The 144,179-nt window shown below is 33.5% G+C and overlaps 6 protein-coding genes, 1 long non-coding RNA gene and 2 pseudogenes across 15 annotated transcripts in view; 5 read left to right on the top strand and 4 right to left on the bottom strand.

Annotated features, from left to right (window-relative positions):
- LOC124819781 (casein kinase 1-like protein HD16) overlaps positions 1-3,506 on the top strand; it is a 6,436-nt gene extending 2,930 nt beyond the window's left edge. Inside the window, exons 8-17 of one of the 5 annotated variants that reach the window (XR_015783072.1) lie at positions 1-153; positions 247-389; positions 472-646; positions 744-834; positions 989-1,146; positions 1,235-1,423; positions 1,506-1,693; positions 2,649-2,749; positions 2,826-3,121; positions 3,373-3,506. The exon at positions 1-153 is cut by the window's left edge and continues 66 nt beyond it. Coding sequence is in view for 1 of the 5 variants with exons in the window: in XM_047291358.2 (XP_047147314.2) it covers positions 1-153; positions 247-389; positions 472-646; positions 744-834; positions 989-1,146; positions 1,235-1,423; positions 1,506-1,565 (969 nt within the window). In the remaining 4 variants the exon portion in view is untranslated. Of the gene's footprint in view, positions 154-246; positions 390-471; positions 647-743; positions 835-988; positions 1,147-1,234; positions 1,424-1,505; positions 2,075-2,629; positions 3,122-3,372 lie in introns of those variants that run through there. The other 4 variants (XR_015783071.1, XR_015783070.1, XR_015783069.1 and 1 more) reach the window with 4 other exon arrangements.
- A 10,100-nt stretch (positions 3,507-13,606) lies between these two features.
- Positions 13,607-15,962, top strand: LOC148205053 (uncharacterized; annotated as a pseudogene).
- Positions 15,963-31,272: 15,310 nt separating this feature from the next.
- LOC148205052 (uncharacterized) lies at positions 31,273-32,669 on the bottom strand. Its single transcript, XM_088100898.1, has 5 exons — positions 32,394-32,669; positions 32,100-32,306; positions 31,776-32,027; positions 31,543-31,685; positions 31,273-31,276 (listed from the first exon to the last, which is right to left on the bottom strand). The coding sequence occupies exons 1-5, from the start codon at positions 32,667-32,669 to the stop codon at positions 31,273-31,275; spliced, it is 882 nt and encodes a 293-aa protein (XP_087957024.1).
- A 19,684-nt stretch (positions 32,670-52,353) lies between these two features.
- LOC124844611 (amino acid permease 6-like) lies at positions 52,354-56,641 on the top strand. The gene is made up of 7 exons (XM_088102445.1): positions 52,354-52,636; positions 52,725-52,958; positions 53,215-53,308; positions 53,399-53,613; positions 54,295-54,437; positions 55,770-55,997; positions 56,069-56,641. Exons 1-7 carry the CDS (start codon positions 52,552-52,554, stop codon positions 56,492-56,494), a joined length of 1,425 nt encoding a protein of 474 aa, XP_087958571.1. The 5' UTR covers positions 52,354-52,551; the 3' UTR covers positions 56,495-56,641.
- Positions 56,642-74,739: 18,098 nt separating this feature from the next.
- On the top strand, positions 74,740-98,094 carry LOC124843750 (ABC1 family protein). Of its 4 annotated transcripts, none has more exons than XM_088102436.1 (19): positions 74,740-74,809; positions 75,559-75,646; positions 75,733-75,960; positions 76,306-76,392; positions 76,517-76,606; positions 76,692-76,818; positions 81,846-81,946; positions 82,358-82,526; positions 82,684-82,805; positions 84,499-84,627; positions 84,721-84,819; positions 84,914-84,971; positions 85,052-85,127; positions 85,209-85,338; positions 88,617-88,774; positions 90,264-90,336; positions 93,895-94,089; positions 96,445-96,538; positions 96,922-98,094. In XM_088102436.1, the coding sequence occupies exons 2-19, from the start codon at positions 75,572-75,574 to the stop codon at positions 97,803-97,805; spliced, it is 2,895 nt and encodes a 964-aa protein (XP_087958562.1). In that variant the 5' UTR covers positions 74,740-74,809; positions 75,559-75,571; the 3' UTR covers positions 97,806-98,094. The 4 variants fall into 4 exon arrangements, with proteins under 4 accessions (XP_087958562.1, XP_087958558.1, XP_087958554.1 ...); XM_088102432.1 differs by having other exon boundaries at positions 74,753-74,776; XM_088102428.1 differs by lacking the exon at positions 74,740-74,809 and adding an exon at positions 74,861-75,022.
- Positions 98,095-116,848: 18,754 nt separating this feature from the next.
- LOC124832305 (basic leucine zipper 9-like) lies at positions 116,849-121,444 on the bottom strand. 2 transcript variants are annotated; one of them, XM_088102414.1, is made up of 6 exons: positions 121,060-121,444; positions 118,307-118,430; positions 118,062-118,221; positions 117,908-117,983; positions 117,586-117,711; positions 116,849-117,313 (listed from the first exon to the last, which is right to left on the bottom strand). In XM_088102414.1, exons 1-6 carry the CDS (start codon positions 121,225-121,227, stop codon positions 117,035-117,037), a joined length of 933 nt encoding a protein of 310 aa, XP_087958540.1. In that variant the 5' UTR covers positions 121,228-121,444; the 3' UTR covers positions 116,849-117,034. The 2 variants fall into 2 exon arrangements, with proteins under 2 accessions (XP_087958540.1, XP_087958546.1); XM_088102420.1 differs by lacking the exon at positions 121,060-121,444 and adding an exon at positions 118,832-118,989.
- A 10,235-nt stretch (positions 121,445-131,679) lies between these two features.
- Positions 131,680-132,197, top strand: LOC148205051 (uncharacterized). The gene is made up of 2 exons (XR_015786909.1): positions 131,680-131,862; positions 131,951-132,197. It is a non-coding gene; the product is annotated as an uncharacterized LOC148205051 (long non-coding RNA).
- Positions 132,198-137,263: 5,066 nt separating this feature from the next.
- Positions 137,264-141,723, bottom strand: LOC148205049 (uncharacterized; annotated as a pseudogene).
- On the bottom strand, positions 137,471-138,064 carry LOC148205050 (uncharacterized). The gene has a single exon (XM_088100848.1). The coding sequence runs from the start codon at positions 138,062-138,064 to the stop codon at positions 137,471-137,473; it is 594 nt and encodes a 197-aa protein (XP_087956974.1).
- Positions 141,724-144,179: the final 2,456 nt, after the last annotated feature.

Here is a 144,179-nt window from a genome sequence, read left to right as displayed (position 1 = left end):
GTCTGTCCTCCACCATTCCGGCAGTTTGTGGAATACGTAGTGAATTTGAAGTTTGATGAAGAACCAAATTATGCGAAGTATATATCACTTTTTGATGGAATTGTTGGACCGAATCCAGATATCAGACCCATAAATACCGAAGGTGCACAAAAGGTATTAAATCCTCTATTGCTTTAATGTATACGGTTTATTATATGTAGATAAGGGATGACTCCTGTGGATATTTATTTGATTTGTGCTTTGAAGCTTATAAATCTGGTTGGACATAAGAGAGGACGATTAACTGTGGAAGAAGATGATGACGAACAACCAAAGAAGAGAGTGAGAATGGGAATGCCAGCAATGCAATGGATTAGTGTGTACAATGCCCGCCGACCAATGAAGCAAAGGTTTTTTCCTGAATACAAATAAATAAGTAATTTCAGCAATGTAAAAGTTGTCAGATTTCACTGTCTTTATTTTTTGAAACAGGTACCATTACAATGTTGCTGATGTGCGGCTGTCCCAACACATTGAAAAGGGATATGAGGATGGGTTATTTATCAGCAGTGTAGCCTGTTGTTCTAACCTATGGGCACTTATTATGGATGCTGGCACTGGTTTCACTGCTCAAGTTCATGAACTCTCACCCCACTTCCTTCATAAGGTAGGGACATGATTTATTTTAAGATGGTTAGAATTGGTGACATTGTATTTGTTAGTAATGTTATGTTGGTGAATTAATATAGGTTTTTCTTTGGTAGGAATGGATTATGGAACAGTGGGAAAATAATTATTACATTAGTGCAATAGCAGGATCTAACAATGGGAGCTCATTGGTTGTAATGTCTAAAGGTAAGTCGTTTTTGGTCTGTTCTTTAGGCATCGAGTATTTTAGTGACAATAGTTTACTTGATTGTTTTGAGGAACTGTTTGCATAAATTAGGGAGTAGTATTGTGTTTGGATTGTTGTCTCATGTCTGTTGATGGTTTGTTTTGTTATTTTCAGGGACCCAATACATGCAGCAATCCTATAAAGTTAGCGAGTCATTCCCATTTAAGTGGATCAATAAAAAATGGAGAGAAGGATTTTCTGTCACTGCTATGGCTACTGCTGGGAGTAGATGGGCAATTGTAATGTCCCGTGGTGCTGGATATTCAGACCAGGTTTTACAGTTATTTTTAAGCATTTTTTGACTAAGTTGTATTAAACAGTATGTGATATGAAATTTTCTCTTTCTAAATTTAATTCCAGGTTGTGGAACTTGATTTCCTGTATCCTAGTGAAGGCATTCATCGCAGGTGGGACAATGGTTACCGCATCACTTCAACTGCTGCCACCTGGGACCAAGCTGCTTTTGTTCTTAGTGTCCCAAGAAGAAAACCGGCTGATGAAACTCAAGAGACACTCCGCACATCTGCCTTTCCTAGTAGTCACGTCAAGGTAAATACTACTGCTTCTGAGTTTACTGAATTTGATCCATTTCTGGTCTGAAATGCTTACATTCGACATATCATTTATGCAGGAAAAATGGTCAAAAAATCTCTATATTGCATCAATATGCCATGGGAGAACAGTTTCATGAACTGAGAAGTTTTGAGACTTCAGCTGACTTTTGACTTTTTGCATCAAAGTTCCAGTTCTTAGATGTGCCATTTTGGAATCTGGAATCATATCTGATGAGTTCGGTGATCAAAGCTATTCAGCATTGATGTATGCTAAACCTTTCTTTATGGACGCCATCACTTATCATATGATACCTGTGCTCTGTATATGAACTGTATTAAAATGCTTATGAGCAACGTCAGATTTTGTTCATTGGGATGAGTCTTCTGATAAAAGGATTGTAGAGATTTGAACAGTAATTACTATGTTGAAGGCGTTGTGTGCAGGTTAGGTTTTAGTTTATTGATGGCATTTTGGCCAATGTGCAACTTTGATTTGCCAGTGGGAACTGGACATTTTTAGCTGTGCAGCCTTGTATTTAGACCACTTTTCTTTTTTCCTCTTGACTTTAAGCTACTTCTGGGCTCTTGGATGCCTGACTTTGACTTTGACATAAGATGGAAAATGGTGATAACTTTAGCTGCTGCATATGACTCTTTGAATCTTTACAATCACTGTTTATATTTATTTAGTTCTTTTATATATGTCAAATGTATTTAATTTTATATTCAGTTACATACAGCTGGATTCTTGCAGAGCACAATGCTTCATTTTCCTCTGTAGCCTGCCCTCCTAGTGGTAAAAGGTGTTTGTTGCTCTGCTGTAGTCTGAGTTACTTAACTTTTTTTAAATTTTGTTACGTGTTCATATGATTTAATGTGAACAATATTCAACTAATTGAAACAAAATGATTACTTCAGTTTCAAAATTTGCTAGTGTTATGCTTAACTCAATGTCTTTTTTGTTCTCGATCTTGTATAGTGTGAATACTGATTATTTAAATTTTTAACTGTTGATATTTTTGGAAGATCAAGATGTGTACATGTATTAATTTTATAGCATATGATTGTTTTTCAAGAGAGGAGCCATGTGAGATGTGACTCACTTTCTAGGAGTTGTTGCAATTGATAGCCATCTATTTGTTGCTTATATGGGTGCTAATTTTTTTTAATTGTTTCTACCATCATGCATGGCGGAATACAGTCTTGATTCTGATGAGCAGTTGGCTATCGGGGCAGCTCAGCTGTTGTGATACAGTTAAAGGGTTGTTGTTACAATTATTGACTTTTATATCTCCTGACACTTCTGGAGCATCTGGAGCAGGTATTTGTTTCTGCAGCTACTGTTATCAAATGTCTGATATTTTGTGCTGCTGAAACGTTTGCGTACTTTGATCTAGATATGCCTTTATATCGACGGTATGTTTGATTTGGCCTGATGGCACGAGACTTCAGTTCCTGGCATTTTGGTGGTAATTATTTTCTTGCAGTTGCATGCGTCGTTACTAGTTAGTTGATTTCCATGTCTTCTCCTTGATAAAAACTGAAGTTCTTTATGTACTTAATTTTCAAGGGATGTAGTAACGTGCAGATTTGTATTTGTTTGTTCATACTGCCACTATGATTCTGGAGAGCCCCACACCCTTAAGAAGTGGTGAAGCAGTTGATGGTACTGAAGCATTTGGAACTATTTCCTGTATGTGATTCTTTCCTTAAATAGTTGAACCTTTGGTAGGTAGCAGCGTGGGTAGGGCTTTAGTTGAATATGAAGCAAACTCTTTTTTAGTGATATTTAACTTGTCAAAAAGCTACCGTCTTTTGAATTTCAAATCAATATCAGCTCTTTTCAATCCCTTGTCAGGTTTAATATTTTGACTTGTGGGTCAATTGTTTTCAATATTTCATTTCATTTGTTCTTCCATGACACTGATGAAATTATGCATGAAGGCACGGAAGGCAACTCTGAAGCAATGCAGCTGTGAGCTTATGGTGGTGATGAAAGTTACAGAAAGGATCAAATGAATTTACTTGTAGATGAACGGCATCGTTGATGAATAAATTAATTTCTTTGCCGGTGTTCATCCATATTCTTCCTTGATTAATCAAATTAATTTCTTAAAGGCAGGCAATCACCTTTAATCTTCCTACATGGTAATAGGTTAAATGTTACTGCAAATATATATTGAATTGGTTATTTTTGGCGTTGTTTGTCATAGGTTTGACTTTGTTTTTGGTTATATTGGATATCTCTTTTCTAAAATCCCTTTAATATCAATTTTTATTATTTAATTTCTTTTCAACAAATAATTTCAATTTTTTTTCTTTACACCTCTTTTTAATATATATATATATATATATATATATATATATATATATATATGCATTTATGTATTTGTTGAAATGTTTTCTTTTACATATTTTAATTTTAAAATGTTAAATTAGTTATTCTTCAAAAAAAAATGTTTTATATAATTTAGTTGATTTTTAAAATTTTTATAACAACTTATAATAAGCATAGTAACTTCTATTATAATAATATAATTAAATATAGGCAACATAATAATAAATCTAAAAGGAATTGTATTATTAAAATATTATTCTTTATAAATCACCAAATACAAATTTTCTAATCTGTCAATTTTCTAAAATTTGAAGATAATACTTTTTGTAAATATCAAATTTGTTCTTTATTCTAAATTTTGACGAATTGAAATTTTTTTTATACATTTTCTGATTTAAACTTTTATATATTTTGATTAAATTATAAAAATGAATAGATAATAGTTTAATATAATTATATTAATTTTTTTTTCGTTTTGTGGTAATATTTTAAGTTATTTATATTTTTTTATATGGTTCTGTTTTAGTGTAAAAAATTTGTTTGACACGAATGTATTATAATTTTGAAGAAAGACTAGTTTTAATTTTATCAATTAAAAATATATTTAATTTTAAATTAAATAACTTAAGGATTTAAGAACATATTTAAGTCTAAATTAAATAACTTTGGCCAAAAGTAGTGACTCTACCCTTTATCTCAAATTTTCTTAGCCCTTCCATTTACCTCCCTTTAATGATCAATGCAGAAAATAAGTAAAAAATAAAAAAAAAATGTCAAATTAATTTTGTTCAAAACCTACCTTCATGATAACTGATATCAATACATGTTCTCAAAGAGAATGGAGAGCGAAGATGGAACGACAGCAATGATGTGGTACAATAACAGATGACATTATAGTTTTTTTTTTTCTCTTAGTTTCATGGTGCAACTAATAATAAGGAGGAAGTAGGAAGAGAAAGGCTTTTGAAAACATACTAGGAAGGGAAGATATGTTAGATTAGCAGTCCATTAAAATGTTTGTAGCATATTTATGTACATGTAATGTCTACCATTCTCTCTACTATGAGAATATATTTCGATGATCATGGTAGGCACTCTTTTAACAAAGTTCATCTTTCATCTGATCGTAGTTGGAAAATAGAAAATTGATCTTCCACTTATAACTTCTGTTTTTGATAACATGGAGAAAGGAGCATATCTATTAATAAAATAAGATAAATTATGAAAATGTTTAAAAGTTGTAATGAAAAATACTTGTAAATAGGTATTCCTAGAGTCCATAGATCGTGTAAATTATATAGTACTCTCTTTTGCCTTGCACCTTTTGTTATAGGGGAAGTCGTATTTGCTTATACAACTTTAGTTGCATGTGATTTATTTTATTTTATAATGAAGTCGTGGTTTTTATTTTAAAAATACTATCATAATAATATTATATTTTTACTTTCTATAATTTTAATCAATTCAATTCAATATAATTATTTATATCATAGAATGAATAATTGTAAAATTTCATAGAACAAGACTAAAATAAATACTTTATTACAATATAGTGTTATATATATATATATATATATATATATATATATATATATATATATATATATATATATATATATTTCTTTTAAGATTTTAATTAATTTAATTGAATATATTTATTTATATTAATAGAAAAAATAATTGAAAAACTTATTAGAATAAGATTAAATTAAATACTTTATTATAATATAATATTATATCATTATTACTATAATGATTTTAATTATAACAAAAAAAAATCCTCTAAATGAAATCGTGTGTTAGACATAGCAACTCCACTTAAAAATAATAGAGTTGAATTGTGTTATCTCATACGAATTCAATTATAGCAAAAAAAAAAAACCCTGAAGTCATGCCACCTATATGCCAAATTCATTGGAAAAAAAATTAACTTGAAGTCGTGCTAGCTCAAATGACTTCATATAGGACAAAATTGACTTTCACGTCTAAGATAAAGTCGTACTACATGGGACGATTTTACACTTACTTCACCCAATCCTGTAATATTTAAAAAATCTTCCCACATTGCATAAATACGAAAGCAAATTGCACCCCTTTGGTAAATAACCTCCAGGTAGACGAGCCCCTCTAAGCTAATGTAGATTTGATGGTAGCAAAAGAATCTTTCTACTAGACAAGGAAGTCTTTGGTTAGAAGCGAAATAATGCTAAACCACTAAGAAAGAAAGTCTAATTAATATAATCAGTTAAATTAACCAATGCATATGTTTTACAAATGAAAGTATATACATGTGTTTTCATATGCTTAATTGTTGATATTTAAGTGTTATAGGTATTAGTGTAAGCTAGAAGTCTAGTATATGCAAGGTAAATGCATTAGATGACTTTAGACTATCTAAGTCACTAGATGACATAAAGTGTTAGACGACTCAAGGTGTTAGATGACTCAATGGGTTAGACGATCCAAGACAGCTTAAGTCATTAGATGACTAAGGCATTAGATGACTCAAACAATATAAATTAATTTTACAACAAATGAGTCAGAACATATTTTAAAAATTGCAAAGTGTTTTTTATTCTCTATTCTCTAATTGATCATATGAATTAATATATTAATATAAGTATTTGAAATAAAGAATTAATTACAAGAGTTACAACTTTCAAGAGAAGAAAGTTTTCAAAATAATCAAATGTTAAAATTTATGAACATTAGGAAACAAATTATTTGATTGATTGAGAAGTATTATTGTTGTAACAATTTAAAATGCAAAATCATGTTGCACAAAGTTTCCTTAACATGACAAATGTGAACGTTGAAGAAATAATAGAATTCAAAATCAAGCTCATGCTCATTCAAGTAAGGAAAGAAGAAATCTCAAAAAGCATAAGCAGATTTAGAAATGAAGTCTTGAAGAATGACATTGAAGATAACATCTACAGATTCAAATTAAAGAATTGATTAAGTCATTCCTTATCAAGGAAAAACACAGATCATGATGAAGAACTACAATTCAAAGTCTCAATGACTATCAAATGCAACAACTATGTATAGGATGCAATACCATATACGAGAAAAAAAAAAGAATGAAACGAAAAAATGATAAAGATCAAAGTGTTGTGAAATTGACGAGGTTGATGTTAAACTTGAGGAGCCCTAACAATCAATAAGATTTTGATGATAATAAAACACTCTACCAGACAAGTAAGTCTTTGGTCAAAAGTGGATATGTGATTGGATGACTATAAGAGAAAGTTTAATGGAAATAATGAGAATGAGAAATTGATCAACGTGGTTTGAAGATCAAAATATATGATATAAAGCATTGCTTGCTTGTGCTTAATTGATTTATACTCATACATTTTGTGTGTCAACGAAAGCAACAAGTTTGGTTAATTAAAATACTGAATCTTAGCATTAGGCGCGCCTAAGGATTAGACAAATCAAGGTGTTAAATGAGTCTAATAGTAAGGTGAAAGCATTAAAAGACCAAGGGTTAGAAGACCCAAGGAAATTCAAGTCATCAAACAACCAAGTGTTAGATAATTTAAGACTACTTAAGTCATTAAACGACCTAAGTGTTAGACGACTCTTAATGTTGAATTATCTACGATGCACTTTGATGGTTTGAAACATGTTTTTATCTCTAATTATTCATGAAAATTAACATTTTAATATAAATGTTTGAAACAAATATTAAATGATGAGTATTACAACAAATATTATCACTCTGGAAAAATAAAGTTTTTGAATCGAACGTTTGCATGAAATTAATATTGAGAAATATGATGAATGAACTATTTGATTGAATGAAAGATATTATTGCTTTAGTGATTCAATTGCATAATCAAGTTCCACAAAGTTTCCTTAATAAGAAAATTTGTGAATGAGTCGAAGAGAGAAATATTCAAAAGCAAGTCCGAGCTCAATCATAAAAGAAAAGAAGATATAATGAAAAGCATAAGCTGATTTAGAATTGAGGTCTTAAAGGATGAAATTGAAGATTCAAACTAAAGAAACAAATTAAAATATTGATCAAATAATTATACATCAAGAAGATTACTATGAAGAGTTGCAATTCAAAGTCTCAACGACTAGCTATAGCAACATCTATATAATGAATGTTGAGCCATACGAGAAGAAAAAGAGAAAAGAAAAAAAAATAAAGTGTTGTGAAAAAATCATATAAATAGTATCTTAGAGAAACTGGGTTGAGGGCTTGAATATTGTAATATCCTTTATTGAGTGAAGTTGTAACTTGTGAGCTTTGTGGTACACTCCTATTGAGATAGTGACATTCATTATTATAATTGAGTGTTCTTAATCTTAAGAGAGGATTGAGAAGGGTACCTGAAGAGGTTGATATTCGGTGTAGCTTGGAGAGTTTGAAACTCTTGTAACCTAGAGATGGTGATACTTATTACTGATTAAAGTTGTTGATTAGTTGAACTTCTTAAACAGGTTGCTTAAGAGACTCGATGTAGCCTTAGGTGGAGGTGAACCAGTATAATTTTGTTGTGTGCATTTTCTCTATCCCTACACTCTTATCTTTAACCAATTAATTTGTTTGTAATCATATACTTATGTGCGTAGCTTTTGAATTTTTTTAGGATCTATTCACCCTGCTTCTAACGCCGCATCACACCAATAAGTGGTACCAAAGCTTAGTCTCTAGGAATTCATTAAGAAGAAGAGAGATTAATGTAGGTCCTTGTTATATTTTTGCAAATATAGGGTGATTTCCATTAAGAAAGCTAAGTGAAGATTCTCACTAGACATTAAGATAAAAAGTTATCTACATGTGAAGGTTCACTTCAAGAAGCTCTAGAGGAGAGGATGATTCAATTAAACAAAACAATAAAAGGTGGTAGACTTTAAAAACATAAAGTGAGTTGAAATAAAAAGTAACTGGAGAAAAGACAAAAAGACATGAAAGGGGAAAAGGGGAGAGGGGATGACACTCCACTTGAAGGGGCGTTCTAAGGCTAACCAAAGTGTTGCTACTTAAGTTTGCTCAAGATAAGGCAAGGGCAGTTTCACTGCAAAGGAGAAACCTCACACCAAAGGTTGAACAAAGTGTTTGTATTCTCTAAATTGCTTAACCCTTTTACAATACCAAATGAGCATAAAGGGTCCCTTTGCAAAGGAAAAAAGCTACAAGGGATGTCTCTACAAAAGCTAAACGCTAACTTTTAGAAGCTAGACCAAGAATTAGGTATAAAAAAGTGAAACATATTTGGTGTGGAAAATGGTGGCTTGATATGTTGTCGTTGAGGCTATCAAATTACTACTACTTAACAAGGCAACTTCAGTATTGTCAAGTTAGTAGTTAACAAACTATATATGCTTAAGTTAACCCTAAGTCCTTTTCCAGCGAGTACGATATTACTTTTGAATAATTGATTCTTATGAAATCCTACTCAAAAGGTTAGTGAAACACAAGATTGACATAAGTGTGAGACAAATAAAAGACTTTGAAACAATTATAGTAAAAATAGGTTGATTCCATTACTTTCTCAAAATAGATTCATCATCCATTAACCACAAATTATTGTTCAATTGATTATTGTTTTTATTTCAAATTAATTAAAGTACATTCTTAATTAATTTGATGGTGATCTTACTATTAACCAAAGTAGATTCTTAATTAAAAGCAAAACCTTTCTAGATTATTCATAATAAATTCAACCAAAGTACATTCTAAATTAAAACCAATTATGTTTAATCATATCTATTCTTTTATCGCCTAACCAAGTTAAAAGTTAATTAATCAAAGTACACTCTTGACTAATTATTGTTAAAGTTTTCACCACTAATCAAAGTACATTATCAATTGGAATCAAAAACACATTCAATCATATGAAAGTAACTAAATTTAATTAAAGTACATTATCAATCAAAATTAGAAACCTTTAGACTCCTATGATTAATATCCATGTACATTAAAACATCTCATTAATTAGCTATGATGTAAGATGTGATTGAGAGACAAGAGACATAGATGATGAAATACATAGAAAAACACTAGAGGCGGGGGATATTGTTTTCTAAAAGTTTTCGTAAAGATTGTCTAATTAGTTTTCAAAGGATTACTAAATAAAGATATTCTTTAGACAATGACATAGGAAACTTAATAAAAGGTTTTAAGGAAGGTAAACTGTAAAGCACAATCTTTATACTAGTTCACTCAATCTGAGTTACGTCTAGTTCTCCCTTAAGAATTCTTAAAGGGTTCCATTAATCTTATCAAATATTACAACGAGTTTCACCCACTCTTGATTACAAGTATTATTACTACTCTTAGTCCCCTAGTCAATCCTAACTAGTCCGACTTTACCCACTCTTGGTTGTTAAGTATTATGACCACTTTTGGTTCCCAAGTATTGTCAACCACTTCTAGTTCCCTAATTGATGGCATAACCCTTAGCCATGGCCAAACACTTTCAAAAAGAGTTGAAGTCATATGTGGAAGATGGGCCTAGACTCTATCTCTTAGGCCATCTTGGGTCATCATGAAGCTTTTAGATTAGAAATAATTTTGAGCCATGTATTTTAAGCCAAGTAGTTTAGGATTTATTTGGGCTTTGTACTGTGAGTCTAGTAGTTTAGGGTTTATTTTGGACATTGTATTTTGGGCCAAGTAGAATAGGGTTTTGACCACTCAAGCCAACAAAGGGCCAAGGCCCAATGTTGACCAAAGTGAGATGTAAATTTGGTTAAGTTGACCAAGGGGTCAAAGTTTTTATCTAACTTGGTAGACAAGGAGGAGTGGTTTGTCCATGCCATGTGTTCTTCTCCCTTTGGAGAGTTTTTCTTCCTAGTTAGTGACCACACGTCACTCTAGGAATGGAAATGATTCTTCATAGGTACTGGCCACATGTCTCTCTCTATTGGAGAGGATTTTTGCCACTTGTACTTCTCTTATTGGAGAGGATTTTCTCTTTGCTCTCCAAGTTAACCAAGGTAGGGTTTTTAGGTCTAGCTTTTAGAAATTAGGAAACATCTTTAACCTATAAATAGAGGTGTCTCTCACTCTTGTATTCACCTTTGATTTAAAGTATTGTTATGTTGTCAATTTTGAGTCATACTACTCTTATTAGGTCACCCTAGGCTATATCAATCCAAGTGGTTTCTTGATGTGATCATGGATGGGTCAAGTAATGAAGAGAATAAAAGGATGACAAGAAGCATGGCTAAAGGAAATCATTTTACTTCTTGTCTTCTTTATACATTTCTACAAAAAAAAGTAGAATAGGTTTCATAGGCGTGTATTTGTCGCTTTGATTTCTTTCTCTTAGTTATTGTGAATAAACGCTTATAAACTCTTCTTTCTCTTTAAGAACAAGAAATGTGGGACTTTCCATGGCTTGGTCTTAAAAAGAAAAGGAGAGGAAATGGGCGTCCTAGGCGTTAGTGCAAGGTAGCATAAGTAGTTTTCATGTTTTGAACTATAGGAGAACTAGTTGCCTTATAAACCCTTTGGAGTGGAGAGATTTCATCAATGTGGGACTTCAAAGCTCCTAGAGGACGTGCAACAGCTGGCTGGCCGGCCTCGTCACTCTAAAGTCCCACATCTCCTAGATCTTGCATCCAAGCTCATTCCAAAGGCTGTATAATAAGGCTTAGGGGTCTCCTTTGTACACTCACCTTTGAATCAATTGATTTCTTGAGTTGATTTGCACATTTGCAATCCTCTTTTGAGATAGTGGTCTCCAAAGTCCCTCTTTGGGCAGACCTTATCTTACTTAAGCAAGTGGCGGTCCTCCTTTGATGCTTATCTTGGAGCCTCCTTCAAGTGGCGCATCTTCAATAAGTTCCCTTTTCTCTAATCTTTTTCATTTTTAATTTCTCTCCATTCTTTTGTATGCCATTTAGAATATTCTCTCAAGGTATGCTATTCCCCATCATGTGGTATCATGAGCCTTAGGTCTTTATCATTTAGGAATTGCATGCTAGAGTATAACAGCTTACATATGTGCTTAGCCAAAAAAAATTTCGCCCAGCATCAGCGTCATTTTACAGTCAACTTGTATGCTTTAGTTTAGCTTCATTTCTTGTCCGTTTTCCATGCAATTTTTTTTAAAAGTTTCGTCTGGATGTCTACTTTCATACCTAGTTTTTACTTTGTGCCAATTCATCTTATAATGTTCGCAATAAATTATTTTTCGTCGCTGTGTCATCTAGTTTTCTACTTTTGATTTAATTCTCCTATGTTTGCATTGTTGCTTGCTGTTTGGTTATTTTGGCTGCTGGAATTCATCACTGGATTGTGCTAGAACATCACCACACTCTTAAGCAAGGAATCAAAGCTTCAAATCAAGGCTTGGAGGTGTTAAACCGTGGCTGTCCAGAGGATTGTGCAAGCATGTTTCTTCAAACAGTAACAATTATATTGGAGGTCTTCAACAAGTATGTTTATTCTTTCCATTTGTTTGTTTTTCCAGCTTATATTTCTTGCCTTGGCTGGATTGTATGTGTCTTTTCTTGATTGCTTAGCTTTGAATTGAGTCATATGTGTTTCCTCCTTAGGAGTTTTCTAGAAAATAATTCTTGAAATTGCACTTGCTAAGAGTCCTTTTGCATCTTGGTTCTTGTATGCTGAATTGAGTTGGATCAACTTAGGATTTAAGTGTGTATGCTTTGCTTGTATGTTCTGCACCAGTAGAGGCATTAAGCAAATCAAATTACAGCTTTGTTAAACACACATATTAAAAGAATACCTGCTTGGCCGAGACTAGTTGCTACACATTGCCTTTTTCTTTTCAGCAATATCAAAATTGCACCTGTTTGCTTAAATATGCATACTAGCCGAGACTTTCATCTTCTGTTTGGTGTGTTTGACATATTCCTTTTGTACCTCTTATCATAAATTTACAGAACATATAGGTTTGAAGCATGCCAAATTAATTCCACACAATTTTAGATCCTTCTCTTCATGTATGCATAGAATTTAGGGTGTGAATTGTCTCTTGTTTGTGTCAATTTTTTGCTGCTATCTTGTTCAATTGTGCCACTGTTTTGACTCTTATTTCTTGCTATTTTGTCTCTTAAAATCCTTAGATTTCTGCCACCTTGTTTTGTGCCAAGTTTCTTGCTTTTTTTAGGTTCAAATTTCATCATTTGTCTTGAAGTTTTCTTTCATTTTCTTGACTTCTACCATGTGTTGTCTTGATTTGGCTCCTTTGTATTAAGGGTGGATTGTACATTTTCCATTTGCTTTAGACTTGAGTTGGTGCTCTCAAAGTGGACTTGTGAGACACTTTACTATTTTGAAAAAAGGGTGTTGCCCTTACCTTGTTTTTTTGAGACACTTTGCCAAGAGATTTGAGCTTCCTTTCTTGTTGTTTTGAGTGAAACCGTGTGTTGCTATTTTGGCCGTGATTTTTGGCTGTTTCTAACCAGTTTTGTGTGTTAGCTTTGCTGCTGTTTGCTTTGTTAACATGTATGCAGGTTCAAGTCGTGCTTCCTCCAATGGAGCTAGTCACCATGGAAGCTCTTCTAGCAAATTTGATTTGATGAAGGTCTTCCAACAAATGCAATATCAACTTGACTCCTTTCAAGACATGAAACACCAACTTGATGCCATTAGCAAACGGTTGGACACAGAGGCAAAGGCTAAAGGGAAGCTCTCTCATGGTCATGAGCATGGTTCCTCAAAGAAAAAGCAAGAAGACAAAGCTTTGGATCCAAACCTTGCAATGCCAAAGATGACTTTGCCAAGTTTCAAGGGATCCTAGTATATTTTTAGAGTGGATAGCTAAAGTAGAACAAATTTTTGACTTGTATAGTGTAGATGGACATTTGCGTGTAAAGTTAGCTACTTTAGCCTTAGAGGGATACGCCATGCAATGGCTCCTTAGGATGAACATTACCAGGGGCTCACCCGCGAGCTCTTGCGAACATTTTTGGTGCTTGTTGTACAAATTCTTCGTACCTCCATACTACCATAGGGACCTCCTGATTAAGCTCCAACGACTTACTTAGGGTAGACGAAATGTGGAGGAGTATGCGCGTGAGCTCGAAGTGCTCTTATACCATACTAACACTAATGAGACTGACTCCGTGAAAATAGCTAGATTTATTAGTGGTCTCAATAGAAACATCCAAGATATTGTAGAGCTCCATGATGATGAGGATTTAGATGTTGTGGTACATAGGGCTATGAAAGTTGAAAGACAAGTTTTAAGAAAAAAGTCCTAGCGCAACAAATTTTCCACTTCTTCAAAAGAAATTTTTTACAAAAGCTCATCATCAAGGGATAAGGAAAAGGATGTTTCTAGAGAGATTTCTCATAAATCTCAGCCATCTTCTACTAACACCACGCCTTCTTCTTCAAAACCTAAGTCACCAACGCAACCTAGTCAAGTAAAATGTTTTAGGTGCTTGGGCCATGGTCATATTGCATCTGCATGCCCAAACAAGAGGGCAATGTGCATTAGAGGAGAAGAGGTTGTCACTGATGACTTTCCTCCTTCTTCACCTTCACACACTTCTCACTCTTCTTCTTCCTCTAGTGAAGATGAGTACAAGGTTCCATTTGATGGCGACCTACTAGTTATAAGACGTCTCTTGGGTCAAGTCCACAAGGACTTTGACACAACTCAAAGAGAAAATATTTTTCACACTAGATGTCTTATAACTAGCAAGGTTTGCTCCATGATCGTAGACGGGGGAAGTTGCGCTAATGTGGCTAGCACTCGTGTAGTGGACAAACTCAATTTGCCCACTATTGCGCATGCCAAGCCCTATAAGCTTCAATGGCTAAGTGAGGAGGGGAAATATTGGTAAACAAACAAGTCCATATTTCCTTTTCTATTGGCAAATACCAAGATGAGGTTCTTTGTGATATTGTACCCATGGAAGCAACTCACATTCTATTAGGAAGACCACGACAATTTGATAGAAATGTTCAACATGATGGTCTTACTTATAGAATGTCTTTTACTTACCAAGGGCGCAAGGTTGTCTTAAAACCTCTAACTCCAAAGGAAATTCATGAGGACCACCTCATCATGAAGTCCAAAAGAGGTGAAGAAAAGGAGAAGGTCAAGAATAATCTCATCATCTCTCATAAAGAGGTACATAAAGTTATTGACAAAAGGGAGCCTATCTTTTGTGTTGTGTCGACCCAGTGTCTTGCATCCACTCCTGTCCTTAAATCTTCCAAGCTAGATAGTTTGCTATAAGAGTTCCAAGATGTGTTTCAAGATCCTCCAAAAGGCTTACCACCTATTAGAGGAATTGAACACCAGATTGATTTTATACCAGGAGCTTCTCTTGTAAACCGTCCAGCTTATAGAACAAATCCCATGGAAACCCAAGAAATTCAAAGACAAGTAGAGCGTTTATTGTCCAAAGGGTGGGTTCGAGATAGCATGAGTCCATGTGCAATGCCAGTCATACTTGTTCTTAAGAAAGATGGTTCATGGCGCATGTGCACAGATTGTAGGGCCATTAATAACATCACCATTAAGTATAGGCATCCCATTCCTAGGTTAGATGATTTATGGCTTAAATGCTTACTTAGTCCCCATGTTGGGAGGTAATTTTCTGTTTAGTACCCGGTTTTAAAAATGTAGGCATTTGGTACCTATGTTTTAAAATTTGTATCAATTATATCCTATCCAGTTAACGGCGTTAAAGTTGATAACGTTTTTGTGACTGTGGATGTGATTTGGGCAATAAATTGCGTCGTGGCAGTGAGTTGGCTTAACTTGACGTGGCAGCCAGAATTGCGAATTTGAAATGGGGTTAGATTTTTGAAATTGGGGAAATAAAGTAATTAGGGTTTTTTTATTGTACATAAACTACATTAGGAATAATAGGTTATAAATTGGGGATTTTTCGTGTGGAGGATTTACGAGCAAAGGTTGATACTGAGTGAAGGATCGAGCAAAGGTTGTGGAAGGAGATTTGTTGAGCGAAAAGGCGTTGTGAAGTATCTTGCGGTGTGTCAGCTATTGCGGTGGGTGAGCGATAGTGATAGCGGTGGTATCCCTTTGGAGGCGGAAAGGTGAAAGGTGCGCTTTTTATGAGTTCTTTTATGTAGTTTCGGTCCCCCATGGTAATATGTTGGCTTCTTGTCCCCTTAGTGTGTCCTGTTGTGTTCCTGTCGTGGTCCCCTTTCTTGTGTTTGTAGTGGTCCCTTTCTTTACTGCCTGTTGTTTTCTTATACCTATTGTTTGTATGTTTTTGGTCCCCCATGAGTGCGTACTGTTTTGTGTACCTTTAGTGCGTACTGTTTTCGTTTTGGTATTGTTGAATGTGTGGTTGTTGTTGATTGTGTGGTTCTTGCGTATTTATTTAAGCATTAAGACAAAATGGAATGTTGTAGGTGAACCAATGATTGCGTGTGAATAAGTTTGTATGCCTACACGTTTAATAGTTGTTAAAAACGTGGCATCTTTACAATGTAGATGCATGTGAAGGTCATTAAATAATGATAGTAGATGCATGTGAAGGTCATTAAGTTGTTCCATGTGTAGTCTGACACTTACTTTTATATAGGCATATAATAGTTGACAATTAAAGAAAATGTCAGACCCTGATGTTGAGGTGGTGTTTCACCATGGGGGTAAGTTTGTGAATGATGGGTCATTTAGATACCATGGAGGTTCTACCAGTACCTTGATGGTTGACACAGACAGATGGAGTTATTTTGAAATCTTCTCCATACTGAAGGAGATGGGATATAGAAATGTTAAGGAGGTGTGGTATTCCCTGGGTGGTTCTGTATTAGAAGCTAGGTTGGAATTGTTAAGTGATGACATATGTGCAATGCATGTGGTCAGCATTGCGATATTGAATGGTCAAGCTCATTTGTTTGTGGTTCACATGGTGTCGGAACCAGATTATATAGAAATGTTGGAACATCGTCATGAAGGTGAAGATCACGATGATGAGGTTGGTGAGGTTGGTGAGAATGGTGGTGAAGAAGGAATTGGTGAGGATGCTGAACAAGAAGTTGGTGAGGATGGAGATAAAGTTGTTGAAGTTGATGAACATGATGAACATCAGGTCCATGACGTTGGTGAGGATGTTGATGGTAAAGTCGCTGAACATGGTGAAGATAAAGTTGATGAAGATGGGAGTGAAGAAGAAGTTCCTGAGGATGGTGAAGATGATGATGGTGGTTGTATAGAGGGTGGTTTAGGGGATGTTGTAGGGGATGGTGAGGATGATATCATTGGTGGTGGTGTAGATGGTGGTGTAGGGGATGTACAGGATGAGTTTGATGTTAGTAGTTGGGTAGGTTCTGATGAAGACGCTTCTATCAATGAAGATGATTTGGTGGATGTTATAGTGCAAGGAGATGAAGAACCCGAAGAAGAGCAATACGAAGGTAGTTTGTTTGTTGAAGTGGGTACAGGAAGTGGATGTCCTACTCCAAATAAGCATGTACAAGCCCGGGGATTATCTGATAGTGAGTGGGAATCTGATAGTTGTGGCAGTATTTATTTAAGTGATGAGTCAGATAATGAAACAACTCGATATGGAGATTTTGGGATCTTCTCAGAGCCAGTTAGTATGAAAGAATATAAATGGCAACTGGGAACATACTTCCCTGAAAAAAAAGATTTCACTGATGCAATTAGAACTTATGGAGTACATAACGGTAGGAAGTTGAAGATTTCTAAGAATGACAAGAGAAGAATATGCGTCAAATGTATTGGTTCACAAGGAAAATGTCCATGGTATGCATATTGTGGATATAGGAGTAGCCAACGTACATGGCAGTTAAGGAAAATTGTAGACAGTCATACATGCAGTAGGGAATTCAAAATTGGTTTAGTTACCTCTAAATGGTTAAGTGGGAGGTTAGAGAAGAGCATGAAAGGAAATCCGGATATCAATATGAAACACCTGCACAATAAATTTTGTAAAAAGTATAACATTGGTGTGTCTAGGTCTACAACAAGTAGGGCAAAAGCAATGGCATCCGCCAACATTGATGGTTGTTTCGAACAACAATATGAAAGACTATTTGATTATGCACACGAGTTACTCAGATCAAACCCTGGCTCAACAATTAAAGTTAATGTAGAACCAACTGAGGATAAGGCCATATTCAAGAGAATGTATGTGTGTTTCAAAGCATGTAAGGACAACTTTGTATGTTGTAGGCCTATTATACATTTGGATGGTTGTTTCTTAAAAGGGAAATATGGAGGTGAACTTTTAACTGCTGTTGGAAGAGATGGCAATGACCAGATGTGTCCGTTAGCATATGCTGTTGTTGAAGTAGAGAATAAGGAAACATGGACTTGGTTTTTGGAATTGTTAATTGATGATCTTGGAGGTGGGGGCTTTTGTTCAAGGTGTACATTTGTATCAGATCAACAGAAAGTAAGTAATTGTGTAACTTTTATTTATTACTTTGATGACGATGGAAATTTAAGACTCATACTTTCTTTTTTTAACCGTGATAGGGACTTCTGCCAGCTTTACAAAATCTTTTGCCTGGGGTGGACCAACGTTTTTGTGTCAGGCACATATATGCAAATTTTAGGAAGAAATTTGGTGGCATAGCTCTGAGACAATTACTATGGAAGGCAGCATCATCAACACATCCTCAAGCATGGGAGTCAGTGATGCGACAAATTAAGGACGTTAATGAAGATGCATTCAAACATTTGATAGTTATTCCACCCAGGCTAGTATTCAAAACTGTAATTGTTGTTTCATGTTTTGTAAATGTTTGTTTCTTTTCCAAATGTTTAACTTCATATTTTTTTGCAGATTTTGGTCTAGATCCAGATTTACAGGAAGACCTGTTTGTGACACACTTGTTAATAACATTTCAGAAGCATTTAACAGTGTCATCTTAGATGCAAGGGGGAAACCAATCATAACAATGTTAGAAGAGATTCGTATATACTTGATGAAGAGGTGGGCATCCAATAGAGAGAAGATAAGTAGATTTCAAGGTCTCATTTGCCCCAAAATTCAAAAGAGGCTACAAAAAGAGTTACAGAACACAAAATATTGGATACCAAAGTATGACAACTACTTATTTCCTTTACTATTGTTGTTTATACTGTTTCCATTTAACATTCATTGTTTATGATTTTGCAGTTGGTCAGGGATGCAAATATTTGAGATCTGCCATACATCCAACATAGGTGAAAAGTATGTCGTTGATGTAGAGAAAAGAGACTGTAGCTGTAGAAAGTGGAGTGTATCAGGAATTCCCTGTTGTCATGCAGTCACAACAATGAGGTTTTTGAACATGAATCCAGAAGAGTTCATCCCGCACTGGTTCAGAACCTCCACGTATGAAGAAACATACATTCCAATCATTTTCCCTCTCAATGGACCTCATCTTTGGCAAAGGACTTCAAATCCTGATATTTTGCCTCAACCAAAACGGGTCTTGCCAGGTAGACCAAGAAAGAAAAGAAGACTCGAGAGTTGGGAGCAAAAAAAGGATCATACACAACTTGGACAAAAAGGAATCCCTAAGAGATGTTCCATATGTAGACAACTTGGGCATAGAAAAACTAATTGCCCACAAGGACGTGAACAACAACACCACCCACACCCTTCTCAACCAAGTCAACAATCAAACGAAGAACCTATACCACACCCAACTCAAGCAAGTCAGATAACTCAAGAACCCCAGACTGATGAAATCACAGCACAACTTTAGATTGTTGTACTTTCAAACATTAAGTACATCTTTGTTCTATTTTGGATATGTACAACTTTAGATTGTTTTTTGTCGTGTATTTTGCACTTTGGATGATATCTGAACTATTTTACATTTTGGATGATATCTGAACTATTTTCGATGATATGTGATGTTTTGTCACGTATTTTGGATTAACATTTTGGGTTCTGTCATATTCTATTGTCATAGCAATATTAATTTGGCTTCTCTGATTTGAAACTTGTTTATATTTTTTGTAATTGTTGTAGCCATATTCATTTTGCATCACTGATTTCAAACTTTATTATATTTAATGTATTCTCATAGACATATTAATTTGGCTTCTCTGATTTCAAACTTCATTTCATTGGCTTCTCTGAAAATTACATTCTAATATAACCAACTTCTTCATTAAATACAATGGCATTACAAGCACAATCTCATTACATCCAGATTATCGTTCATATTTAGTGTCAAAGAAACATTACAATTTAACTAACTTCTTCATCACAAAACATACAAAGACGATATTAATCAACCCCATCAAACATAACATCCAGATTAAGACCTTTTCCCTTCTCTGACAAACCAAAAGTGATTTTTCTAAATTAATAATCTTTCTCCTTTGCCACCCAATTGTAGTATCCCTTTCATCAACATTATCTTCACTGGCCCATTTGAAGAAATTACATCCTCGCACTTCTTCATTTCGACAACGCTGTACAAAACATCCAACCAAAATGATCTCAGCAAAAACCAAATAAATGTATCCGAAAATAAAAAACACAACGAAGGGAACAAACCTTGTAATTAGGGCAGCCCCAAAAAGGCTTGCCTTGGTTCTTAGCAGTTTTTGCGACTCTGAATACGGCAACCTCTCCACAATAGCATATTTGGCTGCCAAGCATTCCTCTTGATGAAGCACCACGAGAGCTCCCCCGTGACCAAGACGAACAGTCATTCATTGACATTGCGTCGTCGTCCACACCAACAAAACAACCCCAAACCCCAAAAATGAACCAAAATCAGAGAACACAACAGCGATACGACACCCACCTCACACGAACGAAAGAACGAAGGACACCCCACCTCAGCGACCTCCTTCACCTCAGAAAACAACAGCAATAGTTCCTCAACATAGGGCACCCACCTCACACCAACCAAACAACGAAGGCCACCCCCACCTCAATTCACCTCTTTCACCTGAGCTCCTTCACCTAAGCTCCTTCGACATCAATGTCTTAGGGCAAGCACGTTAGCCTTCAATTTATTCTAATTTCATACCTGCCCTTTCATACCTGCCTTCGGTTTAAAATAATCTTTTTCCAGGTCAGATAAGTTATTTCCACATCATTCAACATTTAACGTCGTTCCTTACAACATAACGGATAGGATATAATTGATACAAATTTTAACACATAGGTACCAAATGCCTACATTTTTAAAACCGGGTACTAAACAGAAAATTGCCTCCCAACATGGGGACTAAGTAAGCATTTAAGCCATGATTTATTAGATGAGCTTCATGATTCCACCATATTTTCCAAAATTGATCTTAAGAGCATATATAATCAAATTCGAATCAAAGAAGGGGATGAATGGAAAATCGCTTTTAAGACCAAGTTTGGTCTATATGAGTGGCTTGTCATGCCTTTTGGCTTGACTAACGCTCCTAGCACATTCATGCGTCTCATGCATCATATTCTAAGACCTTTCATAGGCAAATATGTCATGGTCTATTTTGATGACATTCTCATTTATAGTGTGTCTCTAGATGATCACTGCATGCATGTTAGGAGTGTTCTTCAAGCCTTAAGGGAGGCATCATTATTTGCTAATTTAAAGAAGTGCATCTTTGGCATGGAGCAAGTAGTTTTTCTAGGCTTTGTTATTAGCTCCCAAGGAGTTAAAGTCGACTCCTCCAAAATTGATGCTATTAGGGAATGACATATTCCTCAAAATATCAAGGATGTGAGGAGCTTTCATGGTCTAGCCAGATTTTACTGTTGCTTTGTGCCTAATTTCTCTTCTCTTGCCGCTCCTTTAAGTGACATAGTTAATAAGGATGTAGGTTTTAAGTGGGGAGATGAGCAGTAAAAGAGTTTTCAAGTTCTTAAAGACAAGTTAACTCATGCTCCCATTTTAGCCTTGCCTGACTTTTCTAAGTCATTTGAAGTTGAGTGTGATGCTTCTAATGTAGGCATTGGGGTTGTGCTTCTTCAAGAAGAACACTCTATTGCTTACTTTAGTGAGAAGCTTAAAGGGAGTCAGTTAAATTATTCCACCTATGATAAGGAATTAAATGCTTTCATTCGAGCTTTGCAAACTTGGCAACATTACTTACTTTCAAAAGAGTTTTTGATCCATAGTGATCATGAAACTCTAAAACATTTGAAAAGCCAAGGCAAACTCAATAAGAGACATGCTAAGTGGGTGGAATTCTTAGAACAATTTCCTTATGTAATCAAACACAAGAAGGGTTCTTCTAATGTAGTTGCGGACGCACTATCAAGAAGACATACTCTTTTGACTACTCTTGAAACCAAGTTTCTTGGGTTTGATCACATAAAGGAATTGTATCAAGATGATAGTGATTTCTCTTCTTTATTTGAACAATGCACTCATGGACCACACAAGGATTTTTTCCTTAGCAATGACTTTCTTTTCAGAAATAAATGTCTTTGTGTGCCCAAGAGTTCATTGCGCCTTCTCTTAATTAAGGAAGCACATGAGGGAGGTTTGATGGGGTACTTTGGGATTACAAAAACTTTAGCTATTCTTCATGAGCATTTTTATTGGCCGCATATGCATAAACATGTAGCTAAGTTTTGTAATCAATGCATTCCTATTGCTTGTGCCTAGTAGTCCTTGGGTTGACATTTCTATGGATTTTGTTTTGGGTTTACCTAGGACACAGCGAGGGATGGATTCTATCTTGGTGGTAGTGGACCGTTTTTCAAAAATGGCACACTTTATTCCCTGTCACAAAGTAGATGATGTTGTTCACATTGCTAATTTATTCTTTAGAGAGGTTGTCCGACTGCATGGTTTACCTAAGATAATAGTTTCTGATAGAGATTTCAAGTTCCTTAGTCATTTCTGGCGATCTTTGTGGAACAAGTTGGATACTAAACTTCTTTTCTCTACCACTTGTCATCCACAAACTGATGGTCAGACTGAGGTGACTAATAGAACTTTGGGACAATTGTTGAGATGTTGTCTTGAGGGCAATCCACGTCAGTGGGAAGAGTTGCTACCCCATATTGAGTTCGCTTATAATGGGGTTGTCAACTCTACTTCCACTCATTCTCCTTTTCACATTGTTTATGGGTTTAACCCCCTCACTTCATTGGATCTTCTTCCCCTTCCTAACCTTGAGTCCATGTGCTTAGATGGTGTGTCCAAAGCGCAATTCATTAAAGATTTGCATAATAGAGTTAAGACGTGCATTGAACACACCAATCAAAAGCATGCATCTAGTGTCAATAAGCGTAGGAAAAAGGTTACTTTCTCTCCTGGTGATTGGGTGTGGGTTCATTTGCGCAAGGATAGATTTCCTTCGCAACAAAAATCCAAACACAATCCTAGAGGCGATGGTCTTTTTCAAGTCCTACGCAAAATAAATGATAATGCATATGAGATTGATTTGCCTGACAGTTATACTGTACATCCTACTTTTAATGTGGCAGATCTTTCTCCTTTTGCAGATTTCACAGATTCGTGGTCGAATCCTCTCCAACCTGGGGGGATGATGTGATCATGGATGGGTCAAGTAATGAAGAGAATAAAAGGATGACAAGAAGCATGGCTAAAGGAAATCATTTTACTTCTTGTCTTCTTTATACATTTGTACAAAAAAAAGTAGAATAGGTTTCATAGGCGTGTATTTGCCTCTTTGATTTCTTTCTCTTAGTTATTGTGAATAAACGCTTATAAACTCTTCTTTCTAATTAAGAACAAGCAATGTGGGACTTTCCATGGCTTGGTCTTAAAAAGAAAAGGAGAGGAAATGGGCGTCCTAGGCGTTAGTGCAAGGTAGCATGGGTAGTTTTCATGTTTTGAACTATAGGAGAACGAGTTGCCTTATAAAACCTTTGGAGTGGAGAGATTTCAGCAATGTGGGACTTCAAATCTCCTAGAGGACGTGCAGCAACTGGCTGGCCGGCCTCCTCACTCTAAAGTCCCACATCTCCTAAATCTTGCATCCAAGCTCGTTCCAAAGGCTATATAATAAGGCTTAGGGGTCTCCTTTGTACACTCACCTTTGAATCAATTGATTTCTTGAGTTGATTTGCACATTTGCAATCCTCTTTTGAGATAGTATTCTGTCTCCAAAGTCCTTCTTTGGGTAGACCTTATCTTGCTTAAGCAAGTGGTGGTCCTCCTTTGATGCTTATCTTGGAGCCTCCTTCAAGTGGCGCATCTTCAAGTCATAAATTCCCTTTTCTCTAATCTTTTCCATTTTTAATTTCTCTCCATTCTTTTGTATGCCATTTAGAATATTCTCTCTAGGTATGTTATTCCCCATCATTTCTTCTAGCCACCTTCCTACAAAAGTTTGCCCAACCTCTCTTAGAGTATCACTAAACAATAGCTCCATCATCTATAAACACCAAAAAACCGTGAGCTTAACTCCCTTGTCCACCAAAGCTTCTGCATCCATCATCCTTTCACCCACCTCCATGGATTTTCTTCTAGTTTTGGACCAACCCAACTAGGAGGATTTCCATCACTAGTCTATCCTAACTAGTACTAAGAATGAGTGTTTTCATATAAACACACTTGGTGTTTGTTTACAAATACAAATTGAATAAACTCTCATAGAGAAGATTACAAAGATATAAATCAATCTATGAACTCATGAGGTTTCTTCTCTTAAGTTTAGGAGCATTAGACGATATGAGCTCAAGTAGTTCTTTCTCTCTTTTCTTATTTTCTCTTCTGCTTATACTCTTCCTTTAATTCTGAAGGCTTCAGATGTTTTAAGCTTGGAGATGTAGTAGAAAACGAGATATGATGATAACTTTTGCTTCATATTTTCCTTTGGTTGAGCTTGATTTCACCATTTTTCTTTTTGTTGAAGATCATTAGATGATATGAGAATTGGAATAGAGTAGTGTTGATGTTCTATGATCTTTCGTGACCATACTCTCTCTTTTCCTTTTTCATTTCTAATTTATTTTTTGTATCTTCTTCAATAACCATTTTCTTCTTTGATTGATCTTCTTTATATATGTTACTTCGAGAGATGATTGTTGGATACTAAGTTGATATCAAGATAGGCTTCATAGACTTTTTCAGTCGCTTGGTCAGACTCGAGTCTACGTCGTAGAGTAGTAGAGCTTTTTCAGGTAACTGGCTTGTATGATCTTCTTGAACAAAAAACTTTGATAAAACATTCTAAGAGTGTCTTCTTACCTCTCAATGTCTTTCTGATCTTTATGCAGAGCTTGCGATTTAAGCTAAGTGTTGTCATTTCCTGCACATATAAAGAAAGCAAAGTATGCAAACACAAAAAGCACTTTTTCGTATAACATTAAATGTTTTATCTGTTGATGATCGTTCAACACATTATGTGCTCAAAATATATTTTCATATGTTAAGATCATTTAATTAATGCATTGTTTATTATCAAGTTGATTTACATGATGTAGATGATATATTCTTTAGACGCTTGTCTTATAAGAGTGTTTGTGTAAACTTACGTCTGTGTTTGAGCGAGGTTAGCGCTTAGATGTTTTATCATTGGATCATACATGTTATTTAGTTTAGACGCTATAGAGTATATAAACTCTGTCAGGAGTTTTATATCGTTTGGTGCAAGTTTTAACTAGAAAATTGCTTAGTGGGACGATTATCTTCTATTCCAACACACTATGTCCTATATATTTTTCGATAAAGTCTAGAGCCTCTTTTTAGTTATTACACATGATTTACTTTATCAGACGCTTGATGATGCGAGTGACTTGAATATAACTACATAAGCATTTAGTGTATGCATTTTTGTCATATGCTATCTATTTAGTCAAAATTAATCTAATATTCATTATGTATATTTTGTCTTGTTGATTCATATAGATGATTTTATTTGTTAAGCATTTGTCCTTTGGCATATCCAATTATTTAGACGCCTGTTTCTATAAACAATATTTCGTCGAGTATTATTTGATAAATTTTAAAACATGGATTGTTAGACAATTTAGCTTTTCTCAAATATTGTTGTCTCAACAAAAGAAAGATATTATTTCAATAATAAAAAAATAAATATATTATTTTAATCTAATCTCAGAATCCATTATTCACACCTTAACACTACAACATTTAACATTTTACAAGTTAACATGTTTTTGTACACAACCAATTTTTAGAATATTAATATGCAACAACACTTATGCAAACGTCCATGCAAAACATATCTCATATAATTTAGAGTTATATTGAGTATGTATTCAAACCAGAATTCCAACTCCTATCAGCTAGTTGATTACACCTCAAAGTTTAACCAGTAACATCTCATTCTACCTTTTCAGCATGTCATTCTATTACAATCCAAGGAAAATAGATACATTGTACCATTTATTACATGCAACTAGGGAAACAAAATACTATTTAACAATCATACAGGTTTCTCTCAATGAAATCAATAAAAAAACTATAATGTGACAACCCTTATTTTTTTTTTTAAATTCAAATTATACCGTATAACCGTCTGTTTGGTCATAGATAGAACGATTCATTACATCTTAATCAGACCAACCCGTCATCAAGCAAAACCTCCGTTCATGGATCGAATTATTCGGTACAAAGTGTTCTAGGAGATTAGTTTTAAAACTTATCAACTTAAAGGTAAAGTATGATTATTTACATTTAAACTATAAACTGTAAGTAAGTCAAGTAATTAAAAATTCATTCTGAAACTTATAAATAGATGTTTGAAATAAGAAAATAAGTTAGATATATTTACTATTACATTAATTATTAACTGGCAAGCTGAAATTGATACCAGAATATATTTTACATGTATCTCTGAACAACTTGAACGAGGCAAAAGCGTGTGGATACGAGTTGGACTTCTGAATTTCATAATTTATATATGGAGACCTTGATAGACATATCTGCGTGTATGTTTTGTTGCTGAATTCTCTCACCAACTTCGATTTTCTTTTAATTGATACTCTATTCGGTGAGAGATAGATATTTTGTGTGAGTGAATTGTTGAAAAGTCATAATTGCTGTGCATGAAAAAGAAACATGAGGGTCCATATACCTACGTGCTCGGGTTTAAACAAATTCAACACCTAAGAATTTATTCCTATGCTTTACCATATCTTGGAATTTGGAACATGTGCCACATCATAATAGTTCTTATCATATTTACAACCACATCCCCATCACACTTTTAAAAAAATTTGAGACTATACATAAATTAATTGTAACTGATAAAAATAAAAACCTATTTAGCAAAACATACTTAGTATATTATACAAGTGCAATTCTTCCTAAAATTATGACTTGAGTTTTCATTAATAAGTTAGTTTGTGTACCTGCTATTTAAGTTTATTAGACAGTGGATAACTTTATTGTTCACTTTAAAGTTAAAAGTAACTTAGAAATCATTAATCTTGAAGTCATATTTTTGTGATCTTGATCAATTTTTGTTATTTATTTTATTTGAAATTTAAAATCTTAACAAATACTAGTTGGAGCTATTATAATTCCATCAATGTGTCACAATTTAGTATATAAAAGGGAGCGTCATATTAGATTAAAGAAATATAAAGTATGTAAGTATTATGCATCCCTACTCTCAATTCATACAAAGTGAAGGAAATTTAGCTTAGTTGGTTGAATAAAGTGCATATATGTTAAAACTATTGATAAATCAATAATTACAAATCAAATTCATAATGTTCATTTTAAGAGTATTGTCACATTTGTGCAGTTCTTATTATTTTTCAGTTGTTACTTTCTTTTTCATTTTATTTGTACTCATAGTTTAATATTGTATTAGACATGTTATCATGAGACAATTTTATAAGTATAGAATTTTAAATATAATTAAAATTAAATTCTGAACATGACTCAATATCCTCTTAATATTCTAGGTAGTGAAAATCACTTTAAAATGATCAAACAATTATTATTTTAATTATTATTTTGGCAATCTCAAGTACTCAATCATATTCTTTGGTGACGGCTTTCCACAATTAAGTTCTGTTATTTTCTTTCTAGATAAGTTTTCTTATACTATTATTCCATGTGTTTTTGCAGCTACATATTGTCTCTATGCGATGGGAGAGAATATATAAGAACATATCCCTGTGTTAGGTTCGATCATACATGGAAACTAAAAAATCATAAGAAACAGAAGTTTGTCTAATAAATAACGTACCAAGCACATCCTATTATTGTTTACTGGTGGTAAAGCAATTAAAACATTTAATTCTTATATCCACAAGAAAATTTATCAAGTATATAAGAAAAATTAAATCAAATTTATATATATAATTTTATAAAAATAGTTAATGATTTATTAATCTTTTTCCGTAAAATCCAATATGTGGATCAAAATTAATCTGACAATTTTTCTCACTACAAACTTTCTTAAATTTATCTTTTTAAAATGTTCTAAAAAATTTATATTTAATCTTTTATTTTTGGAAAATTTAACTCTCTTTTTTTTCAAAAATGCATTTTTCACGCTTTAAAATATTATTTTTAATGATTGATTGGATATTTATGGATGAAATAATTCTTAATATAGAGAGTGGATTGAAATGATTTTAAATATTATTAACTTTTTAACATATGAAAATAAAGTAATAAATTTTTCCATCCAATTTGTTATAAATCTAAGTAAAATTTATCTAATATATCTTCCTTGTGCCTGATTAACATATCTCTTTAAGTCTTTGACTACGTGATATCCATGCGCTGATATTGTCTTACTGAACCTGACAGATTTTTAGGAGTAAGATTATGCGAATTTTGTTGCAACGTTCATGAATTGGAATATATGTAGAAGCATAAAATGTGATATAGATACAATTCTGTATGAGAAATTTGGTTTAATTTGGTTTTTTATATTATGAGTGGACAATATTGAACGGTCAAAATTCTTACGTGCCTTATTATAATACGATTAAACATTCGTGCTTACCCTTCGTTCATATTTGTCAAATCTGGTTCTGCAGAATATTTTATCAATGTTTTAGAAACTATGACTTGGCGGCCTAAATTAGAACTCGTGTGCCATATGAAAGGAGTCTTCTATGAAAAGAATCTTTAGGGGTCTCAAAAGTCTACACAATACTTTCTCTCTTTTTCTTATATGGCAATTAAACATCACGGTTAACCTCTTTCTTCAACTTCGAATTAGGTAAACTTAAACCGAACACCAGCATGTTTTGTTCTTGTTTTTGTTTTATGTATAGATACGTGTATATAGACCCAAAAAGCGGATGCATTGCAAAGAATAATTTTGATGGGATTAACATAAACGAAATAATATCATACAAGTATTTATTCTTGTTTTTATAAAAAGGAAACTGACAGCCTTTACCAAAAAATATGAGGAACTTTCTTGACTCGTAGTAAATAACATTAAAATCAAAATAGTATCACTAGTACAGTAAGAGGAAACGACAGCGGTTATTTTTGTATATAGGCAGCGGTTTCTGAACCGAGGCATATTCAGGGGAGGTAAAAAGTCTAACACTTTTGGTCTCGGTTGTGAACCGAGGCATAAACTCCAACCCTACTGCCTCGGTTCATCTCTAACCGAAGCATAAACGTTTAACGTTTTTTTAATTTATTTTTTTCGTAGCACATTAGGCCTCGGTTCTCCGTAACCGAGACATAAAGTACCACTTTATTGCCTGGCCCAAACCGAGGCAGTAGATTCATTTTTTTTTTCTCCTCCGCTACACATTCTGCTTCGGGTTTGACCATAACCGAGGCAGTAAGTGGGCTTTTGACTTCGGTTTTTACCAGAACCGAGGCATATAAGTACGTTTTTTTTTAAAAAATGGTGTCTGTTTCTGCAACATTCCCAATCACAGAAACAGACCTGCATATCTTTTTATATCCAGAACAGTCCAGAATATTACAGAAACGTATATTTTAAATGAAATTCATATTAAAACATAAAATACATTGAATGGAATCATAAATCAAATTCTTAGAAGCATAAATCAATCCAAAATGTAATCATAAATCAATGCAATGTACATGTTGAATTTATAGTAACGTAGAAAAGCATAAAACAACTTAGAAACATAAACTTAAAACTTAGTATATCCTAATATCTACTACATACTATTATATAAATGAATTACGTATCTAGCAAGTGTTTTCCTCACAAGTTGGATTGACTTCTCTGGAATTGAAGCAGTCCTATTAAATCTCTGCATAAAGTACAATGATTTCAATTAGTGTATATGAAATCCAAATATAGAGAACATAAAATTCAAACCTAAATATTACCGTTTCCCATCCAGTGGTGTAATGTGCACGAATGCTGGTCATCATCCAAAACATAACGTAGTAACCACATTCATATGACCCCATTTGTCTATTACACTACAATATATCATCATAATTATAAAATGTTAAGTAACATCATTTGAATGGAAGCAAATGTAACAAAGTATGGACTAAAATACCAAACCTTAAGAGAAACCCATGCAAGCTTTTTAGCTGTAGCAGTAGATCTCCCAGATAACATCATATGTGCTGCAAGGGAACTATTAAAAGAAATTCTTTTAGCATACATTTATATAAAAAAAAAGGACCAGACATTGAGATTCTTACCAATATACTACATGTCTAAAAGGGTTGGGAGGAGACTTATGCAATGAACAAAACCAAACAGCCGTGTTCTCCGATACGGAGATCACAAGTAGCTGCCAATGACACCTGAAATTGGTAATAACTTATGAATGATATACCAAAATTAATAAATGAATGTGTTGAAGTTAACAAACTTCACTTACCCATGTATATAAGGGAGAAAATATATCTCCTTCCCCATTCCAAAGCAGGTGGTGATGTATGTCTGGATATCATCAAATTTATTTCTCTCATGAGTCATAGAAGGGTCAATGAACCCATATACATCGTTGAACCCCTTCTTGTTACTAACATCAAACAGATACCTAAAATGAAGAAATAATATGATATAAGTAAGTTGATAAAATACATGTATATATAAAAGTTTTCATAAACTTACATTATCCACAGCTGAATGAGTGTAATATTAATTTCATCTCTCCTCGACGCAAGCTCCCTTACATCTTGCTGATGCAAGTACAATGGGATATGAGCTTCTCTTCCAAATGTAGTAGAATCCCAATGTACATTCATCGGCACCTCTGAAATGAGTTTAGCAAGCTCGTCTAACGCACCAAGAGGGTCATCCTCAGATAAATGAGTCTTCTTCGGTCTAGGACTTCCCTCTTGACCTATCTGCTGTTAAATGCAAAAATGGTTGTTATAACGTCAATTAGAAGTAAATATTAAAATTGAGAAGTATATAGTATGAGTGTTTACCGGGGGATTAGATACATGACCAACCAAATGTCTAGGCCAGGCGACAAAGGACCTAAATGCTTCTTCCACAGTGAAGAACTCATCTGTAGGCACAGGAAGAACGGCATCCGCTATGACAACTTCATCGACCGTGACCTTGACCTCATCTTCTGCAAGCTGTACACCATGCACTACAGTGGTTGTCTCATACACTGTACCACGAGCCACTAGCATGGTCCCAGTATCAGAGAGAATATATAACTCACATGGACGAGTGTCATCCATGTCGTCCCCTGGGACACCAGCAGCTGAGCAACTTCCTTTACCGCTTCTACCTGTCAAATTAAATGTTAGTTTATGCAAAAAGTTACTTAGTAAGCAAAAATAAATAACCTTACCTGTAGGGGGCACAACATGTTCCGCTACAGGAGATGGTGGAGGACGATTGCCATAATCCTCATAATGCTGCTGGAACTGGCGCGCAACCATTTCAGCAACTTCATCATATAACTCTGCTCGAACCTTCTTTGTGATCTCCTGCGTCATCTCTTTTCTTATTTCGTCCTTCATCTTTTCGTATGAATATGGACGCGAGGAAGACCCAAAAAAATGTCGTATGCCTATGCCAGTCCCAGCAGCACGCACCCGTCCTGGGTGCTCAGGTCGTCCAATAGCTGTGACAAGAATATCTTGACAACCTTCTTGTGTGAATTGACCTTGGGAGCTCTGCTCAACCAAGGAGTCCTGTCACATAACAAAAGTTCAAAGGATTTTTAATATACATGTTAGATATATAACAAAATTCATGTAATATAATAAGAAATGACATCTTACAATTCTTTCAGATATTTCTCTGGCAGACTCGGAAGTGTAGGAGCCCGATGGTCTCATACGGGCTAACTTCCACTTGTCGTGCCGAGATGGTGGTGAAGGAGGAGGAAGAGGGTCATCACCCTCAGAAAGTGGAAGTCTACTATCTGACTTCTGCTTCATTATTTTCTCTTCAAGCTTCCTATATCCACCACGAGACAGTAGGTGTGGATTTTTATTCTGAGCGCTTATTCCCTGTGCTTTTGACCTTTTTTCCTGTGACAAAATTAAACAATTGTCATGGTACAAAATTATGAAGGATGAATTGAATGATTTTACTGCACTTACCTGCCACGCCTCAGAAGAACGAAGCTCTACAAACTGACGCCATGTTTCTTCGTCAATTGCTGAATATTTGGAACATGGATTTTCATCACTTTTTGGTCCAAATATATATCTAGACGTCAATTTTGTCTTAAACCCTCGAAATCGTTCTGCAATTGCAAATAAACACCTATTCCTTAAGCTCTCGACGTTTGGCATATCAAATGTTATCTGCAACAAAGAAAGTAATAACCTTATCACAATACAGATTTATCAATATATTGAATATAGAATTTGGAGGAATATTGCTTAACTTACCAATAGATCTTGCCAGATGAGATTCCGATCAGCCTTAGAGACATGGTCAAAGGATGGAGTAAGTATAGAGATACGATCACGTGCTAATACCCCAAGGTAAGACCTAAATACATCTGCATTTGGGCCAGATGCAACTCCAGTGACCACGTCAATAATGACAGGTGTCCTCTCACCTGCATTTCGTCTAAGTATAAGTTGTCGTAACCTCGTTGCTCCTCTCGTCCGTCTAGAAGTGGTGGGGACTTCATCGCCTGACGAATGAGGTGACTCAGCCATATATCTGTCACAATAAATAAGATGAACGGTTAAATAAAGCACTTATAAAATGTGCAATATATTATTTAACAAAAGCCATAAATATTTACACAAACATGAAATTCATACATAATCATATGGATTGGTCATATATATATCCCCTCATTGTGATCTTCTCGTATTGCTTGTATATCATCAATTAGAGAGTCGTCATCCAAATTTATTGTCGTTTTAAATGGATGGTTGTCAACGATATGAATATTACTTAGATTCTCTTCTTTATCTTCAATTTTCCTTTTTCCTTGGAGAGCAACATACCAATGGTCAGATGCAGGACTTTTACATAAAAAACCTGACTTGCTTGATATGCCATGATGAACGGTTCGTCTCTATAACCAACCTTTCGAAAATCAACAAGTGTCATACCAGATTCATCTATTTTGACACCACTCTTATTGTCTATCCACTTACATTTGAAGAGTGCAACGGAAAACTTAGTGTAATCAACTTCAAATATCTCTTCAATTCTACCATAGTATCTCATGGAACCAACTATAGGATTTTGATCTTTGGATGTGGAAAACTGTAGCGACTCAGCTTCTAGACTGACGCCACTATTTTGTACTGTGCTTTTATCATCCAAAGTTTCCGTATGGAATGTGCAATTATTAATTTCGTATCCTGTACAACATACAACATCAAACTTCAAGCCATTTGCTAACCAGAACAAAGTCTCCGAGGACCGTGATTCTTTCGAAACTTCAGATTTGAACCAGGACAAGAATGTTCTGTTATGCTCCAGCAACTGCCATTTCTCTGATTGTCGTGGATACTTGTCCCTTACAACGGCTTTGTGAGCTTCCAAAAATGGGATCACTTCATCTGTGTTGTTTAATATGTATAGATGTGCTTGCATCAATTCTTCACGACTTTTCGTCACCACATTCACACCTCGGATGCTTTTACTTGTAGAATATCTACTCAACCATGATGTCCGAGGGACTCCTATCGGATTTGCTTTAGTCATATACTCAGAGCAAAACTCAATACTTTCTTCAGCAATATATCTTTCAATCATCGAACCTTCTGGACGATATTGATTTTTGACGTACCCTTTCAAAATCTTCATATAACGCTCAATAGGGTACATCCATCTTAAGTATACTGGTCCACACAACTTTATTTCTCTGACCAAATGAACAAGTAAATGCACCATGATGTCAAAAAAGGATGGAGGGAAAAACATTTCTAGTTGACACAAGATGATGATAATTTCGCTTTGAAGTTCATCTAACTTTGTAGGATCGATGACTTTACTACAAATTGACGAGAAAAATGAGCACAATCGAGTTATGGTCAGCCTAACTTTTTTGGGCAAAATTCCACGAATTGCCACTGGTAACAACTGTTGCATTAAGACGTGGCAATCGTGAGACTTCAGTCCAACAAGCTTTAAGTCCTGCATTGACACTAAGCTCTTGATATTTGAAGAGTATCCTTGTGGTACCTTGATACTCTTTAAACAAAGACAAAAACTTATCTTCTCTTGTTTGGACATTGTGTAACATGCAGGGGGCAAATAAGTACGTTTACCAATCTCTCTTGGTGCCAACTCTTCTTAGATCTTCATGTCAACCAAATCCAAACGCGCATTCACTCCATCTTTTGTTTTTCCCTGGATGTTTAGTAGTGTACCAATCAAGCTATCACAAACATTTTTCTCAACATGCATGACATTTATGCAATGTCTAACATCTAACTTTGACCAATATGGAAGATCAAAGAATATTGATTTCTTCTTCCAAGGGGTCGCTACAGAAGACTTCTTCGACGTTTTCCCAAATATATGATGTACTTTATTAACTTTCTCAGCAACTTCAAGTCCAGTAAATGGAATGGGTGCATTGTCTTTCTCTTGTTCTCCATTGAATGCTTTCTTTAACCTTCGATATGGATGATTAGATTGTAAAAATCGCCGATGACGCATATACATTGTCTTCCTTCCGTGTTTTAATTGTTGAGCTGCAGTGTTTTCTTCACATATAGGACATGCTTTATGACCCTTCACACTGTACCCCGACAAATTACCATAAGCTGGGAAGTCATTAATGGTGCAAAATAACATGGCATGCATCATGAAAGTTTCTGAAGCAAAGGCATCAAATATTTCAACCCCATCAACCCACAACAACTTCAAGTCTTCAACTAGTGGCCTTAGATAAACATCGATGTCATTTCCAGGCTGCTTTGGACCAGATATCAACATTGACAACATCATGTACTTTCTTTTCATGCACAATCCAGGAGATAAGTTGTAAATTATCAGTATAACAGGCCAACAACTGTGATTGGTACTTAAATTACCAAATGGATTCATTCCATCAGTAGCTAAGCCAAACCTAAGATTTCTACATTCTTCACCAAATTGGGGGAATTCTTGATCAATAATTTTCCATTGCTTTGAATCAGCCAGATGACGAAGCATCCCATCAGTTGTTCTCTCATCTGCATGCCATCTTAGGTTTTTAGCGTCTTTTGGATTCGCAAACAAACGCTTAAGTTTGGCAACTAGTGGAAGGTACCAAACTACTTTCAAAGCAGAACCATTCTTTTCTGTGATGCCACCTTCTTCACCGTTTTTCGACTTGTATCGTGATAACCCACATTTTGGACACTTTATCAAAACTTCATTCTCATTCCTATATAATATGCAATCATTCGGACATGCATGTATCCGTTTATATTCCATACCCATCGGACAAAGAATTTTTTTGGCATCATAATTACGATTGGGTAATGTATTTCCATCTGGCAGCATTTCATTCAACAACGACAACAATTCTGTAAAACTCTTATCACTCCATCCATTGCTCGCCTTTAAATTCATCAGCCTTAATACCGCTGACAACCGTGTGAACTTAGTTGAACCCGCATACAAAGGAGTCTCCGCATCAGTGGACATCGTTTCATACACATGCGTTTGGGCAAAAGCTTCTGCGCCAACATCGCGGATCATGTCCTCTAAGTTGTCTTCTTCTGCTTGATCTTCCATATCCATTGTGGAATCATAAATATTTTCAGTTGGAGAGACAGTTGGAAAGTCTGTTAATTCGCCGTGTCATATCCATGTTGTATAACTTCGTATGAAACCATCATAGATAAGATGTTCCCTAATATCAGTTGCGTTCAACTTCCTCCCATTCAAACAGTTCACACAAGGACATCTGAACTTGACTTCATCATCACCACTTGTACTCGCATAACGTTGCGCAAACTCTATAAAGTCTTCTACCCCTCTCTCGTACTCAGTGCTGATGCGTGGTAAATTAATCCACTCTCTATCCGTACGCATGTTTACTGAAATTGTTTACACAATTTCAATAATCTTGAATGATCACTTTGATCGTATTTGTATTCAAGGTGTGACCCTATCCCATTCAAGAAGATTCACTTTTTTTAGTTTATTAAACATATCAATTTTAAACAACATATCTTAATCCTCACGAAATTTTGCCAGCATTTCGCATTGGTCTTCAGGTTACACGAAATGAAAGTGATTATAAATCACAATCAAATATGCACCCGAAGATCAATACAAAACACAACGACAATTTTTCGTGAAATTTAAGACATGTATATTAAATTTGATATGTCATAATAAACTATGAAAAAGTTATTACTCTTCTTAAACTGTCCAGCCGAACAATTCAAGATTCAATACTTGTAAATTATTATTACCATCTCCTTTGTTTTCATTTTTAAAAAGTACATTTGTTTAGAAAAATCAGGAGATAGTAAATAATTTTTGTATTGAATCTCAAACGGGAATCTAAGGCTAATTAAAAACAAGAATATATCCAAAACAAACAAATAATTACATATGCTACATACAACATCAAATAAAAGCAAAGAACTATTAAAATCACCACAGTCAAATACTTTTAAAAGCAACTATGAAATGTTTTTCATAAGTATTAAAATTCTAAATTTAGTCACGAGTTAATTTAGAGTTTTTCATATTATAAATTGCATTACCCCATTTAAATAGTAAAATTGTCATCTCTTTTATTTTCTTGATAATGTGCATTTTCGTTCCAACCTCTTACATTAACATCTTACTTCTTTACCTAATTTTCTTAACCACTTACCACTCTCAGAGTAGTTTTTTTTATTTAATTATAAGTAGAAGTAATTAGAATGACTCATGTAAGTGAATTGGTAAATTTAACTTTAAGACTTAAAAGTATTTTCTTCCTTATATGTTTTTTATTTTATTTTTATTTAATTTAAAATTTTTAATTCATTTTTTTATTTTTAATCCATATTTTTATTTTTAATTCATTTTTTTATTTTTGTAAATTTTAAATAGTGTATTCAGAATATCTGCATAGGGTATTTTAATATCTACATGATAATGTTGATTCCATTTTCGTCCAATATGATTCTATTATGTGATAGTAGACCAACTAGGCATGTGAGGTTCTCAACCAATATTCTAAGTTCCACATGCCAGACACCCTAAAATGGTTGGACAAATGAGGCTCTTCGTTTAAAAGGAAATGGTGAGAAGCATAAATCAGAACAATATTCTAGTTCTCTCTGTCCGGTTTCTCACCGTGCTATCAAACTTGCATTATCATTTTTGTCTTGACAGCAAAGAAAACAAAATACAAAGAATATCATTGATGTTCCAAGTTTGGGTCCTCAGCTTCCACCACCCAACGTACACGCCAATACCAAAATCAATCACCATTTCTTCATTCAAACAAATATCAATCACCATTTCTTCATTCAAACAAATATCAATCAAACAAATATTACTGTTTTTCATGCCAAATTTCTAATATCACAATTACACCAACAATCAAAATGGAGAAAGTTTACGGTGCAATTACCTGGGAGCGTGGCAGTTGGGGGAGAATGAAATCTGTGAATGAAATGGAAGCACAGGCAGACGCAACCAACACAGCACCGGCACCGGCGACGGAGAAGGAAGCACAGCCGCAACCGCAACCACCAAAGCCGAGGCAGACGCGAACGGAAGCTCTGGCAGACGCAAACGGAGGCACACGCGACCACACCGGAGACGACCACACCGGAGGCAAACGGTGCAAACGCCGAGAGGAGGAGACGACAGGGGCGACGGAGTAGATGAACGAAGCACTGTTTTCGTTTCTCTGTAACGTTTCTGTGAAGAAGATGAACGAGGGCGGTTTTCGCGAAAGTAATTTAAATATATATGCCTCGGTTCTTAACATAACCGGTGCATAAAGAGGATTACTGCCTCGGTTAAAATGAAACCGGTGCCTAAACACGGCTTACTGCCTCGGTTTAAACCAAACCGGTGCCTAAACAGGGCTTACGACCTCGGTTGAGAATCAACCGGTGCATAAACTGAAGCTTAAACGTCAGAGGTTGCAGGTTGGCAGGTGTGCAGCAGAGTCATATATCTCAGTTCTTGCAGCAACCGAGTTCGATTCTCCATTTTACGCTGCGGTTCGTTCAGAACCGAGTTAGTATAGGGCTTTTGGCAACGGGTGTTGGAGAACCGAGGCATATAGTGTAGCTTTAATTACGATTCTGCCACCGCGTTTTTATACGCTTCGGTTGTGGTGAAACCGAGGCGTATAGGGCGCTTTCTTATCCCATTTTTTACTAGTGTATGTATTTTGATCTATAGAGTTAATATTTTATTTATAAGTAAAACAATTAAAAATGGTTTATCTTCAAAATATAAGAGAATATTTCTATTACAAAGAATAATAATAAAATACAAAAATTACAAAGATAACAATTATATGTGATACAAGAAGTTCCTCCAAGCTATATAACTCAAGTAAGGTGGAGACTTCTAAATGGGTTGGTGATTGTGGAAGCTTCGGTGGTGGGAATATAGTGCACATATGATGGGTTTATATGGAAAGATGATGACTCCTCCTCCAAACTATATGGCTCAAGCAAGGAGAGAGACTACGTTGGTGTTTGATGTACTCTCAAGAGATGATGACCCAACTCAAGAGGAAAAGTGGCTAAAGAAAACCTAGAAGAGGGGCTTTAGTCTTGGTGACCTAAGTTGAGTAGTATGACACAATTTTAGCAACATAACAATATTCAATTCAAAGGTAAATTTACATGGGGCAGACACTTCTATTTATAAGTTTAAGGTGTCTCTAAATTGTAGAAGCAAACCCTAAAATCTCAACTTGACTAACTTAAAAATCAAAGTAAAATTCATCTCCATTACGAGGAGGACATGTGGCCACTAACATAGGAGAATCCTCTCGATTCCTAGAATGACATATGACTACTACCTATGGGAAATCTTCTACATTAAGAGCATGACACATGATAAGAGCATGTGTCTCACAATTGAGGACAACTTGGAGACCACTCTAGCCAAGGGCCCACAAGCTTTTAGAAGATTTACTCTCCAAGCTAGGGGTTTTACCTTAGATCCATGTGTCTCCTTAGGGCACATCTCCTCTAGGCCTAAAACCCTACACTATAACCCGAGACCCAAATACAAGGCCCAAAAGAAACCCTAGACTACTTAGCTCATTATACAAAGCCTAAAATAAACCTAACCTATGAAGAACTCACTAATGGCCCCTAATGATAAGAGCTTGGGTCCACCTTCATTAGATGACTTCAACTTCTTGAGTATGTTTGGCCATGGTTAGGAGATATGTCATAATCTCCTCCTTCTTGAAAAGGATTCTACCTTGCCCTTCTCAAGTACTTTGGCTACAAACTTAGTTGGCTCTTCATTTTTAAAACTTTTTTGTTCATAAGAGCTACAGTGAAATTGAATTTTCTTAGAAGAAAATTTTCTCAAGTTTTGTTGCTCTACCTTTATACACATTTAAACTAGATCATTCAAATCTCTATAAGGTAGGAGATCAACTTTATCACTTTTACCAAAATTGAGGCCCTCTGTACTTATTTTCCACTCTACATGCTCTCATCATATATAACTCCCTTTTCTGTATTCCTTTACAAAACTAGACCTTCGTTGAAGTCTTTGAAATTTATCCATGAGTTCCCTGTTGTAGTAGGAGGGAATGTGTCTCCTCCTTAGAGCAGACTTAAGCTCATTCCAATATTTTATGGAGAGGTCATTGTGGCGACGCCTCTCTTAGACTAAAGAAGTTCACCAATACATGGCATACCCTTAAAAGCTAAGAGTGCTAGAGAAATTTTTCTCTCTTCACTAACCTAGTAGCAAGAAAAGATTTGTTCCACCTTCATCTCTCAGTCCAAGTATGCCTCTACATGATCTTTTCCATGAAAATGAGGCAAGTCAACCTTGACTTCTTTAGGAGTGGTTTCTCTTCTTTGTCTTCTGGAGGTAAAAGATTATTGATAGTAATATCCTACTTTAAGACCCTCATGTTCATAACGAGACTCCTCACTCCTACTCCCCTTTAACCTTTTTTTATAATTGTTCCTCTTTTAAGACTCTAATATCCTTTGCCATGAGTGCAATTTGGAGCTCTTTATCAATCTTATCTCTTCTTAATTGCACTTCCTCTTATCGCCATTAGTTAAGTTCTCTGAGTTATTTTGAAATTTGTTTTAGAGTGAAAGACTCATGGTGAGAAGGATGTCTTGACATCTTTCAATTTCAAAAGTTTTTCCTCAGTTGAAAAGGCTTAAGATTTCACCAAAAAGTCAATTCCTAGGTAAGAGAGATTAGTGAAAGACTGCTTAAGTATCAAGTCATACCTAGCCATAATGACTTAGGCTACTTACTTGACCAATTTCAAAGAGGATCACCTTTAAATTCAAAATATGAACTCACATAAGCAAAGATGAATTTTAAAAAAGACCTAGACACCTACTCGAACTCTAACGTAACAAGGCTTAAAGTTTAATCTCTTGTAGCCAAGTCACTCCTAAAAATATCAATTGAAATTAAAGTGGAAATCTTAAGGTGAAGCTTGTAGCTTTGGCTCTAAGACTCATTCACAATCTAAGTTCAATTTTAAGCTTTTAACACAGGAAAGTTGCCAAGAGATGGAAGAACGCCAAGGATTCTTCCAAGACACTTGGTTTAGAATGACCTTTTACAAAAAAAAAAACTAAGAAAACATATTTACAAGTCTGAAACAAATGAACAATGAAACACTTTTACTCTCGATTTAGTGTATGCTCTCAGCTTAGCCTTGCTCTCACTGTTTTAATGCACACAGACCAATAGCTCTCTCCCTCTCAGCTTTGAAGCGAAGAATCTTTAAATCATATACTGTTTTTCCTCATAGAATTTTGTCACTTTATTGTTCCAGCACTTTAGTTGAGACCTCCCAAGACTCCACCTTCTTAGAGGCTACCACTAGCTTTATTTAATTTTTCCAAAATCAAATATGTACCAAATTATAACACCAAATCTAGTAGTGCCATAAATTATAAAAGCAAATAAAAGCTAAAATGTAAAATAAAGCTTATGTACTTGGAAGAGAAATGTGAAAAAACAGTGGAAAATAATCAAAGACAAGGAAGAAATAATATGCTATGAGTAAAACAAGAACTCAAAAGAGATCCTAAGGAATAGGTCTAAAGTAAAATTTTAAAAACAACAAAAAATAATGAATCGAAATTGGCAGAAACAAATTATGAAATTGGGAGAGGTTGACTCTTGGTAATTATAAGTTTTACTAGTTAAGATGCATTGAAAATAGTGAATTATACCACTTAAAGCAACAATCATGAGATCAAATGGAGAAGAATGCAACGGAAGAAATGGAACCGTGAAAGGCTTGATGGATTAGTTATGGTGTTTATGGTGTTGGTATGATCTAAATAGGCTAACCTAGCTAGGGAAGAAGGCTAGAGAAGGCTAGAAATGTTTCTAAGTAGTGACTTTTAAGCAATGAAAGGGTTGTATTGATCTCAACATCATCTCATTAAGGAAATCTCAAAAGTGTTGTGTACAAGGGTTGAGCATTGAATTTATAGCACATTCATCCTCTAATCAGACCCTAATTACTTTCATGATCATCAACCGTGATTGCACATTTAACATGTGAAAAAAAAACATGTTGTTGGAGACTTCTCTAACATTGGCACTTGGCATGAGTGAAGTCGTTGTGTGTGAGGCATCTCTCTGGGCCTAGGATGCTCTCTGGAAGTCTTACGCTGAGTGACTTATGATGTAGTTGGAAGAGGAGACAGAGCTCGCTGAGCGAGGCTTCATGCCTTCCTTATGAACATGCTGAAAAGTGATTCCTTGGCATTTGTTGTCTTATCTTCCCAACCTTCTTAGATCTTCATAGTCATGCTTCTTGTGATGGGTCATCTGGTTGGACCCAAGTTATCACTTAGTAACATGAAAAAACCAATACATATGTGTTTGTTGACATAATCTAGTAAGTTACAATTTTTTGTTTGATTTAATGTCTCAAATATGCCTTTTAAAAATAATTGGATTTTAGACTGTAAAGCCATCAATCACATGACTTCATTTCCTAAATTATTTTCCACATCCTAGCATTAAAAAAAAACTCCACAATTAGTGGAAGAATGATAAGTGTAGTGGGTCAAGGAGATATATAAGTAAATACAATCATACTCCTAAAAAATGTCATATGTGTTCTTAAATTGTCCACAAATTTGATATCCATTAAAAACCTTACCAATGACATCTTTTGTACTTTGATTTTTCACAGTAGTTATTGTATATTTCAGGATAAGAAATCGGGAAAAATGATTGTGCATGTAAGATAATAGAATGGCCTTTACTATTTGGGAAACTTGAACAAACCTATTATGAGTCACTCTTTGATGATTGAATCCTCAATACACAACCAAGAAAAAAATCAATTGTATCATTGTCATTTTGGGCATCCCTCATTTCGTGTTATAAAACTTTTGTTTCCTTCTTTGTTTAAGGATTTGAATTTGAATATGCATAATCTTCATGTGAATTGGCAAAACATAAATTGTTTTGTTTCCTCTACTTGCAATAAAATAAGCTCTAATCTTTTTTATTTGGTTCCTATTATTGTGTGAGGTCCCTCTAATGTTTCAAATATTTCAGGAGCTAAAACAAATTATAAAAGGGCAACATGACTTTTTCTCCTTAAAAATAAATTGCATGTTAGTTCTATTGTTATGAAATTTGTGGCACTCATTAAAAATCAATTTGGACTAGTTATCAAGAAATTTTGGTTTCATAAAAAGATTATTTTAATCTTAGACTCTCTTTTTTCAAAATGAAGGGATAATTCATGAATCCTCTTATGCTTATACACCCCAATAAAATAGAATTGTTGAATGAAAAAAATGGACATATTTTAGATCAAACAATAGCCCTCGTATTTCAAAACAATGTTCCAAAAAGATTTTTGGAAGGGGAAAGGGGTTAGGTAAGGGAAGAAGATCCATTTTCACTAGAAACCAATATGAAAATACAATGTGTATTTTCACTTTTTCCTTTGCTCTCTATATTGTATCTTACTATTATCTACACCCATGAAGAGAGGTTATTATGAGAATTTATGTCTAAAAATGTTCTAAGGAAGTAAATTAGTCAAGCATTTTAGTTGCATCTGTTACACGTAATCAAACACAAAATTCATGAACTGATCACTTGTAATCTAACGTTATCATTTGTGTATTCATTATCGAAGAATATTTATAAAAAATAAAAAAAAAACATAATTTAACTCTATCACATTGTGTGTGTTTTTTCACGGTTGTTCATTTAGTAATAGTGTTTAAGAATATAAAACTAAAACGATTTTTTTTTACACTTTGATTTATTTGTCAAAGACATATAAAAGCCTAAAATGTAAAGTGGTTAAAAGTTAGTTAGAAAACTAGATGTTTAATAATTAACTTTTCCTAACTTCTTGTCTATTTCACTTTATCATATCATTATATTTGAGTGAGTTTTATCTTGTTGAATGTACTTGTTTTTGGTAACTTTTGTTACAAATACTAACACGAATAATTTAGGTAAAATTAGTATATGCTCTTATCAGAATTTTTGTCAAGTTGATCTAATTGATCTAATGGAGTGAATTTCCAAACAAAACTAGTTAATATAATATTAAGTTTTTAAAAAGCTGAACTCTTAAAAACTAAACTCTTAAACAGGACAATTTAAATATTATATTAAATAGTTCAGTTTTTTTAGTTTATTAAAAATATAGTTAACTATAGTTTATTATACTTTAGTATATTATCCACAGTCCTATTGGCAATATTAATAACATTTGAATTTTTTATATAATTTGATATATTTTTCTTTAATATTATTTGAGAAACATATTTAAAATATTAAATAAATTTAACAAAATTTTATTAAAAAGACTAAATTTATGTAGTTATAAAATAAAGATTAAATTAATTCAAAATTTCTAAAATAAATTAATTTCAATTTTTACTTAGAATTAAAAACATATTTAATTCATTTTTTATTGTTATTTATGAATACATGATTAAAATTTTGTCTCCACTATCTATATATAATGGACAAAAATATATGTGAAAATAACCTAGGGAGAACGACGGGTGCAAACAAAATATTTTCACAGAAAATGTAACAAAAATGAGGCTTGTTGTGATTGTCTTTAGCTTTTCAAACGCCTAAGAAATAAGTCAACTGTAGGTTCCAAAAAGTGCACTGCGCATTGGACAGATGTTCGAGCGAGATATGGAAACATTTCCATTATTACTGATTAGTACAAATATTTGTATGTTTGAAACAGACTCAATTTTTTTTAAAGTGAATGGATATACCTTAGTAGAATTGGATGAAAGTTTCATAACAAAACACAATAATCATCTAAACTTTAATCTTTGTTATCGCCATCATCTTATGATAATTTTAAAGGCATTTATTTGTTGAATAACACTGTTAAAAGTTGGTTTCGTCGTTGGTTCAAAAATTGACATTGAAAGAGAAGATATTGAAATCGAAAACTTTTCACCTTAAGAACCGACTTATTTTAGAAAGTTTAGATTTCATGAATATAGATATGGAAACAGGTCTGGTGGGACGGATAGTTTCTATTTTTAATCCGATCTAACAATAAAAAATATATCCGTTATTTGTATAGATATGCGTATTGCAGACACGCAATATGGATATCCACAAATATTTAAAATATTATATTTTTATAAATTATTAAAATAAAATTATAAAAAATATATAAAATATAATGTAAATTAAATTAAATATAAATTAAAATTTAATTTTAATTAAATTTAATCTTATAAAATATTAATTAATGTTAATTTTAATTAAATTTAACTTATTAAAATATAATTTAAAATTTAATTTTTATTTTTTATGAGAAACGGATTTTTGTGGGTACGGATAGTATAATATTTGCACCCGACTCGTTTATAATCGGATTAAAATATCCGCTACTCGCAACCCGCAAAGTAGTAAGTATCCACGGATATTATAATTATCTGTCGCGAGTTTTATCCACAGATATTCATGGACGCGAATTTTTTTTTCATTTCTAGAATGGTTTAAGTATCAATTCTTAGACATGGAACACACCAGTTCTGCACATCTATATAGCTTCAAACTACAATAAATTAAAAATTTTATATTGAAACATGATAGAGATCTTAATTATATCAATTAGAGAAAAAAATTAAATTATAATATGTGTGACTAATTTTATCTTACAAATTTTATTTTTATAGAGTTGGATCCAAATAACTCAAAGAAAAGAAGGTTGTAAATTATATTTTGTAATGGATCCAAATATCACTTAGTAATTGGTTCTAATGCAATGTAGAAGGAATGTTGGAAATTTAGATAGTAAAAGTTATGTGAGAAGAAAAAGAAAATAGTTTGGATGTTTGTAACTTGATTAGAATAGTATTATAACGAAATTGAAGGTATCAATATGTGAAACATTAAAATAACATTAATTATAAACATAAAATAACAATTTTTTACAAAGTTAATATTTACAGTAAACATAAAAGATTTATTTTACATTAGTTATGGAATAACATTATAAAAATAAATTAATTATAATTAAATTTAGAGACCAAATAATTAACCATTATATTAATTAAATTAGTAACAATTTTTTAAATTAAAAATTATTGATATATATAAAATAATTTTTCTTATTTTTAAAATTATAATTATTTTATGAATTAGAATCTAAATTAAGCTCTAAGTTGAAGTGACTACAAATTGAATACTCTTCCAACTCGTCTAAGATGGCTAATGCTTAAAATTTCACCTTTCTCCAAAGTTTTAGTAACGTTGAAGTTGTTTCTACCACTATACACTGGCAGCTTTGTGCTTCTAATAAGAACAAACTCTGTTAATGCTTAGTGATTCAATGAAAAGAAATTAGTGTAGTGTTTGATGACTACTCCCAATATATAACATATAAGTTGTAACGAATTACTACAAAAATACATTCTTTTCATAAAACAATTAATAAATATTAATCTTTTTTATAAGATATTTTTATATTTATACAATTTTAAATTTTTGTTTCTTTGTTTATTAAATGTTATAAATATTCGTGTACTGTATTAATAATAAGTCATAAGAAAATTTTCTACAGAAATGTTATAAATTTTAGATTTGGTTTCTTTTATTCAATGTCTAATAAAAAAATTAAAGTATATGAATCTACAATATCGTTACCTCAATTAAAGAAAATATTTAATTCAGATTTATTGACTCATGTTTTAGGAATCTAAAAGCATTGTAAACACATTATTTGGATTATTGTTTATCTAAAGTCTTTAACTTCTTTTTCTTCTACTAAATTACAAACTCGAATTAATGAATATCTAACTTTTATGGTTAACTTGTGGACTATTATTTTTCTTACCTTTAAATTAGTTTTTTCTATTATAGGTATTTTCATTGACATCACAAGTCAATTAAATGAAGGATGTAACATCCCATAAATATAGTAATAAACCATATAAAAGAGAATATTCACATATATTAATATATCAAATCAATCTTATACTCAAAGAAATAAAGCACGCTTGTGGCCGAACGACCTTACCTAAACTAATACAATTAAAGATGTTCAATCTAAGCATACCTGACCGAACGGTTTACAAAATAGAAAATACCGAACGGTCAAATTAAGCAAAAAGGGGAGGGATTGTTCTAATACAGCACTCTAATCTACTAAACTAAACAGATAACCGAACGTACTACTGTTCGGCCTTCACTTCAACATCGACGAGATTTTCTTCCTCTAAGATTCCCTCTTCAATCGTCTCCTCAAGCAACGCCTCTCCATCTGCTCACATCCACACGGATGATCATTGCAAGGACAAGGACGGACATACAGAGACAGGACAACACAATGAAAAACACAGGGTAAGCTTATTGAATTTAATTCAAGTAATAACATGCATTTCATAACACATCAAACATATCAAATATTTCACAACATATAATTCAATCAATTCTTTAACTCAATCAATTCCTGATACTAGACTGACTGTCCAGACTGTATGAATTCTGTGTAGCTACGACGTTCGTGCACCCAGGTGGAGTAGCTGGAATTCTCATCAACTACCACCCGAGGTTAGTCCGTTCCGTCCAAAGTACATTTATGGACTAAGACCTCCTGCCGTTCCTGTCGTTCCCACACATGACATACTCCCCTCTACGTGAGGACGAGCACTCACGGAACATCAGGATGAATCGCCAGCTAAGCTTTGTCCACATTCATACTTTACAATTCCAACTTTCATCCAAGAGTCGTTCCTCCCTGGAACGCTCGTTCAAAATACCCAACCATTATTTCATCTCATATATTGTTCATCCTTTATAACCTTTCAATTTAATATCATTTTCGTCATCAGATCCAGGTTCATAAAATGACGAGCGTTCAGCCCGCTTTATAACACTGACGAACGTAAAAACACGAGACCGAGGAATCCTCTTTTCAGAACAGAACAAAACCGACACATATCATTTGACGAACGTCATTACCAATTGAATCAGTTGAATGAACTGACTCTAGGAATATCCGATCAACACTCAGAATAAATTAAATACCAAGGCGCTAGGCCGAATCCAGATGGATAGAAACACCACTAGACGAGTGAACGACCATACCGAGAACAATGCAATTATAGAAACCGACTGCCAGTCAATGACCGAACGCGGTACGTACTTACTGAAAGTTTGGACGAACGCTATTTCCAATCATTTGGTAATTAAAGGCCAGGACGAGCGTTCGGTATAAGACCGAGCGCCACTCATAACGAACGCTTTGGGTCGAGACCCATCACTGATTCGAATTAAAAATAGAAATTTATATAAGACGAGATGATAAAGTTAGATTTTTAAGAATGACTAAGTGTCCGAATGTATATTTTCAAGCTTCTCAACTCCTCACTTAACACTCAGGGCATTTACGTTTGGCCGAACGCTCAAACGTAGGACTAATATAAGAGGGCGTTCGTCCTCAACTAGAATTCTTTCCGAATGAAAGAATTCAATTTCAAATAAAGTTTAATAACAACACCGAACGGTCAAGGACCGTTCAATGACGAACGTACTTTATCATAGGGAATTTCATACTTAAAGATTCATTTACATTTACTCATTTTCAGCATATACATTCCATACTTCCAAATACTCATACCATAGTTCATCACATCTTCACCATACATCAGTTCATACTTATGACCATATATCAAAATCAAATATCACAGATCATGCTTCATGCAAATCACAGAAGATCCATACAACACAATACAACATACGAATTAAATTGAATAAGCTTTCCTTACTTGGATTAGTGGTGAACGTCCTAAGAGTATGATTTTGGGTTCGCCCGTCTACAGCTTTCTACCCTCAAAGATCACTTAACTCTTGCAACTAAATCTAACCACATAAAAAAATCAAGAATAACTTAGACTATATCCCTGCATGCAACCAGAACTTGGTTTTGCATGTAACCCAAGAACGCTCGACGAAGAAGAGAAACTTACCAGTTTCGGAATCTGGAACTGTTCGGTCCATAATGAAGCTCACGACGCCGGGAATCCTTCTACGGTGCCTGAACGGTGATCGGAGCAGAGAAGAGTGAGTTACAGTAGAGAGAAGGGGAATTTCTAGAGAGAAGGAGGAGGAAAATGGAAAGTCAGAGTTTGGGTGGGGAAGGTGCATGCAGAAGAGAGTGGGCAGGGTTTTTCAGAAATCATGTTTGTTTACCCCACGTCCAAACGGTCGTGCACTCTCCTGTTGACACCTGCACTCCACTAACTGACTTCCGAATCTTCTATTATTGACACCTGGCGTTAGTGCATCAGAGTTGAGTGCGTTTTTAATGCATCTGAGGAGGGTTTTGGGTATAATAAATGGGATTAGACAGGTGGGATTTGGGTGCATTTAATGATACTAACATGTGGCTTTGGAGGTATTTTAATAGGTCCTGACAAAGGATAACATTTATATTGCAAAATTATTAGGGCAATTGTCTTTATAATTTGTCATATTTCAACTTTCACTAGTAATCATTACTAAAGTTATGTCTTATTTTTTAAAATATATTATTAACCAACTATTATTTTATATTGTAGGTATCTAATAGAAAAAGTATATCAAACGAACAACACTAATCATTTTATTGAACATGTTTCTTTATAATGTTTACTATTGAATAATGTTATTATTTAATTTTAAAAAAAATAGTTTATCAAAATATGTTAATAGTTTATTTTATATATAATATTTAATTTTAGTTTCAAATTAATCCGTGTTTTGTTTATTAAAATATTTCTAAATAATCATTGTTATTGAAAATGTTTTTTTTAATGTTTATTATTGAATAATGTTATTATTTGATTTTGAACAATTAGTTTACCAAAACATGTTTTTAAATTATTTTATCAAAAATAATTTATCAAAGTTAATAGTTTATTTTATATATAATATTTAATTTTAGTTTCAAAATAATGCGTGTTTTGTTTATTAAAATATTTTTAAATAATCATTGTTATTGAACATGTTTCTTTTAATATTAATTATCGACTAATGGTATTATTTGATTTTGAACAATTAGTTTATCAAAACATGTTTTTAAAATATGTTTATAATTTATTTTATATATAATATTCAATTTTAGTTTCACAAAACATGTTTTTAAAATATGTTTATAATTTATTTTATATATAATATTTAATTTTAGTTTCAAATTAATGCGTGTTTTGTTTATTTAAGTATTTCTAAATAATAAAATAAATTAAATAATACAAAAAATTAACCTGATTTGTATTTTCAGTGTTTTTGAATCCTATTTAGTATCGGTATTTTTCAAACATTAGGTTACGACAGTTTCCAAACCCTAATTAATTTTGACAGTTTCAAAATGGTGATTTCCAATAAACATTTACAAATAACGGCGATTTTCATGAAACATATGTAAATAATGACAATTTCCATAAAACCTCTATAAAAACAGCAATTTCCATAAAACGTTGGTAAATAACTGACAGTTTCTATGAAACATTTGTAAATAACAACAGTTTTTCCAAAATCCTAAAAAATTGTAGCGGTTATAAAAAAGTCGTTAATAATTACTTAAAATAATCTTACAAATGCTGTTTTTCCAATAATTTTTGCAACTTTGGAAATTGCATTTTTCAGAGGTTAAAATCATAGTAATGTTAAATTGTTAAAAAGTAACCCCTAATAAAATTTCAAAATGTTGTTATGAAATAATTTTAAAAATATTTAATGACAATAACATACTAAAAAAGTTTATTTAATAATAATTAACTATTATTGACTACGCTAAATGCTATTTTATAAACTAATAATAGTTAAACTTTGTATACTTTAACTTACAAACTAATTATAAACTTTTATTAATAATATACTATTTTAAATGTTAATAATGATTTTTTATCAAATGCTGTCTAGTTTAATTAATATAATATATGATTATTTTTTCTCTCTAAATTAATTATTATTCAATAATTTTAAATAATTTTCTTATAGTGCAAACTTAGTTGGTTTATAACATTCATGTAAAAATTTAATTAAATTAATTACTTTTATTGTCAGGCTTATGTCAAAGAACAGGATGAATTACCTAATGATTATTATTTTTTCTCTAAATTAGTTATTATTTAATAATTTTAAATAATTTCCTTATAGTGCAAACTTAATTGGTTGATAAGATTCATGTAAGAATTTAATTAAATTAATTACTTTTATTGTCAGGCTTATGTCAAAGAACAGGATAATACCTAATGAATTTTGGAGTGATTCTCCTGAGTGAACATTATAATATTATAAAAATATAAAAAAAGTTGTAATTTATTTTTTAAAAGGACAGATAGCAACGACACAAAAGTTTCTGTATAAAGTACCATATTTTAACAAACAGAATTAAATAATTAAGATTCTTTAGCGAACATGATACCATAGCAGAGACGTGTTGTAACACCTTATTTATACAAACTACTGTATAATTGAGAGTCAGTCAACTTCTATGATTGGGAAACCAATTTGCATGGCAAGACTTTCCTTCCTCATAATGAAGGTTTTTGAAAAATAGTCTTGCAATCGTAATTTTCAACCATAGCATAAAGATTTTTTTAATTTCTTAGTCTTCGAGGATAAAATTATATATATATATTTGGAGAAGATTAAACAATAAAATAAACTATTTTATTCGTATAAATAAAAATAAATATATGCTCTTAATTTGTATATGAAAAATATATTTAAATTTTCCAAATTGTAAATACCTAAACCGATTTTAATTTTGTGAAAATTTAATAAATAATTTTTGTAAAAAAATTATTATTGAATGTGTTTTGAGTCTAATTTTAATCTAAATTTAAATTTTGTTTTTATCCTAAACCTTCGTACATTTTTTTAACTTAAAAAATAAATAGATATAATTTTTTTAATTCAATAACCGTCAATTTTATGTGTTAAACATTATTTTAGAGTATCATTTAAACTTAAACATGTTATCAAATATTAACATCGTTAAATTAAAATAAACATATCTATTATTTTTAAAAATTAAAAAAAACTGAAATTTAAAAGGTAAAAAATTACAATTATACATTAAAAATACAAAAAACATATTTAATTCATAAATTTATCTCTCACAAAGCGTTATACATGTCTTACAAGATACTAATAGATTTTAGATTTTAGGCATGGTGTTAGAAGTTTGAAAGGAATTAGTCTCCAACCAATGATTGAGAGTTGTTAGAAGGTAAGAAGAAAGTGAATGAAACAGAGTTATGATAAGAAAAGAAATTGTGAGGGTAATTCAAAAAGAGTGATAAATACAAGATCATAAAACTATAGGAAATAAAGTGGGAGAAATGGCAAAGATGGTGTCCTAATAAGATAGATCTGTGGCCCTTTGGAAGACCCATAATATGTGGTCATCGTAGACTTCAATCTTGAAATGGATGGACTAAAACAAAATCCCAAACAGTGTAGGGGACACTTAGGTTCTCTGGCCAGAGCAGAATTTGCCACCTTTGATGGTCCACATGCCTGAAAAAAATTCCTCACTCTCTCTTTCTCAAAGGCTCTGAATTTTCCTTTTCACTGCTCTACACTCCAACTTTTCCTTTTCATAAAGTGACTCACTTTTTCTTCAGTAAATGAAATTCTTAGCCATCTTTGAAATTACATGTGCCACAAAAGTACAAACTCCTTCACTTCTCTCCTGCTCCTCCCTTCTATTTAATCCATTCTCATCTTTCATTAGCCACAGTGCCCTTTCTCCAATTCAGTTATCTCTGCTCCTTTCAGCCTTTCTACCCAAAACCAAACACCAGCTACAGGCCAATCAACAATAAAAACACACTCTTTCCTTTCTTTTGGGGTGTTCGCCACCCACCCACTCATCGCAAATTTGCACTCACAAATCCAAACACAGCCCATTGGTCGGTTTCAGAGATGAGCACCATGCACATAGAAACGCCACAAACTTTGCCTGATGGCAGCAAGAACTTCGATGAAGATGGACGAGCTAAAAGAACAGGTATAATTAACTCTTCACGTATTAATAATTTTTATGATAATTATGATATATAGTGAGTAACTGAAAGTTGGAAATGGTTAATTTGAAGGGACATGGGTGACCGCAAGTGCTCACATCATAACGGCGGTGATTGGTTCAGGAGTTCTTTCTCTTGCATGGGCAATTGCGCAAATGGGTTGGGTCGCTGGTCCTGCAGTGCTTTTTGCCTTCTCTTTTATCACATATTTCACTTCCACTCTTCTCGCTGATTGTTACCGTTCACCTGACCCTGTCCATGGCAAGCGAAACTACACATATTCTGAGGTTGTCAAAGCCAACTTAGGTACCAACATCATTCATATTTTGTTAAATTTTCTGTCGGTACAAGTGGCCGATACTTGACACGTGAGTGTTCTGGTTTTCTATCACTCTTGTTTTATTGAAAACATTTTTCTGTCTGCGAAAAGATAAGCCACATGAGTATAGGAATACTATTTTTCCCGTGACAGTATTATTATACTTTGTTAACAATTTCAGTAGCAAAATTCACCTGACACTGATGGGATATAATTGTATGTTACGTTTGTTTGTGTCGATAGGAGGTAGAAAATTTCAGCTTTGTGGATTGGCTCAGTATATAAATCTTGTCGGGGTAACCATCGGCTACACAATAACTGCATCTATCAGTATGGTGTAAGTTTTCACATGATGTTTTGACTTCAAAGACTGTCTGAGACTGTTTTTTAATGTTTTATTGTTTGATATTTGTTGAAAATTGATTAGGGCGGTGAAGAGGTCGAACTGTTTTCACAAACATGGACATGGAGACAAGTGCTACATAAATAACTATCCTTTCATGATCGTGTTTGCCTGCATCCAAATTGTTCTTAGCCAAATACCAAACTTCCATAAACTCTCTTGGCTCTCTATTGTTGCAGCTGTTATGTCTTTCGCTTATTCTTCCATTGGCCTTGGCCTCTCCCTTGCCAAAGTCGCAGGTAGATAACCATTTCATTATCACTCAATTTTTACCTTAGGCCTAATTCTTTTAAAACTATAAAAAAAAAATTAGGCATATATATAGTTCAGCCTTTTAAAACTTAAAACAATAAGAAGTTCAAAAAATTGAGAATTTTGACTAAAAGTAGAAGCTATCTTAAATATATATATTTTTTAATGATTGTATAACTGAAAATAAATATGAATTAACTTATATCTTTAAAATGTTAATAAACTAAATTATTTAATATTAAAATAGTTTTTTAAAAAATATGTTACATATTAGGATGATGAGTTTTGATTCTATTTATTAATAAAAACATGAGTATTATGAACCCACCCTAGTATTCTTTCTAACACATTAAGAATGACTGAAAATTACAAAATTAGAAAAGCTATATAAATAAATTATTCACTGTTAACGCCGATGTCACTGTATTGTGTGTTTTCTAAGCAAGAAGTTAAGAATTTGAATTTTAATAATTATTTTTAAAGCGTGCAATTTATTTTATATACATTAAAGTGTTTATTGGTGTTAGTAGTGGTTTTTGGTGCAACTATAGATGAAAAAACAAAATTATTTACAGCTTTTTAATAAATTTTAGTTAATAAAATATGTGTTCTGTTAGTATTTTTCGTTAATGAAATAGTGCTAACGAAATAAAGGACCATGCTTAAAGGTGGGGGACACGTGCGAACAAGCTTAACAGGGGTGCAAGTTGGGGTGGACGTTTCGGGAACAGAAAAAGTTTGGAGGATGTTTCAAGCTATCGGTGACATTGCCTTCGCTTATGCTTTTTCTAATGTGCTCATTGAGATCCAGGCAAGTAATATTTATGTTATTAATTAAGTAATTATCTGCAAATAATTATAAAATAAGTGTGTGATTTTAATTAAATTTGCGTGAATAAAATTGTTCTTGAATTATGTGTTTTTAATTTTGTTTCTATCCGTATGGATATCTGAAATTATTGAAGAAACTTCATATCAGTATAAGAATATTATTATTACGAAAAAGAATTAATTAATGGATTACGATAGAGACAACAGAAAATGCGGTGAAACGGTTCGTGTGTGATGGAATTTGAAAAATGTTGTGTTTTCTATTCGTATAAAAGTTGAAATGTGTGCCTGAATTGAATTTGGTAGCGGCATGTTGTATGAATTCAACTAGTCAATAGTCATACGTAACCCCAACTGCTATTGTTTACCATAACTTTTGTTTATTTTTTTCATTTTCTTCTTCTGTCGTTGACTTATGTCTATGCATTATTTAGTATCTAAATATAGTGTTGGGATTAGATGCATCAATTAATAACAACCATATTATTCTAAGATATTATACCAAAGATATTTTTATTTATTTATTTATATATTTCCAAATCATGTATGTACCACCTAGCTAGCTCTGTCTAAACTAGTTGATAATTTAAGACTCCATAGATGTTTCTTTTCAGTTTTCAGTCCATTTGGTGTATTCGTTTGACTTGAGTGTCGTCGCTTTTGAACATAAAAGATACCCTCATCCGACCATAAGACCAAAAGTCAGCAAGAACGTTAACGTAGAATTTAGTATTTAAAATTATATATAATTGTCATACTAATCTCTGAATTAAAGAAAAGGTCTATAAAATTTCATTTATATATATATATATATATATATATATATATTATTTATTTTATATCTTATTATTATTACTTAATATTATGATAAATTCTATATTCAACAACGAAGATACACAAATGAAATTCGAATCTATGTCCTTTAACTCAATATTTTAAAATAATAGATTTATAGATATTTTTGTATGATGCTCAGCACTTTTACATTTATTTAGTGGAAGTTAAATTCCTTAGCCTTAAATTTTTAGGATGAGATTCAAATTAGAAAAAAAGTAAAAACTTAAAATATTTAAAAATTGAATGAAATTTACTAATATAACTGCGAAGTGAAATTCGCCTCAGAAATTGAATTGAACATTTACTCAGAAAAAAACTATAAAATCCATCAAAAACTTATCATATATCATATATCACGAAAAACAAAAGCTAGGGTAAAAGTAAATTAAGACTAGACAATGTTTGAATTTATTATGAATGACACATCATGAAAGTTTATCCCACTAAAACAGAAATGTGGTCGATAATGTTGCAGGACACCCTGAAATCAAGTCCACCAGAGAACAGAGTGATGAAGAGAGCTAGTTTGATTGGGATAATGACGACAACATTATTTTATGTACTGTGTGGGTGCTTAGGATATGCTGCATTTGGAAATGATGCACCAGGAAATTTCCTCACAGGGTTCGGCTTCTACGAGCCCTTTTGGCTAATAGACTTGGCCAATATCTGCATTGCAGTGCATTTAGTTGGGGCATACCAGGTAAATAACTTGGTAAAGAAAAATTTATTGTTTGTTAAGAATGTTTGGTATTGAAATTTTGCAATGGGCAGGTGTTTGTGCAACCTATATTCGGGTTCGTGGAGAAATGGAGCAAAGAAAAATGGCCAGAAAGCCGATTTATAAACGCAGAGCATGCTGTGAAGGTTCCTTTGTGTGAAAGCTTTAGCGTGAATTTTTTTAGGATGTTGTGGAGGACAACGTATGTGGTTATCACTGCTGTTCTAGCTATGCTATTTCCATTCTTCAATGACTTTCTGGGGCTCATTGGTTCACTCTCATTCTGGCCACTCACGGTTTACTTCCCAATAGAGATGTACATTAAGAAATCCAAGATGCAAAGATTTTCCTTCACATGGACATGGCTCAAGATTCTGAGTTGGGTCTGTTTGATCATTTCTATTATCTCAGCAGTGGGTTCTATCCAAGGCCTTGCTGTTGATCTCAAGAAATACAAGCCCTTCCAAGCACAGCAATAGAACACAACATTATTCGTGTTTTGTTCCAACCTTTCTGTTTTTATTATTATGTTTTGAAGTAGTGTGACTCCAAATCGAGACAGCTTGTTAAAACCTAAGCAATAATGACATGTATACGTGTTTAATTTGCAATCTTACATTGTTTTATCCCGAGTCTCTTAATAAATTATCAGTGAGCTATCCCCAAGATGGTTAGAAATTAGGTACATTGTATAATTACTTTCAAAGGAATTTTGTCTTACTGAAAATTCAACATGTTAGCCTATGTTTTCATAGAGTGAAACTTTTAAATTTTATAAATTCAGTTATATATGGTGTTGAGATAGAAAAAAATTTACATTAATAAAGTATGACCAAGAATTTAAATAAAAGTTATAAGGTAAAATAAATGAAAGAAAAATAATACAATTAGTAATATAAAAATAAGTATGAGTTGAACTTAAATATTTTTCGATGAAATATATTATTATTTTTATTTTATTACTAACAAAAATATAGGTGTTGTGTATATGTGTATTTACATTTTTTAAATATTTGCATTATAACACAATTTATTACTATTTATAAATTGATTAAATTGATATGTAAAATAAATTTCTATTCTTTGATAAACTTAAATATATTTTTACAAATATGATGAAGAAAAGAAAAAAAAGAGTAATTTTATTCAACAAATTTTACAGCAATGATTATTTTGAAAAAGACAATTAATAATAATTATATTATAAAAAATAAAATAAAAATGTAAATTTTATAAAAATAAATAATAATTAAAATTTACATCAATAATAATAATTATTATAAAATTTATAATAATAATTAATAATAGAAAAAAATTTACATTAATAAAGTATGACCAAGAATTTAAATAAAAGTTATATGTAAGGTCTTGAAAGTTTATGGGCTAGGGGACCCTATTTTCTGAGGCAGCCAGGCCCAAAGGGCCAAAGGCACCATGACCTTAGGAGGGGTTCCCTCATTTTCCCAACTCTGAACCAATTTTCAGTTTCTCTTTTTCTCTCTAAAACTCAGTTCCACTTTTCTTCTTCTTACTCTGGCTTCTCTCTATCTTTCCACCACTTTCCACCGTTGAAATTTTGAACAGGTGGTGTTCTTTCGCTCACGGAGTTGAGAGCTTCCATTCTATCCGATTAGATTTTCAATTGGACGGGTAAGTCAAATTCTCCACTCTTCTTGATATTAGGGCATGCAACTTTACTGGTTGCATGGAGCTCATTCGATTCTAGCTCTAAGAGCTGTTTTCCATCACCCATTAGGTGGTTGTAGGTCACTGTTTGGATTTACGCTGTGAAGGCACTGTTAGGGCACTATAGTTGGCTGTACTGCTCAACTTCAAGGTAAGGGGAGCTAGTTATGTTTTGTTTGAATTATAAGATGTGTATGCTTGATAATTTATGATTAATTACTGTTGAGTTATATTTTATGGTGAGCATGTTGATTTGCATCTGCTGGATGTGTGGAAGTTGTGTATCTATGATGTACTGAACCTTGTTTGACTTGGACGAGTGTGTGTTGGCTATACTGGATTTCTGGAATGGAGTAAGAACTGTATAAAATAGTTAAAGTGGATAGTGAGGGGGTACAGGTACTGTTTTAGCTTACTGTGAATGGAAGTGAGATAGGGAAATGGGGAAATTGGAGTCTAAAACACCCTAGGACAGTTTGGATGACTTAGATAAATAACTTGGGACTTGTTGAGAGTACTGTGTTGGTAGGATAGAAGAATCTTAAAAACCTGAGTTGGCACATCCCTGATCATAGAGCAGCCCTGGCTTGGTCCAATCAGTTGTGACTAGTCATATGTGCTGGCGTCGAAGGTGAGACTAATGCGTTCAGACATCTGATTCTTCTCCGGTGACCAATTGGGCAGTTGGGATAGTTTAGAGGAGTCAATGAAACTGGTGAGGGGTAAGAGAACTGAGTAAGTCTTGAGATAATGGTTGAAATGAGATTGTGTCCATAAGTTGCAGGGATTGATGTTTTAAAAGGTAAAACTGAATTTAATCACTTTAGATTAGTACTGGGGAGGATTTGGATCATCTAGACAAGAATAATTACACTTAATAATCGAATTGGAGGTCTTAGAAGTTAGCCAAGAGTACTAGAAATGGTAAGGATTGGTGTGAGTGAGTGATTATGCAGAATTCGCGTTCAACCAATTATGCAATGTCGCTATGCGAGTTGTCTCACATAGCGAGACCCTGTAGAGGGTGCTCACTGTCTTGGTAATTTGCTGTGCGAGCTGGTGTGCTGTGCGAATTATCAGGGGGTGCTGCTCACTGTTTATGGACTCGTCATGGCGAATCTTGTCGCTATGCGACTGGTGATGGTCTGGGATCACTGCCCATTTAATTCGAAGGGCGAGTGAGGCGCATAACGAGAACTTTGGGGAGGTTGGTCTCTGTCTGAGTTCCCGCATAGCGACCTGGGTGCGTTATGCGAGAGGTTGAAGTTTGATGAGTGTTGCGACTTAATTCGCTATGCGAATTAAGGTGTGCGCTGTGCGAGAGCCTCCTGTCTCGCCCTACGAGCAGGATGCGCTGTGCGAATTCTTTTAGTGCCAGCCTTTTCTTTTACTCTCTCTTGATTGATTCTAGTGTGTGAAGTGTTTGGCATGCCTAAAATGATCTGATCATGTGATTTATGTGGGGTGTGTATGGATTCACTGTGATAATATGATGGTATCTGGATATTCATGTATGGGTTAAGTTTCAAAGTGTCAGTACGGTTCCTGAACGTAATTCCATGGTCCTCAAGGAGAGGATACATGGTGGTGCCTGGTGGTGTGTAGAATGATTGCATGGTAGCTTAGTCTTGGGGTTTTCCTGATGCTCCAATGGTCTTTCATTCTCAAGTAGAGAGGATTGATCCATGTGGTGAGGAGTAGTAGGAGGTCCTAGTCTTGGAGGCTTCCAGTATGCTCAAGGGCGCGGAACGGACTAACCTCGTGAGTGTGGTAGGGTGGAACCCATTGGCAACGGCTTTGCAAAGCAGTAGAGGCCATCACGAGTGCATGACCCGCCATAGCTCGGTAATCATTCTGGTCCGGACGAGTCGGTCTATAAAGCAATGAGTCTTGTGATGTCAATGTATCATGTTTGAGTGGCTTTTACATGTCGTGTGTGATTGAATAACATGATTTTTATATCTAGCTCACCCTTGCTTGTTTGTTTGCTTGTGTGTGTTTCTTTTTGCGATGATCATCCAATTGGATGGGAGCAGATGGCGAGGAGGTTCCTTTGGAGACAGCTCTAGAAGTTGGGGACGATGCTGCTGTCTAGTCTCCTAGGATGCTATTAGTGGATCTTATGTTCTAGGATACTATTTCCCATTTCAGCTTATATTTTATATCTTTTCGAAGTTTAAGCTTATATTCTGATGTTACTTAAAGGATGACTGTAATCCTTTATTACTCTTGACTGCTTTCCTATATTATGCATGTGGACGTCTTTATTATATATGTTATCTATATAATTGGGATGTCACATCATAAAGTAAAATTTAGTATTTAAAATTATTATTAATCTAAAAAATAATTCTTGTAAAATCTACACTAACGGTTAAGAAAACACAACAAAAATAATTAAAGAAAAAAAAAAGTAATAAACTAACCTTAAACTAAAGTCAAGTGCATAACTATAACAATAAAAATAGCTATATTAAATTTACACGCCTAATTAAAATGAATAAATGTGATTGAGATGTAAAATTATGAAGAAGATAATATCTTTAGAAATAAAAAATATGCACCTAAAGTTATAAGATAAAAATGATGAAATTTTAATTTGAAAAGTATGATGATCAAATTAAATAAAATCAAATAGCAATAAGACAAAAATAAAAAGAAATAAAAGGGCTTAAAACAATAATAATGAAATAGGTTAATTTCATAATTATTTAAATAAAATTCATTATTGATTTTTCAAAAATTATTGCTCATTGTTTTAGATTTTCAAATTAATCAAGTTTCCATTTAATTTGTTGATGTACTCATGATTAACCAAAATAACTTCTCAATTAAAACAAATACCTTTTGGATTCATTATAATAATACATAATCATGTCTATTATTTTCTCTCTCTATCATGTAAATTAATCACAATAATAATTAATTCTTATTTAAACTTTTACTTTATTAAAGTATTTACCTTTAATCAAAATAACTTCTTAATATTAGCAAAACTTATTTAATCATATAAAACTTTTTTACTTTAACAAAAATTATTTATTAATTATAAGTAAAAATTCTTTTATTCATATTGTAAGACCTATGAAAAATATTTATCTTAATAATAACAATTTTATTACTAGTAGTAATAAATTTCTTTGTGAATGGAAAATATAATTAATAAGTTTATGTAAAAATAAAATGTGGAAAGCTAAATAAGAAATTTTGGTAGCTTAAATGGTAAAAAATTGTGGTGATTTCAAGAACATGGGTTCAAACTCTTTTCTACCTTTTGTTTTTTTTAAAGAAAAAATTTAAAGGAATTCCTTCTGTTGTCACAAGAATTGTTCAAGTTGAATGCGAATAATCGATTGAATCCGATCTTTGAAGACTTGAAGGACTAGTGTCCAATCCCGGCCGATGTAGAGTAGTCCCTTTTGGGTAGCACTTCCTCGTAGGGAACTACCCATTGTCCTTCTTTCTTGTGGTGGAACCTGGGATTCACCCCACGTTTGAAGTCATTATTGAAGGATCAGATAAGGTTATTCTGCACAAAGAGAGGAAGAATCAAGTGAGAAATCTTCACAAATAGAGAAGAAAGAGTTAGGAATAAATTTTTAGTTGCAAGAAGAGTATATGTTCTTGAGGGTTTTCGGGGAAACAAATTCTGAGCAAGAGATTAAGTCTGGAATAGAGGTAGGGGAGCTAACCTTTCTAAGCTTTTATATTATGATTTAGTATTATTTTATTACTATTCATGCCTTGAAATTCTGTGTGAATATTGTTAATCAAAAACATAGGTGTTTGTTGTATTGAATTTCTGTGTTAATATTATATGTTGTTGTTTTGAATCTGTAAATAACACAGAACGTTTATATTAAGGTTATAATTGTGATGATAGGATAGAGGAATCTTAAAAACCAAAGTGGGTACATCCCTGATCATAGAGCAGCCGTGGTCAAATCCAGTAAGTTGTGCCTAGTCATATGTACTGGCGTTTATGGTGAGTTTGATTCGTTAAACATTTGATTCTTCTCTGGTGACCATTTATAGTGATATTTTAGTATTGTTAATTTATTTTGTGATATATTCATTTTATATGATTTTTGTGATGATTGTATTTTATTATATTGGATTTGAATTTATGCATCTGAACATGATATGAGTATTATGGGGAGATTTTGTAATGGTATAATATGAGTTGAGGAATATGAGCATGGTATGAGTCTCGTGGAGAGATTATGTAATGATATGGTATTAGTGTATATGTTGATGTTGAGGGTCCTGTTGTTGGAGGTTATCCTGATACTCTAATAATCATCCAGTCTCAAGTAGAGAAGGATGAATTATGTGGTGAGAGGAGTAGGAGGTCCCGGTCTATGTGCCGGTTTTGGACATAGTGTTGAGGACTAACCTTGTGGATGGTATGAAGTATTTTGGAAGTGTATTTGTAAGAAGAAGTAGAAGTCATCACAAGTGCATAACCTCCCGTGACCGCTCATCAACGTATCATCCGAATGAGTGTCTATTGGGTATTGTGGAATGAATGTCTATTGAGTATTGTGGGATGAGTGTCTATTGGGTATTGTGGGATAAGTGTCTATTGGGTATTGTGGGATGAGTGTCTATTAGGGATTGTGGTATGATGAGATGAGTATCTATGGTGCGATTGTTGTATGATGGTATGAGGGTGTCTGACATAATTATTATATGAGGTTTGTTGAGTGTATCAAAGTAATTATGTTTGTTTTATAAATGATTTGTTGCATGTTAGCTCACCCTACTTGTTTGTGTTTGTGTATGTGCGATGATCGTATAATTCGTTATACAGGAGCAGATGAAGGAATGTCGTCTGATTCAGTGCCAATGAAGAAAGAGATAGAAGAATAAATTAGAAGAATTCGAGTTATATTTATGAGTTTGTAATTGAAATATGAGTTTAAAACATATATATAAATATATATATATATATATATATATATATATATATATATATATATATATATATATATATCAACTATGAATTATCAAGTGTGAGATTATGGGATGTTACTTTAAATGTAATGCTACAATATATAAATTATGACTTATCAAGTGTGAGATTATGTGATGTTACATTAATGGTATCAGAGCAATGATTTTGGGGCTTTGGGGAGTGAGCTCATCTAGTTTCTAGTACGTGTATCGAATGAGCAAGTGAAAATTAATTACTTTGGCATTACGATGCGTATATGTTTGACTGTTTATTGAAATGAACTATAAATTAATTAGGTAAATGAAGTCAATCTTTTGCTATTGATTTCCACATGATATTATCTTTGGTTATTAGTCTATGTGGAATTTACATACATTATGTCTAGTATAGGGCTGATCATGATTTCATAATTCACATGATGAACAAATACTACTTGTCATTGTTTTATGGTATCAGTGTAGCGATTCATGGTTTTTTGAGTGAACTTCAATTCTATAAACATGTTTGCTGCAGTCTCAATTATTACTGGTCATTGATTTGTTGAATTTATAATTTTTATAGTGTGGATACATGATACGATTAGGAGTTATAAACGTAAGGTACTGCTAGATAGTGTACTAAATTATATTAGAATATGTCTTAATATTATAAGTGTAGGAACTAATTAAGTGAATTAATTAATGTATAACTAGCATTGCACGTTAAATCGGCTAGACACATATATATATATAGGTAAGTAGGATATGTTTAAACGCTTTCAAATGAATGAATCAAGGAAAAACATAAGATTTAATTAATTTTATCATCAGAGTAAAAATTTACAATAATAGATTTTCCTTCCTAAGCCTTTGGAAATTTCACTTTTGGCTTGAGTCTTGTAAATACCCAAAATCAATACAACTCTTCAAGTGTCCAATTTTACCTTAGTATAGACCGAGGAAGGAAGATTGAACATCTATAGAATTATTGAGGAAGAAACACCAATATGAGTAGAGTTATTGAAAAACCAAATGTCTTAACCATTACACCGAAGATGGTCTTACCTTGTGATAAATAAAATCTATCTTACACTACTTAAACAAAATAAATAAACAAATTAATGCTCCTAGATAAAAATAAACCGACAGATCTGACAGTAAGGATTCAAAGTTACTTTACCATGAATAAAGGAATCAACTTTAAACCATGTTTAAAAAAAATGATGGTTAGCTAATTTACGTTAGATTTAAGTCTATAAATAAATATATAATAATACTAATACTAATAATAATAAAGATGTTCAAAAGTCGATCACAAGTGGTCGTTAAAGATTACAGTCCATAGTAATAGAAATAAATAAAGACAAATGTAGTCTCCTCGAGGAGACTATTCTTCAACGGAAGGCAATCATAAGGAAAGCTCAATGGAAGGAGCTTTCACCTGGAACAGTAGGGGAGGAGAAATCTCTCTTTTATTAGGAATGGGAGGGATTGGAAAAAGATCCAACGTCACCTAATCTAGAACCGACAACGCTATCCATGCAAGATCTCCAAATAAATAAAATTAGAAATGTTAAAATAATAATAATAAAAATAATAAATAAATAAAAGTAAAAAAAAAATACAACATATCTTACCATTCGTAAAAGGTGGCAAGAGGGGTGGTGGAGAGTAAGATGTGGTGGTGGTGCTTTGCTTCAAGCATCGTTGCTTTTCACGATACCCATAATTTTGAAACCAACAATAAACGCTATACTCTCTAATTTCACCATAAATTTTAAGTTTCGTTGCAATCTCGTGCACTTGCTCTCTATTTGGATTTCGTATCCCAAATGCAAAAAGGGCCTCTAGTAGAGCAACTTGTTTTTTAGTAGGACTCCATCGTTTATATCCCAGTTTGTCTTGAACTTTCAAATTTTTTAAATTTTTGTTCATTTTTCTAAGAGACAAAAGTGAAGGAATATTATGTTTGTGTCAAAGAGGGTTGATACAATTAGTTTTCTTTTAACTCAATTTTGTCCATAGTCTAGTTTGAAGTCCAGTCTAGATGTATCCTCTAGTCCTCGCAAAGGATCTCACTAGATCTAAGTCCAACAAGTTTATATCCATGATTTGTTTAAGTTAAAATAATTTTTAGGGTACGTAGCATTGTTCTACCCGAATTCCTCTATCATACCTTCAAACGAAGGGAGGTTAACAACGGTTTTCCAGTTTATATACCCCATTATTAGTTTATTAGTATAAAAAAAAGTGAAGAGTGGTGAAATAATAAACAAATAAACAAGTATAACAAGAACAAGGAACGAACGTAAATGCAAAAGAACATGGATTAAAAGAAAGCTTAAAGGAAAGAAGGAACAAAACGAAGGATTGAGAGGATGAAACACTTACAAGAATGCGAAAACAAAAGGCACACTTATAGAGAGAGGCTCCTCACAAAATTAGAACACTCTCGAAGGACACTCAAGGAAAGCAAGCTCACGCTCCATTATGAGACTCAAGTGTCTCTCAACGAGGAGGAATACTCTAGTTATAGCCAAACATTTTCACTGTAGCAACAGTTTCGATTGTTGCTACCGGTTGTTTCACAGTGTCGATTGTTTAAATAAGAATAATAATAATATTGGTATACGTGAGAAGTATGGGAAATTATTGGATAAATTTCTTGTGTATGGTATTTTGATTTGTGAAAGGGCTAGATGTTTGTTATATTTTAAAAAAAAAATGCTCTGGTATTTGTGAATTATCATATGTAGAGTAATTAGTATAAATTGAATTGACTAGGTAACTCATAATATCATATGTAGAGTAATTAGTATAAATTGAATTGACTAGGTAACCCATAAAGGAAGTTAACAGTGATATATAGTACATCTGATATATATAACTCATAATATGACTTATGTGAATACATTTATCTCAATAATAGATGTTGTCTGATACTCTGTTTAATAGTGTTACGCTCTTTTAAGGTGCAAGGTTAATTAATTATATATATACTTTGTTGGTATGATTTTGGTTGTCCGTAAAGAGGAAATTAATAATGAATATGACTAGGTCATGATTGATGATAATCTTGTGAATTGGTATGAGAAATGTTATACGCTAAAATCATGTGTATGAAAGTACTATTAGTGCATATTAATTTTCAATTCAGAATTTAATTGGTTGAAATATAAAAAAAAAATGAACTGAGTACTAAATTGTTTATCCCTAGTATAATATCGTAAACATTCATATCTGGATTGAATGTTGTCCTGTGAAGTCTAAACGCCTTAATTAATTTGCTGACGTAAGATGGTTGGTATTAAATTCATGTAAAAATCATTCATACATAGTAGGTATGGGCTTTGAAAAGGTTGTGGTTTGAATAATGCGGAATATGTAATATAACTTTTTAGGGAAAGTATAATGTTATTCGGATCACATTATACAATTGTACCCTGCACCAATACAAATGCTCCGTCTTTAATTTAATAGAATCTAATAAATAGTTATGTGTTACCCAACAGGAACCACTCTCATATGCATAAAAGTGTTGTATTTCTAAATTTTAATTATGATGTTGAAATGCACAATGTAGAAGAGGTAATTACATATTTATTAAAATCTTATTTAAATTAATTGTGAATAATTATTTGAGGAATCAAAATATATTACCATAATCATTATGTACTAACACTTAACTATTAGAAGTTGTAATTGACTTGAAACTAAATAAATTAATTAATACACACACACACACACACACACATATATATATATATATATATATATATATATATATATATATATATATATATATATATATATATATATATCATACTATCATATATTTTTCTTGAAGTATAGAATTTTCGAGACCGAAAATTTTTTGTTGTTGGGAAGAATGTAAGGCCCATGAAAAATATTTACCTTAATAGTAACAATTTTATTACTAGTAGTAATAAATTTCTTTGTGAATGGAAAATATAATTAATAAGTTTATGTAAAAATAAAATGTGGAAAGCTAAATAAGAAATTTTGGTAGCTTAAATGGTAGAAAATTGTGGTGATTTCAAGAACATGGGTTCAAACTCTTTTCTACTTTTTTGTTGTTTTAAAAAAAATAATTTAAAATAGTGATAGTGGATAAACACTCCACGTTTGAAGTCATTATTGAGGGATCAGATATGTCAAGTGGTGATTAAAATATTAATATAATAAAATAATATTAAAAAAATTGTTAAATAGTAAATTTTTTGGACTATAAATAGTCATGAGAGGAGAGGTTATTCTGCACAAAGAGAGGAAGAATCAAGTGAGAAATCTTGAGAAATAGAGAAGAAAGAGTTAGGAAGAAATTTTTAGTTGCAAGAAGAGTAGAGGTTCTTGAGGGTTTTCGTGGAAACAAATTTTGAGCAAGAGATTAAGTATGAAATAGAGGTAGGGGAGCTGACCTTTCTAAGCTTTTATATTATGATTTAGTATTGTTTTATTATTATTCATGTCTTGAAATTATGTGTGAATATTGTTAATGAAAAACATAGGTGTTTGTTGTATTGAATTTTTGTGTTAATATTATATGTTGTTGTTTTGAATCTGTAAATAAGAAATTTGTTAAAAACAAGTTGAGGAACACTTTGGCTAAGGAAAGACTTGGTACTTAAGTTGTCCATGGTGACACACCTCTCTTTCCTGGAAGTCTACTCGATAGGTTTTTAACTTAAATCCTATTGAACAGATTAAGTACTGTTAAACTATTATGCAATATACTCAATTGATATAAAATGTGATGGATTCATCTTTCTAGAAGGATAAGAAGATGTCTAACCGGCCATGCCAAATTCAACTCCTTAGTTCCCCAGAACGTTTATATTAAGGTTATAATTGTGATGATAGGATAGAGGAATCTTAAAAACCAAAGTGGGTACATCCCTGATCATAGAGCAGCCGTGGTCAAATCCAGTAAGTTGTGACTAGTCATATGTACTGGCGTTTATGGTGAGTTTGATTCGTTAAACATTTGATTCTTCTCTGGTGACCATTTATAGTGATATTTTAGTATTGTTAATTTATTTTGTGATATATTCATTTTATATGATTTTTGTGATGATTGTATTTTATTATATTGGATTTGAATTTATGCATCTGAACATGATATGAGTATTATGGGGAGATTTTGTAATGGTATAATATGAGTTGAGGAATATGAGCATGGTATGAGTCTCGTGGAGAGATTATGTAATGATATGGTATTAGTGTATATGTTGATGTTGAGGGTCCTGTTGTTGGAGGTTATCCTGATACTCCAATAATCATCCAGTCTCAAGTAGAGAAGGATGAATTATATGGTGAGAGGTGCAGGAGGTCCTGGTCTATGTGCCGGTTTTGGACATAGTGTTGAGGACTATCCTTGTGGATGGTATGAAGTATTTTGGAAGTGTATTTGTAAGAAGAAGTAGAAGTCATCACAAGTGCATAACCTCTCGTGACCGCTCATCAACGTATCATCCGAATGAGTGTCTATTGGGTATTGTGGAATGAGTGTCTATTGAGTATTGTGGGATGAGTGTCTATTGGGTATTGTGGGATGAGTGTCTATTGGGTATTGTGGGATGAATGTCTATTAGGGATTGTGGTATGATGAGATGAGTATCTATGGTGCGATTATTGTATGATGGTATGAGGGTGTCTGACATAATTATTATATGAGGTTTGTTGAGTGTATCAAAGTAATTATGTTTGTTTTATAAATGATTTGTTGCATGTTAGCTCACCCTACTTGTTTGTGTTTGTGTATGTGCGATGATCGTATAATTCGTTATACGGGAGCAGATGAAGGAATGTCGTCTGATTCAGTGCCAATGAAGAAAGAGATAGAAGAATAAATTAGAAGAATTTGAGTTATATTTATGAGTTTGTAATTGAAATCTGAGTTTAAAACACACACACACACAGATATATATATATATATATATATATATATATATATATATATATATATATATATATATATATATATATATATATATATATATATATATATATATGTATATCAACTATGAATTATCAAGTGTGAGATTATGGGATGTTACTTTAAATGTAATGCTACAATATATAAATTATGACTTATCAAGTGTGAGATTATGTGATGTTACATTAATGGTATCAGAGCAATGATTTTGGGGCTTTGGGGAGTGAGATCATCTAGTTTCTAGTACGTGTATCGAATGAGAAAGTGAAAATTAATTATTTTGGCATTACGATGCGTATATGTTTGACTGTTTATTGAAATGAATTATAAATTAATTAGGTAAATGAAGTCAATCTTTTGCTATTGATTTCCACATGATATTATCTTTGGTTATTAGTTTATGTGGAATTTACATACATTATGTCTAGTATAGGACTGATCATGATTTCATAATTCACATGATGAACAAATACTACTTGTCATTATTTTATGGTATCAGTGTAGCGATTCATGGTTGTTTTGAGTGAACTTCAATTCTATAAACATGTTTGATACAGTCTCAACTATTACTGGTCATTGATTTGTTGAATTTATAATTTTTATGGTGTGGATACATGATAGGATTAGGAGTTATAAACGTAAGGTACTGCTAGATAGTGTACTAAATTATATTAGAATAGGTCTTAATATTATAAGTGTAAGGTACTAATTAAGTGAATTAATTAATGTATAACTAGCATTGCACGTTAAATCGGCTAGACACACACACACACACACACACACACATATATATATATATATATATATATATATAGGTAAGTAGGATATGTTTAAACGCTTTCAAATGAATGAATCAAGGAAAAACATAATATTTAATTAATTTCATCATCAGACTAAAAATTTACAATAATAGATTTTCCTTCCTAAGCCTTTGAAAATTTCACTTTTGGCTTGAGTCTTGTAAATACCCAAAATCAATACAACTCTTCAAGTGTCCAATTTTACCTTAGTATAGACCGAGGAAGGAAGATTGAATATCTATAGAGTTATTGAGGAAGAAACACCAATATGAGTAGAGTTATTGAAAAACCAAATGTCTTAACCATTACACCGAAGATGGTCTTACCTTGTGATAAATAAAATCTATCTTACACTACTTAAACAAAATAAATAAACAAATTAATGCTCCTAGATAAAAATAAACCGACAGATCTGACAGTAAGGATTCAAAGTTACTTTACCATGAATAAAGGAATCAACTTTAAACCATGTTTAAAAAAAATGATGGTTAGCTAATTTACGTTAGATTTAAGTCTATAAATAAATATATAATAATACTAATACTAATAATAATAAAGATGTTCAAAATTTGATCACAAGGGGTCGTTAAAGATTACAGTCCATAATGATAGAAATAAATAAAATGGTGATTGTGTCATTATATATTTGTATGTGGATGACATGTTAAATTTTAGAACTAAATGGTTTCTAGGATCAAACTTTGACATGAAAGACATGGGTGAAACCAATGTGTTTTTAGGTATTAGAATCATAAGGAAGGGAGATAGCATATTACTATCCCAAGAACAATATATTGAGAAACTTCTTAAGAAGTTTAGGTTTTATGACCTCACCAGTGAGTACCCCTTATATGCTAATTCCAAATTAATGAAAAATATAGGAGAATCATTATCTGAGTTTCAGTATGCCCAGATAATTGGGAGCTTACTGCACTTAGTGAGCTTTTCTAGACCTGATATTGCTTATGCAATAGGTAGACTGAGTAGGTACACTTAATGTCCAAATCAAGAACATTGGGATGCACTTGCTAGGCTTATGAGATACTTAAGAGGTTCAATGAATTATGCCATTGAATATAGTGGATTTCCCGTTGTAGTAGAAGGGTACAATGATGCTAAATGGATATCTAATTCAGATGAGACAAAATCCATTAGTGGTTATGTATTCACACTTAGGGGTGGTGCGATTACATGGAGATCAGCCAGACAAACAACTATTGCAAGATCAACAATGGAATCTGAGTTTGTTGCTCTTGAGATGGCTGGTAATGAGGCTGAGTGGTTGAAAAAATTCTTAGCGAACATTCCTCTAGGAATGAAACCAACCCCATCGGTATCAATACACTGTGATTTCCAGTCGGCAATAGCTATAGCTAAAAACAAGAATTACAATCGAAAGAATAGACATATTCAATTGAGACACAATTTGGTGAAGCAGCTGCTAAAGAGTGGAACTATTTCCATTGATTATGTGAAGTTAAAACGAAATCTAGCAGATCCTCTGACAAAACCCCTAGGAAGACAAATGATATTAGAAACATCGAGGGGAATGAGACTTAAGCCACTTGCAAACAAACAAGTGATGGTAACCCAACCTTTGTGATTGGAGATCACATGAATAAGGTTCATATGGGTAAAAACAAGTCACTTGTTAGTTTTGATAACACTAAATTGATTTTAATCAATTATGTCCATTCTTATGGTGTGTGTGAAATTGATTTTAGTTTGAACAAAGTTTTTAAGAGATAAACAATACCTCCTTTTAACCAATAGAAAGATGAATATAGCTTGACTTTGCCTTACAGATGAGCTTCACCACTTAGACTCACTAAAAACAAGCTTTTCCTTCTACAAGCACCAAGAACTCAAGCTTTCTTAAACACTAAGAATTGCAGACGATGCTCTAGCTCTTTAACAATTTAAGTAACACATTTGGTTGCTTCCATCAACACCCTTGCCTAGAAGGTAGACCATCAAACCACATCGCGAACCCAAACCACATCACTTAAACTCTGATCAATATTGTCAAAATTCTTTCAAAAACCTCAAACATATTTCGTTTAACATGGGTGTTTGTTAAACATAAAAAAGGGAGAGATTGTTAAGACAAGATCATCTAAAGAGAATAGAATGTATAACATCTCAAGTTTTGAAGTTTAAAAAACAACATTTAACGAAATATCATTTAGAGAAATATAACGTTTTGACAAAAGACATTCTTATTAAACACTTATAAGACAAACCATGATGTGTCAATTATAAAATGTTGAACAATATTGATAAAACCATGTATAGTGAAAGAAGCCATAAACACTATATATCTTATCAATTGTCACTACTTGAAAAAGTTCAAACTCGTGCTAAACGCTTATATTACGAATTATGCTTTAAACTCTATTAACGTATAGATCATTAAATGCATGTACTTACCACACTTTGTTTGTTATGTTGTTTCTCTATGTATCTGCGAAGATATTGGCAATACCAAGATCTACTCAAAAGCACTACACGTGGATCAAAAAGACGTGAAATAGGAAGACATTCCTGAAAAGTTTTTTAAAGCTTTATATCCTACCATAGCAAAAGCAATGCTACTCTTTCCAAGGTGTATAAAAGTAAATATCTTCATACGAGAACCCACTTACTCTCAAGAAGGTTAGTTCTCTTTGAGTAACGATTATCTCTCAAAAAAAGCTATATAAGGAGGACTCATACAAGTGAATACAAGAATTTTTGTTATCATTGTATCATTACACTATTGTTCTCTGTATAAGATTACATCATCTAAGTTTGTTCATAGAACAAAAGAAAGAACTTCACAAGTTCTTATATTTTATTGTATTGTATTTATCTTCTTAGTGAGAGTTATTAGAATCTGTACTTGTAAACCAACATTGACTGTGTTTGTATATTATAAAGAGAATTAAACCACTTGTATTGTTTAACACATGAGAGTTAAACATTATAGACAAATGTCTAAGATTGATACCAAGATTGGTAAAAATACCTAGATAGTAGGAGTTGTTAAACTCAGACTGGTCAGGATTGGTTAGAGGAACCAAGAGTGGTTAATAATACTTGGTGTATACTAGGAGTGGTTTGTATTTGGTTGTCATCTTCTATGAGATTTGTGGAACCTCTTATGACTTCTTAATGGTCTATTTGTTTGAGCGAATGATACTATGTATGCAGATTGACAAAGATGGAAACAAGAAATATTTGATATTAACATAATGATATTGTTGAAAGATTTGCAAGATTAATCACCAAATTCCATCTCGTTTATCAAGAGAGATTTGAAAGAGTTTAGACATTTTTATTATATTATCCCTTCTCTTTTTAAATAACTTACTAAATGATGATGTTTTTGTATGACAAAAAAATATATTTTTTCTTTGTTTCTAAAAATGAACGCACATGATAATAATGCTAATACTAATAATATATATATATATATTAATACTCTTCAAATTCACCTTGTAATGTTTTTCTATAATTTTAAAAAAGACACATAGTAATATAATTTTTAACTTTTATAATTTGTGTCTATCTCAATACATAACTCTGAACCTCCTACAAATTTAGATAACAATTGCTTATTAATTGGAATTTGAATATCGACTGGTACTTAAAAAGAATAATAATTAATTAGTTTGTGGTTAATCTAAATTTCTTTAATGGTGCGCTTAGTACAAAGAATAAGAATGGTCTACAAAGTGACACGTGTCTGGCGCTTAGGCAAACGCGCAGTATAGTCCAATTGCGCGGGCTAAAGGATGGAAAAGGGAAAAGGCGTTGGCTTTTCCACAGTTTGGTGAGGAAGCCTCGTACACTTTTCCTGGTTGGCAAGCAAACGGATACGAAAATTCCAATCTCCTTCATACGACATTGACATACCCGTTGTTTCTCTTACTTGCCTCTCATCTCCTTCATTTTAAATATTATTTTTAACCATTACCAAAAACATTTGTTTTTAACCGTATTTTCAGTTTCTATAATTTCAATTAAATTCGATTTGGTTGTTTTAAACTCAAGATTAATATTTACAATGTAGACATCCTTATTCCTTGACATAATCAGAATACAACCTACTCAATCCGTATACATGTATTTTAAACAGATTTGATTTACTTATTTATAATTATCAAAATAAATATTTTAAAAAAAGAAAATTAAAATGATATGAAGGCATACTAGAAATACAATATCACGTAGACTGTCGTGTAAATAATTTATAATTTGTAATTATATAAAATATTTAAAATAAACATTTTCAAATTAAAATAATATAAATATACATTTTGAATGTTTTAGCTCAATTTAAGAGATTTAAGAAACGTTTATTTCGGGTTATCATGATAGATTTTCAAGAATCATATTTCTAATTAGAAATGCTTCTCCTATATATGTCTAAATGCATAACTTTTGATATTATTATTAGGAATATATTTTGTTTCGGTTGTGGGGCTGAGTCGTCTATCACCTCTGTGTCTCTCTTTGCCGTCCGTCCGCTATCTACTCTTTCTTCCACTCTTCTGCCTGCGGACGGGAAAAGACCTGCCAAAGATTCTCCGATGCCAAAGTTAGTTTGAGAGCAATGACGTTTTCAATAGTACAGTAATGAATGTGCAATAAATGAACCCCCCTACCCCACTCACCTTCGACCTGTATTTATAATTTTTGTTATGGGCTTGAGATTAGTGAAAGGTTAATCACGGTCCAACTTCGGCCTAATAGCTCTTAGCAGCTACTTACCTTAATCTTGATCTTAATCTGGTCAACTAGTAGTAGGACCGGCCGACCTCCTAATATTTGGTTTTACAGCCGACTGACACACATGGGTTGTTCATCCAGGTCATGAGCGGTAAAATCGCGTAATTGGGTACTGGTCATACAGACGTCCGGTCCACACGCTCTCCGGTCCCTATTGGTACACATCCATAGGGGCGCTCGGTACATATGATAACCGGTCTTTATGGTACACATCCATATGAACGTCCGGCCAATATGATAACCGGTCCCTATTGGTACATAACCGGTCCATATGCTGTCCGGTCCCTACCAGTACACATTTTAAATAGAAAACTAGAGGTTAAAGTGAGATTATGTGAAATGAATTTTCCACTTTCTTATATTATTAGAAAATAGAATTTTCCTACACCGTTTATAAAAGAATAATAATTAATTATTATTTTTTAAATAAATGTTTCCAAAATTCAGGAATTTTTTAACAAATATTCTAATCTTTGTACTTTTCAAACATGCAAAAGATTGGTGAAAAAGAAGGCTTATTTAAATAGATACTTATTTATTTTCCAAAACTTCTACCTCATTAACTCACATCACACAGAACACAAAAACACAGTTTCTCTTCAAAGCAGTTGGTTAGTGCTCTCTTCTTCCTTTCTTCCTTCGAGGTAAATAACCTCACTACCGCTCCTCTCCCCGTTTTCTCCAAAACTGCATCTCAACCCTTCATCTACTCTGTTTCCGTTCTCTTTCGATGCGTTTTAGCTCTCACTCATCAATTGAATTATCTCTTTTTTAATTCATCATCTAACGGTGATGGATGTTCACAATTTCGCTTGAATTTCGATATGTTTCATAATTTTTTATCATCGTTGATGCAGGTAGACGGTTTATTGAATATGTAAGAGTGACATGTCGATTATGCCTTGAATGAAATTATTATTATTATCGTTATTATTTTTATTATTGTTATCTACAACTATATATAGTTATTTAATCATCTTTGGAAGGGGTTGTTAAATTTCGGAATGAACACTTCATTTTGGGTTTAAGAAATGAACCAAAATTTTGGGATCAAAAGTTTACTTTGGGTATAAGAAATGATCCTCTTTTGAAGGAGAGATATTTTTGCCGACAAGTTAAATTGCGGTGGTACTTTTGAAAATTTTCTGGGAACAAGTCCATGCATAACAGTGACAGTAGCTGAAAAGATTATATTAAACATTCCAAATACTAATTTCAATAAATTTGAGCTAAGGGCTACTTTATTGAGATGTTAAATAATATCAAAGTTGTTTTGTTCTATATGTTTACTAATTACTAGTATCGCACTGCTCTACATGCTCTTTCTGTATTTTACTCTGTTTTCTTTTGTTTGACTCTATGGGTTCTTGATTTGCTTGATTATGTGTTGTAGCTTGCCTAAGAGAATGGGGTGGGGAGATATTTACAGAAGACGGATTAGGGTATTTACTATGGCTATAGTAATATACCTAGATTATAAGGTGAATTTTGTTGCTTACGTCAGCTTTTTTGTCTTTGAAATAAGTAAGTCTATTGAGCTTTTATTCTCTTCAATTGATCTTCATAGGGTGTACAACAACGTGACAAATGGACTAGCAAATCTAGACAAGCTGCATTGTGGGAGAAGGCTCACGAGCGTAATGCTAAGCGTGTTCTAAATTTGATAATAGAGATGGAGGGCTTATGGGTTAAACTTGGGCAATATATGTCAACTCGCGCAGATGTGCTTCCTGCTGCTTATATACGTCTTTTGAAGCAGTTACAAGACTCTCTTCCTCCTAGACCCTTGGAAGAGGTTTTTCATCAAATATTTTATTTAAAAATTGTTTTAGTTTGTGCTATGGATGAAAAAATACATTTAGGAAAACATATACATTGTGTGATTTTAATAAAAATTCCTGCAAATTTTGAGCATTGGAGATGACTTTGTTCGTTAAGTGCATACTATAAGAATTAAATTTTTTGTACTTTTGTTGGCTGTGAAATTATCACTTTGCTGTTGAAAATAAAACTGTTAGTTTGGTGTTGACAATCTTTGAACAAGAATAAGGGCCTCATTTGCTAATCTACTTGAGAATTTCAGTTTATTTCTTGAGTCACTACTGCTTCTAGACTTCTGAATTTAGTTTATACATGCAAGGTCTATGGCACCATACAGAAAGAGTTGGGGAAATCAATGGATGAGTTATTTGCTGATTTTGTGAACGAACCTTTGGCAACAGCATCAGTAAGATTTTAAGGATATTTTTGCTACTAGAGGATGATTATACAACAGATAAAAAATATTTGTAAGTTCATTGTTTTCTTTAATTTAGCTGGGTGAATTGTATCCCTTTGACACATTTATGCAGATAGCACAAGTGCACAGAGCAACTCTGCTCAATGGACAGGAAGTGGTAGTTAAAGTTCAACATGATGGTATCAAGACAGTTATACTGGAGGTTTGTTTCTTATTCTTTGGATATATAGATAAATAGGTCAATGGAGCCTTTCAAAAGATTTTTATGCATACATTTTTCTTTTCAGGACTTAAAAAATGCAAAGTCAATTGTTGATTGGATTGCGTGGGCTGAACCACAATATAACTTTAACCCTATGATTGATGAATGGTGCAAAGAAGCTCCTAAGGAACTTGACTTCAATCATGAAGCCGGTATTTTCAGATCTTTTCTTTAGTTTGAATTTGATGCGGTAGATCTAAATTTATACTTGAGAATATCTTTGGTCAATTTTGTCTACGGGTTTAGCACAAACTTTCTTAAAGGTATTATTTGAACAATATGTTTAGAAATTTATGATTTATAGTCATTGATGGCTTATGACAAAGTATTATATTTTGAAAACCACCTTTATTGTGGTATTTCCTACCCGACTTAGTTATGGTTAGTTTAGGAAATTTCTTAATTCAATCTTAAGGGTGGTATTTAGTTCCACAGGGATTAGAGATATGCTTGATTGTCAGACTTGAGATTCTATAGACTAGGGAGGTCTTGTAGACATTACTCGTAGACCCAACTCATAGACTTGTAAGAGTCATCAATATCAAAAAGAGAATATAGACCATACTAGTTCAAAATTTAAACACCTTATTTAATCAATAGTTCCATAATTCTAAAATAACTAAGTTTAACACACATGACTATTATATAAGTTCAAACTATTCTCAATACATGAGTTCATACAATCATGAAAAAGCAATTTGTAAGGCCACCATAAAATTTAAATAACTAAAAGTGGAAAAATATCTTATCCTTTAATGATATCATCTCGAAGATCATCATCATCTTCATCACCGTCTAGCTCTACCTTAGATAATAAGTGTGCTACATCAATATTGCCAAAAAAAACTGTATTGACAAGATCAAATGCTTCTAGAATTTGACTAATTGAACTTTGTTCAATTATGGCAACATTTTCACCATACTTTCACCTTGAACTTGCTCAATCTCAACATTATCCCCATCTTTATTTATATATTTATCATCCGACTCATTATCATAAAATAGGAGAACAACAATTTTTCTAATTTGTTTATTTTTAAGCTCTAAGTTATCCTTGACATAAATAAAGTCATTGATCTTTTTCTGATGCAAACTGTTTCTTCTTTTTGTATGAACCTATAAATACATATGAACTTTTAAAAACTATATAAACCAAATAAAGAAAATTAAAAACCAATAATAACTTGGCAAACTTAAATTACCATTTCAAATGAGCTCCGATTACATTCATGACCAGAGGAACTGCATGTCAAACTCAAAACTCGAATAGCAAATCTATTCAATTATGGAGTTCCATCCCCAAACATTTCCTACAATCTTTTTGCATTTTCTGTAGAAAAAGGTTCTCTAGTATAATGAAAGTCATTAAGTTGCAAATTAGTTATTTTCCTTTCTGCAACGTTCTCAACCAATCCTCTCATGTATATATACAACCTTTCTTTTAACTTAGGGTCATGATTTCTGAAATTAGGTTCATTGTAAAAGTTCGGGTTAAGGTAATATGTAGCCGCATGTAACCTTTGAAGCTAATTATCCCACCTCTCATAAATTGTTTTCCAAATAGGTTCTTAACTATGCAAGTACCACTGATTCTATGATAGAAATAATTACAAAAAATAAATAATTAAATTTTAAAAGAGAAAAGGTTTAGAAATTTTACCTTAATATTATTAAGTTAAGTTTCATCTTCTCTTTGCACAATCCATTTCTTCATATATGACATCATTGCGGGTTTTATATCTAAATCCACTAGTCAAAGGATTACATTGAAAGGGGCAACAACTTTGAGGCAAGTGGTTACATTCTTCCAAACTCGACTATCTATTCACAACTTTTCTTCCCTATATTGAAGTTCCAAACTTGCTATGTTTTCACTCTTCAAAGCTAAACAGGCTCATCAACGGTGCTTTCAACTCCTCAAGACATGCTAGAACTCGTGGGAAATCTATACATGCTATGTCTTATCAAGTCTCATCAATGGTCCTTTCAACTCCTTCATGTTATTACCATATCTATTCTAGGAGGATGCCTAAGATCCTAGTGGTATAACCACCATAATTGGGATAGAAGCAATTGATACTAAGAAAGAAGAAGAAATTTTTTACTGAAAAATGTCAAGGAAATCAACTTGTTTTGACTCTAGAGCAAGAAAGGCTTTTGACTCGGAGGTGAGGAACCTTAGAGATAATAGTGAAGAAGTAAACTTATTGGGAATTTACCTATTGCATTCAAAAGAGAGAAAAAAACTGTGTTAAATATTCTATTTCTCAAAATGTCTGCATTAACAATCTCTCTAGTAGAATCAAAGCATTATTGTTGCCATTGATGCCACAAAAATTTCTACCTTAGTAGTCCAAGAAGCCATTAAAAGTGAACATTGGACTCAAGCCATGAAAGAGGAGATGAATGCAATAGAAAGAAACTCAACATGACAGACTATTGACAGACTAAGACAAAAAGATTGTAGGATGCAAATGAATATTTATAATGAAGCATAAGGTGAATGTTTTACAGGTAAAACGCTTGATTAAGGGATATAGTCAAACTTATGAAATGGAATACGAGAAGTTATCTCTTATAGCCAAGATGAATACAATTTGAGTTGTTTTTGCTGTAGAAGCTAATAGTGGAAGAATTAGTTATAGTGTTATTGAGAATTGCTTATGGATGTGCCATGGTGGAAACGATGGCGGTTTTGTAGTTTGCCCCCACAACATGGTGGTGGCGATGTGGGTTTGTCATGGTAGCCGTTGGTGGTGGCGATGTGCGTTTGTCATGGCAACCCATGGTGGCGGCTGTTTTTCATCATGGTTAGCTAGCTTGGAACGAAGATGGTAGAAAAGGTTGAGAGGAAAACCATATTTTGTAGAGGCAACAATGCAAAAGAAGAAAACCCTATTAAGTAGGGCATAAGAGATTTTTTCTCTCTTTAGTGTCTTTTGTAGGGTTAAAAGCCCAAATGATAACGTTGTTAAATAATCGGCTGAATAAAACATTATATTTTAAGCTAATACCTATACCCTAATACGCTACCTATCCTTCTTCTTCTTCTTCAGTCCCATTGCCACTTGAATTGAGTTGCTGCCACTCATCGCACTGCCATTCATTACCGCTCTACCATTCATTATCACTCTGCCATTCGCTATTGCTAGCCTCCATTTCTTTTGACCCTAATTCTTCATTCATAACCCATTATGTTTTTCGTTATAATTTCACAAAGGATTTTTGGGATCTTCAATATTTTTTGATACCGATAATAGTGATAAGTTATGCCCCCTAAAGAAGGCCTTATATGATCTTCAACACTTTTCAAGGACATGGTTTGAATGATTTTCCAAATCAATGTTTTCCTTAAGTTATAACACTATTACAAATAAATTTACTCTACTCTTGGTGTATGTGGAGGACATGATTATTGTGAAAATTATAAAAATAAGAAATCAACTTCAAAGAAAAATTGGCAACCCAATTTGAAATGGAATAGTTGAGAAAGCTTAGGTATTTCCTTGAAATAAAAGTTGTTTATTCAAAAAAGGGGATTTTTATCTCCAAAATATTTGTACCTGTAGAAAATTGGGAATGAAGAGAGCTTTCTTGCAGAAAAGACCCAATATCAGAGATTGGTAAGAAAACTTATGTATTACACACAAGACCAAGCAATGCTTTTGTAGTTAGTACAGTTAGTCAGTTTATTCATGATCTGAAAGAAAGGCATATGCAAGCAAGTGACAAAATTTAGTACTTGAAAGCCTATGAAAGGGGCTATCCTTCAAGAAAGAAGAAACTTTGACTATGAAGATATATACTGATGTTGCAGATTTTTGTTTCTAAAAGCAAATCTACCTTTGGGTACTATTTGTTCTTTTTGATAAAAGTCTGGTGATTTGGGAAGCTAAAAACAAGATACTCATTCAAGTCCAAAAGCCGAATTTTAAATCCTAACTCAAGGTGTGGATAAAGATCATACTAGATGACATTAAAATAAAGGTTGACATCCCTATGCAATGGTGTGTTTTAACAAGTCAACAATGACCATTTCTCTTAATCTAGTACAGCATAAAATGTCCAAACATACTGAATTGATAGACACTTCATCGAAGATAAACTTGACAGAGGTTTGGTGGTTACAACCTAGTCCTTACAAGACTCCAATTAGCATATATCTTCACCAAGGGACTTCTTTAGGAAGATTCCAAGATCTTGTATGAAGTAGGGAATGATTGATCTTTATTTAACAACTTAAGGGGGAGCCTTGCAGGTAGGGATTATTTAACAACTGTTATGGGCCTTGTCAAGAAAGAAGGAACACAATCAGAAATGTATACTGAATATCTTGTGCAGAATTATTTCAGCAATTGGGAGTACTGTACACCAACATCCGCATACAATGGAGACACTTCCTTTCACATAGGGTATTCCCTGTTTACACAATCAACATCCCCAGAGGGGTGAACTATAAATATACTTTCTCACAAAGTCTCTCGCAAAACTACTAACATGATGTACTATTTATTTTTAAATTTCTTTCTATATCGCACATTCCACTCTTTCTGATTATTTTCTTACCTAATATATACAAATATCTTAATTTATCGATATTAATTAGAACAAAATATCCTTAGAATCTTTGTATTCATTCCAATGGATTTAATTTCCTTTGTTTAATGTGATTGTTACTATTATAATATATAAGGAGCTAATCTTATATAATCAAGAATATAGTAATAATTATAAAAATAGGGAGGTAGAGGATAACAAATCTTCTCTATTTATTGTATTGATTCCTTTTTCTGAATATAAATAAAGTACCCATGCTGTTTCAGAAATACACAGTTTTAGCCCAATGTTTCTCTCTTCCTTGGAGTTTTAACAATTACAAATAGAGGAGCTCAAAAATGTAATGAGGTTGATTGAAATTAATAATTTATTTCTTTTTCCCTCTCATTATTCAATTATAGCCTTAGGTGTGAGGTTATTATAATGCTGCCTTAATTTTGGGCACTCCTAGTCCACCTTAGTTGTGTCTTCTTTTTGGTCTACCTTAATTGTAGCTTCAATGGTGGTGTTTAGTCTTGCATTGTGACTTTTGTATTCCCTTGATTACTCATCTCAGCAAGCAGTTTTCTTTTCCATCGCATCACTTAAGGTGTGTTTCTTACTAGCACATTTGTTTCTCTAGAAAACACTAGAACGGTGGCTACAAATCTTGGCTGCAGAAACCAATATGATGGAAATATGAGTGCCAATAGAGTGGATGTTTTGATCCCAGATGTAATTCAGGTATATTCAATTTCTTTCTATGAAATGTTTTATTGAAATATTCAAAATGCAATGAAGATGTTAGAAATTAGGCATCATAGAGACACTTTTCCATTCATTATCATGTGACCTGATTAGACATTGCATATTTCTATTTGAGAATAGATGTACTCTGAATTTGACATATTTCACTACAAGGTACCTTTCTGAAGTATTTTTTCTTTCTTTTACTTAATTTTAAGTTGATTAGCTTATTAATATGTTACTATATCATGGCTAGTGCGAACTTCTAGTGGGTGGATAAGTGTTGGTACCTTTAGTTTGCGAGGGTTCAAAATGAAATGTGCCTCAAGTTTATTCTTATACTTTTATCTTTTATTTTTCTTTCCTTAAGTTTTCCTATTTTTAAAATCTGGTTGCTTCTAATGATAGTCTACAGAAAAAGTCCTTGTTTTGGAATACATGGATGGCATTCGGTTGAATGATCTAGAATCACTAGAAGCTTTTGGAGTAAATAAACAAAAGATTGTCGAGGAGATTACTCGTGCCTATGCCCACCAAATATATGTAGATGGGTTTTTCAATGGTGATCCACATCCAGGTACTTTGTCTCTCTCCCTCTATGTTTATGCTTTGTGTGCTGGTGCAAATGATGTACACATGTATGGCATTTTCAGTTTTTTGTTGAAACTTTATGAGAACATTCTGTAAACTTGTAAATTATTCCATTTGATTGGGAAAGTTTGGTTCTACTACAGGAAATTTTCTTGTGAGCAAAGAATCTCCTCATCGTCCCATTTTACTTGACTTTGGGCTTACAAAGAGACTATCAAGCACCATTAAGCAAGCGCTTGCAAAGATGTTTTTGGCCTCTACTGAGGTTGGTTCATGCTTTAATGTTGTTCATGTTTATAGATATTAATAATATCATATATATCTAGTGGTTATAACTTTCATTTCTGGTGAAGGTGGGCTGGCTTGGATCCTAGCTACCTCTTTCCCATCTCACCTCATTTTTTATTGTAAAGTGACTTGAGCTGCTAGCTGATCCAATCTTTGGTTTTAGAGAGGAGTGTAGTAAATCAGGCCAAAGTTTAGATGAATGTATCTTAGTGAATGTTAAAAAGTGGGCTTGAAGCCTAATTTAGTCTTACAAAACCGGTTTGTAAAGTGAGGTTTGCATTTACTTATATACTATAAAGTCGTCTTATCTCTAGTCGATGTGAGATCTCTAACACATCCCCCTCACTCGAGACATATGCATCTTGAGCATAAGACTATACATTTAATGGGTAGTCTGATAGCGGTCCGATTGCGGGTGAAACAATAGACCTAACAAATAACAAATCTCGCTATGATAAACTTTAACACATGACTTTAAGAAGTGGACTTTCATGAGAGGACCAAACACATTGAAAGTGACATGTCCCTATGTTAATTGTTATTTTTACATATTCATTTGTAGTTGGGTTTAGCCCACATTCTCTTCATTATAAATATATTACCCTATGTGTGTTTTCTACACAAAAGAGATTAACCCCTAAACCTAGTTTTTCACTAATTTCAACAGCGAAGATTTTTGTGGTTTAGTTTTGTTATAATTTGAGATAATATCTTTAGAATCTTCCTAATTAGAGGAAATAGATATATAATCTTTTATTTTATTTTACTTTTCTAGTTTTCCTATTTCCCTTTTTAGGAGAATTAGATTATCACAAATAGAGAGTATCAGAATGTATTTTTTATAATTGAGAATAATAAATCAGTCTTATTTTTCAACTAGTTTAATCATATTGTATTAAGTGTTAATGTTTTCAGATAAACTTATTTGGTTTTCATATGCTATAATTAGTTGTAATTCTCAAGTTTAGGAATAATATGTCATATTTTATTTGATGAGATACGTCAGATTTATATATAGAGGAGCCTGACAATTTAAAGAAATAGGGAAAACTTATTCTAGGGGACAAATTCCTGTGATTATGGGAAGTCTTCTACATATACGTCCTGGAATTAATAGTGAGATACTGTAACGATATAGAGTAAAACTTCCTAGAATGTATCCGCAACAATCACAGTTTTGACAGTACTCGCTGCATAATTTTGGTTCATCTATTTGACATGGTGTTAAGGTCACTGTTTCATAAATTGGCTGCACTTTGATCTTCATGACGTACATTTTCTACATTTTTCCAATGATAAGTTAAGAAAAAAATTGATGCTTTTACATGGCAATGTTTTCCCTGCAACACTTTGGCTTCTAAGGACTTGTTAGAGGCACAAAGGCCATTTTCCTAACATCACCTAGGTACGTAGAAAAGCAAGCTATTTGATTGGGTATGGGTGGTTTTGTACTAGTGCACTCATGGCAAAAGGCTCACAATCATCTGTTTTTAATATTCAGGAACTAAAGCTTTTAATATGTCAAGTTCATCTTTACTTTAGTAACATTTTTTTTTTCATTTTATGTATTATAGTTTTTATTGAATTGTTAGTATATGTACAAGTTTCCCTTAATTGCTCAAGATGATCTTTCAAAACAATGACTGAGTATGCAAGCCCTTTTGTTAAAGGGGGACCATGTGGCCCTTCTGTCTGCTTTTGCAGAAATGGGGCTTAAGTTGCGGCTGGACATGCCAGAGCAGGCAATGGAAGTAACAACTGTATTCTTTCGTTCGACAACACCCGCAAATGAATACCATGTAAGTGTTCCTTTACCTCAAGTATAGTTTGGTTTGTTCAGTTTTCAGACATTTAGCTTCTCCCTAATTATAGTGTATTTTTCCGTTACTAAGAAAACAATGAAATCTCTGGCTGAACAAAGGGACAAAAATATGAAGGTTATACAGGAAAAAATGAAGCTTGACAAAAAGGAAATGAAACGCTTTAATCCTGTGAGTTCAGATTGCATTTTCCAATTGTTCCGAAATTATTTTACTAATCGTATTTTAGGTACAATATAAATTCTTTATAAAAATATTTTGACAGGTTGATGCATTTCCTGGTGATATTGTAATATTTGGAAGGGTTCTTAATCTTCTAAGAGGTCTGCTGTTTTCCACTGGATACCTTGGTAATGCTTATTTTCTCCCCACGTCTTATTTTACTTACCTGATGTGGTTGTAGGTCTTTCATCCTCCATGAATGTACGAATAATATATATGGACATTATGAGGCCATTTGCGGAGTCAGTTTTGAGTGGGTGAGTCTTTTGAAATATTTTCTGATTGGTATTTATTACATGCTTATTTCATTTGCGGCTGAACTTTGGCACACTTGTCAGATACATCAGTAGAGGACCATCAGTAAATGACAGATGGATTTTTGATTCACCAGTTCATTCTGAAGTAGAATCCAAACTGAGGCAGCTTTTAATTGAGTTGGGAAACAATGATAAAATACTTGGAGTCCAGGTGCACGTTGTTATTCTTAATTGATTTGTAGAAATAATTTCTTTATTGATTCTAGTGGTAACAGCTGGCAAGTACAATTTAAAAGAAAAACAGAGGGAGACTATCTGAAGCAGAGCATATTATATTTTAGAGATGCTGAAAACTGTGTATGAACCACACAATAGAGTTCATTTTAATAGTCTGCTGACCATAACTACAATAATTATAGAATATTTTTCTACTATATACATCATATGATATGCCTATAAGTCATATTCTAATGAAATATTCCTAAAACTATAAAGATCCTAAATAAATAATTAAATAAATAAAAATATAAAGAAGAAAAAAACCTAAGATCATGTAAGTTACCCCAATATTTTCTAAAGATAATTTCTTAATTTATTTATGACAGAGAAAAATTCCCTAATCATAGGTTGTTATAATCATAGAAATAAGGAGCTCCACTTTAGGGTACTATGTTCCTACTAGAGGTAATTGTGGAAAAGTAAGACAAAATGTTGCGGAAGTAACAAGTGTAGAAGTAGAATTCAGGGAGGGTAATGACATTAATAACTTGTGAGTTCACATGGCTGAAACAACTCCTCAAAAATCTTAAATTTGAAGAAAGTTCCCAAATGGACCTTGTATGTAACAATCAGGCTTACACATTGTCTCTAATCCTGTCTTTTATGAGAGGACAAAAATTATTTAGGTGGATTGTCATTTCATAAGAGAAAACTCTAGTTTAGAGATGTCATCACTAGATTTATCAACTCTAATAAACAATTGACTGACATATTCACCAAGTACTTAGGATAGGCGGGAAATAATTACTATCCTAGATGGAAAGAGGTGAAGAACTGGAGCTGACCGATTGAAGAGTTACTATCTTAACTATTGTAACAGTTAGGATAGGCGGGAAATAATTATAGTAAATAGAGCTATATTCTAGGGAAATATTCAGTATAAGATAATTATAGTAAATAGAGCTATATTCTAGGGAAATATTCAGTATAAGATAATTATAGTAAATAGAGCTATATTATAGGGAAATATTTAGTATAAGATAATTATAGTAAATAGAGCTATATTCTAGGGAAATATTCAGTATAAGATAATTATAGTAAATAGAACTATATTCTAGTGAAATATTTAATATAAATTAGAGCTAGATTCTAGTATTAGGGTTATGCTTTTGATTATTGAGTTTGTTAACAGGCGGCTACAGTCGTGTGAGGGAGGTTATGCTCCCAACTATCCTTGTTTAGAGAATTCTATTACCATTAATAAGAGAAGTTCATTCTTTCATTATCTTTTCTACCTACTGTGATCGTGGTTAATTACGATTCCTACTCAGGAACCTAACAATGTACGACTAGGAATGTTAAAATAAAAGAAATAAGGAGCTAATCCTATATAATAAATATTTAAATTACATATTTTTTATTGAATTGAGATATATAAAGCTTGCATTGGGATATTTATAATAATACCAATATCTAATAATTAGAGTCAGAATTATTAGAACATATTTTATAAACATCTCATATCATGTATTTATTATCATCAGCTTATATGAAAGGAACTCTTTTGTGGCGTCCACACAGCTGGCAGTTTATCTGCACAAGATCAGAGACTGGAGTGTACTGAACTTTATTGAAAGCAATAATTATTGAAATTTATAATCAATAATTATAGATTTATGTTAGAATTGTAGAGACAGAAACTGAGAAAATTGAAAGTATGTTTTTATTGAACTTACAGAAGAATGCAAAGGAGCTCTTCATGTGGAGCAATGAACAAAGGGATAAGATATGAGATCATATATAATTATATTACTGAATATGATCCAACTATATAACAAATTTACAGTTGGACGACTTCAAAAGTTAAACTCTAGCGGATGAAAATAAAGTGCAATTATTGGGCTTCTTATCAGTAACTCAAGCTTTTGGGATAGTTTATCCTTGATAATGAATTAGAGTCTCTATGATCGTCTGATTAGGATTTCGATCCTTGTAGTTCCCGTTCTTCTAAAGAAACTTGAATTTCAGCGTTTAGAGTGGGCTTGGACATTTTCCATCCTTCAAGCGCAAAGGATTCGTATATGAGGGGGCATGTTTCATACATCAACCAATATTGGGCTTTCATCTAATAAGTTAAGCTTTTAGGATAGTTGCCATATTGAAAGAAATTTTATATATTCTGGGCTTTCTCTTTTTTAGATGTATATATTGCGAGAAATATCTATATTCAGACTAGTATGTATTTTAGAAATAGAAGGCATCTAATAGTTTATGTCCCTATCGAATTTACCATTTTTTGTCTTTACTTTTTACAAAATCTGTTTTAGTCCCTCACTATCACATCAAGAGCGAACACATTATTTTTTAACTTTTAAATAAGGGATTAAAACAAAAATAAGCCATGTTTGTAATGCACTGAATTTAGACTTTATCTGAGCCTTTATGGTGTCGGGAGTTGGGACCACATGATAATTGATAGGACTACGAGTTTCTATGTTAGGAGAAAGGGAGTTAAAAAACAGAACATAGGTTGTTAGGAGGTTTGGGGTTGTTATAGTTTTCCTAGGGAGAAGACTATAGATTGGAGGGAGGGGTGTCTTGTAAAGGGGACGTTGTTTTGTAATTGAGAAGCATAGAGAGGGTCTGTAACATCCTGTGAGAAGGGAAGCGTTGTCCCTTGGCTGTATTCCAACATCCTGTTTGTTTTTGAAGTAATAAAAAGCTGTTTCCAGTTTTAAGTCTGAGTTTATGTTGTTTTTCTGGACCAAACCAGAACCAACAAGGTTTCTTGTCACCAAGAAACCTAACAATAATAATAGTACTTCTACTTTCCAAAAGCATACATGCTGCTTAAGAAATGTAATTACGATAATTATATTCTCTGGTAAATTGCATTCTTATCTATTCCTTTGAAATAATCCTGACTATACTTTCCCTTGGTTGAGAGCTTTTCACTCAAGTAATCTCACTCAATCATCGTTTTAAATTCTGTTTTTATTCACTCAAATATTCTTTCCGGCCTCAAATCTTTTGTATACATATTATATATTGATGAGAATCCATGGTTAAGAGAATCTTTACATTCCCTTGTTTTAGTGTCTCGGTCTACTACTGTTGTTGAGCTAAATGTTCCATTTTTGTTTTAAACATAATTGAGGGTTCACATTCTTGACTCTTATTGTTGGTGTTGTTGCATATGATATCAAGAGTCAAACAAATAGGTTATGTATTTTTCAATTGTTTTAATAAATTCTGAATAATCTCTTAAAGGTATGTGCATACAAAGATGAAGAGGTCATTATTGACACTGCTGCAGGAGTACTTGGTAAATATGATCCGCGTCCAGTTAAGCCTGATAGCCTTTTTCCAGTATTCTCTGTTACAAAGGGTATCACAGCAGGAATGGTACATTGGATGGTTGACAATGGGTATGTTGTAAAATTCTAAGACCATATAGTTTGTGTACACCTCTTTTGTTGCTATAATTTCTTGTTTGTTAGAATATAAAGTTTTAATCTCACATAGAAAAGGGACTATAGGTAGAGATATCAAAATGTGTTTCAACTCGTAAGCCAACCCGACATACCATAGATTCGAACCTGGTTGAGTTGGAAAAAATGTACATTTTTTAAATATGGGTGAAATTGGACCTAACTCACTTAATCAACATGTTAAACAGGTTCAAGCCGAGTTGAAGGTGTGTTGGTTTGCAACCCACCAACAACAACCCTTTATTAAATTTTTATCATTTTTTCACAACTTTTTATTATAATTATTCACTACTAATTGTGTAGGTTGACAATTTGATTTTTTAAAATACTAGAATGATGTTCAATAATATTTGAATAGTTTGGATGTTTAATTTATTTGTTTGTTAAGTTATGTAACTTAACACTTTAATATTCAACAACTATATTTATAATAATGTTTGGTAAAATAGGTGAACACTTTGATTGTACTCCTAAAAAATACTGCTATAAAATAATGACCACTGACTACTCCACTGACATTTGCTTTATAACTTACATTTCATGTAACCATAGTAGTTAATCCCAAATTGTTGTGCATAGCGGTTGACCACAAAATTCCTCTAGAACATAGCAGGATGACTGCTATTTTGAAATTTAAGATACACAACATAAATTATATTGCACGTACAGCAGGAAGAAAAAAAGAAAGTAAATACCTGACATTGAAGTCATATAGAAAAGGGCTTGGAACAGTAAACTCACTTTTTACATTCATCAGCATTTATTGATTCACACACACATATGAGCATGTTCTTCCATAATTAATTCAGCCTTTATGCTGATGATTACAATGATCGCTTCACTAAGCTTTGACTTGTGACTGACACAATTTATGCATTAATCAAGACTTTAATCATCTGTTGGATTGATATTTGTATGATTACACTTAAGATAAATCTTATAATTGTAGAAATAAGGAATATTAGGAGTGTTTTTATTTATTCCGGTATCATATACTTTTTTATTAGAGGATACCAAATCTCCTCTATTTTTTTTATTGATTCCTTTCTATCAATATAATTAAAAGCACCATTGTTGTCTAAAAAGCACACAGTTTCAACTCAACGTTTCTCTCTTTCCTAGAGTAAAATATAAATTTATCCATATTTTTTGACTGTCTTTTTCTATGCTTTAATTATTTAAGAAAGATTACCCATGGAATCTAGTTGTTGTAAGTAATTACTCAGTTTTAAATACTATCAAAGTTCGTATGTTAGTACCAGTTTTGTTAGTCAGGAATGCTTTCTTTGATTTAATTAAGATTCCTGTTTGTAAATTGTTATTGAAAGTTTAAAATCATATTTCATGCTCTATTTGAATTTGTAACGTCATGTTCTCTCTGTGCTTTTAACCTGAAATAAGTGTCTGCTTGATTATTGTCTTGCAGACAACTAAACCTTGAAGACAATGTAGCAAATATATGGCCAGGATTTGGATCAAATGGGAAGGATCTCATTAAGGTCTGATATTGAATTTTCTCCATACTAAAGTTTTGTGGCTATTATTTTTAATGATAATAATCAGAGAGTAATGCTGAAGGGAGAGGGATGCTGTAGAAAAATTATTATCTAGTTTTCTAATGAGAAAGGAATGTTGATGTGAAAGAGATGCTGTAAAAAAAGTATTATCTAATTTTCTAATGAGAAAGTGATAGTGTCAGGGTTTAAGTCAGGAAAAGGGGGGGGGGGGGGAGACAGAACATAAAATAGAATGGAGGGGGGAGTTGGTTAGGCAGTTACGTAGGAGGTTGTTTTAGGAGTTAGCTATATAAGGGGGAATGAGTGTCTGTCGGGGGACACATTTTGTATTGTTTGTAGTTGGGACAGGATCTGCACATCCTATGAGGGAGGAAGACAGGCTTCCTTGAAAGTGTTGTACATTGTTGTGTTTTTCTAAAATAAAGAAACAATGTTCTTTGTTGTGTTTCGTTTTCTGGAGTTAAACCAGAATAGTGTTCAAGGTTTCTTGCTCTTATGAAACTTAACAGTGGTCAGACCTGCCAAATATCAGAAAAGGGGCTAGTGATGGAGGGAAGAAACAGCACAATTGAAAGGTTGGTTAGCAAACAGGGAAGGGCTATTGAGGTGTTAAGAGATGGGCAGCAAGAACTCAAAGAAATGATGGGAGTTCTAATGAAAAACTCCAAGAAACCTGACAGAAGTTCGGAGGACAGCCAAGGGTCTGTGAATGGGGAGAAATGGGGAAAGAAGGATGAGATTGATGAGGAACTTGAAGTAGAAAGGGGAGAAACACAAAAAAGCTGGATGAAGAGAGTGGATTTGCCTACAAGAAGGGGTGGATCCGGTGGGATGGTTGTCTAGAGCAGAGAAGTTTTTTGATATCCAAAACGTTTCAGCAAAGGAAAGACAAAGACTGGCCTTCATCAGCATGGAGGGAGGGGACAACCACTGGTTCCAATTCTGGAAAAGGAAAACCAAGAATCCTTATTGGGAGGAGCTGAAAGAGGCATTAGTTTGGAGGTTTGGTGGTAAAGATAGGTGCACATGTTTGAAAAAATGGCTGCGATAAGGCAGAATGGGTCTGTGGAAGATTATATTCAAGAATTTGAGAGCCTAGTGGCACAAGCCACTGAGTTGACAGCGGAGCAGCTGTCGGGGTACTTCTTTGCAGGGCTGCAGGGGAATATCAGGAGCCAAATCAGATCCCACAACCCTAGAGAATTACTAAGGACTATGGAGATAGCCGGGGATGTCGAGGAGGTTACAGTAGATCCTAGACTTGACAACGGTGTGGTCACAAGGGAAAATCAATCTACAGGGGAGATTTCACAACATCCCTACCCTTCTTTACTTCTTTCTTTCCTTTCTTGTTGTCTTGCATAAATTCCTCTTTCCCTCCCCTTCTTGGTCTGTCAAGAGATTTCTCCCTTCCTTTTGAGTATTTCTTCTTGGATATTTCTTCTCCATTCTGCTAGCACCCTTGTCTGTTTGCTGGCCCACCTCTCCACAATATTGACTCTTCCTTTCAAAGTATTGATTCTTCCTTCCATCACGTTCTCCTCTCCAAGGGATCCAGCAGTACCAAACTTGATAGACTTCTTTAGTCAAGAAGTCGATCAACCCACTCGTTTTCTCTAGAACAAACAAAATATCACTGGATAATACTAGTGTTATTGAATGAATGAAAGAATTCAATGTAAAGGTTTTACACTCAAGGAAGCCTAACTTCCCTCCACTAGACTAAACTCCAGTCAAACTCAATTGTACAAAAAAATAGCTCTCTCCCACACAAGACCTCCCTGCCTTCTTATAAAGCCCCCCCCCCAACCAACCAACCAACTAACAATTAATTCCTAAATTGTTTCCTTCTCTCCTGCACCCATTAACCAACTAACAATTAATTCCTAAGTTGTTTCCCTCTGCACCCATTATATCCTGTCACCTTATATCCTATCATTGGATGTTGCCACGACATTTTGGTGACCTTGGAAGGAGTAGAGGTGAAGGATAAATTTTATCTATTTGAACTTGGAGGAGTAGATCTGATATTGGGGGTATCATGGTTGGCCTCATTAGGGGAAGTCAAGATCCACCGGAGAAAATTGACTATGAGTTTTTCTCATGGGGAAAGGGAGGTGATGATTAGAGGGGATCCTACTTTGGCCAGGAAATGGTGACTTCAGAGGCTTTATTAAAGGAAACTAAAATTGAGGCGGTGACTTTAGTTTGGAGTCTGGAAAAAACAAAGTTGGAAGAAAAAGAGGGAAGGGTGGATCAATTAACACCAAGACGGGAGAAGATTTTGGGGAAGTATGAGGAGATTTTCAGGGAACCAGTAGAGCTACCACCCAGGAGAGACCAGGATCATAGGATCCCTATTAAATCCGGAGTGGACCCTATCAACGTGAGGCCCTATAGATATTCTTACCTCTTGATATCAGAAATAGAAAAGCAGGTAGCTGAGATGCTAGGTACAGGTATAATCAGACCCAACATCAACCCTTTCTCTAGCCCAGTGATCTTGGTGAAGAAAAAGGAGGGCAGTTGGAGGTTTTGCATAGACTACTTAGCTTTGAACAAGGCCACCATCCCAAACAAGTTCCCTATTTCGGTGATTGAAGAATTGTTGGATGAAATGCAAGGGGCCAGTCTTTTCTCAAAGGTGGATCAACAGGCAGGATACCCTCAAATAAGGATGAAGGAAGAAGACATCCACAAAACAACATTTCGCACTCACCAAGGATACTATGAGTTTTTGGTTACGCCTTTCGGCCTAGCAAATGCACTTGCCACCTTTCAATGCATTATGAACACAGTTCTGAGGCAGTACCTAAGGAAGTGTGTATTGGTTTTTTTTGACATACTTATATATAGTAAGTCATGGGAGGAGCACCGAGAACACCTCCAACAAGTGATGCACACACTATGGCAACATTAATTCTTTGCCAACAGGAAGAAGTGTGAGTTTGGGCAAAGACAAATTAGATACTTGGGCCATGTCATTTAGGACAGGGGTAGCCATGGACCAGGAAAAAATCGATGCATTCTATAATGGCCTATTCCTAGATCAATAAATGCTTTAAAGGGCTTCCTAGGCCTCACTGGCTACTATAGGAGGTTTATAAGGAATTATGGGAGAATAGCGAAACCCCTCACGGACCTTTTAAAGAAGGGAAAGTTTGACTGGACCCTTGTCGGATACTTTTTTTCTGGTATCAGGGGGTACAATCTCCCATAACCTAATTTATCACTAATCCTTTCAACTTATATCAAGAGCCTAAAGTAAAAGACTTCAAATTATGTGCCTTCCCCCGGGACCACTGCCCATAGGAGTAAATTTTCAGAAACAGTGCCCACTTTCAGTTTGTTTATTTTTTTCTCTGCCATCACAGCTACCACCGAATAAAATATTAGCTGGTAAAATAACTGTCATCCACACCCTTTACTGCTCCTCTAATCTAACTTCTTTCAGTTACTCTTTTTATTCTTTCCGAAATACTTTCTAAGGCTTGACGCAATGCCTTTTACTGGCTCATCAGTTTTAATATTCTATTTCAGGTTCATCATGTGCTTAACCATACATCTGGTTTGCATAACGCGATGGGAGACATAACTCAAGAAAACCCTCTTCTGATGCTTGATTGGGATGGATGTTTAAATTGCATTAGTCAGTCAGTACCTGAGACTGAACCAGGCAAGGAGCAGTTTTATCATTATTTATCATTTGGCTGGTTGTGTGGTGGAATCATTGAGGTATGAATGCTTGCCCTTGCCCTTGTCAATTGCAATTTTTAATTCATATATAATTCTTATTCCTGTTCAAAACATATTCTCCAGTTTTATGCTTCACTCCACTGTCTGAGCAATTAAGGTTAAAAGCAGAGGATGATTTTATACATGAAAAATCATTTTATTTTGTTAAAAAGAGAGTAATACAACTTTGTTTTTAAAAAATACAGTAAGAGTGTGATGTTTTGTAACACTCTTGCCATGCTTGTAATGGTGGAAAAAGCTATTGGGTGATTGGTTGGTGGGTATGTGTGTACATAGCAACTTACATTTGTTTTTTAACACAAATGGTATAATTTCACATCGGAGTTTTAGAAATGGATAAATTTTAAAAATTTTATGTATGTGGGTAAGTCGTATTCAAAAGCACGATTTTGAAACAAAGAAATCGTGCTTCCAAGCATAAATTCGAGTCAAATAATCTTTGTTACGTAATTTTCTTGAAAATCTTTTTTATTGAAGTCGTGTTTCAAATACTATTTCTATTTTATTTTTCTTTTCAAGGTATGAGCTTTATTTTTTTATTGTATGGAAATTGTGTTTCAATAAACTATTTCCGTTCTTTTAGTTTTGCGCACAATATTTTTTTCTATGTAAGACTCTCGCAGAATAAGATTGTTAGAGATTTGTTGGTTGAATTGGATTGTAAGGACAACATGCAAGAACTGACTCACAATTGAATGTCTGAGACCGAAGAAAAAGAGTTGTCACTTGTCATACTTATGATAACTCATGATAAACCTCCAAACTCCATGATTACCAGCATAGTGCACTCTGGTTTGGTTATGGTATGAGATTTTTCATTGCACATGTTTAAATTAGATAAACTCCAAGTCCTATACATATTTTGTGTTGCAATTAACGAAAAAGCAGAAAACGGACTTCACATAAAGGTTGCTAATAATTAAAAACGCAGAAAAAATAGAGTCTATCAAAGCACGACTTCCATACACTCCAATGAAATAAAATAATGAATCTCATGTACAGTTTAAAAATAAAATACAAATTGTGGCTTAAAAAACGATTTAAAATGGAAATATATGAAATTCGTGCTTTGATAGGGGACTTTCTTTTTTTATTTTTTCTGCTTTTTTAATTAATAGCAACACAAATAATGTGTAAGGCGTTTCTTTTTGTTTTTTATGCTCCTTTTTAGTTAATAGTAACACAACACGTATATGGAGAGAGAACAGTGGTAAAATTTGAAGTTTATCAATATTAAATATGTGCAATGAAAAGCCTCACATACCTTATACTGAAAGAAGCCGCAAATAGTGTTGTATGTTTTCATATCATGGTGTTTGGAGGGTTATTAGGTGTTACCATAACTATAACAAGTGTTAACTGTATTTCTTTCGGCTCAGAATTCATGTGACTTTCATTTGCGGTTGCCTTTAATTGTTAAGTTCATGCATCTTGTCCTTACGACCCAATTCAACCAAAAGTTTATTAGTCTTATCCAACGATGAAAACAATAGTGTTCAAAACTAAAATAAAGGAAATCGTGCATAGAGGACAGTTTCCATACAATAAAAAAATAATGCTTATACCTTTCACCAGATTTGAAATAAAATAAAAGTCCCGTTTTGAATTACAACTTCAACAAAAAACAAAAATAAATTACGTAACAAATGGATTGTGTTTCAAAACTCAATTTCTAATTATTTGACTAAAATTCATACTTCCGAACACGACCTATGCACATAAGTCTTTTAAGATTTACCGACTTTGGTATGTACAAGGCAAAGTTACACCATTTGTTTAAAATAACCACTTTCACGCGTAAGGATTATGTGTTTATGCTTATGTATGGCATGTCTCTCCAATTTGTTTGTTGATGACATTCACTGTAGCACTTATTTGAGGTTGCCTATTTAAGTAAAATAGTTATTTTGGCATGGTTGCAGTTGGTTTAAGTTACTATTTTTTCACAAAGTTGCTAGTAAAATTTAGGCTTAATACCCTATTTTGTTCCCAGTTTCGGTCGAAAATGTCAAATTAGTCCATCTTTTAAAAAATGCGTCAATTACGTCCTCACTTAATAAAATTTGCATCAATGAAATCCCTTCCGTTAAATCCGTACAAACGGCGTTAATTATTTTTCTCTCTTATTAAGTAACGCAGTTTGTACAGATTTAACGGAAGGGATTTCATTGATGCAAATTTTATTAAGTGAGGACGTAATTAACGCATTTTTTAAAGGATGGACTAATTTGACATTTTCGAGCGAAACTGGGGACAAAATAGGGTATTAAGCCTAAAATTTACCTATCATTTGGGTTTCTCTCATGTTCTAATAATTTGTTTGGATTAAAACAGCATGCATCTGGGAAGAAATTTCAGGAGATTCTTGAAGAAGCAATAATTCGCCCCCTCCATATTGAAGGGGAGCTATATGTAGGGATTCCGCCAGGTAACTTTTGATGAGTATTATTTGTCATTTTATTTTATTTTGTGTAGCCCATCATAGATGGAGGGAACGAAATTTGGAACCTGTTTAGTACCAGATTTTTCTATCATTTTTTTATTTCTAGAAATAATTACAAAATGTCACCTTGTTTTATTTGGGTTTTAAATATTGTATAGATAACGTGGAAGCAACATGTTATTTTCATTGATTGTACTTTCGTTGTCATGTACAAATCTTTTAAATCACGAATCAATTTAAAAACAAAATGGCTTTGTTTTTATTATATGTGAAAATAATTTTTTTTTTTCTTACCGAATGTGTATAATAGTATTTCTCTTTTGATTTCTTTGTAAAGTATAACCATGGTTCAATGCTTATATTTTTAGGTGTGGAATCACGTCTTGCTGCCCTGACTGTAGATACTGATGATTTAAGCAAGTTATCAGCACTAAGTAATCGTTCTGACCTTCCCTCCACCTTCCAACCACAGCAAATTGCTCAAGTGGCAACCACTTTACCTGTTGTTTTCAATACACTGAATGCTCGTCGTGCAATCATACCAGCAGGCAATGGACATTTATCTGCCCGGGCACTTGCACGTTATTATGCAGCCCTAGCTAATGGGGGCAAGTTACCACCACCTCATTCCTCTGCTTCTAAGCCATTGCTTGGAAGCCATCCTCATATCCCCAAATTAAATTCTTCCCAGAAAGTCCCCAAAAAGCGAAAATGCATTGGACGGAAGCAAGCAACTGTGCCTGCTGTTAGTACTAACAGAAGTTATGAAAAAGTTTCATGTTCTGATGATTTAGAGGCTGATGAGGGCAGCAATATTAATAGACAAAGTAGCAGTAGCGATGATACAAGTAGTAGCAGAATTGGTAATAATCTTAAAACCCATGTTGCTGGAAAAGTCTACCGGAATCCTAGGATTATTGATGAATTCTTGGGTACAGGAGACTACGAGAATTTAGCTTTGCCAAATGGAGGTTTTGGCCTAGGATTCAAGAGGTTTACTTCTAAGGATGGATCATCCATTGCCTTTGGTCACTCGGGAATGGGTGGGTCCACAGGTTTTTGTGATGTCACCAATAAGTTCTCTATTGCTGTGACACTGAACAAAATGTCCTTTGGAGGTGTCACCGGAAAAATTGTCCAACTCGTATGTTCAGAGTTAAATATTCCTGTTCCGGATGATTTCTTGAGATTTGCTGTTGAGCAAAGGGGAGAGGATGCGCAATTACAAAAGGGAAGTCCTATGATTAATTGATGGTGAAAGGTTCATTTTAACCCTTTTTCACCACAATTTATCGTATAACTTTCTCGTTTACTTAAAGCTTTGATGATTATATGTACCGGGAATCTTTTGGTCCTCTTTATTGGCATTTGTAGCGACACATTCACGTGTACTCGCAAAGCTATAATTTTAATAAGATTACTTAGATGCAGTTACAACTGCTGTTGTTTTTAATTAAATTTTAAATTTTACTTTAAGAATTTGTATTTTATTAAATTTGTTGTATATTATGAAAATAAAATTTCAAATATGATTCAATGTCCGTTTAAAGTGTTCACCGACCACACAATTCCAACTGAACATGTGCAATTGTTAGACGCTTGGTTGAGGCACAAAAGCCTCACCCTTATTTCTCCTACGTGATTCAATTTCTTCATGTTGATGGATGGTGGAAGGTGTGGACACACCACGGTCTGAATATACCTTGTAAACCATCTTATCAGATATGTGTGTGATGGTGGTTGTATAATCGTGTTGTTCTTTAGAAACTTAAGGAATCTTTCTTGTATGTCCTTACACACATGAAATGGCGGTGTGTTGGAGGTAACACTTAAAACTTATGGAATGAGGTCTAGCTTATCACACCCTTGTTCATACCACGCTTGTTCTCTTTGCTGGTATCGTTTAAGCTAGCTTCAACATCGAGCCTAATATGTTCTTCAGATGCAGCACCGAATGCTATTTTTTTTTCCTTTCTTTGTCTCTCTTCTTCTTTGGCTTCAAAGGAAAATTCATTGGATTTGACTCTAACTCACATGAGTTTGGGTAAAAAAAGTTTACAAGAATTATAAAACTCATAAGAAAAAGTTCATGGACCTAAAATGCCAACAAAAACCCATGAAACATTTTTTAAGTAAAAATATTATTGAAAAATAAAAATGAAAAAACAATTACTTAAAAATTTTATATGCATAAACAACATTTACTCAATCTAAATCCAAACTCATTATGAGTAAATTTACATTAGTTAAGACCAATTATCAAATTAGGTTGAGATAACTCATGTCGAGTCAAATTGGGTTAGAATTATGTTGACCAACTTGGGTCATGCCTAAATTAGGTCTAGTTTAGCAACAACTAGGTTTATTTAAGATACTCCCAAGTCCATATGGATAGGGTTAGATCAGATTCAAGTTAAGAAGGTCAGTTGGGTCTAACTTAAACAAAGTCTAATTCAAGCCAAAGTGGATAAGGTTCATATTGGGCGTTGAATTGAGTCCATGTTAGTTTGAGTCAACCTAAGTCCATGACAAGTCAATAAGAAAACTGTCTAATCAACTTAAGTTGGACATACCTTAGGTCGAGTCGAATCGAGAACACTTAAGTTGAATGGAGCAGGATGCACCTTGGTCTAAATCAAGTCATATCCACCTTGTACTAAGTCGATTAGGGCCTACTTCAAGCCAAGTAAAGTTAACCCCCTCGAGTTAAGTTAAGTTGACCTATCTCGACCTAAGTCAAGTAAAGTCTAGTTAAGATTAGTTAAGTAAGGTCTATTAGGGCAAGTAGAGTAGCATCTATTAGGGCAAGTAGAGTAGCATCCATTTTAGACCTACATCAGCCTGAGTCAAGCTAAACCTATCTTAGGTCAAGTTGAATTACTTTCACTTAAGTTGTGTTTACTTGTACACACCTTAAGATTAATCGAGTTGAGAGTTTAGTTGAATCGATGCCACTTTAGATCGAGTTAAGGCGAGTCCATATCAAGTATAGTTAAGTTGGCTTAAGGTTATGACAAGTTGAGTCTGGGTCAGTCCAAATTGATTTATAACCACGTTTGATAAATCATGTTGGATTGAATAAGGTCGAACCCACTTAGAGTCAAGTAAAGTCGAACCTATATCAACTCAAGTAGAGTAAGGCCCATGTTGGACTAAGTAAAGTTGTGTCCACATTAGCTTGAGTAGAGTAGGGCTCATATTAGATAGAATTAAGTCAAGCTCATGTTAGATAAAGTCAATTCAGGTCCATGTTAGGAATAGTTTTGTTGTGTTCACAAGTGGCAAAGTCGAGTTAAATCCACGTTAAGGAAAATCTACTTGTGCCACTTCAAGTTGAGTTGAGTCAAGCTTTCCCCAGGCTATGTCGAGTCTTGCCCACCTTAGGTAGTGTAACGTCCCAAGTTTGGAAGTCACTTAGTGTGTCAAATACTAACGAATTTTTCTAATTCATAACATAATTAAAAATTTATAATAAATATAGCTATTAAAATTTTAAATATTAATTATCCATATCCAACACAAAAATAAATAGTTTAATAAAAATCCTTAATCCATTGCATAAGGTAAATAAAACTTTAAATAAACTCTCATTGCAACTCCTATCTCGTCAATCACATTTCTCTAACAACATCTGTCTTCCTATCTGAGCTCCCGTATAACTAACATGTGATACGATCATGACTACAAACACAAAACAGAACAAACAAATATATGGGTGAGTTAACCGAATAAACATCAACACCAATACAACACTTTTAACTCTGTTAATTTCTTACCAAAAGCATATGATATGATATAGCATAAACACATAATAAAACTATAACAAGCAATACAATGCCAACCCATACAACCCCCTTATAAGGAACTATGATCAACTCATTTGTTTTACACAAGTTGTCCCCTAAGGCACCTAGCCCAGCACCAACCATCTCTACAAACATATGTCTTCTTTTAAACATCATTGCACCATTCTTGTTTAATAAACGTGACAATTCAAGTCGTCATCTACCGTAGCTTTGGACCTATCTTCCCAACTTCTCAAGTTGCTCACATCAGCTCTAAAATCAACATGAGCCGGAATCCTACGGACGAGACATTCATCCCTTTCTACCTCCTCACAAGAGGAAAGGGTGACACTCGAAGAGACCCATCTCTTCCAACGCCTCTTAAAGATGAAGAGATCCACCTTTTTATGCCCTCACAAAAGGAAATGTGACTATCTTTCTACCCCGTCGAAAGAGGAAAGGTACAATCCTGGATTGATAAAGTATAACCAGAAGACATACTCAAAACATAACTTCCACCACCCATGGTTGCTCCAACATCGTAATTCTCCCACCAAGCTGAACAATGATCACAAAAAACCATTATCGCTCTTCTCATAACCCATCCTATTTCCCTCCTCATATAAGCGTAGAGTACCTCTTTCCACAACCTCGCATCGGTGAAAAAGAGACCCTAACTTTAGAGATATCACCGCCAACTATGCTAGATCACTTCCTAGTCTTGAATAAGTCAAAAGTAGTCATCTGAGTATCTTACAACCCACAATTGTCTTACATAAATCTGTCTATTTTCCTATCTAGACTCAAACTCATCCTAATTGAGTATATCCATTGATACTCGAAGAAAATACAATCATAACAAATCTGGACAACCTTCATTCCTTCCAATAATATACACCACAACACATATAATTGTTTATTATAAACAATACCCCATGTAGACAGATATAAACCAAACAAAACTCTCCATAAACACGTTCAATATGCTCATTACAAATTTCACAATAGTACAAGTGACCAATAGAATTGTATCACAGTTTCTGACCATATATCCAATCCAAACCGTCAAGCGTTGTAACCCCCAAGTCCTAAGACTACATCATTAATACATCTTGTAAACAAAATCAAATGTCATCCCTTTACTTTTAACCTCTGAATTAGCATGTATTGAATCAACCACTTACATAATGAACTTTAAAACAGTTAATACATATCAAAACAAAGTGAACCTAAAAAAAGTTACTATTGTTATCAACTTTAACAATGACGCTCACCTAATCTGGTATGTGCAACATATATCAGTGCAAGTATTCAATCATTTGATCACCATTCACTTATAACAAAGTATCAGTTATACATACACTTCCAACCCATATGACACTTCCTATAGAACACACCATGAAGCACAAAGTTCTAATAATCGTACAATTCAATCATGAAAATTAGATATGTGTTAAACACATGTTAGTTTATGCTTTAATCCCACCTAAAACAACTATCACCCTAACTCACTAACAAGATAATTCATTTAACAAAAGAGCATGGTGTTGGATCTGTCGAGGAGGAGGTTCCCTGTGGGTTACACAAACACCAGTAACATCTGAGCCAACTATATAAGGGATCGACACCACTCTTTACCCAAAACCTTAAGGCAATGAGTTAATGGGTCTTTCATCTTTATATACTGCTCTACTTTCTTATTTCTATCCAATGTGGGACTTAGACTCACACTTGGATTCCCAACATCTCCCCCTCAAGGGTGAGTCCCTTCCACATAGGTACACTCGCCCTCCAGCAGAGGCATTCCCAACCAGCCACAACTACAAGTAGCTCTTTCCAACCGTTTCTATCCAATGTGGGGCTTAGACTCAAACTTGGATTCCCAACACATGGTACTTATACTAATCCCAATGCTCTAAAGGTTCTAACTAATTGGCTGATTGATGGAAGCAGCCTCCACGTTCAAGATTGGAGCGGCTTCTCGGACCAGAAGTGGCAGTGGAATGGAGAATGGATAGAGATGTTCCGATGCTTGCAAGGTGTTTGAGAAAATGTGTGGCAGTGTTTGGATATGGTGTGGTGAGGAATTCTAACTCAGACGACTTTCCTTAGGGGAAAGGAGCTAGAGGGAAACAAGCTAAAACAACTTCAAGCAATGAACTCGAGAGAATGGATCAAGCTCAGGTTATCTTTTACAATGGATCAAGCTCTATTTTATAGATGAAGAGAAGCTTGGAAACGTGCAAGGTACATATGTAAAACATGTATGAGCTTAAGTGAAGTGTGCAAGAAGATGCTGCAATGGCTGGTAGTGTGTTCCAAGTGGAAGTCATTGAAAATGTACTCAAATGGAAGAAGCTTCACGGTAGGCTTGTGTTCCACGTGAGAAATATGTTGAATGTGCTTCAAATGAAAGAAGAAACACGGTTGTATGTGCTTCTCATGGAAAACGTGGAAAATATGCTCCAAAGAGAAGAAGCTACATGGCTTCACTTGTTTCCTTTGTACTCTCTTCCTTGTAAGCTTCCTAGGATCCTTCCAACCTTTATTATTGTCCTACAAAACAAGGTAAATGGATTTAGTTAACGAGAATTTATCTAAGACTTAGATAAGGAAAGATCTTTAGCAATCTTTATTCTACTTCCCTTTCTTTAGTCTTAGTTTTAGTTGATACTTCTTTGGATGGAAAGTCCCTAAAGGGGTTGCCATCATTGATGATCAACCGTGATACAAGGATCAACTACCAAGTGGCATACCACGTGCAAACTCATGAAAAATGTGCATAAAAACATCTTAAATGCAGCAAAGAAAGTTCTTGATGATGAAGTAGCCCTTGGCACCAATAACATGCATTGAACACCTCCTTGTTGAGCGAAGCATTCGATGTTGAGCAAGCATTTAAGTTTACCAAGCAAAGAAGTGGTGGATCCTTGCATTTGGTGCCTTCTCCTGCAACTCTTCTTGAATCTTCCTAGCCATGCTCCTTGTTATGGATTCATTGGTTGGACCCAAGTCATCATCTCCTCCCCTTGAGAAGGATTTCAAATTTCGAAGGTCCTCCTTAGCATCAAATTCTCCTGTAAAAGGTCAAAGGTCAGACACGTTAAAAGTTGTGTGAAATCCACATTTCTTGGGAAGATCTAACTAATCAACATTTTCGTTGACCTTCCTAAGAACTTTGAAAAGACTATCTCCTCGAGGATTAAGTTGGACTTTCTTTGTTTAGAAAATCTATATTATCTTAAATGAAGTCAAACTAAGTCCCTTCTTTAAAGATGATTTCTTTCATCCCCTTATTATTCTATTTTTTATATCTCTAAATTTGTTGCTGAAATTGAGTTTTAACCCTTTGATGAAGTTCCTTTATAAATTGAGATTTAGATACTCTTTTTTTATGAATAAAATCAAAAGAAGTAGGAAAAGATATTAAATTCATGTGAGGGTTAAAACCTTATACAACCTAAAAAAGGATATTTTAGTAGTCCAATGAACTACCCTATTATAAACAAACTCAATGGGGAAGATATTCATCCCAAGATTTGTGATTTTCCTTCAAGGTTATCCTCAACAAAGTAGATATAGAGCTCTATTAACTACTCCTATCTTTCCATTAGTTTGTGGATGACATGTAGTAGAAAAAGATAAATTAGTCCCTAATATAGACCATAAGGTCTTCCAAAAGTGACTAAGAAATTTTGTATCCCTATTAGAAATGATTGTGTAAGGTAAATCATGAAGTTTAATCACATCCCTAAAGAATAACTTTGTAGTATTGTTTGCATCATCTATCTTGTGGCATGGTATAAAATGAGTCATTTTGCTAAACTGATCCACAACCACAAAGATAGAATAAAAACCAATGGCACTTCTTGGAAGACCTAAGACAAAATCCATGCTAATGTCCTCTGAAAGGGTTGAAGCAATAGGCAAGGGAGTATAAAGTCCATGAGGCATTGTTGTAGACTTAGCTTATAAACATGTTATGCATCTATAACAATGTCTTTGAACTTCCTTCTTTATATAGGGCCAAAGGAATTTAAGTATACTCAAGGTTTTATCTACTCCGAAATGCCCATTAACCTTCCTTCATGCATTTCTTTGATGAGGAGTTTTCTATGTGAATTTTGGGGAATACAAAGCAATGGAGAAGTCGACCATAAAGAAAATGAAGAACCCGAATTTGATTGGAGGAAGCAAACCCGATATGTGATGATACACATGGAAAGCTGGAGTGTAGGGATGAAGGATGAAAAATTTAAGTTTATATAGGAGTTTTGTTGGATTAAACTTAATATTTTTGGGTTTATTAATAATCTTTTTTAAATATTTTTTAATATTAGTTTGATTTCTGATAGAGATAAGATAAAGACGAGTAGTTTTGATTTTCTATTATTGGATTGAGTGTAGTATTATTTTATTATTGACATAGATAGAGATGCATTAAGTAGTATTATTTAGATTAAGCACTTGAAATATTATCTTTTATTTTTATTCTTTATATTTGATTCAAGGTTCTATGTGCACCTATTTAAAAGATTGTCAAGGTTCAATGGAAAATCACCATAGTAAGTTAACAATGTAGATTATTTATGCATGTCATGTTGACCTTCTTTGACTCTTAATTGGCTCAACTTCATCATAGACATATGATGAGGATATGTCATCATTGTGTCTCTAAAGGATCATTCCAAGCATCATATGCATCTTTCTATGTGCATTCTATTATAAACTTCTTAGGACATAAAATAGATGATCAATTTCTTGGGGATGGTCTGGTAACTCCCCTTCTATGGACGAATCATGAAGGAGTTTTTTTTTTCCTTATGTTTAATGCCTTAATTCTTGGACATATGAGGCCTTAATTCTTGGACATATGAGGTCAGACACTCCTTGACTACTACCTGTTAAGAATTCAAGTGTGAGTCTAAGTTTCATATTGGGTAGAAATGAGAAAGTAGAACACTATACAAAGGTAAAGACTAATGAACCTTATTGGTATTGTATCTTCCTAATATGGTTGGGTTGAAATCTCATTGGTATTGTATCTTCTTAATGAATATCTTCCTTTATAAACCCAACACTACCTTAATAGATGTTCTAACTACTTGGTGAGGTTGTATTGTAGCAATCTTCAGCTTGAATCTCAACTGGTTCAACAACTTCCTTTACAAATACTATGGCCTCTTAGATGTGGTTGCCAGATGGTAGTGATACAGAGGTGGAGGCCATATTTATATTCCCCAATTTTGTGGGAACTCCATATTGTCTAACTTCTAGAGGCTTAACTTCTCCAAGTCCAAGAACTCAAGGTTGAGTAATTTCAGGTGATGTCAAGTTGCATCAACTTGACGTTGGTCATAGATAAAAAAATAGGTTGCTTCAAATTGCACGTACCCTTGATCAACAGCATATATCAAATTCATTTCCTCAAGTTCAAAAATATTTACATATGCTTCCTGCTTCCACGAAACTTAATTGACCAAAGAAGTGTATGGGACTGACAGCATCTCCTCACCAATCCTCTTGATAGTTCTTAATAAATTTAAATGTAAGAGATGATAAATTATGTATTTGGTGAGCTCGTTCTCATGACCTTTTGAGCCCTCATTTGGAATCAAAATTTTGTTGCACAACTGCTACCAAATCTTTTCCATGAGTTGAGCAAGTTTTGTACCACTTTTTCTAGAACTTTCTCATCTTTGAACGCCCTTTCATACAACCTCTTTTCAATCTCTCTATTATCCTGATAGTTCTCTTCCTAGCTAGAGTGAAAGAAATTTGAAATTTTATCGCAACCAGTGGCATCAACGATTGCTTGAGGGTTCAGGATAACATTGCATCCAAGAACGGATGACAAAATGTTGTATTCCCCCTCAACCCTCAGAGAAGAAATTCCTATTTCTGCATTTCTCAGAGAAGAAAGTCCTCAGGATTGAGGAAATGTTCCAGCAACAATGTGCATTCATTTGAATGCTTTCCATAAGCTGTTGTAGTGATCCCGATGAAGTTAACGGAGCACTATAATGTGTTGTTGTGAATATAGAAATAAGGCAAATATATTTGCATATAAAATATCTTAATCGCATTTGTAATCACTCAAGGTCCTGATTGATTTCATCATCCAATGATTCATTAAACATCTTTTCTCGAGTCTTGTTGGAATAATATATTTCAAAAAAATATAAAATAGTGTGTTGGATGTTTTGTTTTTGAATGAGACAAAATTCACTTGCAACTTTAAGAAATTTGTATCTTAACATTAATTATTAACTAAATTAATGGATCGTCTAGCACATCATAAACACTTGGAAGGTTTCTAATTAATATGTTAATCAAAACACATGTTAGTTTTTGAATATAGATTAATTCAATTATTTTATTTATATTTGTTTTCATCAAAACTTTGCATAAAGAGATAATATATCATTTATAGGCATATATATAAAGAAAAGGTTAAGGCTAAAATGATGAAAATTAAGATTTATCAATTGGGAATCTTTACTTAAAATCAAATAGTAAACTGGCTATTAAAAACTAAATATTATTGATAGGAAGATTATTGGGAATCAAACAAAGATAGAAATTTAGGGATATCTATCGATTTCAAAATGGTGTGATCATGAAGAGTATGTAATGTTTGTTTAAAACGAGGGAAGGGAATTTAGGGATATCTATCATTTCAAAATTCCAAGATGCATTTCTTTCAGACTTGTGTCTACATTGTGATACTGAAGGTATCCTTGCACTTCATTTGTTAGCTCAATCTTCACAAAAAATCTAAGACAACGTCAGTCACTAATTTATTTCTTAATAAAAATGTAACATATTAAATTTTAGTCCTTGGTCATTAATTTAAAAGAATAAATTGTCACTAATTCATTATATATTCAGTTATTAATTTTATAGTCACTATTTATCAATTTTTTTAGTGGTGTTTGTAGGAAAAAATTATAAATACATTCCAGAAAGGAGTTATGTGAAGACATGCACTGATTATTTAATATCTGGATATATCTTATAGAGAACATGGTTAATCACCTTAAAAGATGACCATTTTTGAAACATGATTAGTTGCATACAGAATGGAAAGTTGTCAACATAATGTGGATGTGTAATTAGTGTTGCAAGAGTAATCGTCTACAAAGTTTTATGAATAAAGTATTCTTATACTCTTCTAAGGATGAAAAATTAGGTATAAAATCCTCAAATTCTACAATGAATATGAATAATCAAATGTTAGTTTGTATCCGTTGCTGAGTTTCACTTGCCATTTTTTTAATTTACTTAGATTATGTAGTTATAATTTACAACAAAACGTACAGTTTTTCTGTATTTTTTTCATATTTCACTGTAAATTTTTATTAGATTTTCGTTTAGTGTAACTTAATTGAAATCATATTGATATTATATTCACGTTTACTTTCTATTTATTAGTCTGTCCATTTAAATTTTTAATCTGATCGAATATGTAGAACTATACTTTTAAACTCTTTAAACTTTGAATGTTAATTTTTATAAATGCATATTAGTAATATGTGCAATTATGCGAAAATCTATAATTAACACTAGTGCAGAAATGATCTTCAATGTCACCTGTTAGACGTCAGATTACATAATATCCAACGTAAAAAATTGACCGGTGGCATTTTCGTAAATAAGTTGGCCATGTAGACATCGGTTAGTAGGGGCCTGACGTCTAGAATATTATAGACGTTGGCCCTCCACATACCCGACGTCTATATTCCTGACAGATAGGTGAAAAGTCATTTTTTTCCGCCATATAGACGTCCAATCCCGCCATCACCGGCATCTATAATATTATAGACGTCGGCCCCCCTGTGGCAGACGTCTATATGGCTGACAGGGTAGGTGAAAAGTTAACCTCGACGTCGGGCACCCTCCTACTCGACGTCTATATGCCTCGCGAATATTAATTTTTAAATCGAAAAGACGTCATATTAGTGAGTGCCCCGACATCTATACTGTTATAGACATCAGACCGCCCAAGCACCCAACGTCTACAGGCCAATATACTGAAAACGCGAACCAGCGAGGAGTTACGCTCACTGTTCATCGTCTTCCTCGCGTTTTCTCTCTACGACATTGAATTTACAGGTGCGTTTTCTCTCTTTTGGACCGTTTAAATTTAGTTTTACTCCGATTAAATTAGTCTTTGATGAAATATCATTCATTTGAACTGATTAAAATTTGTTGTCGTTGCGTTTTGGTGCAGTTTCTGGCGTGTTCTTGGGCGGCATTTTTTACTCTTTTTGGCCTACATTTTAGGTCGTGCATTCCTCCATTTCCCTCCATTGCTTTTTTAATTTGCTAAAAAGGTTAGCTTCTTTGTTGAAAACTTTTTTGTGTGCATGTTATTGGCTTTTGTGTATGCATGTTATTGGCTTTTGCATATGCATGTTATTGGCTTTTGCGTATGCATGTTTTTGGCTTTTAGGTATGCATGTGTTATTGACTTTTAAATATGCATGTGATAAAGTTTAGTTGTGTTATTATAATTGGCATGTTAGATTATAAGTATCAAATCATTGAGTGAAACTTAGTTCCTGTTTGAAATTTAACACAAACGATTAATCTTTTAATCGTTTGTATTAAATTTTGACTTGTCCGATTGGACAGTTTGGGAAAATTATTTTTCATAATTTGCTATAAGATGTACGTTGGAGTTTATGGATAAGATTGATAAAATTTTGGTTCAGTATTTGTGTTGTTCTCCGGATGCATATTTGATTGTGGTCATCCTTGACTACTCTCATTTCATGTATTTCGGAGACCAATGTGAAATGCTGCCGAAATCTTATCAAATTTATTATGTAGACTTTTTTGCATGTGTCTTAGCAATTTATGAAAAGTAAGTTTTCTTAATGGGTAGGGCCTAACCTTGTAAGAGTTAAAAAATTGAAACTGATGAAGTATGTTACGAACATAGTATGGATCGAAGCTGGATGAATGAACGTCGCATCAGTGAAGAATATGAGAAGGGTGTTTCAGTGTTCTTGCAATATGTTCAACAAAATGCAAAGTCTGTGAACGGGACATATTGTTGTTCTTGTGTTCGTTGTCTTAATCAAATACGACAAGACTTAGACAATGTGCGTGACCATCTATTCATGTTCGACATAATGAGAACTTATACCGTTTGGACTTGGCATGGAGAAGTACTGGACCAGCCTACCACGTCACGAGGAAAATATTATGTGGAAGAATGGATGAGTGATCATTTAGAGGACTTGATACGTGATGTTGGTGAAGATAATTTTGGAAGAGCTAATTTGTATAATTCTCTTATAGATGATTCAGAGCAACTGTTGTTCCCAGGATGCCAGAACTTTACACGTCTGTCTACAACATTGAAGTTGTTTAGTTTAAAAGCAAGGAATGGATGGACCGATAAAAGTTTCACAGAGTTGTTGGATTTGTTGAAGGAGATGCTTCCAGAAAATAATACTCTACCTATTCATAATTACGAGGCAAATTTTTTTTATGTCTAATGGGTCTTGAATATCAAAAGATACATGCTTGTCCTAATGATTGTGTTTTGTACATAAAGGAGTTTGTTTCGCTAAAGTATTGCCAACATGTGGTTTATCCCGTTTTAAAAAGAAATCTGACAGGAACACTGGTGATGAAGGTAATGATGGTGCACCTGCTAAGGTGATGTAGTATTTGCCTATAATACCTAGGTTCAAACGTATGTTCTCTGTTAAAGAAGATGCAAAGAACCTTAAATGGCACATTGTCGGAAGAAAGTGCGATAATCTTCTTCGACACCTAGTTGATTCACCACAATGGAAGAAGATCGATGAAACATTTCCAGAATTTGGTGCTGATCTAAGAAACTTAAGACTTGCACTTGCAACTGATGGTATGAACCCTTATGGGAACTTAAGTAGCAAACACAGTTCATGGCCAGTTATGTTGATGATATACCATCTTTCTCCTTCGTTGTGCATGAAGAGAAAATATGTGATGTTGTCCATGATGATATCGGGTCCTAGACAACCTGGAAATGACATTGATGTTTACTTGAAACCTTTAATTGATGATTTGAAATTGTTGTGGAAAGAAGGGGTCGAAGTGTTTGATTCACATGTTCAAGAAAATTTTCGTTTGCGTGTAATGTTGTTTTGCACTATAAATGATTTCCCAGCGTATGGAAACTTAAGGGGTTATAGTATTAAAGGTCATTTTGCATGTCCCATTTGTGAAGAAAACACTAGTTACCTTCAATTGAAGCATGGTCAGCAGACGGTATATACAAGACATCGGAAATTCCTTCTTCGTAATCACCCTTATCGTAGATTGAAAAAAGCATTTAATGGACGTGTTGAGGATGAGGTTGTGTCCAAACCCCAGAATGGTGAAGAGGTGTACAACGAAGTCAAAAACATTGACATTGTGTTCGAAAAACATCATAAAAGTACCTTTGCAAAAAATATTTGGAAGAAACAATCAATATTTTTTAATATTCCATACTGGTGTAAACTTGATGTTAGACATTGTATTGATGTGATGCACGTTGAAAAAAATATTTGTGACAGTGTCATCAGAACTTTATTAAACGTGAAAGGGAAGAGCAAAGACGGAATAAAAGCAAGACAAGATTTGATTGACATGGGAATCCGATCTGAGTTACATCCACAAACAATAGGAAGACGCACCTATCTGCCCCCAGCCTGTCACACTCTTTCTAAAAAATAAAAACAAAGTTTTTGTAACTCTTTAAGAAGTGTGAAGGTTCCACAAGGTTATTCTTCAAAAATTAGTAACCTTGTTTCTGTGCAAGAGTTAAAGTTAGTTGGTTTAAAGTCTCACGATTGTCATGTATTGATGCAACAATTGTTACCAATTGTTATTCGAGGCATATTACCTCCTTCTGTTAGGGGTATTCTGAAACATTTGAGTTTGTTCTTTAATGCCATTTGCAAGAAAGTTGTTGACCCTTGAGGTTTAGATCAATTGGAAAATGAAGGAATAAGACTATTATGTGATTTGGAGATGTATTTTCCACCTTCTTTTTTTGATATCATGGTTCATTTGATTGTTCATCTAGTCAGAGAAATTCGAATGTGGGCCAGTTTTCTTAAGGTGGATGTACCCTATTGAAAGATACATGAAGATCTTAAAGGGATATGTCAAGAATCAGTACCGACCATAAGCTTCAATCATAGAGTGATACATTGCAGAATAAGCCATTGAATTTTGTTCAAGTTATATGCCAAGTTGTGAACCAGTGGGTCTTCCCAAGAGCAGACATGGAGGAAAATGTGAAGGTAAGGGTGTTCGAACATCGATGTCATTTCTAGGCTGCTTTGGACCAGATATCAACATTGACAACATCATGTACTTTCTTTTCATGCACAATCTAGGAGATAAGTTGTAAATTATCAGTATAACGGGCCAACAACTGTGATTGGTACTTAAATTACCAAATGGATTCATTCCATTAGTAGCTAAGCCAAACCTAAGATTTCTACATTCTTCACCAAATTGGGGGAATTCTTCATCAATAATTTTCCATTGCTTTGAATCAGCTGAATGACGAAGCAGCCCATCAGTTGTTCTCTCATCTGCATGCCATCTTAGGTTTTTAGCGTCTTTGGGATTCGCGAACAAACGCTTAAGTCTGGCAACTAGTGGAAGGTACCAAACTACTTTCAAAGCAGAACCATTCTTTTCTGTGTGACCACCATCTTCACCGTTGTTTTTTGACTTGTATCGTGATAACCCACATTTTGGACACTTTATCAAAACTTCATTCTCATTCCTATATAATATGCAATCATTCGGACATGCATGTATCCGTTTATATTCCATACCCATCGAACAAAGAATTTTTTTTGCATCATAATTACGATTGGGTAACGTATTTCCATCTCGTAGCATTTCATTCAACAACGACAACAATTCTGTAAAACTCTTATCACTCCATCCATTGCTCGCCTTTAAATTCATGACCCTTAACACCGTTGACAACCGTGTGAACTTAGTTGAACCCGCATACAAAGGAGTCTCCGCATCAGTGGACATCGTTTCATACACATGCGCTTGGGCAAAAGCTTCTACGCCAACATCGCGGATCATGTCCTCTAAGTTGTCTTCTTCTGCTTGATCTTCCATATCCATTGTGGAATCATAAACATTTTCAGTTGGAGAGACAGTTGGAAAGTCTGTTAATTCGCCGTGCCATATCCATGTTGTATAACTTCGTATGAAACCATCACAGATAAGATGTTCCCTAATATCAGTTGCGTTCAACTTCCTCCCATTCAAACAGTTCACACAGGGACATCTGAACTTGACTTCATCATCACCACTTGTACTCGCATTACGTTGCGCAAACTCTATAAATTCTTCTACCCCTCTCTCGTACTCAGTGCTGATGCGTGGTAAATTAATCCACCCTCTATCCGTACGCATGTTTACTGAAATTGTTTACACAATTTCAATAATCTTGAATGATCACTTTGATCGTGTTTGTATTCAAGGTGTGACCCTATCCCATTCAAGAAGATTCACTTTTTTTAGTTTATTAAACATATTAATTTTAAACAACATATCTTAAATTTCACAAAATTTTGCCAGCATTTCGCATTGGTCTTCAGGTTACACGAAATGAAAGTGATTATAAATCACAATCAAATATGCACCCGAATATCAATACAAAACACAACGACAAATTTTCATGAAATTTAAGACATGTATATTAAAATTGATATGTTATAATAAACTATGAAAAAGTTATTACTCTTTGTAAACTGTCCAACCGGACAATTCAAGATTCAATACTTATAAATTATTATTACCATCTCCTCTCTATTCGTTTGTAAAAAATATATTTGTTGAAAAAAATCTGGAGATAGTAAATAATTTTTGTATTGAATCTCAAACGGGAAACTAAGGCTAATTCACAACAACAAACAATATATTGAAGCAAACAACTCATGATTTCCAACCTTAAACTTTATTTAATCAGCAAATCAACCAATTTAATACAATAACCATTATATAACCATTATATCAATCTAATCATCAAATAACAATAACCAATATATCAATCTCACAACAACAATTATCAAACAAATATCCATTTTAATACTAAAGAATAATAAAATTTATAATTCTACTTATCACCAATATATCATCTCACAACAATTATTATCAAACAAATATAAAAATTTTATGATCAAATAACAATATAATTGCTAGTATTATGGCCAATATATCAATCCCCCACCAATTATTATCAATCAAACACAATACATTTATTATCAATCAAACACAATAAAATATAATGAACCAACCGTGAAATGCGCGAAAGAAATGGAAGTGGAGGCGGAGCCTGCAACGGTGGAGGCTACAGTGGCGGAGTGTGATCGACAGAGGCTACAGCGGAGGCAGCATAATCAGTCGTTGGAGGCAGCAGTGTCAGTCGTCGGAGGCGCAAATGTAGAACCCTTGGCTCAAGAGAAATGGAGGCAGTGCACAGCGAGAGAAGGAGGCAGAGTCGTGGAAGGTTGAGGCACGGTGACGGAGAAGGAGAAGAAATGGAAGCACAACGAGAACGCCGATGGAGGCATGACGACCGCGGAGGGGGAGGGGCGGCGAGGGAAGTGGGCAGTGGTGGAGGAAGGGCAATGACATAGAAGAAAAAGAAGAAATCCCGTGTAAACGAAACACTCAGCAATTCTGGAGTTTTAACTCCAGATATTACCTCGGTTAACCAAATAACCGAATCAGAAAGGGCCTACTACCTCGGCTATACCTAAGACCGATGCATAAACATTTCAGTAAATTTAATTTTTCAAATTAAATTAAGCTATATGCCTCGGTTAGCTGCCCACCCAAAGCGGAAAAGCCTCTATGGCCTCAGTTTCAAGCAACCGAGGCAGTATCTTATTGTACTAGAACGTAGAATGTTTAGAGGGAGTAGGTTTTTAGCAGGCTATACTGCCTCGGGTGACTGCAGAACCGAGGCAGTATCACTCGTTAGTCATTTCAGCACAATGGCAGCAGGGCAACGTGGCAGGAAGTGCAGGAAGAGCAGGCATATATGCCTCGGTTCTGAGTGCTAACCGAGGTAGTATCTCTATCTCCAAAAAGTTGTCAGCTGAAAGGTCAGAGTTTGGTAATTTTGAAAACTTATATGCTTCGGGTAGCTCTACGAACCGAAGCAGTATGCATTTTAGGCCTCGGTTGATTGAGAATCGAGGCATATAGTGTGTTTATAATTACAGTAATGCCACCGCATTTTGATACGCTTCGATTTTGATGAAACCGAAGCGTAATGTGCGAGTTTGAATCTCCTTTTTTTACTAGTGATCCTCTATCAAAGCTAATGACAAGATTACCCAGGTTGAAGAGAACATCATTAGAAATATACTGGGATTTCAGAGTATTTGGTCTCCCCCCATGTACCAGTATATATCACATTGAATGATGCATTTGAGATCATTGGGGGAGACAGGATGTTGAATATTTCCATCCTTCAACTATGGTGCATGTAAGATATTTAATTTTGTCTTCCATGTTAGTTTTATTTAGATTCCTAGTTTCTAACAACTTAACTTTGTTGTTTTAGGTACATGGACACAATCGTTGTAGTCCAAGGTCGGTCTTCCATGTACGGATTTGTTGAACCTCAGACCATTTAACCTTCTGGTAGCACACTTGAAAGCAAACAATATTATTTGCAAACATGGATGGATGAGTCAAAAAGAGACGTATACCTTGTGCCATACGTTGATGGGTACGCGTTGTTTTATGTAAAAGTTCATTAAAGTTTACTTAATTAGTTTACTAACATTTATGATTCACGATAGGTCTCATTAGCAACTGATGGTCATCATTCCCAAAAAATGTGAAATTATATGGTTTTGTTTGTTGTAAAGGAAGATGAGAAATGACTTGAGAAGCATGCTTCAAGGGTAAGTGTTTCTCCAAAAATGACTTTGAATTTCATGTTGACCTTAAATTTTTATGATAAATATAATTATATTAATTTTACTTTGTGTTTTCAATCTAAATAGAGTTATAGGTAAATCCCGAGGTCAACTAATTCAAGTTTTGTATCCAAAGGTTGTAAGTCATTTATAGTTCTAATTCATTTTCTATGTTATTGAATGATCTAAATTCTTGACTATTTAGTTTGTCATTTTAGTGTAACAAGCAGCTAGATTCATGGGAATGTGGCTTCTATGTCATGTCTTGGACTAAGACCATTATCCGAGCTTCCATTACAGACGACTGGAATGAGGTAGTGATGCATACCTTCAATACATTACAAATCAAATTCATCTTTGAACATATATGAAACCATAATGAATCTTTCTTCATTTTGCAGGACTTGAAGAGTACATCTCCTATACCGAAGGACACAATTAGGCAGATAAGGCAGGAGTGGGCAGCTTATCTTCTGCAAAGATGGAGCTAGGAACACTTATATTTGTTGTTGAACATTATTAGGTTTAGTTTAAGTTTATATTTTGATAGTTTTGGTATTGGATTGTTTTTTAGATTAAGTACAACTTTCTTTAGTTGAAACGCATATATATATATATATATATATATTACAGTATACTGTTTTGGGACAATTTTCTGTTTTTCAGGTATGGTTTTATTGTAAAAATAAATTAATTTAAAAAAAAACACCCTGTGGACGTCTGTTAGTGCCATGTCCGACGTCTATAGACGTCTGTCAGTGCACACACACACGTCCAACAGTGGACAAAACGTTCCAGGGCAATAGACGTCAGATATCTATACATCCGACGTCTATATAGACGTCGGACATACGCCCACATCAGACGTCTATATAGACGTCGGGTATACCCACATCTGACTTCTATATAGACGTTGGGTATACCCACATCTGACGTCTATATAGACATCGGGTATACCCACATCCGACGTTTATATAGACGTCGGGTATACTCAGCCGACGTCTGATTAACGTCACCCGCAAAGACGTTGGGTCTGACTCTGACGTTGAAAGACCAAAATAACATACGTCTAAAGCCCTTTCTGCACTAGTGTAAGATAATTAGGAACACATAAGTTTCATCTTTGCACGTTAAAAAATGTAACCAAGTGTTTATTAAAATCTTTGCATGTTTATTATTTTTAAATGTGATGGATTTGTTCAGTTTTTTGTTTTTTACTTTTAAGCCATTCAATAATTAACAACAATGATATTATATTAAACTAAACCTATTTCGGAAAACATTCAGAAATGAGTTGTACAATCTCTTTATTTGTGTTATCAAACTTAACCGGAAGCAAAACAAAACAAAATGAAAAAATAATTTAGGATTATGATATATTAATAACTTTTTTTTAAGACTTTTTAACAAATAGATTATGTATTACTGGTCAGTATATTTAAAACGAAGTAATTATAAACTATCACGTTGTAAGAAAGTTAGTTAAGAAAAAGTTGTTAAAAATATTCTAATAATTTAACACACATGCTAGTGGTCTGTAAAAAAGTTAGTTAAGAAAAAGTTGTTAAAAATATTCTAATAATTTAACACACATGCTAGTAGTCTGCATGGTTTCTTACATGTAAAGAGTCTTTTGTAGAATGTAATTCCACAGTTTAACCTATAAAATAAGCTAATAATTAAGGTGAATCTAACTGACAGCAGTAGAATGTGTGGTGGAAAGAAAGTGTTGTTGATTAAGGCCACATAGTAGTGATAGAGCTGACAGCATTATCAGTATTGAAATCAGTGCAAGGTATGTCCAAGTTTCCAAGCTCAAGAGGTGAGTTATGTCCACTGAGTGTGATTCCAGCACCATATGAAGCACCATCATTCCCATGCACAGTGATTGTTGGTGAGACATGTGCCATGCCACGCACATTATTCATATTGCTCAATTCACTCAGGTTTGGAAGAATCTGGTTGTTGAATGGTGGAATTGTACCTCTTCTCACCATGTCCTCAGCTAACTTTACCTAAATCAACAAACAACTTCAGTTAACAAATATATGTATGTATGCGCCTTTGTGAATTTGTATTCTGTGTAACTTGTAAAGACAGATAAGAGAGGATTTCTTCTATTCCAGAAAACTCTTTCCAAAACACATGTTCGAAAAAACTTATTCCAAAAAATATTATATATTGAAAACCTATTTCAAAAAGCTTGTTCCAAAATGTATTTTATCCTAATTTTTAAAATTTAAGGAGTGAAATATAACATTTTAAAAATAAATGAGATTTATTGTACCTTAGCTCTTAAAGCTTCGACATCTGAGTTTAGAACTCGATTATCGGTATCCGCATCACGGAACTGTTGGCTTGCATCCCTAAGCTGCTTGAATAGGTGTGAGTTTTCCTGCCTCAGCCGTTCAACCTGGCAAAGGAAAAAAAAAAACAAAAAGTTTTCGTCGTTTTAGGTTAAGGTACTGGTACCTATATTTTCTAATTAACATGAGTTTTTATTATTAATAAATTTTAAAAAAAAATTATTAACCCGTAAATAAAAGTTATTAAATAAGAGATGGAAAAAAAAAGCAGAAAAGTGAGAAGAGTGTTGTTTGATAAATTACTTGCCACTCCAGGTCAGCCAAATGGGCTTGTTTTCTTCTTCTGGACCTCCTTGCAGACTCTCTATTAGAATCCTTCCTGTGCAATTCATAAAAACGTATTGTGTATTTTATTATAAATTTGGTGGACGTAAGATTTGCAATCTTGATTATGTACCTTCTAAGACGCTTGGTGTCAACAGCGTTTGTGCTTTGTTCACAGAGACCTGCTTCATCATCTTCATCAGATGGCTCACGTGAGGAACCACTTGTCGTGGTCGCTCCTTTCACTTCGTTATCTCTTCCATTTGGTTTGTTAGCAGAAACTGGGCTCCCAACTGCATCATGCATTCTCAATAAACATTTCAATCCAAAATCTTCAACTATAAATAGATATAGCTTAGCTTAATTAATTAACGGTACCACAAATGGAAGACTGAGAATCAATCGTTGCAGAGATGGCGGATTGGACGGGAGTGAGGTTTTGCGAGTAGAAGACCGTACCATCTGTTATTCCACCACAACTTGAAAATGCAGTTACTGCATCCTGCAAAACCAACAAAACCCATTTTTATAATGCCCAAACCAGATTCTTTAGTACAACCTACTTTATCAAACCATTCTCTCTTCATTGAAAGGTTGAAACAAAGTTATGAAATAAATATCAAACTGTTAATAAAAGAATACCTAATTGATTCTAATGTTATCTTACCATATTCGACGTAAAATATTAATTTAATGGCAGGATAATGAATGAATCGTTAAATTGACCCATGATTAATGATTTGCGGTATAAATGCTTATATATTGACGCATATTTATTATTAATATTTTCTTAACCAGCGTACTGTTTTCTATTTAAGATAAGGTTATTTCATTAGTTGCAATTGTAAAATAAACATTTATTCCATATAATAATAGTTTGGAAATGAAAGCATAAATTATGACCCAGTCCTCTCCACGCCGTTCACAGCGACCTTCGTATCCCCGCCGTCGTGACGAGCGTATTGCCATTTTCCGCAGCGGATGGGAACTTGGTCGCCGGCGAGGAGAGGCCGATGTCGAAGAACCTGATGGTGAGGAATTGATGAGGTGATGAAGAGTTTCTACTCGGACTCAGCAATTTATATATTTATTTTTTATTTTATTTTTTTAATATTAGTTTAGGAGAAAAAAAAGGAAAAAAAGTAAAAAAGAATCCGTCTTACACTTATATAGTTTATGTAAATTGTAACCCAGATTTAATGAATTAGAAAAAAGAAAAGAAAAACAAAGTCACAATTTTAAAGACGGCTTCCTTTTAATCACCACCGTGTTATCTTTGCCGTAACATTCTACTTTATTACTTGATTTTCACCTAAGTTTCATGTTAAATATATCAATAAATAATAATATAAAAATTAAGAGTTACAATATGATAAGAATATATTAGTTTAGTAATAATTTTAAATAAAAATATTTTTAAATAAAATAATTTTAAAATAAAAAAATATAAAAAAGAGTTGCTAACAATAAGTAAACATGCATCTACGTATATAAATTCGACTTATTTATAAATCAGCGAGTAATTAAAATTTTCATACATGATTCTTCCATAGATTCATTTAAAAAATATTTTTTTTTTTCATTCTGAATTTCTTTTTATTGACATATGTAAAACTTTAGAAATCATCCTTAGATCATTCGTGATGTGTTCACTTTTAAGTAATGAAATTAATTGTTAGTATGACCATTAATTGAATATAGTATTGTTCGACAAATGAAATCTATATACTGCAATCAATTTAACCTGATAAGAAGTTTTTTAATTATGATTCCTCTAATTAGTTTCTAGGTAATAATAATTAAAGAGTGTAAAAGAAAATATTAAAAAAGTTTCAATAATACTACATCAATAACATTAAATATATTCATACAAACTTTTAAATTTGAACTCCTTCTAATATTTCATGGAAGTTAAATCATCGTCGTTTCCTTTCCAACTCACTTAATACTGAAAAAAAAACACTAATTTTACTACTTTTATCTCTATGTATTTGTCTGTGCCTTCTTAAAAATAGAATACATAGAAAAACAATATATAATCCATGTTTTTTTGATTTATGCCAAAATTAATTTTAATAACTTTTAATTCGTAACAGTGACCTCCTCATAAATTAATAAGCATGTAAACTATTTAAAATAAAAAATATAAATAAAATTGGAAAGAGAGATGTAAGACCCAACCAAAAAATATAAACAAAAAATACAAATAAAGATATAGCACTTCTAAAAGTAGATAGTTATTGGTTTAAATTTTGTCATAAAGGGTTAAAAATAGAAAAAGAAAGAGACATGTAAGACCCAACCAAACCCTGAACCGAAGTATGCCTTCCCACCACTTCTGATTATGAAGAAAAGCTACTGATAATAAAGCAGCATGTCTTCTTGTTCACAAAACAATTCATTCTGACGTGGCTTTCACCTTTTCTAATTGCTTTAACTTCAATTCTGCCTATAAATAATCTTTTTCCCTTCATATATGTTTTCTGTACAAAAACTAACAGATTTCATCTCTCTTCCCACAAAAATTAAAGATTGTGTTTTTTCATTTATTGGAACAAAGCAAAGTTAGATGCAAATTATTTATTTAACTGGATACGATTAATATATTGATAAATAATTTATTCTACTAAAAATAGTTTAAGTTTTTGGATTACGCTTTAAAGTTGATATTTCGTAGGAATAATATAACTATTATTCGTTAATTTCTTATCACCTAGATTTTGTCCTATAGTTGTTGTTCTATTTTTATTTATGAATAAGGGTATATTTAGATTCAATTAACACGTCAAATAATCATAAAAAATAATCATAAAAATGAATTTTAATATATATTTTTAAAAAATAAAAAAATATCAAATAAATATAAAAAAGATGTGCATATCAAAGTACCCTTTCTCTCTATTTATACGAACGAAAAAATCTCCACAGCAAAAGAAAGAAAAATATGTTTTGTTTTTGTTACATACAGAAGCTGTGTTAGTCTTTGTTCTGATAAACTAAACAGTGCAAAGAAGTGCTTACCGAAAAAATAACGTGGAGCATAGCAAATTTTAAAATAGAATAGAAGGTGAGAAAAGAAGAGTGAGTTTGTGAGTGTTGCGTTTGAGAAAGAGTGATAAGAGAGAACGAACCAGATTTTCGAAAGCGTCGTTGAGGTGACCAGAAGCGCCGGTGAAGGGGTCGAGCTTGCAGGGTTTGACGTCGTCGTTTATGTCGTGATCGAACATAAAGGAGATCCATTTGAATTCGTCGAAGGTAGCCGCCGTAACGCCGGCGGCGCCGCCCAACTTGGCCTCCATTTCGCCGGAAAATGAAAAGGAAACGAAAGAGTAGAGAGAGAGAAAAGGGGACAAGAGAAGCTGTTTGATGCCTATATATAGAAATTTCCAAGCATGTGGCAACTCAAATAATAATACAAGCTACTGAGTTAATCCTATGTATTCTCACTAAAATATTATAATATTATTTTTTTAACAAAATTAAATAAATTATTACGCACTATAATTTGTGATTGAAAAACTGATTTAATTTTTTTTTACGTAAATATACTTTTTTTTAATTATATATATATATATAATGAGTTTATTAAAATTATAATTAAATTCTATTGACTGCCGGTATAAAACGGTCTTTTGCATTAGAAATCATTATTGATAATATATATTTTGAAATTATATTAAAGTCAATAATCTTATCGATGGTTTGATATTGAATTCAAAAGCTTTTGTCAATGTACCTATTATTTATTTTTCTGCCACATTACTTTTTATTATATATGTACATGTTAATGTGAATAATTTTAATTTTTTACAGCCTATTCTGTATAATTTAAAAGTAATTTCAATAAAGTCTTCAATCAAGCTAAAGGTTTTTGTACTATTAACTGATAAAAAAAATTCTTAAGTAAAAAGAAACTTACATACACGGTATGTTATTAATTTAATGACAATATATAGAAACAATCTTCACATGATTTTTTTTAATTAAGTTGGAAACAAAAACAGTGAAAGACATACCAAAACAACTTTAAACTCTGTTAATGTGATTATTTTTTAATTCAGAAAACAGTTAATAAAGAAAAGGAATTTGATTCCGGCATTAGTTTTTTAAAAGTTAAAGCAGTAAAACAATAAAATTGGACGGCACATGATGTCAAAACTGAGTACCACGAAATGCACTAAATGGTCCAGATCTGTCACGTGTGATTGCTTGTTGAGCCTTTGAGAAAGTGGAAAGACTAAAGATTCGAGTTTACTGTGAATCATGTGTTATTGTTGTTGTATTTTTATTATTTACAATATAATGTACTATGTAAGTATATGATTTCAAGATTTATGTGAAAAGAAAAAGTTTCATGACTGAGAAATTAAATACTTTAATTTATATATCTAAATAAATAGTTCATAATTATTGGAATTGTGGTTTCTGATATTTCCCTGAAAATGATGTGTCTAAATAGAGATAAACTTGCGAAAAAAAGTGTTGTATATATATACTGAAATCATAAGAAAAAAATAAGGAATAACGAGAAAGAACGAGTTATGAGATTCTTTTAATAGAGATGTTTTCATGTAGTTTTTTTTTGGAGTATTCATGAATAAAGATAAATAATAGATAATAATTAAGTTAAGTTTGTTTAGACAAAAATTGTAAAGTGATACAAGTCTTAATCTTCTAAGTATTGATATTAATATTTAAATTTTTTCATAAGAAACCACATAATTTTAGTTAAACTAATATAAATTACTTAATGTGAAACATGTATTACATATAAATAAAATATAACATTGAATCAAACTTATAAATTATTTAACGTGAAACATGTATTACAAATAAACAAAATATAATATTAAATCAAACTAAACAGTTAAGACATCCAAGTAAAGTTTCAAAATAAACACATGTTTAAGAAGTATAAATGCATAAAAATTATGAATATGCATGAAGTGGTTAAAAATAAAAAACATTTTGCTCATCGTAGATATGCTAATGTTAAAAAGATAAGAGTATATAAGATAGGAAGTATTTCTTTGAAGTATTTATCTTTAAAAAAGCTTTGAAGAACATAAGCGTTAAAAATTGACAAATATACAAACCTGGAATAAGTAGACATATGTTATACTAGAGATACTATCAAGTAACGTTAGATGGGTTTGTTAAAAACTCAAAGCAAGAGATGATCCTTCATAGAGTAAATCTAATTGAGGCATTATTATTTATTCTCCTCACACTTGGAAAGGGTCATTCTTTCTAGTCGGAGTTTAGACTTTCTTTGAGTTAGGAATCTATAATTTCTTGAATGACCCTCCTTCACATATAATTTCATTTATACAGCGAGAAAAATGTAATACCCATAATCATTCTTATTGTTATTGGGCTGTTTTGGATATTAAAAATCCAAAAGTAGAAAACATTAATATAGTTGACATGAAGAACATTAATTAATATAAATGATAGTAATTTGACTTAGATTTTGAAACTGTATGTCCTCTTTAACCTCGATAGGTTTGTATAACCCTAGTTAATAAAGAAAAATAAAGTATATATAAGTAAAAGAAAATACAACTAAAAGTGTACATATTTGTGAATCATAAGTATATTCTTACATTTCAAACAACTTCTTCAAATTTTGCCTCATACTAATGTCTTCGACTAATGGGTCAAGATAATGAATTATCGCCAATTTGAGATTGATTCTGAACTAGATCTAATGTTGGTTAAAATTTGAAATGAATTCAGTGAGTCGATTAGATTAAATTTTATTGATTATATATCCTCTCTGTAAAAACTACCTTTGAATTTGTGTAAAGTTATGCTATCAATTTTGTGCTATATTACTCAACTTAGGTCATCAAGGCTAGAGCACCCCTTCTAGGTTTATGTTAAGACTAAATCGTCTATAAGACTAAAATGTATAAACGCTCTCATATGTTTTGAAGTTTAACAAAATAAGATTAAACGAAATGAGCATATGAAGATGGTATCACTAGAATATCATAATAGATAAAATATAGGTGATAAATACTCTAAAAACCAAGTAACTTAGGAAAGTCTTAGAAAATCACTTAGGCATAAACTGTACGCAACACTAAACAATTCCCAAGCTTAAGCGTTAATGAGAGTCTTGCAACATGCAAAATTTATATTGTAGCAAACGGTAATCAATCAAACTCTCAATTTAGTTACGAAGGTAAAAGTGTCGAGACAATGTTTTTAGAAAGCACTTTGAAAAAAGTCTCAATTAATATTACAAAAACTTGTGATAGAAGACAACTTGCTAAACACACTTGCTAAACACACTTACTAAATAGAGCAAAACCTAAAAGCATTTATACAGAATAGATGATACCATGAGCTAAACGATCTACTTCATCCAACGATGAAGTCTTCAATCAATTCTTGGTAAATTAATGAGAAGCTTAAATGATAAAATCCTACCTAAACGGTAGAAAACATAAAAAGCACTTTGTTGTTCTGAACAGACATTAAATGCCATTAAATGTTCAATGTTTAAAAACAACAAAAGTGATAAGAAAAAAGAGATATTTGCTGCATGCATCCACCTGTTCCATTCGATACAAATTAGAAGTGGACGTTGGGAATAAAGAAGACATTCACGGAATGTTCTCTCCATTAGAAGTCGTGCCAGAAAAATAGTACAACCTACTTCTGTCAAAGTACTGAAAAAGCAAGCATGCTTTGACAAGTTGACTTTAACCAACGGCTGCTTCATACGACAAGACTGAGAAGAGTCAAGAATAAACGCCAAAGCTTTATCTAATGGATATATTTTGAGAAACCTTTAAATAGAAGATTATTTGAAGAAAAAATCAAGAGAATAACTTACAAAGAGAATAAAAAAGAACGAGAAATATCATCAAAAGAAAAAACACATAAGAGCTCAAGAACTCAAAAGAAATTTTCTGAGAAAAGAAAAAACTCAAGATTAGAAATACTCTTAAGCTTCATTGTTATACAAGCTTACTATTGTAAGAAGAAAGAAGAAAGAAAACATTCAGAGAGTCTATTAGATTAAATTTTATTGAACATATATCCTCTTTGTGAGAGTAATCGTCTAAAGACTTGTATGCAATCTATTTGATTGCACATTTTGAAGAGAATTCAAACACTCATTGATTAACTCAATTGAGTTAAAGGATTACTAGGCAGCGTGTCAAGTTGATATCAAGATTGTCTTATGGAAACCAGGAGTGGGTGAAAATCAACTAGATGGTGTATCAGGTTGATAGTAGGAATGTCTAGGGATGCCAAGAGTGGTAAAGAATACTACGCAACCAGGAGTAGGTGAAACTCAACTAGTTAGGGTAATAGGTGTTATTCGTTGACTAGGGATACTAGGAGTGGTGATAATACTCAGTTGTAATCTTGTTGAAGATTATAGTGGAATCCTTTAAGGTGTTAGAGGAGACTGGACATAACTTAGTGGAGTGAACCAGTATAAAACGACTGTGTGCTTATTGCTTTGTTCTCTTAAACACTTTTCTTATAAAACCTGCAGTTGCACTTACTTTAGATATAAACGCTTCCTTTGTTAAAAATTCTTTATTAAAAATGAAGTTTAATTAAAATGCTACATCAAAAATATTCTAACAACTAAAAAACACTTGAAAATATTTTATTGTTTTCCAAAGTCGAGCATCTAACAATTTGTGTAAAATCTTTCAATCCTCGACTAAAGTGCTATTACACTATTTGTGAAGAAGTTTTTCATAAATATTATTCAACCCCCCCACCCAAGGTACTTCAGTTTTCTCTAGCCACCCATCCTTAAGAATTTCCCCAACCCTTCTTGAGAGCACTCAAACGCCACCATAGTCTCTCCCTCTTGCTTGAGTAATATAGCTTGAAGGAAGAGTCGTCATGTCATCACACCAAAACCACCATATGTGCACCATATTTCTACCATGCCTTTTGGAGTATCTCCATGGCTTGAATCATATAGCTTGAAGAATCTTATCCCTTAATTTGGTATCAAGGCTTAGGGTTTTTTTTCTTTATGTTTTCCTAGCCTTTTCTTGTTGTAGATATCGTGGTATGGTCTAAATCAACCTCCCTTACATACAAAACAGTATTGGCAATAAACATTTATGATTTCAAAATTAAACTGCATCTACCTCAGATGTCCAAAAATTATGTGATTGTACTCAAATGAAAGTCATTTAAGTCTAGTTTCCAACAACAAAAAAAGAATCAACTCATTTGGAGTTACTTGGAGAAAGTTATGAGCAAAATATTCAACAAAGGTTAGAGTTGCCAAAGCATATTCATCAACGTTTTCAGTTTCTGTTTTGGTAGTTTTGCCTATTGTTTTGTGTCTTCTAAATGGTCCTAAATGTGTTGGATAAAATTTTGACATGTTCTTATCTTTTTTTGAGTCCTTATTGTTTTACATTTGGTCATCATATGTTGTTTGGTAATTTTTATTTTCAAATCATTCCATGTTGTCTAGAGTCACGTGTAGTCCTCTTTATGTGTTGGAAAAATCTCAAAAATATATGTTCATTTTCAAAGCTTCACCATATATGTTCATTTTCAAAGCTTCACCATATATGTTCCTTTTGAGTACTTTTTTTTTTCATATTTGAGTTCATATTTGTTATTAGATCATTAAAATTTCATAGAGTTATGTTTCCATTATGTTTTGTTGAGTTTCTTAATCTATCTTCTTATTCTAGTAGGTTTATTTTCATTTTGAGTTGCAAGGGCAATATATATGTTGAAAATATTATGTAGTGGTTCTGTTTTGGTGTTGGAAAATTATTGAGAAAAATAAAAAAGAAATTCATTAATAGGAGAAAAAGAAAAATCAAGAAAAAAGTGATCAAAACAAGTGCACTAGAACCACTACTACTACATTTTTTGGGATGTTTATTTTGCTTCCATTTGAAACTGTTTTGGGGTTGTAAACTGGACTTTCCAGCAGCTATTGGTATCAAGTTTGAATTAAAAGATTGACTATATGCACTATTAGCCATCAACCAAAGAGAACAAAAAGCATACCTCTCTCTATTCTAATTGTTTTTTTGTTATGTTCATCAATTCTAGTGCCTTTCTTTAGGTTAATCTTTGTGTGTTTAACCTTGTTTCTAGCCACTTAATTTCTTGTTTATCCTTCTTGGTACTATGGGTTTTGTCATAAAAACTCTCCTTTTGAAGTTAGTATTCTTTGTTTTAAAGCCTTTTCTTGATTTATCTTCTTTGGCATCCTCTCGGCTTTTGCTTGTTTTGGTTTATAGGCTTGAGGCAAACCAACCCTTAAGGTAGCATCTTAGGGGTGGAAACCTAAAGTGGACTTGAAGCCTTGGTGTAGGAGACAAGAAGAGAATGAGAGAAACACTTGGAGAGGAAAAGAATCATTTTGTTTATATTCACATTTACTTTTGAGTTGTAACCTTTATTTAATTTTGTTTATGTAATTTTTTTTTCTTGTAACTTGGCCTAATTAGGTGTTTTGGGGGCACATTTGGTGTTCAATCTCATATCCCCATTAGAACCTTTGAGTCTACAGTGAACTGTTTTTAGCTAGTGAGAGTTTTGAATGTTTTAAGGGCCTTCTAACCTTACCATTAGGCCGTGTAAATTAGTTTACTTGCTTTCTTTATTTTAATTTAGTGTGTGTCTACTTGCTTTTCAAACTTAATTCCCTTTGAGAAGATTGGTTCAAGAGGACTTGAGGTAAACTTTAGCAAGGAAAGACTTGGTTATTAAGTATTCCTTTAGGAATCACCTCTCTTTCCTATAAGTGAACTTGAGCTTCTTTTTCCTCTTTAAGTCTCTTCAAGAATTCTCTTTGAAATAATAAGTTTGTTTGTGCATAATCATAACATAAAACCTAATCATGTTTATAAATCATTCTTACCAAATGAGTAGTGATTCTAGTGAAGAGGCCCCACCAAGTTTAAACCATTTGGCTTAAGAACTAAAATCACTAAAAAGTTGGAGGAAGCAAAAGGCTATATTAAAAGAAAAAGAAAAGATTGAAAGAAAGGCTCATCTTACCATCCTATAGAAGGAACTTATAATTTTAAGATAAAAAGATGAGAGGATATAAGAGAAGTTTAAGAGAGAAGAGAGGAAGACAAGATAAGAAAGAAAGAACAAATGGAGGAAGAGAAGGAAGAAAGAAAAGAGTTATAGGAGAAGGAAATAAGAAAAGAGTATGAAGAGAAAAAGATAATAGAAAGGAATAAGAAGGAAAAGAAAGACAAAGAAAAGATTGAGAGAAGAGAAGAAAGGAAGTACGACTAAAGGAACCTACCACTCCCTCAATAAGAGTTCAAACTAAGATGATAAAGGGAGTTTTCCAATTGTTCAACTTTTCTCAATTTATCAATAAATCATCTTTCATAATTCCAAGCTTTACTCTTGCAAAGTTTTCAACTTCATTTCCACTTCCCTTTATTTTAAACTACTTAAAATTTTCAAAATCACATTTTAAATTTTAAATTTTTTTTTGTTATTTTATTTTTCTAATCCTTTTTTATATAATTTATTATAAAAACTAATTTATTATAAATTAATTTTGTGTTAGGTGTTAAGAAGTGGAATTTAAATCTAACTCAACCCCACAAAACCGACTTGTAAGCTAAGGTTTGCATCCACTTATATACTTCAAATTGACCTTATTTCTAGTCGATGTGGGGCTTCCAACAAACCCCCTCATGTCGAGGTATCTATATCTCATGCATGGGACTAGACATTAATGAGTGGTCCGACAACGGGTTGAACTATATGCCCAACAAACAACAAATATCGATAGAATAGGCTATAACCACTAGTGCAGAAAGGGGTTTTAACGTCTCCCAATAGACGTCCGTCCACAAAAGCCCCAACGTATATAATTGACCGGTGGCATATTAGTAAATAAGTGGAACTGTAGACGTCCGTCCTGGGGCTAGCCGGACGTCTATAATGTTATGAACGTCCGTCCTTGGAGACGGACGTTTATAGGCTGAACAAAGTGAACACGTGTCAGCCCTTTGGACGTCCGTCCTTGGTCGCGACGGACGTTTATAATGTTCTGGACGTCCGTCCTAGGGGACGGACGTTTAATAGGCTGAACTAGTAAACACCTATCAGCTCTTTGAACGTCCGTCCTTGCCCGAGACGGACGTTTAAACTTGAGTGAACGTCCGTCCTAGGTGACGGACGTTTATTAGGCTGAACAGTGAAAATCCATGTGCAGGCTTTGAACGTCCGTCCCTGGCCGAGACGGACGTTTATACTTGAGTGAACGTCCGTCCTAAGTGACGGACGTTCATTAGGCTGAACAGTGAAAATCCATGTGCAGGCTTTGAACGTCCGTCCCTGGCCGAGACGGACGTTTATACTTGAGTGAACGTCCGTCCTAAGTGACGGACGTTCATTTGGCTGAACAGTGAAAACCATTTGCAGGCTTTGAACGTCCGTCCCTGGCCGAGACGGACGTTTATACTTGAGTGAACGTCCGTCTTAAGTGACGGACGTTCATTTGGCTGAACAGTGAAAACCATTTGCAGGCTTTGAACGTCCGTCCCTGGCCGAGACGGACGTTTATACTCTAGCGAACGTCCGTCCTCGGAGACGGACGTTAAAAGGCTGAACGTTTATAGCTGAACGTTTATACCCATTGCAGCCCTTAGACGTCCGTCTCAGGGGGACGGACGTCTAAGAGGCTGAACGTTTCAATTTCCCAAGTAGGGACCTTACACGTCCGTTTTGGGAGGGCTCGGACGTCTATAATAAACACAGACGTCCGTGCCCCTATAACGGACGTTTAAGGTACTGACAGGGTGGTTGGATATTTAATTCTCTTCAGGCCCTCAACGTCAGTCCTAAGAGGGCACGGACGTCTATAATATTATAGACGTCCGAGCTCGTATAACGGACGTTTAATGTACTGACAGGGTGGTTGGATATTTAATTCTCTTCAGGTCCAGAGACGTCCCATATGCGGGGCCAGACGTTTATACTATTATAGACGTCCGGGCCCTCGTAGGACGGACGTTGAGGGCCTGCCATGGGGAGTTGAAACGTTCAGTTTGTTCAATATAATAGACGTCAGCCCCCCAAAACGGACGTTTATCATATTAGAGACGTCGACGCAACCAAGCACTGACGTTTAAACCCACCCGCGAATATCATTTTTAAATCCTCAAAGACGTCACATTAGTGACGAACCGGACGTCTATACTATTATAGACGTCCGTCCACAAGCTCGTCGGACGTCTAAGAGTATAATATCGTGCTCCCGCGAACCAGTGACCAGTTAACGTTTGGAAACGCACTGTTCATCGTCTTCCTCCGCAAAACGCTGCTGCGCCATTGATTTCCAGGTGAGTTTTCTCGTTTTTGGACCGTTTAAATTCATTTTCAATCCGATTACATTGCTCTGTGATGAAATACCTTTGATTTGAACCGATTAAAAATCGTTTTCGGTCCGTTTTTTTGTAGACTCTTGCGTGTTCTTGGAGGCTTCTTTGACTGTTTTTGGACTGCGTTTTAGGCCGTTCACTCCTCCGTTTTCATCATTTTCATTTCGAATCTACTTTTCAGGTTAGCTTGTTGGTTGAAATTTTTTTGTATGCATGTAATTGAGTTTTGTGAATGCACGTTTTTTACTGTAAAATGTGACTGCGTAATTGGCTTTTGAATATATTTGTATTAGTTGTGTATTATATAAGTATCAAATCATTGAGTGACACTTAGTTCGGGATCCCCAGGCTCAGGTGCCTGTACCCACTCCAGAAATTAACTTTGTGGGGGAGGCCATAGGATCATTTATTGCATGGCCTAGAGCATTGATCATGTCCCACATCGCTACTCCACAGGTATAATGTCTTTTAAAATAGTATTTCTATGTTTATTCTTCATATAATTGTTGACAAAGCTTTGACGTAAATTCTTATCTTCAGTTCACACGTCCTCAGAAGCAGCCAATTCATGATACAGTCATACATGAAGATGATGAGATGGCTGAAGCGGAGGATGATCCTCTATCAAAGTTAGTGACAAAATTACCCAGATTAAAGAAAGCATCATTAGAAGTCTACTGGGATTTGAGGGTATTTGGTCTTCCCCCACATGTGCCAGTTTATATCACATTTTCTGATGCATTGGAGGTGATTGGGGGAGACAGGATGTTGAATATTTCCATCATTCAGCTGTGGTGCATGTAAGTTACTCAATTTGGTCTTTCATATTACTTTTATTTACATTGTTATACAGTTTCTAACAACTTAACTTTGTTGTTTTAGGTACATGGACACAATCGTTGTAGACCAAGGTCGGTCTTCCATGTACGGATTTGTTGAACCTCAGACCATTCAACCGTCTGGTAACACACTTCAAAACAGACAAGATTATTTGCAAACATGGATGGATGAGTCAAAAAGAGACGTATACCTTGTGCCATACATTGACGGGTAGGTGTTGTTATATGTGGTCAGTTTATTATTATAGTTTCGTTAATTAGTTGAATAACTATTTGTCCTTCGTGATAGGTCGCACTGGCAGCTGATGGTAATCCTTCCCAAACAATGTAAAATTATATTTTTTTTGTTCGTTGCACAGGAGGATGAAAACTGAGTTGAGAACCATGCTTCAAGGGTAAGTGTTTCTCCAAAAATGACTTTGAATTTGATGTTCACCTTCAACTTTTATGATAAAATAGTCATATTAATTATACTTTGTGTTTTCAATCTGTACAGAGTTATTGGTAAATCTCGTGGTCAACTAGTTCAAGTTTTGTATCCAAAGGTTGTAAGTCATTTAACGTTTCCTTTTCATTTATGTTATTGAATGATCTAAATTCTTAACTATTTAGTTTGTTATTTTAGTGTAACCACCAGGTAGATTCATGGGAATGTGGCTTCTATGTGATGTGTTGGATTAAGACCATCATTCGAGCAGTCATTACAGATGACTGGAATGAGGTAATGATGTATACCTTCAATACATTACAAATCATATTCATCTACAACTATATATGAAACAATAATGAATCTTTGTTGAATTTTGCAGCGCTTCAAGACTACATCGCCTATTACAGAAGACACAATTAAACAGATAAGGCAGGAGTGGACCGCTTATCTTCTGCAAAGATGGAGTTAGGAATAGTTATATTTCTTGTTGAACATTGTTTAGTTTTTTAGTTTAAGTTTTATGTTGATAGTTTGGTAGTGGATTGAACTCCACATTAAGTAGAACTTTGTTTATATAAAACGCATTTTTATATTATTGCAAAATTGTTCTGGGACATTTTTCTGCTTTTCAGGTGTGGTTTTATTGAAAAAATAAACTAATTTTTAAAAAAAAAACGCCCAGTAGACGTCCGTTAGTGCACAGTCGGACGTCTACAGACGTCTGTCAGTGCACACACGGACGTCCACCCCCCAGCTCCTACCTAAAACATTTCAGCAAGGTAGACGTCAGGGGGGAGGAGGCGGACGTATATATAGACGTCCGTCCAGACACAACGGACGTTTATATAGGCGTCCGTCCAGACACAACGGACGTTCATGTAAACGTCCCTCCTGACACAACGGACGTTCATGTCGACGTCCGTCATGACACAACGGACGTTCATGTAGACGTCCGTGCTGACACAACGGACGTTTTACAGAGACGTCCGTCCTGCCACAACGGACATTCATGTAGACGTCCGTGCTGACACAACGGACGTTTACAGAGACGTCCGTCCTGCCACAACGGACGTCTGAGCGACGTCACCCACATAAACGTCGGGCGTACGGCGGACGTCAAAAGGCCAAAATATCGGACGTTAAAACCCCTTTCTGCACTAGTGAACCAGACTCTGATACTATGTTAAGAAGTGGACTTTAAGCCTAACTCAACCCCACAAAATCAGTTTGTAAGGTGAGGTTTGCAGTCACTTATATACTCTAAATTGATCTTGTCTCTAGTCGATGTCGGGTTTCCAATATTAAGAAACAACTTTTGAATTGTTTTTATCTATTCTAATTCTTTTAATTATTTTTCTTATAATATTGAAGTTTTTATGGATAAATAATATTAATATTAATATTATCACTTCAAAAACATTTTTATCAAATACTCATATGGGAATGGATGGAAATTAATGCAATTTCAAAATATCGGTGTTTCAATAGTACCTCCCAAAGTTTTCAAATTGAAAATGCACAGGGAAACACTAGAGCAGAAGGGTGAATAATGTTTCTAAAACTTTTCGCAAATGACGTTCGATAAGTTTTTGAACGATTAATAAACAAAAGATATGTTTAGAGGATGATGTTTCCAAAATTCTTTATGAAAATGTTTGAAGGAGGGAATAAAAAAAACATTGATTTTATACTAATTCACTCATCTCGAGCTACATTCAATTCTCCATTAAGAACTCTTAAGAGGTTCCACTAATCTTTAACAAGATTACAACAAGTTTAACCTCTCCAAGTTTACAACGATTATTAACACCACTCTTGGTCCACCTAGTCAACACAACTAGTCTGAATATTATAAACCACTCCTAGTTCCCTACTCAATCTTAACTAGTTCGATTTTACCTACTACTGGTTGTTAAGTATTATGACCACTCTTGGTATCCAAGTATTGTCAACTACTCTTGGTTCCCTAATCTAACTGACTACTACAAGAATAATATGAGTGTTTTAATATAAACACGATTAGTGTTTGATTACAAATACAGATTAAATAAACTCTCATGGAGAGAACTAATACAATATAAAACAATTTGTGAACTCAAGAGGTTTCTTCTCTTAAGTTGAAGAGCATTATACTATATAAGTTCATGAGGCTCTTTCTCTCTTTTTTTTCTCTTATCATCTTTTGGATGAGCATTAAGCATTGAAAGCTCGGTGATAAACTTCAGAGTAGATATTCAACAACAACTCTTTGTTCTTCTATTCTATTTTCTCCCTTTTCTCTTCTTTTTTCTTCTTCTCTTTTTTCCTATTCTTGAAGCACCAAACATTGTAGACTTGGAGTAGAAGATTGAATGTGATGATAACTTTCTCTTTACATTTTCTCTTGGTTAAGCTTGGCTTCATCATTTCTCTTGGGTTGAAAAACATCAGACAATATAAGCATTAAGGTAGAGTAGAACTAATATTTGATGATCTTTCTTGAACATACTTTCTCTCCTTTTTCACCTCTTCTCTCTTTTGCTTCCAACTTTTTAATTCTCTTTAGTCGATCTTCTTTATATAAATTATCTTGAGAGATGACTGTTGGACGATTAGATTTCAAGATAGGTTTCATAGCCTTTTTCGGGTAGCTTGATTAAACTCGGGTCTACGTTGTAGGACAATAGTACTTTTTCACGTGAGTAGCTTGTATGGTCCTTTTGGGATAGAGGCTTTGAAAGAGACTTTCTTATTTCTCAACGTTTCTTTGTTTAAAGCTTTTGGATAAATCTTGGAGCGATCATTTCCTATACAAATAAAGAGAACAAAGCATGCAAGCACAAAAGCATTTTTTCGTGTAGTATTAAATATTTTATCCATTGAAGATTATAAAGTACATTAAGTGTTCAGAGGATTCTTGCATATGTCAATGTGATTTAATTAATGCATCATTTAATAAAACATACATAATATTTTCTATCATTTAGCGCTAGTATGAGTGGTATTTCTCTTGATAAAATATCTATCTTTTATCCTTGCTTTTTTCTTAAACATTCTATTGATTAGACATGTATATACTTTTGGTGGTAGTGTTAGAAGCTTTAGTTAAATGATACAATGGTAAGATGTTTGATTGCTTAAATATTATTTGAGTAAAACATAATTTTAGCTTTAGAGAAATGCTTCACTTTATAAGACGCTTTTGTAATGTGTTGAACTTTTAGATGTTCAAATAGGGTTTGTAAAATGTTGTTTGTTACCTATATTGTAACATCCCTATTATATAATAACAATTATTACATAATAAAGACGTCAACATTCCAATAAAGAGAACAGTCGGATCATGACGTGTAATTAAATGTGAAATTACAGTCATCAAGAAATAAAAGGAACTGAAATTTAAACTTCAACAGTTTATAGATTCGAACACTACATGTGTTCAGATGGGAAACTCCTAAGAAGACTACTCTGCAACCTTAGTATCCTCCAGCTCTTACTCCAAAGGGATTTCCTCAACAACGTCTGCTCCCATCCAAGTGGATGATCATCGCCAGAGAAACATACCCAAACAGCACACAACACAAACAATGCAAGGGTGAGCTAGATATATAAAAAAAAACATGTTATATCAATATCACAGTTAACTCATGGTGTCATACATAGATTTATATAAAAGAACAATTATAGCATGCTCATTGAACCACGACTCACACATCTTTACACTCGCATAGTTCTGCTGGCACTTTCCAACACTATGCAAGGTAAATCCACACATATGACTCATCCGGATTTGTATAACTGTCGAACCAACAGTCGTCTTTGCACTCGCATAGTCTGTTGGTCTTTCTCCAACACTAGCAAGGTAAATCCCCAACCTGCCTATCTCTGCCATCAAAGGCTATAGACGAGGACCTCCCTCTACTCTCACCACTGACACTGTTCTTCTCTATGTGAGCATGAACAATGCTTTGAGTGTAGGGATAGACAGACCGATCCTAGGTTCACTACAGTTATACTCAACAACCACAACATTACATAGTCATCTCTCCCTGAGATGTCCAATTCATACTCACATACATCATTATAGTTCACAACCATGTTCAGATGCATAATTCAAATGCAATAAAATTCAATCATTTTAGAAATCATACAAACTGAATATATCACAAAATAAATTAACAGTACATAATCTGTTCAATAGGATTTAAGTTAAAAACTTGTCGAGTAGACTTCCAGGAAAGAGAGGTGCGTCACAATGGACAACTTAAGTACCAAATCTTTCCTTAGCCAAAGCGTTCCTCAACTAGTTTTTAACAAATTTCTTATTTACAGATTTAAAACAACAGCATATAATATTAACACCGAAATTTAATATAGATATCAAAAAAATAGAAATTAAGCAATATTAAGATCCCTGAGAAGATACGAAATTAATATCTCTAAATCTGTAACTCCGATTTCAAATCTGAAAGGTCACAATAATTCACTATTTGTTATAAACTACATATTAAAATTTCAGGTTGATCCAACGGTTAACTAGATAGATATTGAGGTTTTACCGAGGTAACTCAAGTGCAGAATTTTAAGTGGTTTTCAATTATACTCAAAATGCGAAACTAATTTCCCTAAGCACAGACATTTAATTACAAATCTGAACGGTCAAAATGACTTAATATGTCTTATGAATTACATACTAAATTTTGGGCTCAATCTAACGGTAAATAAAATATATATGAAATTTTTACCATAATAACTTAAGAACAGAAATATAGTGTTCATCAGATTTTTCAAAACTTAAAAATTATTTTCTCCAAACATAGACTTTTAATTTATAATCCGATCGGTCAAAGTGTATTAATATATCTTAGGAATCATATATAAAATTTTCAAGTTGATCTAACGGTCAAATAAATCGTAATATATATTTTACCGAGATGACTCAGTAACAGATCTACAGGGGTAATTAATTTACTCAAACATGCAGGATTTATTTCTCTAAGTACAGACTTCTAATTACAAATCCCAACGGTCAAAGTGAAGAAATAGGTTTTAGGATTCATATATTAAAATTTTAGCTAAATCCAACGGTCAAAATAATTAAAAGAAAAGTTTTACCATACTAACTCGAAAATAAGAAAATTATAATCATGAAAACTAAATTTATGTAAGTGAATAGATAACTACCATTACCAAAATTTTAACATACTCATAACTCATATTCATTATCATAACATGGATAAAAAATCATATACAAGAAAAAAGATTAGCTCCCCTTACCTTTATTCCAGACTTAATCTCCTGCTCCGAATTTGTTTCCCTGAAACCCTTCAGAACCTCTACTCTTCTTGCAACTAAAAATTTCTCCCTAACTCTTTCTTCTCTATTTCTCAAGCTCTCACTTGATTCCTCTTTTCTTGGTGCAAAATAACCTTCCCTCCTATGGCTATTTATAGGTAAAAAATTTACTATTCATTAATATTTTAATATTATTTATTATTTTAATATTATTTAAAAATAATATTTCAATCATTTTCTCACCAAATCTGATCCTAATTTCTACCTACTACTTTCTTCCATGCTAAGGAATCTTAATGCTGAAAATTTATTTTTACTATTTACTTTTTACTATTTACTATTTACTTTTTACTATTTACTATTTACTTTTTACTAAAAAAATTTACTAAATAAGTTACCAAAAATTTGAACCTCTCCTTCTAAAATTACTATAATTTTATATCCAAAATTTACATTTTTCTATCCATTAAAATTATTATTACTAATAAAATACTAAAATTTACTACTATAAATATTTTCTTTTTTTTTTTTCATGGGTCTTACATTCTCCCCAACAACAAAAATTTTCGTCCTCGAAAATTGCGCTTACCCGAACAAGTCGAGGTAAGTTACTCCCACCTCGCCTCTAACTTCCAGGTAGAGTCGCTTGTTCTACCATCCTAGATGACCTTGACTTGTTTGACAGTTCGTCCTCAATCCTTACTGGTTGAACTTGAACCAACAAATCTTCTCCGACTTGCACACCCTTAACTTCAAGCACTGTCCTAAGGTAATCTTCATGCTCACGTGGAGGCGGTAAACCAGAAATTTTCTTCAGGAGAATATCTAAGAAGTCCTTCACAACCGTGAGGTTTACATTATGATTCTCCTGCGCCGCATGGTCCGAAACTTGAGTCGCTTCCATAGGTGATAACACTAAGAAGCAACTATCATCTTCCAAGAGGTCTTGCCTCACGACGTCGATCGACAAAGACATATCTTGGTCTTCATCCGGAAACGACATCTCCTTATCATCGTAGTCGACGAGGGTGCGATTGGCGGATAGTCGATCCATTCCCAAGATTACTTCTAATCCTTGCAAAGGTAAACTGATGAGGTTTACCTTGACCCGACTTCCTTCTACGACCATCGGACAACGGACACACACAGAAAACGTCCCAATTAATCCTGATGCTGGTGTAGACACCAACAGATCAACGTCTAACTCTTCTATAGACATACCCAACTTTTCAACACATGCCTTCGCTATGAAGGAGTGTGTTGCCCCCAAATCAAAAAGCACAACACAGGTAAAACAAGAAGTAAACAAATACCGATGAAGATGTTACCTGAGTTGACTGCCTCTGATCCAACCATGGCATACACTTTTCCCATCGTCTGAGGTCTGTCACCTCCCCTGGGTGGAGGCAAACCAGTCCTCTGTGCCTGAGACCCTGATCCTACTGCAGAAGTACACTCTGTAGCAAAGTGTCCCTCTTTCCCGCACTTGAAACACTTCACTGTTCTACTTCTCATCGGACAGTTGCTCCGGTAATGAGGTCCTCCACAGGTGAAACATCTAACGGTGCCGGACGGCTTGGCTGGTCCTGACTGCACCGATGGTGGATAGGATGAACCCTTAAACCCAGAAGAAAAGGATGGTCTAGCGTAAGGGGTCTTCTTAGTGCTAAACCCGTCACGAGATCCAGATGATCCCTTATTCCTAGCAGGCTGATTCTGATGTCCCTCAGATTCCCCCTTCGTCTTCTCTAGATCACGGGACATCTCCACCAATGTAGGGAATTCTCTGATACGTAACCCCTTCACTAGCAACTTGATATCGCTCTTCAAGCCATTCTCAAACTTTCTGCATTGTCATTCTTCATCCACTGCCATAGTGTTGAAGCGAAGTAAATGCTTGAAGCGATCTGCATACTCTGACACTGATTTGTTGCCTTGCACCAATTCTAGGAATTCTACTTCCTTTGCAAATCTCACACTGTCTGGGAAGTACTCAGTGTAAAATTTAGTCCTAAACAATTCCCAAGTAATAGAAGTCTCATTCCTTTCAAGAATCATCTTCATGCTGTTCCACCAATGGCCAGCTTCTCCGGTAAGCAGATATTGAGTATAGGCTAATTTATTCTCATCAGGACATCCCTTGGCTTCGAATATCCTCTCCATGTCTCCAAACCAGTGATCAGCTTCATCAGGGCTGCACTTTCCAGTGAATCTTGCTGGGCGATGTTGGAGAAAGCTCTCCAAACTCCACTCTTGCGCAGGAATAACAACGGAAGAAACACTTGGAGGAGTCCTAGCACTAGTCATCAATTCCATGAACTCCCTTTGAGTGTTCTCGGAAGACACTCTCGCGTTCTCTGTCGATACCCTTGCGGCTTCAAGATTTTGTAATGCAAAGGTATTCTGTTGAACCAACGCAGTATTCTGCTGTTGCAACGCCTGGAGCACCGCATTCAGCATCTGATTAGAGTCAGGTTGATCGACTCGCGGAGGAGAACGATGAGGAGACGTAGGTGCCATCTTCTGTTCACACAGAAAGAAAGACCATTAGTCTGACTCAAACTAATACAACTTCCTACACGAGACCAGGGTACGCAATCACAAACGAAGCACACCCACAACCTACAGGTTTCTAAGGAAGGAACTGCTCTGATACCATTAATGTAACATCCCTATTATATAATAACAATTATTACATAATAAAGACGTCAACATTCCAATAAAGAGAACAGTCGGATCATGACGTGTAATTAAATGTGAAATTACAGTCATCAAGAAATAAAAGGAACTGAAATTTAAACTTCAACAGTTTATAGATTCGAACACTACATGTGTTCAGATGGGAAACTCCTAAGAAGACTACTCTGCAACCTTAGTATCCTCCAGCTCTTACTCCAAAGGGATTTCCTCAACAACGTCTGCTCCCATCCAAGTGGATGATCATCGCCAGAGAAACATACCCAAACAGCACACAACACAAACAATGCAAGGGTGAGCTAGATATATAAAAAAAAACATGTTATATCAATATCACAGTTAACTCATGGTGTCATACATAGATTTATATAAAAGAACAATTATAGCATGCTCATTGAACCACGACTCACACATCTTTACACTCGCATAGTTCTGCTGGCACTTTCCAACACTATGCAAGGTAAATCCACACATATGACTCATCCGGATTTGTATAACTGTCGAACCAACAGTCGTCTTTGCACTCGCATAGTCTGTTGGTCTTTCTCCAACACTAGCAAGGTAAATCCCCAACCTGCCTATCTCTGCCATCAAAGGCTATAGACGAGGACCTCCCTCTACTCTCACCACTGACACTGTTCTTCTCTATGTGAGCATGAACAATGCTTTGAGTGTAGGGATAGACAGACCGATCCTAGGTTCACTACAGTTATACTCAACAACCACAACATTACATAGTCATCTCTCCCTGAGATGTCCAATTCATACTCACATACATCATTATAGTTCACAACCATGTTCAGATGCATAATTCAAATGCAATAAAATTCAATCATTTTAGAAATCATACAAACTGAATATATCACAAAATAAATTAACAGTACATAATCTGTTCAATAGGATTTAAGTTAAAAACTTGTCGAGTAGACTTCCAGGAAAGAGAGGTGCGTCACAATGGACAACTTAAGTACCAAATCTTTCCTTAGCCAAAGCGTTCCTCAACTAGTTTTTAACAAATTTCTTATTTACAGATTTAAAACAACAGCATATAATATTAACACCGAAATTTAATATAGATTTCAAAAAATAGAAATTAAGCAATATTAAGATCCCTGAGAAGATACGAAATTAATATCTCTAAATCTGTAACTCCGATTTCAAATCTGAATGGTCACAATAATTCACTATTTGTTATAAACTACATATTAAAATTTCAGGTTGATCCAACGGTTAACTAGATAGATATTGAGGTTTTACCGAGGTAACTCAAGTGCAGAATTTTAAGTGGTTTTCAATTATACTCAAAATGCGAAACTAATTTCCCTAAGCACAAACATTTAATTACAAATCTGAACGGTCAAAATGACTTAATATGTCTTATGAATTACATACTAAATTTTGGGCTCAATCTAACGGTAAATAAAATATATATGAAATTTTTACCATAATAACTTAAGAACAGAAATATAGTGTTCATCAGATTTTTCAAAACTTAAAAATTATTTTCTCAAAACATAGACTTTTAATTTATAATCCGATCGGTCAAAGTGTATTAATATATCTTAGGAATCATATATAAAATTTTCAAGTTGATCTAACGGTCAAATAAATCGTAATATATATTTTACCGAGATGACTCAGTAACAGATCTACAGGGGTAATTAATTTACTCAAACATGCAGGATTTATTTCTCTAAGTAGAGACTTCTAATTACAAATCCCAACGGTCAAAGTGAAGAAATAGGTTTTAGGATTCATATATTAAAATTTTAGCTAAATCCAACGGTCAAAATAATTAAAAGAAAAGTTTTACCATACTAACTCGAAAATAAGAAAATTATAATCATGAAAACTAAATTTATGTAAGTGAATAGATAACTACCATTACCAAAATTTTAACATACTCATAACTCATATTCATTATCATAACATGGATAAAAAATCATATACAAGAAAAAAGATTAGCTCCCCTTACCTCTATTCCAGACTTAATCTCCTGCTCCGAATTTGTTTCCCTGAAACCCTTCAGAACCTCTACTCTTCTTGCAACTAAAAATTTCTCCCTAACTCTTTCTTCTCTATTTCTCAAGCTCTCACTTGATTCCTCTTTTCTTGGTGCAAAATAACCTTCCCTCCTATGGCTATTTATAGGTAAAAAATTTACTATTCATTAATATTTTAATATTATTTATTATTTTAATATTATTTAAAAATAATATTTCAATCATTTTCTCACCAAATCTGATCCTAATTTCTACCTACTACTTTCTTCCATGCTAAGGAATCTTAATGCTGAAAATTTATTTTTACTATTTACTTTTTACTATTTACTATTTACTTTTTACTATTTACTATTTACTTTTTACTAAAAAAATTTACTAAATAAGTTACCAAAAATTTGAACCTCTCCTTCTAAAATTACTATAATTTTATATCCAAAATTTACATTTTTCTATCCATTAAAATTATTATTACTAATAAAATACTAAAATTTACTACTATAAATATTTTCTTTTTTTTTTTCATGGGTCTTACATATATCGTTTATTAGATTATTTATTTGAAAAACATTTTCTTTTTTTAGACATTTTTTTTTATAAACAATATTTCGTTGAGTGTTATTTGATAAGCTTTGAGTTGTTAAACATTTTGATTTTTTTTTTTGTTTGAACACATAATAGAAATATGAATTAAGAGGCTGGGATACTTTTAAACCAAGTGCACCAGTGAAGGTTAAATTTTCGGAAACACTAGTGATTGTGTGTTTAATATGTATCGTTTATGAAAAATAAATTAGCACGATCCAAATTTGATTAACAAAGTCGATAAATGAAATATTTTTCGAAAACATGTATAGCTAATGGTAAAAATTGGTCCAATTAGCAAGATTAGACGGATCAATTGACCAACCAAACTGAACGTAAATATTGATTAAAAACCTATCATATCTGATTTATTGTTATTATGTTATTAAATATAAGTTAAAAAACAAAAAGACGAGTTTTAATCCAAACCGAGCAATCAACGGATAAAATTAGACTATTAAATAAGAAAGTTATAAAGGATTTAGATCAATCTAACTTTCACTTTTAGTCTCTTCATCATGCCCATTTATAATGCATGCAAATTAATAAAGTAGGCTAAGAAAGTACAAAAGTCAGGTGCACATGTCTTAAGTTTCCCTCTCAGAACATATGGCAAGTGAAGAGACTATAGAGCAATAATTAATTAGGAAAAAAATTATTTGACACTCTTCTTAAAAATACATTCATTTTACAATTTTTTTAATAATATAATAATATGTATTATACTTTTAAATTAAAAAATAGTATAAATAATTAAAATATTATTATTTTCAAATGTCAAGTTAGTGTAATTTTGTATTATATAGTGTCAAAATATTCACCACTCAATTAATTAAAAAAAATTTAGTGATAAATGTTAATTATTAATATTTTATTAATAGAAAGAATTAAAGTCATAGTTTCTTTTATTCTTCTTTCCATAATATCAAACTACATTTTGAAAGTTAATGAAAAAGTTGAAGCAGACTCTTCCACACTTTGTTTTGGATCTTATAAATAAGCGTTTGGTGGAAAGAAACATTAGGAGGCATATTTTAGGCAATCAAAGTTGAATCATGCAAAAGTTAATGAGATTGTGATAAGGAGTGGGGAAGCACCATGCAATGGATACAAATCTAAGAAAGCATGGTGCCACTAAAAAAAGAATAGCAGCCACCCAATGAGACGAGGTCCAAATTCCAAACCCAACAAAGCAAAACAAAGCCGTGCAAAAAACTTTACTTTTTGAAAAGCACTAAAGCCATTTTCAGCACCTTGATGTGGCTTATGCAGCAATGGAATATGTATCAGAAGCAAAGAACAAAGGGCTTTCATCAAATTAAAATTAGTTTCTTAGTGTGTAAGTTCTGGTTAAAGTAATGGAGATTGATGGGGACATGCACCCACCCTAAACAAAAAATAGTTGCCAACTTGGCCTTGTTTTATCCATTCCCATTACCCCAAAATATGATGGTAACTGGCAAACTTTGCTTTATTTGTTTATTATTGTTATTATAAGCTCACCTTTTTACCTGTTATCTTTATTCAGTGCCTAACTTTATGAGATAGATAATCACCCTGTATTCTTTCACGTTTAAACCACCATGATTTGTCACGTAAACTAGTGGGCACAACAGTCACACGGTGGTGAAAGCTTGCTGATAATATTTTACACAACTTTTGAAAGGTATGGTTTAGAGAAAAAAATTCAAATTATTGTTTATCACTATAAAATAAACAGTGTAAGTTTCGATAATTATTTTTGTATATTTTTGTATAATGTGACGATTTAACTGTGACAATTTATGTATATACCAGTTTAAAAAATTATTATAAGTTATGTCTCCACAAAGTATAATATATATATATATATATATATATATATATATATATATATATATATATATATATATATATATTGCAAAAGTCTTGTCTCCTTTGACGTGGTCGAGCTCTTGTGGCCGAGCTCTTGTGGCCGAGCTCTTATGATTGAATTCTTGTAGTTGAGTTCCTATGGTCAGGTTTATGTGACCGAGTTACTGTGGTCGACTTCCTATGATTGAACTCCTCGAT

Source organism: Vigna umbellata, chromosome 1 (genome assembly GCF_029865625.1).
Source record: "Vigna umbellata cultivar VRB3 chromosome 1, Vumbellata_1.0, whole genome shotgun sequence".
NCBI classification, from domain to species: domain Eukaryota; kingdom Viridiplantae; phylum Streptophyta; class Magnoliopsida; order Fabales; family Fabaceae; genus Vigna; species Vigna umbellata.
This window is presented reverse-complemented; position numbering and strand designations above follow the sequence as displayed.

Coding starts and splice junctions, on each gene's coding strand:
- LOC148205052 (XM_088100898.1), bottom strand. CDS start 32,669: ATGGCTGAGTCACCTCATTCGTCAGGCGATGAAGTCCCCACCACTTCT. Junction 32,028..32,099: donor GTTCTTCTGAGGCGTGGCAG/GTAAGTGCAGTA, acceptor ATTTTGTCACAG/GAAAAAAGGTCAAAAGCACA. Junction 31,686..31,775: donor GAGAAATATCTGAAAGAATT/GTAAGATGTCAT, acceptor GTTATGTGACAG/GACTCCTTGGTTGAGCAGAG.
- LOC124844611 (XM_088102445.1), top strand. CDS start 52,552: ATGAGCACCATGCACATAGAAACGCCACAAACTTTGCCTGATGGCAGC. Junction 52,959..53,214: donor GGTTGTCAAAGCCAACTTAG/GTACCAACATCA, acceptor TTGTGTCGATAG/GAGGTAGAAAATTTCAGCTT. Junction 55,998..56,068: donor ATTTAGTTGGGGCATACCAG/GTAAATAACTTG, acceptor TGCAATGGGCAG/GTGTTTGTGCAACCTATATT.
- LOC124843750 (XM_088102424.1), top strand. CDS start 75,548: ATGTGTTGTAGCTTGCCTAAGAGAATGGGGTGGGGAGATATTTACAGA. Junction 75,647..75,732: donor TAATATACCTAGATTATAAG/GTGAATTTTGTT, acceptor TGATCTTCATAG/GGTGTACAACAACGTGACAA. Junction 84,628..84,720: donor CACCCGCAAATGAATACCAT/GTAAGTGTTCCT, acceptor TCCGTTACTAAG/AAAACAATGAAATCTCTGGC.
- LOC124832305 (XM_088102414.1), bottom strand. CDS start 121,227: ATGGAGGCCAAGTTGGGCGGCGCCGCCGGCGTTACGGCGGCTACCTTC. Junction 118,222..118,306: donor TTCTCAGTCTTCCATTTGTG/GTACCGTTAATT, acceptor TGCATGATGCAG/TTGGGAGCCCAGTTTCTGCT. Junction 117,712..117,907: donor TGGCTGACCTGGAGTGGCAA/GTAATTTATCAA, acceptor TTCCTTTGCCAG/GTTGAACGGCTGAGGCAGGA.
- LOC148205050 (XM_088100848.1), bottom strand. CDS start 138,064: ATGTCTATAGAAGAGTTAGACGTTGATCTGTTGGTGTCTACACCAGCA.